Below are 126,013 nucleotides of genomic sequence, written 5' to 3'. Positions count from 1 at the left end.
TATAATTTATCATTTATAAGTAGTATTAAACATAATTATGAATTAATCATTAATATATTTCAACTTTAACCAGTATTAAGATTATTGTTCTGCTTATAGTGCAGAACATAATGTCCTACAATTTATAAAAGTAATTATTCTATTACAATGTTTATGTTGTAGAACATAACGTGCAAGTTGTCGGATATTTACAAATGTTGTTGAACAAAAAAAATTAAGATTTAAATAACTAGATTATATTGTATTAATCTTGTACTCCAATATTTTTTGTACTCCATAAAACTTAACTCTATACATATATAACATAATTTTTAAAATAAAAACTTTTAATTAACAACATTCATATCAATTTTATATAATAACAAGTAGAAAAATATTTTGGAGTGAATGAATTTTAGTTTCAAATTAAATAGAAATCGAAAGACTTCCACGATCACAGCGATCACACCATTCAAGCCGGTGGAATACCCAGGGTTTTGACTATACTCGCTCGCTCAGTTTGTCTTTTCTCAAATTCACGTGAACACATTCTGTCAAATTTTTGGAATTATGCAATTGATGTATATCGGAACTTGCAATAACTGTATCTGTGTTTTATTACTGTATATGTTACTCCCACATTCAGATTAAATGTCCACTTTCTAAAATCATATAGTTAAAAAAAATGAATTTTGAGATATGAGAATTGCATTAAATATGTTACTCCCACATTCAGATTAAATGTCCACTTTCTAAAATCATATAGTTAAAAAAAATGAATTTTGAGATATGAGAATTGCATTAAATCATTAATTGAACATAATATGTGATATATGGTTGATATTGAAAATACTAATATGTGACGTATGGTTCATCATGAAAATACGAATTTAGAATTATGTGAAAAAGAGTTGATTTTAGAGATATAATTTACATTCAAAGTTGAAATGGACAAATATTTTGAAACTAACATGTATTTTGAAACAGAGAGTATATTATATGTCAAAAAATATATTCGGCGAATAATTAGCACTAGTAGTTAACATTGATATTAGTTAATATGAGTTAATATATTAGGTAACCACCTTATTTCTAAAAGATTTTAACTATATATTTGTTTTGATACTCTATTGCAAGACATTTCATTTAAACTTTTTGTGAATTAGATAAAATATAATTTATAAGGACAAAATTTATGCAAGAAAATGGAAATAGAAATCTATTATAGTTTAGGATGTAGTTACTGTTCCTTTATTCTATATTGTTGGTAAACACACTTTTAATGTTATAAAATGTATTTGATAAATTATTCTAAAATCTTTTTATCTTCTGTTAAAAAAAATAATCTTGAAAAAGTGAGACAGGGGAGGGGAGTAAAACTTCCCCTTTTACAAGCCGGATGGAATGACACTGTTTCCCCCAAAACAGCACTAAGCAATGCCTCATCATCAACATAAAAGTCCAAAAAACAATGAATTTATGTCTTAGTCTCTCTTTTCTTTCCCATGGTTTCAGCTCTTGTCATTCTCTCCTCTTTCACCTCAGCATTACATAACAAACTCTCTTGGTAAAAAGGTTATTTTGATATAAACTATCAATTTTTAGGATCATGGAGGGTTGTATGATCAAGTGGAGTGCAGTGGGACTTCATTAGTTGCCTACAATCAAATATAACTTGGTACTTTTTTTGCCTTGTTACCATGTTATTTAGTTGATCTATGTGAAGTTATGTGCCTTTGCATGTTAAGTACAGTGGCTTGTGGGTTGTAGATGTGAAAAAAAAAAAAAAACTTTTGTAGTTAAAGCTTGTGATTATGCAAAAATAACCCTTGTTTTATGAGTCTGTTGTACCTGTTTTTCTTAATGATTCCTCACTTCAACTTTCTGCTTGAGATATTAATTGCTCAACTATTGTTTTGTTCGGTTTTATGATAAATACATACACAATCTTTTTGTTTTTCTTTTTGTCATGGTACTTTCAAGGCACTTTATCATTATTGAGTAGATGTCATTAATTTTGAATGGACTAGTAATCAAGTAATACTATAAAGGAAATCTTATTATTGTGCAGGTGATTATTGAGGTTTTTCATCATCCTGTAACGGCATAAGGTGCTTGAGACACCTCATCTTTAGCATTTGAAATGACCTTCCTAGCCACTATGAGTCCTTTTTCCCTCCAATTTTTTGTTACTTTGTTTGTCTTTAACCTTTTCACACCGCATGTCACACAATCTCTTGAAGGCCGAGCTCTACTAGAATTCAAAAAGCAACTCATTGACCCCTTACATCACCTGGATTCATGGAGAGCCTCGAACCCTCCTTGCCAATTCTTTGGAGTTTCTTGTGACAAGAATACGGGGAAAGTTACTGGGATTACACTCGAAAGTAAGTCTCTGGCGGGCCACATTTCCCCGTCGATTTCAGTGCTCCAAAGTTTGAGTGTTCTAGTGCTACCGTTAAATTCAATAATGGGAGTTATTCCAGCAGATTTGGCCAGCTGCAGCAAACTCAAAGTTTTGAATGTCACTAGAAACAAAATGAATGGTAGCTTGCCTGATCTATCGAAACTCATAGACCTGGAGGTTTTAGATTTATCAGGCAATCAATTTTCTGGGAGGTTCCCAACTTGGGTCGGGAATTTGACTAATTTAGTGGCACTTGGACTTGGTCATAACAATTACGAACAGGGTGAAATTCCAGAGAGGATCGGATATCTTAAAAACTTGACTTGGCTATATCTGTCCGGATCCAATTTGAGTGGTGAAATTCCTGAATCGATTTTCAATCTACAAGCTTTAGAAACATTGGACATTTGCAAGAACATGATTACGGGGAGCTTGCCAAAACGGTTATGGAAACTACGAAAGATCAAGAAAATTGAGCTGTATGAGAACCAGTTGACTGGTCGTATCCCTCCTCAACTTGCAACCCTCAACCTCTTAGAGGAGTTCGACATTTCATCCAACCAGATGTATGGAACATTGCCTCCACAAATTGGAAATATGAAGAATTTGACAGTTTTTCAGTTATATAAGAACAACTTTTCTGGAGAACTTCCTCGTGGATTCAGTGATATGCATAATCTGGTAAACTTTTCCATTTATAAAAACAGTTTTTCAGGAGCATTCCCAGAAAACCTCGGAAGGTTTTCACCACTGATTACTATTGACATTTCCGAGAACAAATTTAAAGGCTACCTTCCAAAATTTATGTGTACAAATGGAAATTTACAATTCTTGCTGGCTGGAGAGAACAATTTCTCCGGGGAGGTATCTGATAATTATGCAAGGTGCAAGTCTCTTATCAGGTTGAGAATTAACAAGAACCAGCTCTCTGGAAAAATTCCAGATGGTTTATGGGCATTGCCTTCTGCAACAATAATAGATTTTAGTGATAATGATTTTAGTGGAGGAATCGCTACAGATATTGGGAACGCAATCACATTGGGTGAGCTACTTTTGATGAACAATAGGTTTTCAGGTAATCTGCCTAAAGAACTCGGCAAACTCACAAACCTCCAAAAGCTTGATTTGAGCAATAATTATTTCTGCGGAACAATACCCTCAGGCATCAGTGCCCTGAAGCAATTATCTTATTTGCATCTGAAAGACAACCTATTTACAGGAGCAATACCAGCAGATTTGAGTAAATGTTCTGCGCTGGTTGACTTAAATCTTGCTTCCAACTCTTTGACTTTTGAAATTCCAGAAAGTTTCTCACAAATAAGCTCATTAAACTCCCTGAACCTTTCAAGAAACAAGCTCAGTGGCTCCATTCCAAAAGATCTTGAGAAATTGAAGCTGAGCAGCATCGACTTTTCTAACAACCACCTGTCCGGTAAAATTCACTCTGATCTCTTGAGGATGGGAGGAGGCCAAGCATTTGTTGGGAACAAGAAACTTTGCGTAAGTCAATATATGAACAGTCAAAGGAATCTCAGGTTAAATGCTTGTGAAAAGAAATATAAGCATATTTACAAACACATGATTGTTATTTTCTCACTTACCTTTGTGTGCGTGGTGAGCGGATTACTGGTTTTGTGTTATAAATATATTATACGCGAAGAAAATGACACTACAAAAGACCTTGAAAAGAAGGTAGTAGATTCTCAGTGGAAGATCGAGATTTTCCATCCAGTGCAGTTTGATGCTGAGGATATATGCAATGTGAGTGAAGATAATTTGATAGGCACTGGAAGCACAGGGAAAGTCTATCGACTTGATACAGAGAAAGCGGAAGGTGTGGTGGCAGTGAAGCAACTCTGGGAGGGGAAGGCAAATAAGGTACTGGCAGCAGAAATCGAGATTCTGGGAAAGATTAGGCATAGAAATATTTTGAAGCTATACGCCTGGCTAACAAACAGAGCTTCAAATTTCCTTGTATTCGAGTACATGGTAAATGGGAATCTGTTTCAAGCATTACACCGCACAATGGAAGATGGAAGGCCACTACTGGATTGGAATCGAAGATACAGGATCGCAATAGGAGCTGCAAGAGGAATATATTATCTTCACTCTGATTGTTCCCCCGCAATCATTCATAGAGATATTAAATCAGCTAATATTTTACTTGACGAGGATTATGAGGCAAAGATTGCAGATTTTGGGGTAGCAAAGGTTGTGGATGACTCACTTAATGATTCTGGTTCCAACTGTTTTGCTGGTACTCATGGTTACATTGCTCCTGGTAAGTTGATATTGCTTAATCTAACTAAAGTTATAATATGTATTCTAGTGACTTAAATATAACTTTTTCTAGAACATATTTGGGGATCCGGATTATTTTACCACATTTTTAATAGATTACTCAGAATGAAGTTTAAAGAAACTATGACAACTAGAGAAGAAAAGGGAAACAGTGTCATTTCCTGTTTCTGCTGATTGTGCACCTGCATGAGCTCCAGAGTGAGTATAAGTTAAGAAATTAGGTCTATATTTGACATTAAACAGATGAATATTTGTGATGGTAGAAATTTTCCGGATTCCCAAAATCCTCTGAAAGTGTGATATGAAATCTGATACAATTAATTAAGGATTTATGAAATTTATAGGTTTACTCTAGTTTTTTGAGTCTTATCAGAAGATATTTAGTCAATTTCTTTTTTCCATTAGCTATACATGAAAATATGAAATAACTTCATAGAATTGTTGTATGATCTAGCAAAAGGAAATTTATTCTGGTAAAAATGTCAATCAAGAGCATGCAATGTACTATGGTAGAACTGTTTATTAGTAACTACAAGTTTCCGGGAGAAATGCATACAAAAATATATTATTATTTGACATGCTAATAATTGCAGAGCTGGCTTACACTCCAAAAATGACGGAAAAGTGTGACGTTTATAGTTTTGGAGTTGTGTTACTAGAGCTAGTGACCGGTAGGAAGGCATTAGAGGAGATTAATGGAGAACAGAGAGATATAGTTACTTGGGTTTCAGCATACCTTGACCGCTACCAACAAGTCTTTGAAGTTCTTGATCATAAGCTATGTTTAGACCATCATGAAAATGAGATGACGAAGGTTTTGAAGATTTCAACACTTTGCACCAGAAAACGCCCCAGCTTGCGCCCTGATATGAGAGATGTGGTCAAGATGCTAATTGACGCCAAACATCCCGGTTTCAAGCTCAAGGAGAAACATGTCACCGGTTAAAACATCTCTGTATAGTTTCGGCCTGGAGTGGGTCTGTTTGTTTAGCTGTTATTTTCTTAAGTTGAAGTCAGTTCCACTGTCTGTTTTGTAATGTAAATAAACCATGTGTAAAATAAATAAACTTTGCATGTGTTTCATTTCCGTTCCGACGCGCAAACATATCGAGCTGAAATCTCTTTTTTCAAATTATTCCCCTTCTTCTGGATTTGGATTTTCAGCAATAAATTGTTTTCTTGCTAAATAATATTTGAGCATATATGTTATGGCCAAATTTCGCCAAGTCCTTTTTCGACCGGGTACATACCTAACTAGATTCAACATATATAAACCGGGCTGAGAGAATCTGTTGGAGGGGGCGTGTATTGCATGGGTGGATGAGTCTGGGGAAGAAGGTATGGTTCAGTGGCGGATACAGAATTTTGACAATGACGTGTCACAATAAACCGAATCACTTATTTGAAATACACACAACATAAAAATATTAAAAATACTGATTCATATAACAACAAAAAGACAATCAAAAAACCTAGGAAAATAAATTTATATGAAAATTTTGAAAGTTTACGGAATTGAGAGTGGACAGTGAGACACAGTGATGGAGTAAGAAATAAATAACTATACAACATACTAAGTCACATACACTAATACACAAAAAGCCCGTACTTTCCAACAACAAGCCACAATACAAGCAGGCCCAAACACAAAAAACCCGAATTCTCCGATAGAATAAAGCGCAAGACAAAACAATGTTGTTGGCACATAAAAAAATTGAAAAGAAAAATAATGGTGTGTCACGTGATCCACCATACTCAGCAGTACATCCGTCACTGTATGGTTTCATGTGTTTAAGGCGGACCTTTAGGGGCTTGGTTATGAGGGAATGGTGTTCTAACAGGATATGTGTTGAAGAAGGCTCTTCCTATGTGGAGAGTATGTTGTTATGAAGACAACCCTTCAGGAGATATGAAGTTCACCCTCCGGGAATATGAAGATCCAGGGCACCTGGAATCCATCCAGCGTTATCTGCAACGGGAGTTTTGAGGTGATCATGGTTCTTGTCGAAAGTTTTTTGGGACAGTATGAAGAACAATCGCATATTTAGATCATGTATTCTGGTGGGTTAGCGTCATCGGTAACGATGAAGACGATATGGTTTTGGGATCAAAACCATAAGTTGGTGATTGTTATGTTCCATTACATCTATTTGATTGATGGTAAGCGAGGGAGATAAACGAAACATTTAAGGGAAAAATTATGGTTCATAAGGTTTAAGTGGTGAAGACGAAGAGAGAGAGAGTGAAATGGGTGACCCCAAATTATTGCGTAAAGTGATTGTATGGAATATGAATAATTAATTTTTTTTATAAAACATGATTAATTAAGGTAGTAATCAGTGATTAAAGTAATGGGTGTGCGTGGGCCTGTAAGATAAGAGGAGAACCAGTGTTATTTTTATAACTAGTGAAAAAAACGCGCTTCGCGCGAGTGAAAAAATTATAAAATACAAAATATTTTAAAAGATCTGTATATATAATTTCTGAATCCTTTTATTTTGTATTTGTTATTAAAATATAAGAAAATATAATTTCCCCTAAAACTTTAACCTTCAGCACTTACTAAAAGAAACAAATATCTAACATATCTAACTTGATTTCTTGACAATTGAACTTATTCCAACCATAAAACTTATTTCACACCATACAAAATTTCTGCTTGGAAGCTATATCAACTCCGGCTCCAACCAAATGAGCCTATGTTGTCTACTACCTTCTCCCCAATCAATCCAAGCTTTTGTTCAAACAAAACAACTTCATTCTTTTTATCCAAAGCTAGTTCAACCATAAAAGCTAAAAACAGTCCATAATATCAAATGTTGTATATAACCAGGGAAATAAAAACCTAAGAATCGAGAATAGGTCACAAGTTCATTATCGTTAATATATATATATTAAGCAGAACCATTTTCTGGTATTGCCGTAGATGTGGACATGGGTATCTGTCTTTCTGCCTGTGCTAAGTGACCTTGGTAAAGGGCACGACTAAGCTCTTCCCCTGAGTAGTTGTTTCTCCAATGCAAAATTTGATAACATGAGGCCACTCCCCTTTCAAACTTCCCACTCTTACACGAGAGTATCTTGATTAGGAGGAAATACTGGAACAGCTGCCCACATCAGGTCAGCTAATGTCATAAACACTTGTCCACCACGGGATCTGTATGATGCACAGTACTCAAACACCTGAAGAAGATAAACACAAGAATAGTTCATGAACATATGCTGAGCCTATGATCATCGATACATATCAATAATAACAAAGTCACAAACCTTTTCAGGACTCTGCATTCTAATGCGTATGGCATTCCCTCTCTCTCTCTCTCTAAATTAGATGAAGAGCCCTGATAGATGCCACCTCACCCTCCCGAGAGCCTCCTTTATATATATACAGATATGCCTCCTGTAATGCATGATGTGGTACCTTTATACCTAATTACTTAACCGGAATTTCGGACAATGAAGTGAATCTGCTTCTACAATTTTGCTACACTTCCTATTATTTGACTTTGGCACTAAGGTAATACAGGAGGCCAAGCACACAGAGTGTGGATTACATTTACCATTTTATGGAGTCTGTACTTTAAGAGAAAAGGAGCAGAGCTTTATTTACATTCATCACTAGCATCTGTAATTCTTTTGGCTTTTGTTCGGATCTTCATATAACATTAAGATCCTAAAAAATTCAGTACACTTCAAGCCCCGTGATCTTAAATTCTTTCCCCTTAATAATATTGAGAAAAAAAATACTACAAATTATTGGTAGTAATTTATATACATGGCCTCAAGAGTGGTAAGGATGCTATAATCTCCATCAAATGTCGATTACCACATAAAATCCAATTTACGTTAGTGACAATACTAAAGACCATAACAACCCTAAGTAAACACATATTTACCAAAAAAAAATAGGCAACCAAGAAAAAAGAAACTGAAACCTCAGAAACCGAGACTGCTGAAACCACCAGCACCAACGACCAGCAGCAAAAGGCTAAAAAGAAGTAGAACGAAACGACAATACATAAGCACGATAAAAGTAAGAGAAATTTACAATGTGAATATCTTGAAAGCCAGAGAGCAAGAGTCTTGAGAAGCTCACATCCAACACCACCAGCACCAACCATTAACACCTTTTTGCCCTAATTTACAAAACCCACAAAGCAAATCTACAAAATTATCTTATCGGAATTGAGACCGAGTGAGTTAGTATCGGGTGCCTCAGAACCCTCAACTTGAAAAATGAACCCAACCCTCAAATCAAAACAACACAAAATCACATTTTGTAATTACCTATTGCTAAAAATAAAGTTACAAACCTTGGAATGAAGAACATCAGGAGCTGCAAAAACCCTTGTGAAAGAAATATAGCAATTGCAGCCTGCAAAGCAACTCCCATTACGAGAAATATTAATATGTTTATAACACTCTGTTCCGTAGCTTATATAGAATGTGATATTCATGCAAAAAATGAAGATGAGCCTATTACCAATTCATTAATTCAGAGTTGGTATGCGAAGAGTAAGAAAGAACTCATTATTAAAGAGGGAACAATAAAGAGGCACACATTGACCATTTGCATTTCTGAATTTTTAAAAAAGACTAATTAGAAAATGTAAAATCTGAAATATGAGAAAATTCGATAAGAAAGGAGCAAAGATATAATATTATAAAATCACAAATCGAGAAAGAGACTGTAAGATGGGATTAGGCCGTCCAAAGCAATAGTAGCCTCTTGAGGTCCTCCTTTGTATTTATATGGAGAGAGATCAGCTTTTCTATTTCTCTCGTTTCTATCAGCTTGCTTTGACAGGTGGCCTAGATTCCGTTGGTATGGACCTTGCGAGATACAAATACAAATCATCAGTCATCTGCATCAAAATCACTAAATTCAGCTACACAAATTACCAGATCATTCAATTTCAACTCTTCAACCACAGTGTACGAACCACAACTAATTCAGAACTAAGTCGAAAGTTGCATTTGTCTAATTAGGCAGTAAAATAGAATAATTTCAAAACCCGAAAATCATTTAACCTGCAATCATAGCAACAAAAACACACACGATTGTTCAAATAAGAGTAGAGGACACAGAATCAAATATCGACGGCACGAATAGAGCCTTTCTTAAAACTAACAGAACTGATACCTGAGCAAAATAATTCCAATAGCGTCTGTCGATCTCCTCGCTCCAAATCAACCTGAAGCTAGAATCGACAAACTGCTCCTGTAATCCCGGCACCACAACAGGCAGCTGCGGCGGCGGCGCGGGCTTCTCGGCGGGCGGAGCGGAGGCGGAATTGGCGATGCAGAAAGTGCCGCGCACGAGGAGAGGCGCATCTTGCGACGGCGTGTTGGTCAGGGTTTGAGATGGCGAGGTCTGTGAGGGCTTCAGCTCCATTGTGATTAACGGGAGAAGAATCAAATTGAAAGAGAAGATGGGCTGATTGGGCGGTGTCTTTGAAGATGAGGGAAATGAATGGGGGATCTGTAAGACTGTAACTTACAACTATTAATAAGCTAGAAAGACAAAGAGTTTATTTTATTTTTTTTGACGAAAGAGTTTATTAATTTTAATCACATCTCAAAATGAATAAAACATAGAAGCTCTAGAAAAACAGGAAAACAGAATGGAAAGAAAAGAAGCTGCCACATCACCATGCTGAGAACCTCCTTTATATAAATATAAAGATAGTACATTTACTACTATTTGTGATGTAAATAAATGGATAGGACGGCCCAAAATGATAGCCGTAAAGAATCTATTTGGATAGAGGGAGTATATTAATTTTGTTTACATTTATATATGATTTGTAGTTTGTATTTTGAGTTTGGTTTGTAGTTTCGTTGATTGGATGATACATCAATCATCGGTAGTCGATCATCTTCAATTCTGTTGTTATCTTGCCATAGAGATGGCAATATTAGACCCGACCCGACAACCCGACACGAATTCGATTCGTAAAGTACGAATTCGGGATGTAGTTTTTCAGGTTTGGGTCGAATTCGGGATGACCCAAAATTAACCCCAAAAAAATGGGTCATTTTCGGGTTAAATTCGAGTTACCTGAAATTGACCTGAAAATGAATATATATTATAAAAATCATATATATATATATATATATATATATAAATACATATATTTATATTATTATTATAATATTAGTTAAATTTAATAAAAAGTAATTTATTTGAATTAAATTAAATTAATTATTATTTCAAAAATATATTTATTAATAAATATTATGGGTCGGGTCGGGTTCGGATTACACGCGTGTAGTGTGGGTCGAGTTCGGATTAAGTAGACCCATCAAGATTTCGGGTCGGGTCAAATTTTTGACTCACGACTGTCAACCCGATCAGATACCTGAAATTGCCAACATACCTTGCCATCAATTTGGTGGAAACTAATATATATATATTACACGCTAATTTGTTCTTTTAATAATTTAAATGATGAATATTAATTTATCATTCATTTATTATAGTCGGTATTTCGAAATTCAGCTGACTCAGTCGATACATAGACTCAGACCTTCTCACAACTGATTTTACATTACTCAGATGACACATAACTTGATTTTGAGTCTAACTATACTCACTTTGACAAAATTTGGGTCAAACTCTGGCTTACCTGGATTAGACATTAAAAAGTATAAAGAAATAAATTTAAAAAAACCAAAATAAAGATCCAACATAACAACTTAATTATTTAACCGGAGTTTGATGTACTATTAAAACATGTAATATATATATAATTTATCATAAATAATTTAAATTATTTTTTTGATACATCTGATTCTAATCCGAGTACTTCTCAAGTATGAGTACTCATTTTTCGATGAACTTACTAAGTCGAATAATTTTAATGTGCTGTTTCAAAATTACCAGATTATTTAAAAATCAATGTATATATATGAGGTCTTTCATTCTCTCTTTTGTAAAAGGTCTCTTTTAAGTGTCTTCACACATATAGAGGGTGAGTATTTGTTTCGTTTAACCGAATACCAAACTTAAATAATTCAATATTAGTTCAGTATTATTTTTGTATATTTCAGAATTTTGGTTTTCTTATGAAAATAATTGGAAAACTCGAATAAACAAAATATATTAAAAAAATAAAATTATTATTAATATATCGTATTTGTAAAAATATATTTGTAAAAATCTAGTTAGGTATATTTTAATGACTTATGATTAATGAGTGATGATGTGTATAACACTTCAACTGCTATTCCTTCAAGTTCATCAATTGATATCGTTCATCAATTGTTAAGTGCAGTTCCATCAACGGTTGAGCTTAACAGCAGTCAGCCGTTGATAGATGACAATGTGCCATCACGGCTAACCCTCAGTCGTTGATAGAAGAGATCCCACTAGCTGTTGATACTCAACTTGAACATCTTGCTGTTACAAGAGCTGCTAGTTAGGAACTCATTATTGTTACCACATTTTTAGGATTGAGTGCTGGTGAAATAGAGGAGAGGCTGCCTTGTGAGCAGTCAAAAAGAAAGGTTGAGAGTGAGAGGCTGGGTATTATTCCACCCAGACAAAAGGATAGCTTGTGAGTACCACCTTAGAAGGTGAAGGTGAGTGTGGGGTGAGCCAGGGTGAGATCCTGATGCAAGAAAAGAGAGATGATGAGAGATATGCAGGTACCAGAGATATAAGGGAGGAGCTTGCTGTGGATGGTCTAGAGTCTACACAATTTACTCATTCAATTCCAGCCTATCAAGTTTTGGCTGAGCAATCCAACAACCAAGCAGATGAAACACTTGAACTTCTTCACACATCTGCAACTTTGGACAGAACCCAACTTGCTCATTTTGCTGTTCCAAAGGGAATGCTCTCTACAGCAGGTGATTCAGCTTATGATGATTTGAGAATAAACCTTTGGAGAAATGGTCACTGGCGCATGACGAGGGAAAACGAGCATCATGACAACCAACCATGCCGAAAGTTGGAACATGCGATTCTTCAAGCTAGAAATCTTTCGATTAGTTCTTTGGTTAGGGAGCTAGTTTTGAAGACGGTATAGTATTTTGATCAAAGGCGGGTGGAAATTGCATTCCAATTATCTAAAGGTCAATTGTTCACTAAGCATGCCAATAAGATGCTTAGTCGGTCGATCAAATGTGGTAGTGGTCATAGTGTGAAAGTTTTTGATCGAGATTCTTTGTTGTTTCAAGTAGCTACTAGGAAGATTTGCCAAAAGGGAGGTAATAGTTATACCGTCTGAATCAATGAGTCTATGTGTTCATGTGGTAAATGGCAAACTCATCGGATACCATGTTCTCATTTTATTGCTTGTTGTGCATATTTGAACTTGAGTTATGAGAGGTTCGTAGGCGATTACGATAAATTGGAGAACGTTTCGAAGGTGTATAACGGTATATTTGAACCTATACCGAGCAAAGGGGATTCGCGTTGACCAAGACTTGTTATTTTTCCAAAAGTTACGCATGACAAAGGTGTTCCAAAGAAGAAGGGAAGAAGAAAGTTCACAAGATTTAAGAATGTAATGGATTTTCAAGCACCTCATGGAAAGAATTGAGTTGTTTGACTCAATTAATATATATTTAGTTTCACTTTATCCGGATATTTGAGACATGTGATGTAATGTTGTTAAATTTGGAGAGTTTTATTCGTTTTTATTTGGAGACATATGATGTAATTTGGAGACTTTTATTCGTATTTATTCAACTTTGTCGTTGTTATTAATTTTATACTTGTTTAATAGTGTTTTTTAATTATTTTAGTATTTCTTAATATTATTTGAAAGTTTATGTATGATTTGCCAAGCTTCTATCAAGTTTATGTTGAGCAGGAAGGTAAAAAAAGGGAAAACACAGCTTAAAGCTGTGTTTTAAGCAAAACACAAGTTTAAGTTGCGTTTTATCAGCCAAAAACGATACTTCTAGCTGCGTTTTGCTTTTGAAATTTTTTAAAAATATGAAATACACTCTCAACGTTACACGGAGTCACGTTTTGATTGAAAACGCTAAACTTCAAGTAGCATTTTAAGTTGGCAAACGACACTTTAACTTGCGTTTTCGTTTTTTTTAGATTTTTAAAAAAATATAAAACACATCCGGAATGTTACACGAAGTCACGTTTTAACTTAAAACCCTACTTCGAGTGGCGTTTTAAGTTGCAAAATGATACTTTAACTTGAGTTTTGGATTTTTTTTTAGATTTTTAAAAAAGATTTAAAACACACTTTGAACGTTACATGAAGTCACGTTTTGATTTAGTAACACTACTTTAAGCTGCGTTTTGTTTATTTTTTAGTTAAAAAAAAAACCAAAATGCCAACCTAAGTGGCGTTTTGCTCTAAACGCCAACCGAAGTTGCGTTTTAAAGTGACACTCATGACTTTTTATTGGATCGTGACTTTTATGTCCATACTATTAGTCATTTTGACTAAGAGCAAGTCCAAGAGATGCCCCATAACATATCCTTAAGTCATAATTTAAAGTATTTGATGAAAAATGTTGATCCAACAATGTCCTAGTGATGCCTTATATCACTAGGACAACCTCTTCGAGCCTTATTAATATGACACCTCTCTTCTTGTCCTATCCAATATTTCATAATATATTCCTATACACACTCTCGTTCTCTCTCTGCTCTATATTGTGCTTTAATGATGAAAAAGAAAATCTTTAATAATAAAATATTAAACATATATTAAAAATAAGACATATTGTTAGGGTTGAACTTAGATAAACATGTCATAAATCACTGGGACCTCATTTTTTATATTATATTTGAGACTCCTACTAGGACACTGTTAGACTTGCTCTAACAGGACGTTGACCCCATGAGAAACATGACCCATGTATTTTAATTAGGAGTATAATTGAAATTTCACTATCAATTATTTGACTCTTTGTTATTCTTTAATATATAGACAACAGAAATTTGAAAAAGAGTAAAAATTGTATTAAATCCACTTATACAGCCTTTGTGACGGTTGAATTGTGCTCCTTATGTCCCTCTCAGTAGTTTACAAATGAGAGCGACACAAAGACCAAGGCACTCCATTTAACAATCTATTCACAGCAGATTCATGTAATATTTATATATAGAAAGTGCAGAAAGTAGGAGAGATTAGCCTATAAAATCAAAATTGGTGGATACATAACAATAACGCATGATTTTTATATCAGTAAAAGATTGTTATTTTAGGTAATTTTTTTAAAAAAAAGAGAGGAACGATCCAAAATAAAAACCGTAAAGCAATGAGGGGACGAAGGAGTTAATAACAAACAATTAATTCACCGATATTCCCGGTCAATCGCCCACCAGAAAATGGACTATCGAATAAAAAGGGCAGCCATGTTTGACGGTTTAGAGTAGATAAGAAGTGACAGCACAAGTTCAAAAATAGATATGAATCGGGTTTTGTCAGCAGCAGCCGCGTTGGGTAAAAACAGGAAGATGAGTGGAGAAGCTGCTGAGACTTCAATCAATCGTCTTAGGCTTCTCTTTTGCGGCCCTCACTTTGCTGCTGCTGATATTTATACTCGCGAGTACTTACAGGCCCATTGTCCACTAATCCAGGTAATTCCACTGCTTCATTTCCAAACCTAGCGTATACTATTATTTGTTAGCAAGACCCGAACCCGAGATGGATCCGCTGGTCCTTGAGTGTGAAATTTTGTCTGAGGTTGCTCTTGTTTATTAGGTAGATAGTGTTCCTTTGGATGATGTTGCTCGTGTTATTGGCAACTATGATATGTGTGTTGTCAAAAGCATGCGCTTAAACTCCACTATCATTTCTCGTGCAACTAAGATGAAGCTTATAATGCAGTACGGTGTGGGCTTGGAAGGTCTCTCTCTCTCTCTCTCTCTCTCTCTCTCTCTCTCTCTCTCTCTCTCTCCCCCTCTCCCTCTCTCTCCCTCCCTCTCCCTCTCTCTCTCTCCATCTCCCCCCCTCTCTCTCTCCATCTCTCTCTCCCTCCCTCTGTCCCTCTCTTCCAGCTGTTACACAGTTAATTAAATTAACTAATTGGATATCTTTTGGCATGTGAATTTGTGACTTAGACAGGATTCCCCCCTTTTTATTATGCTATGTCAAATTACTGTTTACTTTAATTTGATAAAGGTGTTGATATTCATGCTGCTACCACACATGGAATAAAAGTTGCTAAAATTCCTAGTGCGAAAACTGGCAATGCAGCCTCATGTGCTGAAATGGCCATATATCTGATGCTGGGTCTTCTGCGTAAGCAAGTTGGTCCCACTTGAACTTTGCATTTTCGTTGGAGCATGTATCTCTTCTAAGTTTTAATTATGTATATTATTTACTCTAACAATTTATTAATATAAATGTTGAAGCAATAAATATTACGGAGGTAGGTCATAAGAACATGTGTCCAGCACCCTCTGTTTTTTTTGACATTCATCCCCAGATCTATGGAATTGTCTTTATTTTAAATATAAGTGAATGGAATGATAGACGAAAATTATGAATGCAAAATAGTACGAATTCTATTCCATCCTACCACACCTTAATTCCTTCCAAGTTGTGACAATATGAAGCAGAAGCCTTTCAAGTTTGGATAAACGCCACAATAAAATATTTGAAAATTGATTAAATTAGTGGGAAAATGCTATCAGTTCTGTTACTCTTTTTATTTTGTTTTTTTATTTATAGATAGATGCTGTAACTTGTTCAAAGTTTAAACCAGTCTTCTGGTAGGCAGTTGAGAAATCTAAGTATCGTACACAACTACAACTTGAGTAGAAGTAATAGTTGAATAACAATCCAATACTACTTCAATGGAGTATGCAACAAACAATTTGGTTGTGTGTGCAGCCCAGTTAAATAGCTGTCAAATATCAACAATAATATAACATAATCATGCTTAGGTCATCAAGATGACATCATGCACTGTACTAGCTACTGTATCAAGATTGCTAGAGTAGTCACCAAGTTTCAATATTTTATATATCGAGGCTCTTGCATCCCTTGTAATAATGTAGTAGACATACTAATACATATGTTTTTCAGTTCTCTGCCTATATCGTTCTCTCCTCTCTACTATGATCCCTTTTATTACTTCCCACATTTCTCATATAATCGGATATGTTATTAGAGCAGGAGTAGAGATTAGAGAAAAGGATAAAATTTTAGTTAAAGCTTTGAGATTTCTCAAAAGAGCTCAGCTGCCCATTTGAGTTTACGTTTTCAGCCTGAACACAAAATCAAAATCCTAAAAGCCGGCCTCTCATCTCTGTTCTCTGTATCTCTTTTACAGCCTCTCTTATCTTTTCTCTCATCTCCACCACATTTCCTTTTCTCTTATGTGCAGATATTGCTTTAAGGACTACACTTATACAAAAAGAAAAAAGAGAGGCTTCATATTGAGAAATGTTTCATAGCAATTAAACAAACTTGGAACAAATTCCAATTAAACAAACTTGGAACGAAAATGGCTAGAGTAGAGATGGATTCTTCTAGGAATGAAAATGCATCAAATGAATATTATATTTAAATACGATTTACTGTAAAGACAATTATATTTAATAATGGATGAAGTTTGACATACATAAATCTTATTTTATTATTATTATTATTAAATTAATTCTTTTTGCCGAGTCCCATGTCCGGGACTCTCTGTTAATTGGCGAATCCCTGTATTCCCTTACCCATTTCCCGTGTCGTATCCGAGTCCGTGCTTCCTAATATACAAATATTATACACAGAGTTTTCTGCCACAGCTGATAAAGCAGCAGAATTAGTACTATGTATACATACACATAGTTCACTATTCTATCTTGTATTCTTTCTCGTGGAAGTAAAATTCATGGACGATCCCAAGGGATAGAGTCTGTCAAATCTATGGTTCAAGTTACTCTCCGGATGCAGATTCCTCTGGTGTTGATATAGGTTCATTTTCAACCGAGCGATCCAAATTCGAGTCTCGGTATCTTCTATGATTATCATTTTAAGAACTGATTGGTCGATGTCCACCGTCGTATTGATAGCAGCACCTTCTGTTTTGACATGTCCTCAAATGTACAGTGTGGTTGCGAATCTAGTCTTGCTATCCCCAAAATTCTCAAGTCATCCTAAGTTGGGTTTTGTTGAACGCTTATGTTACGCCCAAGGGCTTCTAGTTTTACACTCTTCAATCCCAACATAGTTCTTTCATCCCAAGATGGGACTTCGAGTGAGGGGGCGTGTCAAATATCAAACAATATGACATTATTAAGGTTAGGTCATCAAAATGACATCATACATTGTATTAGCTACTGTAGCAAGAGTACCCATTAAGTTTCAGTATTTTATATATTGAGCTCTTGCATCCCTTGTAATAATGCACATACCAATAAATACATTTTCCGTTCTCTGCCTATATTTTTCTCTCCTCTCTACTATGATCCCTTTTATTACTTACCGCATTTCTCATATAATATAAGAGTGAAGAAGTTTAGATAGTCAAAAACTAATGGAAGAACACTAGTCTCACAATTTTAAAAAGATGGTTCTAAACCTTTCGAAATAAAGAGAGAATCCATTTACACATTGTTTACAGAAGATGGAAAATTATCAGGTCTAGTAGTAATCAGGCTTAGCTTCTCAGGAGTGAAGGTTTTATCTTATCCCTTGATCGTGTAACAACAATTGATTTATCAGTGAAATATTGGCTGTCGTTAGTCTTCACAGCTAGAAATGTGCTCCGAACGACATTGAATTTTCCATTAATTTACCTCATTACCTCCTATTCCTAGGATACGTGGTACACCTGTGCTAGAGGCATACCTTATTTATGCAAAGCAGAACCTGAATCAGATCAGGATTCTCCTTCATAAACTTGAAGCCAAGTTTGCAATATTAGCTTGCCACCTCATTCGAATGTGCTCGAGTCGGAGGTCCAAGCTTAATAAGTTAATATTTAACCCATAGGAAAACGAGTCGAACTACTTCTGGTCTAAAGATTCACCACACAGAGTGTGACACCCACCCCCCTACTCAGTCAGCATGTAGTAGTGTATCTCACATCTGGATTCTCTATAACCCCATATCTTAGTAGAGTATTCCATTTGTTTCCTCAATTTGGTAGATCTTTTCTGCAGTTCTTTTTGCAAGTCCTGCTCGAATTCTTACAACTTGTTTGTGCTTTTTAAAGATTTATGGGCAACTAGACTAATCACAGAGACCATTACAGGGCACATGTTTAATAACAAGACATAAATAGTCCACTGAAAATTAGCTTTTCACTGTAGCCCAGATGATAGAACAATATAGTGATATCTGTATCTGTAGTACCACCAGAACTTTCTTATTCATAAAAAAAGGGGAAAAAATATCATCCCCTGCTGAATAGAAGGTCTATATGAAAGAAGTTGCATTAATTTTTAGACCTGTGAAGCACCTTCCAATACTTTTTTTAATCCTTTTAAGTCTAATAGTACTGACAGTTGAGCTGCTAGTTTCCAGAATAAACAGATAGGACTGAGAAGTATCTGCACATTAAATCTTATAAATATACCTGCAGAAGATGAGGCTTAGAATGCTTTTCACTTATTAGTTCAAAAAAGTTTATGAAGGAGTGTTATTATTTTTTTTACCTATATTCCGGTGAACTTACAAATTCGCTTAATTGGTGCACAAGTACTGTGTAAACTACTTTCGTGGTTATGTGTTTGCTGAAGATAATACTTAGACCTTTCCAATCAAAGGTGTAGTTTCTTTCATTCAGAAAAAAAAAGAAGGTGTAGTTCCTTTCTCCTAAACCTTATATATTGCTTTTGTATGACTTAAAAATATGATATCTCACTTTATTGGCTTTTGTCATTTATATCAATTTAAATTTCTGCAGAACGACATGCAAACTTCAGTCAAAAAACAGATTGTTGGACAACCAGTTGGTGAAACACTACTCGGAAAAACAGTGAGCTGCATTTTATTATATTTATATTCTGTCCACTTTACTGCTGTATTTGTGCACATAAGAATTAGCAGTCACCTTTAAAGTTGTAAACACGAGTATACGTTTGACCTGATTGGCATAAACTACATATTAGCAAATTGGTCCTGCACAAATTGGTAATATATGTGTTGTTAAATGCCTACAGTTTTTTTCTAGATACTTCATATCTAGGAGTCTTTTTTGAGGAAATTGTCACCAAAAAACTTCTTAAGTGCTTTTTTTTACCAGCCTTTCATCTAGCAAGTTATTATATATAAGGGTTTCACTATGAATGAAAATCGTAGTTTCAGCAGTACATCTTACTATTAGTGCAAGCCGGGCTCAGCAAATTACTATTGTTCCATTTTATGGAGATATCTGCGAACAATCACCAATCTCTTCTGCAGGTATTTATTATGGGATATGGAGACATTGGGTTTCAATTGGCAAAGCGCTTGCGTCCATTTGGCGTGAAAGTCCTTGCAACAAAACGGAACTGGATCCCAACTTTACAAAGCAATGGAGGTATACATGTCATATAAAGAGAAAATATCCACTTACTTTGTATAAGCTTAAACAAATCTCACCCACACATTTTTATTAAACTGTACAATTTAACTTTCTATCTTCCTAATATTATAGTGCACACCTCCTGATGATCTGGTTGTCTACTGTTCAAGGAACACATGATGATCTGGTTGATGAGAAGGGTGGCCTGGAAGATTTCCACAGATTCGCACAAGCTGCTGATATAGTTGTCTGTTGCTTGGCTATGAATAGTGAAACGGTCAAACATCTTGCTTATTATGCTTTACCAATTCACCTTTGTAGGAAAGAATGTTTGGTTTTTTAGTAACTGCTTGAATATTTCAATTATGTTTACAGGCTGGCATAGTAAACAAGTCCTTTATGTCCTCCATGAAAAAGGTTTGTTTCTTCAAGCTGTCGATATACTAAAGCATAATGTGTCATTTGCTTTGATTTACATGACTACTTATACCCTGTAATAAGTAAATATAATTAGCTAGTCTGGTTGGTGCTGAAGTGAGAACCAAAAATGGTGAGAACTGATAACTAATATCCACTTACTTTGTATATGCTTAAACAAATCTCACCCACACATTTTTATTAAAGTGTACAATTTAACTTTTTATCTTCCTAATATTATAGTGCACACCTCCTGATATTAAAGTGCACACCTCTTTTATGAACTAAGTGGTAGCGATATCAGCCATGACCATAGCCTGACCAGATTCACAGTTTTGATTCTCTGAGAAAAAACTCGGAACTGACCTGGTCAACCCAAAAGTGACATAAAATTGAAATTCATTCCCTTAAACTTACATATTAAATTTCATGCAATTTTAAGTAATTTTAGCTTGACCAGAAATCGACCTGTAAATTGAAATTGCCACCCCTACGGAGCAAACATCCCTGTTGTCATCCTTAAGTTGGTCAACAGAGTGTTCGATTTCTCTGTTTACCTTATGCACAGATCAGATCCACAGATTAATATCGACGATTAGCAACCAATTTAAACAAATTGGTGACTGGAATGGCTATAAAGGGTGATTTTCGATTAATTGGAGTTTAAATTACCAACTTGAGTAATATACATCTCTAATTTTCTGGCATAAGTTAACATTAAAAAGGTTATTTGTGTGCAACATCCGTTCATTACAACCTAAATAAGGTAATTTGTCAGTCTTATCTAGTTTATTTTGTTGTCAAAAATACCTAAATAAGTCAATTCAACAAAGTCTTTATCAAAGTGACTATATAAACTTATTTTAACAAAGTCTTAATCGAAGTGACTGTAGGAGTATTTGTAGATGAGTATATTTGAGTGTTGCATGTGTAACAACAGATTTGCATTTTTTAGTCTGAATATTTTGAATTTTCTGGTAATGGTAGAATAATCTAGAGAGAAAGGAGTGGGGAGAAAGTGATACTGGTCAATTCCGCTTTTGGGCCGCCCCTTATTCTAACATTATTATAGGGGTATGGGGTCCGAGACAGAGTGCATTGAAGCAGATTATAAAAAAAATAGTATGAAATATAAGAAGGGTTGTGGGGCCGGGGATGGATCCCGAGGTGGGCCTTGGTGGCGCTAGTGGGATCTGGACCCCCAGGTGGGCCTTTGGGGGGCCTAGTGGGACCGGGGTGGGGCCTAGTGGGGGCTCTGGGGCCTGTTGGGAGCCTTGGTGAGGCTCTAGGGGGCCCGGAGTGGATTGAGTGGGGCTGGGGGTGGGCCCTGCGTGGGTGATGTCATATTAGGGGTGAGAGATGTCATTTAGAGTGGGTTTCTCTCGGTTTCTATTTAGTTTCAGTTTATGTTGTTTCTATTTGATCATTTGCATATTTATTATAGAGAGAGAGAGAGAGAGAGAGAGAGAGAGAGAGAGAGAGAGAGAGAGAGAGAGACCTTAGATAATTAGATTTCAACGTATTTGCGAAATTGTCACTTGTATGTGCTCCTTGATTGAGTTGTTCTCAGTTTTATTATGTGTGGTTCACATTAGAGTAGCCCTCCAGCTAGTCATGTGTAGATTACGAGTATTTTATTTTGATAATGCTGTTTGCTGAGTTATACTTGACAGCCATACAGAGCCACAGCCTAGAACTATCATTGAAATTTAAAAACTTCATGCCCATTTGAGTTATAAGCATTTAGAATGAACTGTTTACTCTTAAATGGAACAAGCTAAAAATAAAAATTACAGTACCTCTTAAAAACCCTTGAATAATAGTCTTGATATTTCTCCTCTCGACTTGGTCACAAGTGGTTGAAGGGTCAGGCCTTTGCCTCGGCCAGTGAGTGCGAGTATATCTTGTACCAGACTTGGAAATATAGTACAGGGAAAAATAATGTCCCTCTAGTTGCAGAATGAAGGGACTACTAGTTTGAGGTCTCATGTTTGGATAACAACTGTGTACTGGTAACACGAGGATGTGATGTAGTCTTTTATAATGATGATGTACATATGTCTATGCTCAATCAGGGTGCACACCTAGTGAATATAGCTCGAGGGGGTCTTCTGAACTATAAGGATGTGCTTTACCATCTTAAATCAGGCCACTTGGGAGGGTTAGGCATTGATGTTGCTTGGACAGAACCATTAGATCCAGATGATCCTGTCTTGAAGTTCCCAAATGTGATTCTCACACCTCATGTTGCAGGCGTCACAGAATTTTCTTATAGGTCAATGGCAAAGGTATGGATCTTATTATCTTATTGGAGTTGTGAGAATTATACACTATTAACTATAAACTGCAGGCCCAAGATCATATTATAACGCTAGACATGCACACACACTGTTGTTTATATAGGTGAGAACACATAAATTACTTATCAATATATACTGTACTCTGTATTCTGATTTCTACAAATGCAAAATACAATTTCTTAGTATAACCAAACATTCTAGATGATTAGATAAATACATGAGCCTGGCTTGTTATATAATTAAATTTTTTTGACTTATAGTTTAATTTTTAACATCATTTTATTAGTGGTCTATTATTTTTGGATGCCCACATTTTTTTTGCATGAGGAATTCTATGATATTGTAATGAAGATGTTATTAACCGATTTATTATATTTTCTTTTAACGATCTCACTTTTATGATGTTTATTTATATCGTAAATATGTAGTAGAAATAATATACATTTTTATCATCTATTTCTTAAGATGCATGGTTAATATAAATAAAGTTTTACCTGCCACCGTTTTTTAGCAAGACAGTATATATCTCTCCCAGGTAGATGAAATATTCATGGGGAGATAATATAATTTTGGAAGACACGTACAATTACCTTGACATTTATATGGGCATAATAGGAAGAAAATAGTTTCTTTTAGATATTTACTTGCAATTAGCAAAGCTTTAAATGTTTTTTTTTTAAATGAGCGAAGCTTCAAACCCTTGGTTGTAATCAATAATCTATATAGTATTTATTTGTTTTCTTGCACGGGCATCTTGATATCTCAATCAAATGTTGAACAGGTGGTGGGCAATGTAGCCATTCAACTGCAAGAGGGGGCTCCCCTGACGGGAATCGAGTTTGTCAATTAAAAAACCTACTCCCGTTGTCTGTTTGGAAATCAAAATCTGGACATTATTTGCTATGGAGAATGTATACTCTGGTTTATTTTCCACCATATTAGGGCTTTGATTTAGAACTGTTGTAGTTTACAAGACCGACACGTATTGGAAAACCTAATCAGCTGGCTACATTTATTTTTTAGTACAGGAAACAGCAGGGAGGTGCCCTGTACTTGCTATTCATTTTCATAATTTTCCCTTCAATGTTTTAATTATTGTTTGTAGTACGCATCTCGAGGCTTCTATTAATTAAGTATAGTTTCATAATTTATTTTTTTCTAAATAAAAGTTTGACGTTTAAACTTTTCAAAAAATAATAAATTAAGTATTAAAAGAAGGGTTTAAGCACTGATTTCTGATTTTAAGTTGAGAAATAATCCTTACGTTCTAAATTATAAATTAGTAATTACTTTAACCTTATACATGATTTTAATGGGTTTTGGCCCCGAATAACGGAACATGGCAAAATAATGCACGAAATATAAAGATACCCAACAAATGGTTTTGAATGTTATTTAACGACGCCTATGGAATCAAAACGCTACATCGTGTAGCGTTTTTTGTGCTTTTATTTTTAAAAAACTGAAAATGCTACATAGTGCAGTGTTTAAGCTATTAATTTTTTATTTAAAAAATAAACCGCTATTCACTGTATGTTAAACGCCTTTTTATGTGCCGTTTTTATCTTTTTTATTTATTTTTTTTAACATTTAAAACGCTAATGGCAGTAGCGTTTTCACTGTAAAACGTTAGTTTAAGTAATGTTTAAATGCTACTTTAAGTAATGTTTAGACTGAAAACGTTGCTTGAAGTAACGTTTTGTCTTGTTCCACGCAAGCCAAACATTAACACATTTATTATACAGGTGTACAACCTACATAAACTAAATCTGCAAAATATATATGAACTCAAAAACCAAATTACAAAATTAAAATTAATTTATATCTTAAATCATTCGTAAAAACCAAATTACAAAATGAAAATTAATTTATATCTTAAATCATTCGTACAATATTCGCCAAAGTCAAACAACCATATCAAATTGTACTTGAAAAATAGTACTATAACAATAAAAACAAATACTAAATCAACTGTCTCTCGATGAAGTCCCTCTATGGTTTCCCAAACTCGAACTCTGGAAATCCATCTCGTTCCTATATCTCGTTACTTTTCTTCGCCCCTTCTTCTTCTCCATATCTTTATTACGCACAACTCTGGGGAAAACAAGCTCCATAGGCCATCGATGAACACCCTTGCTTGGAATTGGCTCGAACATACCATTATAAATCTTCGACACGTTCTCTAACTTATACCAATCCCCGACAAACACATCATAGTTCATCCTGACATGTGAACAACAAGCAATCACATGGGAGAAGGGAATTCGATAGTTCTGCAACTTTTCACACGTACAAGTGGACTCCTGAAGATGGACAATGTGTGTATTTCCTCCTTTCAGCCCATCCCTCCTTGTAACTACATGGAACAACCAAGTCCCTCGATCAAACACGTTCATACTATGTCCCGTGGAATGTTTTATAGCACGGTTCAAGAAATGGGAGGCATACTTGGTGAAAATTTCACCTTTGGAACTTGTGATGAAATCTCAAGACGCCGTTGATCAAAGTACTCTACCGTCTTCTAGAATAGCACTCGCACCAATGAAGTAATCAGGAGCCTTCGGGCGTCGACAATTGCTTTGTTCCAACTTTCGGCATGGTTGGTAATCATGATATCAAATCGATAATGCTCGTCATGTACCAGTGACCACTTCCTGAATGGTTTGTCCTCAAACCATTGAGCTGCTCGGGACTCTAGTGCCAACAACTCCCGTCATAGTAGTTCAAATTTCTTAGGTTGGACCTGAGATGCCAACTCAAACAGTCTATCCTTCATTCCAGCTTTCTTGAATTTGGTGGAAAATTTTGTGGCAAAATGTCTCACACAGAATCGATGATGATCAAGTGGCTCACACCATCCCGACTTCTGCATAGCTGCCATGATCCCAGGATGTCTATCAGAAATGACAAATATCCCGTGCCTCTGACCAACCACCAACCTCCTCAACCTATCCATGAATCAATCCCAACTAGAGTTGTTCTCTGACTCTATGTGAGCATTCTTGGCGGCGAGGACGTTCAGTCCTTGCAAGAAGGCCTCGCCTAGACCCAACATGAAGCCATGCTCAGCTTCATCAGCTTTCTTGGACGACCAGACCTTGACGTCCTCGGAATCGTAGTTGTCCTCGGCCAAGACGCTGAAGGCAACAGACACAGCGCTAGGGGTAGATTCCTCGCCCTTCTTTGGTTTCTTTTTCGAGGCAGCGGCTTCTTCCTCGTTCCCCCGCTTGGATCTGTTCCTCGCCCTCAAGTCTTTTTTGGGAGGAGGGGTCTCGTTCCGGCGAGGAGTTGGAGTGGCGTTCACTGAGATGGTGGGGCGAGGTTGAGCAACAGGCACTTGTCCACCTTGAGCAAAGGGATTGTTGTCGAAAGGAAGCTTGACCATTTTTCCTGAAAGAAGATTAAGGGCAAATGTCAGACGAGGAATAAGTAAGGGTGAGAAATGTAAACAGTAAGAAAATTAAAACAGCAAAGGACGGGAGCTAAGCAAATAAGGGGCGACGCTACTACCTTTGCCAGTCAGAGAAGCTAACGATTTTTTGAGGCACTCTAAGGCCTTCTTTGATTTGTTCCTTTTATCGAATTTTATTAGGGGGACTTGGCCAAAGCCCTCGTTGTAAAAACCATATTCACGAAGGGAGTCGGGAGTCACGATCTTATCGAGGTCCTTGTGGGTGACGTCGAGATTATCAACAGCCTGGGCACGAGTCAAAAGCTCGCCCTTGAGTTCAGTTTGCTGGGGTTTATCTGATAAAGAATATATATAAGTATAGATATCGGGCGAGAAGGTGTAAATAAGGCGACGAAGGTACAACTTACGAAGGTATGTTGCTAGGATTTTCAACAGAGAAGCCTTTCTTGTGATGGCAAGGATGGAGCGTCAGATAAAAGAAGCCATAGTCGTCGCCTGTCTTTCTCAATGAGAAAAAGTGATCCATCTCAAGCATGGAGGGTTCGGGGTATCCAAGGCGGCGATACATAATGTAAATACCTATGGCGAGCCTCCAGCTGTTGGGCCCAACTTGGATTGGGGCGACGTCATAATGATTTACCAACTTTAGCAACCATGGGTGCATAGGCCACCCGAAACCCAGCTCTACAAGCTTATTAGTTACAACCATGCGAGGACATGGAAGACCGTCAAAATTGAACCTGTGCATTCTCATAAAGCGGCGAGGCCTGTACCACCTGCCTTGGAGATTGTAGTATTCGATCATCCACATTATTTCGTCCGAGGAAATTTGCAAAGAGAGTCCCGCACAGGTTCAGGCCTGGTTAACATGGTGATGCCGATTCCTCTCTTTTGCTGGGACGTCTTCATCGAAGTCGAAGTCGTACTCGTGATTGTATGTCTCTGGAACATAAGGGTTGTCAACAGGCGAGGGGCATTCCATTGCATAACGAATAGGCGAGGCAGATATAGTGTCTTCATCATCCTCGTCCTCGGAAGCGGACTCCATATGATTGGACCCACGATCATCATCCTCGTTCTTATCCTCGGCCTCACTTGCATCATCGCCCTCTATTTCTTCCTCGCCCTCCGATCCGGATGATTGGGATAAGCATCTCTGACCACTTGTAACTGCTTCCCCATGCCGATTCCCAGGACAGGGCGAGAAGGCCCGGGTTAATCTAAATCTCTGAAAAGAGAATCAAGGGAATCATCATCCCCCTAGCTTATAGACACTCTCTTCGTCGCCCGAAGAGATGCTATGTACTTCGACTGGATCTGGCCGGCGCGAAGGCAGAGCCTCACCCTGATGAGCCCGTAGCCAGGCTTCTTTCAGACCTTCATCGGCATTAGGGGTCAACATCGAGAGACGGCCATGAATCGGCTCGGTCGCCACCATTGAGAGGAGACTGGTGAGAATTCGTCATCAGAAAGAGAGATGGCGAGGATGGAATCAATGGGGCTATCTTATAAAAAGGCTACAAAGATGGAAGAGAAAGAAATAAAGGCACAAAGGGCGACGACGCTTATAATTGGTCCTCAGCCTAAGCGAACACGAGGTTCTTAACTTAATGGAGTCCTCGCCTTCAACTACTCTAACGCTTATGATTAAACGATTTTGTTAATACTTGGGAGACCCTAGACGCCTAGGTCGTGATAAAAATGCAGATGTGGACAAATAAAATTGAAAATGAAAAGTAAGTAAGAGGACGTGCGTACCTGTAATTTCTGAAAGGAATAGAAGGTGCGAGGCCTTTAAAAGAGCGTCGCCTGATGCTATCGATTCAAGAGAATAATCCAGCAGCACTTCGTGTGTATGTATGATAAGAAATGGAGTGAAAGGAGTTGCCCTTATATAGAGGAAGGAAGAGGCGGGAAAATTACTGACATCAGGGCCACGTGGCACGCCCGATTGGCCAGTTTTCTCATGCTTCGAGGCGTGACTTTTCAGTCCTACTGGCGTCTCCTAGATAGCAAAGGTTATTTTTTCACCATTTTTACAAGAATCTATGAGCCAAGATGAATATTTTGATATATGACGAGCAATAACAGGCGAGCACTAACCATCTTCCTCGCCCGATGATTCTTTAAACCCTTTTGCACTTATGCTTCAAGGGCTTAGGGGGTAGTTGTTATGGTCAAATATCAACTCGGCAGATGATTGCGTAGACCTCGCCTTAATGAACGGGGGAACCCGATCTCCGGGATGATCCTTGCCCACTCCATGATCCTCGCCATCTATATGGCTCCGAGAGTGAGGCCCAACAGCAGATGGATCCAGGGTAAACAGAAGGGTCCTCGCCCAGTAAGAGTCCTCGCCCAATACGGACCTTCGTCCTAGGCATGTGTCAAGCCCCGCGGCCCAATGACCGGCGGCCCAAGTCTTAAAGGATTCCTCCCCCTCTATGATGGGGCCTCGCCCAATGCTTACCTTCCTCGCCCAGTATGGAAAGGACCAGATACGTCTGGTCCTCAAGCCTAATTATTATTGTTTTATCTTGGGCCCAGGCCCACCATCAGCCTCGCCCTAAGAGAGGACGGAGGGCTAGCCCATACAGCTGAGTCTGAGGAGGTCCACGTGGGCTAGTGCTGGTCAGCCCATCTAGTTCCATGCTCCTCGGAGGAGGCTGGGCTCCAGAAGCCCATATCCGTTTAATCTAAGGCGGTGTCCCATCGTTGGAACCAAGAAATGAGAAACCTATTCTGATTAGGTTACTTATTCTCCAAGAACTACCTCTGGCTTGATCCCTGTAAATTGGGTACGTAGGCACATCGTTTGGGGATAAGTCACAACCCTTGCAAGAGCGATACTCCTTCGATCTTGTGAGAAAACCCTGATTCCCCGAACGATCTCAGCCAAACCTAAAATCACCACCCATACTCCGTCGTCCGCCGTTATCGTCCACCACAAGTTCCAGCAACCCTCCCCGAATCTTGTTATCACCAGATTCCTCCGTTAACAGCCTCATTTTCCTTTTTTTTTTTTTTTGTGTTTTTATGATAATAAAAATATAAATTCATTATTAGTAAATATATTACATTAATTATTATTATAATTGTAACAACTTCAAATTTTGAAGTACGTGAATAAATTGATTATTAAATTTTATGCGGTTGAATAAATTATGTATTTATTATTTAATAAAAATATTGGTAGGTAAAATATGTAATGTTGCTACAAGTTTAGAATATATGTTGGTGCATCCCGATATTAGATATGTACAAGTTGATATTTGCTACGTAAATAAACAAGTAGAGGAGAAATTTTTATTCTACGACTCGAGAATGAAAAAATATTACGGGCTAGCTAGAGTAAATATTTGGTTATAATTATTTAGTATAAATAGGTTAGAATATAACCTTATTTGATTTTCACAAAATCAAGAAATTAGGTGGTGGCAGGATTCTGGGAAATATAGATTACTGAATTAGAGCAGATTGAGCAGTAATCCTTCTCACGTAAAAAGCAATATTACTCGGGAATCGAGCTGAGCTATCAAACCCAGAATCTCACCACAATTAACTTATTTTCTTTTTCAGATCATCTTATCCTTTGAAATCTAATTCTTTTACTTATCTTTCATTTCTACCTTTGGGTAATCTTTGTTACGACGAAAGGATGCATTGTTCGCACCTCTTTGATATAGACGAGCAGTAACTGAGAAGTGTTTGTTTGGGACAATTTCCTTGTATTCGCAGAAATATGTTCAAGCTAGTTAACACGAATTTATTAAATTCGTGGTAGAGTTGAAATTTACTATCTAGCAAGATAGGTTAGGTTTCGATGTGTTAACCCTTATGCTAACAAATGAGAATGGTAGGTGTGTCTTGTGCAGTTACAATCACACCGTAAAGATCACACAGGAGAACGGTATTCACAAAATGGTGTTGATCGAGCCATATAGTGTTACCGAGAGGTGGAAGACCATCATTTTCTTTACTTGAAATTATGTTGTCATTTGATGGTAACCATTTTGTTGCTTCAAATTGAATTATCTGCTATGCTTTATTCGCATATCCTTTTAATTGTTGTTTTGTGCTATATGGACTTGCTGAGCAATTTCATTGCTCATTCTTGCATCTAATTTATAATTTTTTAATAGTAAAGAACGGGTATGACACGACCCAAAAGAACCGTCCGGAAACGGGTTTTGGCATGAGAAAGGTGAAAGCTCATCACACGAGCTGAAGCTACTAGGTAACGTTGTTTGGTAGTACGCAAAGTTTGTAATCAAACGTGCTTTTATGTAATAAAGATAGACTTGGTAGTATTGTTGTAAACGATCGACCCTGGACTTGTGGGGCGAGAGTTGTACTTATATAAATATTAAAATAATGCAAGTGTTGTTTTGAGCCAGATGTCTGGTGGCGAACCAGATATGCGGAATGCAGATCGGGGGGCGTCACAATAATTTATATCATATATAATGAAAATATATGCACATGCATGATATTAATATTAGTAACTTACATAATAAAATATAAAATTATAAAATGGGTGTGGTGAAATATAGGTTTTGGATGGTAATTTATAGCTAACCAAATGAGGAAGTTGTCAAGATTTGACAATCTTGAGAGGCTACCTCTTGACAACCTTAAAACTCCAATAGTTTGGCAACCAAGAGTGCCATGCCACATCAGCATTGACAACCTCTACTGGAGTTTGCTAACACATGAACTATTCAAAAAATGTGACCCCCTCTCAAGTGTTCCTCTACACAATGTCACGAAATACTAAACACTTAACCTAATAAAGCATTAAAAACATCATATACTAAACACTTAACCTAATAAAGCATTAAAAACATCATAAAAAATAGAGTTTAAAGTAACTGCATACATTATATCATAATCATTATAAAAATGTGTGAATAAGATAGAAGTGAGAAGCTACGAGCCAACCTAATAAAGCATTAACATAGAGTTTAAATTAACTACAAACATTATATCATAAACACTGTAAAACTGTGTGAATCAGAGAGAAAAGAAGCTGCGAGCATGAGAGAAAAGCAGTGGCATGTGTCGAATGAACATATATTTAAAAGAAAGGAAGTATAGACTGTTTGAATGTAATTTGAGAAAGATGGGTTGTATATTTAAAAGCGCGATAGTTAAGTCATGTAGTTATAAATTTGTTACTAGCTTATAGCCCGTGCAAGGCACGGGAGCTTTTTAATTATTTATAAACTTTTTAAATATATTTTAAATGGTGTGAAAAATTTTAATTTATAAATAATAAATTAAAATTTTCAATAAAATAAAATTCGAAATTATGATTTGTTTGTAAGTTAGAACTTTGGTAAATACATCATCACAGCCATTAATGATTTCAAATAAATTATTTTAATCAAGCAATTCCTTTTCTCGTATGTATCATGCCAAAATATTAAATTCTATCTATCAAATTTTAATATATTTTGAGTGGAATACGTTATGCCAACTCCTATTAGATTATATTAATAAATGTATTTTATATTAAAATTATTATAATGTGATTTAAATATTTTTCAAAAAATTTATATGGTTCTAAATTAAAATTGATAAACATAATTTGTTTTGAATTAAGAAAAGGAATCATAAATATGCAATAAGAAGGTGGAATCTATTTTGGATTAAGAAAAAGTTTTTGTATTTGTTCCTCACATAAATCCGGCTTATTAATTTTAAAATATATTACAAAAAAATTGTGACGGTGAGATTTATATGATTCTACGAATAAAACTGGTAGGAAATATTTATTTAGGATTAAAAAAAATCATATACATGTGGAAGACAGAATTTGTTTTGGATTCAGAAAAGGAATTATAAACATGCAAGTAGATATCAGTTGCCTTCTTGAACAGAATTTAATTTTGTTCCAATCTAACGGTGCTTATTTGTTCAATATAAGATCCAACGGATGATAAGCTTTTGGACCAGAGGACCATGCGACCAAATTATCTCCCTTACGCTTATTATATATAAGTATATAATAGAAAATCTGGCCAAAGGTTAGTATATCAAGTTCAGCTTTTAGAGCAGAAAAGTGCTGGATACATAAGATTACCAAGTTAACAGAGTTAAATTGAAGTCGAAAGAGATACATATAGAGAACTAAAATTATATATATCGCTTAAACATCAAATCAACAGAGTTAAACTAAAGTCAAATGAATAATTTTGAAATGATACATATAGAGAACAAATTTTTTTTCTATAGCTTAAACATATGACAGTTGGACCCTACTCCACATGACGCTGCAATTATCTATCATTTTTCTTATGTTGTTTCGAATTCTGATTTTGTAGCAACACTGTATAGCAACTAACTTTTCCCAGCAACGTGAAAATGCACGTCAAAATAAGAACACTTGATAGAGTGAGACTCAACTGTGAACTTGGAAGTCTACTGGAGAAAACAGATGTATCCACGCTAACCGATGCAAACTTCTCTCCTGATGGTTTTTGCCTGAAAATAGTACAACAGCCACAATTAAATTATACATCATCAATATGAAACTTATAATAATTTATAAGAAAGAAACAGATCCTGTTGTAAATGATTACTATTATATCTCATTTAGTTTCACATAGTTGTCGCGATACTTCATGTCACATGATGCATCACAGGGATCAATGATTAGCTGTGATACTCAAGTGCAAGCACCATATAACTAATCAGATTTATCGAAGTTTGTAACGAAGCTTACATTCATGCTCCACACTATGCAACTCTCTATTACCATCAAGACGCTTGAACTCAATTTCATGTAACCAACATTACTTAATAAAGACCACATTGCATAGACAACATGGTAGGTATGCGAGTACAAAGACAGAAAAGATGGAGACAAACAGTAGGACAATTAGAACAATATTAAAACACATACCCAGGTCTAGGAAACAGAGATCAGGTGAAAATGCTTATTTTGTTTACAGCTATAAACTCTCAAGCTTATTTATCAGAAAATATAAATAATACATGAGCACTAAAAAGTTACAAACTCTCTTAAAAAATGTGCATTCAGAAATATATAGTTTATGCATAGTAATCAATATGAATAATAAAAAGAGTAAAATAACTGATAATCAAGGATTTCCATAGAAAATAATATATGAGCATTTGTATCAAATTCTTTAAAAAAATATATATATCAAGACATATGCAAATAGACTTCTTGGTAGCATAAAAAACGTAGGATTTCTTAAATCTGAAATTAAAATCAAGGATTGTACAGAAACATTTTGGGATGCTACCCAAAAGATATAAAGCAAATATTGGTACTTTAAAAACACCAAAATCGTCAAGTTAATCTTGCTTGACTTGGTAAATGTGTTATAGGCTCAAGAATAAAGAACAATGGAGGATGATAATGAAGAAACAGGAAGAAGTGCTTTTAAAGCACAGGTAAAAAAAAAGAAAGAAGAAGAAGTAGCAGCAATGAATATCCAGCATGCCCATAAAGAAAGATAAAAAGGAGAAGGTAATCATCAACAAGCAAGTGATCCTCATATCAAGTGCAAGAAATGTGGACAACTTGGACGCAAGAACATATTGCAATATAAGAGTGCAAAAATGAAGATGATATCATATTCTAATGACAATCTACTGAAGCAAAGAGAGGTATTAGAATTATGCCTCAGTACTATTTGTAAATATTAAGCTTAATTAAACTGATAGTTGCTAATCACTTAACAAAGCTTATGATTTTTATTTGTGCAATCATTTTTAATATTTTTCAATGCTATACAATGATCATGGTGCTGTAATAATAAAATCTCATCTTTTTAGCTTATTTCTTCTTAATCAGTGTTTCCCTATATGTAGATCTATAATATAATATATAAGCCAACACTTCCCAAAGAACATAAAACGCTCTCAACATCCATGGTGTCCATTGCTTAATGAGTTCAAATGGAAGAAAAAAATCTGTTGTAATCACTCTGAGGTTAGTCTTATATTTTGAGATATCAGTACATTGGAACATCCAAAACTATATCAATTTATCAGAACATCTGCATATTACTTTACCAGGACATCTAAAACTATATTTGTTTATCGGAACATTGAAACCTGAAGGGGACATTACAATGCTTTCGTAGGAGGCAGGGATAATTTGATTATACAAATTAGATTTTCTTAATATGAACATTTCATTTAATTTAAATATATTCATAATGCTCTGTAAAACATAATTTATGGATATTTGTTGAATTTGAACTTATTATTCTATTATTTGTAATTTCCCTACTTTTAGGAGCATTTAAAAATTTTGATTTTTCCGACATTTAATATTGTTTTCTGACATGCTTCATTTTTCTGACATTAGAACCTAGAAAAATCCCCACATCCCAGAACTTGGATTTATCAATCAGAATTTGACTTCATTCTATCGGAAACAAGTATAAGCTAGCATAGAAAAAGTTGAATTAAGGATTTAAAACTAAATCAAGACTAATAACATACCCCCAGAAGCTCTTTACTGATTTCCAAAAAGATGTACCATTGTTGCTTTTAGACCTTGAAGCCTCAAATTGGTCAGAGTGGCTCCTAAAGTTCTCTGTAAAGAGATCAAGGTAAATAGATACATCACACATATACTTTGATTTAGTAGATTTCCTGGCACATTTAATAGTGTCGAACTGAAGAATCACAGTAAAAAAAAAGTGTACCTGGGAATGAACTTGAGTATTTTGTACTTGATGCCTTGATAGAGGCTAGTTTTTCTACTAGAGTACGTTCCTCAACACTGATTTTACATAAAGTCCAAAACATCAGCCAGTCAAATTATTGCTCTAGTAATAGAACTAAAATGCATACATCATCTGTCCCAATAATTTCACCATTCATAAATCTTAATCATTTTAAAAAAAAAAAAAAATCAAAGCATGTCAGTTTCCCTAAAGAATGAATAGTCATAAAAATATCAATGCAGTGCTTGCAAGTACAAGTACGAACAAAGGGAGAAACATCCTTGAAACAAGTAAGAGTAACAAGATATTAGTTAGATGATTATACAGATGCCGCTACAGAAGCAGAAACAAATGTCATCCAACATAACTTCTACTTCCACTTCTATTTCCATATTGCAGGACTGCTGTCAAATAAAGACAGACTACATTTTAAATCTACGAAATGACAAAGTCACATATCACAAACCACAGGACACTAACAGTCTTTTTTAGCATTCTATGAAGGTCGGTGGAAATTGAAAATATAATACGAACAGGAGGTCCAGCCGAAAAAAATTAGAATATAACTAGAAAAGGGAAGGGAGACCATAAGCATGTATACAAGTACGTTGCTGAATTTTACGAGAACGGAATTCTATTTCATGCTGCCCTTCAAATAGAGATAATTATATGATTGAGGCTGTAGGACAACTTTGACTTGTGGGCGTGCTCGCGTATGTGTGTGTGTGTGAGAGAGAAAGAGATAACTATATGATTGAGGTCGTTGGACAACTTTGGGGAAAGGGGGGGGGGGGGGGAGAGAGAGAGAGAATTATATGATTGAGGTCATTGGACAACTATGGAGAGAGATATGTGTGTGTCTGTGTGTGTGTGGAGAGAGAGAGAGAGAGAATTATATGATTGAGGTCGTTGGACAACTATGGAGAGAGACTTGTGTGTGTGTGTGTGTGAGAGAGAGAGAGAGTTATATAGTCGAGGTCGTTGGACAACTTTGGGGAAAGGGAGGGGGTGGGGGGGGGGGGGGGGGAGCGAGAGAGAGAGGGAGAGGGAGGAGAGAGGGTGAGAGAGAGATGAGGCAGGCAGGTGGACATACAAAGAAGCAGGCCCCTCATATATGTTCTTGCAAACAATCCTGTGGATCTTTTTCCTCTCAGTTTTTTTAAGGCCAATCACAAGATACAACTATTGAAAAAATATTTAAAGGAAAAGATTATTTTTTTGGAAAAAACAGTTGTTCAGGTAGTTCTTGAACATTTAAATGCATAGAATAAATATTTCTGGTGCATCAACTATCTATGTATTTTTGGAATTATTTCTAATTGTTACTAACAATGGAAAAAACTTGAGGTTGTCGCAACAATAAAATATGCAAAAAAGATCAAAGAATAATCTGAAAGTGTCACTCTTGGGACCGAAAAACATCATTACTATAGAGAGATTCTTCTTAAGTAGAGGTGACATACAAATTTATATTTGTAAGAAAGATAAACAAAAAATTAATTTACTTGAATACATGAATTTGAAAGATTTTTAATGAGTTTCAAAAAATAATTAACAAAATATTTACTTATGTAATAAATACATGAATTTGAAAGATATACCACAAGATTCAAGAATAAATTTGTTACTACGGCAGCGCAAGTTAAAGGATGGAAGCGCAAGTTAAAGGAACCGTGTTAAAACAAATAATCAAGTCACTGTAACATACAACATTAAAACAAATAAACAAATATCTTAAGCCATCTTAGATTTACATGTAACACTTAAATATTTTGAATATCTATTGAAAATATTAAGCACTCCTATTCTTGTATAGAGGACAATATATAAAAGATGGACTTAAAAAAAGTAAAGGATATTACAATGTGGAGGTTATTCTTAATTATAACTGGTCCTGATTGGGAATTATAATTTTTTATTACTATAAAGAGGTTTAATGGCAAAGTTGTGGAGATTATTAATTAGCAGGGGAAGAGACATATGTAAAAAAGCTAATTATATCACCCTGGCCAATTTATTGCAAACAAGAAGAAAATACTGCAAGGGCAGAAAACATAGGGATAAAATATAATAAATAATAAAATTTTAAAGAAAGGATAACTTGAGGAAGACATAAATCTAACCACCACCAAACTCCACAAAAACTCTGGCCCACGAATCTCTCATGAACTGACATTCCAAAAACAAAGAACTGGCCAACTCTCCGGCCTCTTTACAGTGTACACCAACTCAGAAATTTACAGCGGTCTACAGCATATACATATTTTCTCACAAATCACCAACTGAAGACCTTGACTTCTGAAAGGCCTTGGCCAATCTCTTAACCTCCACAAACTGAGATCTTGGCCTTTCAAAAGCGGACTTGCAAGATAAACAATTAGTTTCTGGAGTTTTTGACCAAGAAACATTTTAATGATTGCAACAACTGAACCAAACTGGGCAACCCCCTGTCCAAAAAATCCTCCTAAACTGAAAATTCAAGTATTTTTCTTCTAATATTCATCTTCTACTTCAGTAGTGACCTTATCTTAAAGGCGAAGACTAAATTTGGAAACTGAACATTCAAATGAATGTCCTGTATAAAGCATCTTCCCAAAACCAGTATTATCTCCATTCCGCACTTGGAGCAAAACTGGGGGGGGGGGGGGGGGGTTCAGGTTAAGATTACCAGTAGTGTAAAAGCTGGCCAAACATGTAAATCAATCTCGCACACCTAGGGGTAACAATTTGGGTTCAAATCCAGATAATCAAACCAATCCAGTCCAAATTCAAGATTTTGGTTCAACAAAATATTAAAAATTATGATAAGGACTAAATTGAATAGGATTTTAATCACATATTCACTTCCAAATATGAATCGAAAACTGTGACATCCATATTAACAACAATATTGTCAGAGACATCAGATATCTTTCTGTTTCTTCTCACAATCAAGCTGGAAGTGTTAATAATACAGAGGTGTCATGGCAGGTCAGCCATTGCCTCTTCATATATGCTGTTATCTATATATACTCCCCCCGTGTGAATGTATACGTATATATATAGGGTCATGATCAAATAGAAACCACCCTTAAAATAAAAACTAAAAACCAATCAAATTTAGTGATATTCTCTTAACATTTAGTGATATTCTCTTTAGGATTTAGTGATCTGTGTTATAGAAATTAGTGAAAACTCCAAGATACTGGTGAAATTCTCCAGATCTGCTTTAATTATCGCTTCAAGTGGTGGTTGCGGTGGTGGGGATAGTGGAGGTGAAGGTGAAGATGGAGTTGGTGGACATGGAAGCAATTTTGGCTATGTTTGACAATTTTTGACAAAGATTCAGAATTGAAATTGGGGGAAGATAGTATAGGAGGTAAAAACGATCGAGGTGTGGCCGGAGGTGGAGGTGGAAGTGGAGACGGAAGTGGTGCGGGCTGTGGAGGTGGGTTGGATATGGTGGTGATATAAATAATGGAGGTGGACATGGAGGTGGTGGTTATGGAAGGGGCGGGTAGGAGATGGAGGTGGTGATTAGGGAGGTGATGACCGAGGCGGAGCTGAAGGAGGTGGAGGTGGAGGCAGTGGCGGAGATGGGGTTGGTGATAATGGAGGTGGAGATGGGGTTGTTATATAAGTTAGTGGTATGTGCTTACTGATTAGAATTAATAGATTATGAATGTTCTATTATTACTTTAACAATTTTATAAAAAGATAATATTTTGCTAACAATTTTAGAGCAACAAAGTATATACAGTACTTATATTTAGCAAATTAATTAAAATAAAAAATAAATATCTGCTAGATTGTGGTTTTTGATTAACGCATTTATACATATTTGGAACCTAACCAACTATGAACCAAACCAAATCCAAAATCATATTGTATAAAAACTGATTTTGGATCAAAATTCATATTATGCTCAAACCAAACCAAAACCATTTCCCACTAGCTCTAGGTATACCGGTGATCTTATATATCTATTCACTAATAATATTTGGTAATATTAGACACCTAATAAGTTACCAATAATAAGAACTAGGTGTGTAAATGAGTCACACAGCTTAGGTATGGCCAAATTTTCCGAACCGATCCGAATGGATTTTACCAAACCCCATTTTTATGGTTTGGTTACGGGTTTGGTTTTTATATTAAAAAACCAATTCAATTTGGTACAGGTTTGGTTTTTAGGCCGGCTGAACTAAAACCTGACCCCGAATATCCAAAATCCGATTCGAATCCAAACTAAACCAAAACCTAACTGAACCCGACATTATAAAGTTAGTGTATACCATTATACAATATATATATATATATATATATATATATATATATATATATATATATATATATATATATATATATAATATTTATACAACAATGGTCCTGATATAATCTTAATATCTAGTTCTCATAGGATAAAGTGTTTAAAATAATGTAGAATTTTAAGCCTCCTGAAATACTTTTTATGTTCTGGTTATATATCTACAAGTTTTCTCTTTAAATGGTTTACTTTCTTTTTATAGTCCAATACATGTACTAGCTATTGAAATATTACTCCATTAATATTATTTACTCGAGACCAAATCTTCTGCAAGCACCAATAACCTGTACATGAGTCTGATATTCTTGAACTGCAAAGTACCTATTAATGGGCACCAAGGGTGTAATGAATTTTAAGCACCGATATAAAAGACTTTAGACTTTACTAATATCATAATTTTGCTCTTTTTTATAATGGGCGACCATTAAACATTGAAAACATTGAAGTAGCCAACGACTAATGAATACAAAGCACATGGAGCTTCCTCTTTGATAATGAATAATCAATTATTGTAATTGTTCATTGAATCATGCAAATTTTTAAATGCTTGTAATAATTTGCGGATATGTTAATTTTTGAATAAAAAACTTGTTTATGAACCTATATTTGGGAATACGTTTTTAGTATTTTTTATATAATTACCAGGTTTCGGTTCAAAACGAACCGGACCGAAAATCGGTGGTTCAGTTTGGTTACAGAACTTCGGGTTTCAATTCGGTTCGGTTCAGGTTTGGTTTTGAAAAATACTATTCGCTTCGAGTTTGGTTTTTGCCAAAACCGAACCATACCAACCGATTGCCATCCCAAACACAGCTCATGACCTATTCGAGTTCGGCTCGTATAATATTCAAATTTGGATTGGCAATAACTGAGATGAGCCCGAGCTATTTAAATACTTTATCGAACTCGAGCTCCAAAGAACTTGGCTTGAGAGGCCTCTGAGCTTAATCGAACCTTTATTTATAATAATTTTTTATATAATACACATAATATTATACAAATATTTAATATTTACATTAATTATACATGATATATCCAGTAGCATTTATTTGACCTTTTCAAGCTGAGTCCTAGCTTATCGAGTATCGAACTTTTGCTGAGGTAAGCATTAAGCTTCAAGATTATGGGTCAGTCAAACTCCAACTCGAGCCCGAACTATTTAGTCAAGCTCAAACTTAAGCCCGATAGTGTTCGGGAGGCTTGGCTCGTTCCCCTAGTTTTGCCGCATCTCAAAATCTCAAAAACAGTGACACAGAAATTACGCATATGGAAAGTAATATTTGACTGGAACAAATTAGAAATTGGTAGTAATATACCCATTTTTAGGGGAGAGCGTGGGCTGGTTCGGCTCGGTTTCCGGATGAAACCGGAACCGCAACCATATATCTTCGGTTTTTAATAACGAAAACCGCAACCGCCGGTTCGGTTTCGGTTTTAAAAACCTCGGTTCGGTTTTAATTGGTTCGGTTTTAATTGGTTCGGTTTCGGTTACAAAACATTCAAATATATATAAGAATGAAAAATAATATAAGAATGAAACAAATTGATGTGCGTAATCTAAACAAATTGAGTTGTGGAATTATAATATAGGCTTAAAATTTTTATTGATTTGTGGAATCATAATTATATTATAGGCTTAAAAATTTCTAAGTAATTAATTAGAAGTTTTCAGGATGATTTACAACCTTTAAAAATTATCAGCAGTTTCACTTTCTAGTTACATTATTCTTATGCAGAAGGTTTCTTAACATTTAAACCATCAATACTAAAGAGCAGTGTATGATTTAGCAAAAAAAAAAAGAGCAGTGTATGAAATGGTTTTATAGCAACGTAGAGAAACAGAATGGATAAAGAAATATGATGTACTGGTAGAGAAAATTATTATCACAGGTTTTGTGACCCGGCCTTTATAACATATTCAGGTCGTAAACAAAACAACCGTGGATGAATCAAAACACATGCAAGGAGACATTTTGAATGCAAATTAACAAAGTCAACTGTCAAGTCACATTAATATTAGCTTAACATTAGCTCAAGTACTTTAATGTTAGCCCAATTTATAAAATATAATATATTTATTTCTTTTAAAATATTTTTAAATTCATATAATATATATATATATATATATATATATATATATATATATCATGCTTATTAAGTCGACAAGTCGAGCCTCGGCGCCCGGACACCTTGGAATCGACTAGTCGACAAGTCGCCCGACTAGTCGAAATAAGTCGACAAGTCGTGATATACATAAATAAATAAATAAATATATATATATATATATATATATATATATATATATTGTAAAGATTATATAATATAGATAAAAACACATCATTCAATATTTCAAATAGGAAAGAGACAATAAGTTCAAATACCAAAAGTTAAGCATCCCTAAGCAAATAAAAACATAATAGATGAGTGAAATAAACTAATCAAGCATAAAATCTTCATCTCCCTCTTGAGTATTCTTCAAGGATGGATCGGGAGGAACACCATAGTCATCTTCCACTTCCATATCATCAATAGGAGTATGGTCTTCATCTTCCCCCCATCCATCATCATCATCATCATCATCATCATCATCATCATCATCATGTAGTGTCGAACTAGTGCCACGTCGATTGTAGGTAAGCAAATCACTAGTTGAACCACCTTTAGCTTTTCTTAGTAAAGTGCGTCCCTCAAGTCCTTGTGAGGCACCCGAAGCTATATCCACCGCACTCCAAAACCTATCCTCAATATCATTCATCCAATCATTAGTCCACTCCAAGTCTTCAAATATTAGTGGATTATATTTTTCTCCAAGTTCACGCATCTTTTTGAATCGGGAATCAATCTTCCGGTTGTATTGAACATACACCAAATCATTTAAACATTGATGTTCCAACCTATTCCTCTTCTTTGTATACAAAACAGACAATAAAAACAGAGCAAAACAGAGCAAAAGCTACTGTCCAGCCTTGTTTTGTAAGAAAAAATTTCTTAAAGGATTGATCCTTGTACATTTGGCAAGTGCAGAACGAAACAACAGCCCCCACTGATCATTTACAAACGATCAAAATCAAAAAAAAAAAATTTGATTTTTTTTAATATTAAGTATGAATAAAAAATAATTAAAAAATAATAATTAAAATATTTTTTATTTAAAAAGGCAGGATAGATAAAATCAATATCAAAATATTTTAAGTAAAACAAAATTAGAATGGAATTTTTAAAAATAAAAGATGGAAAAAATAATTATAAATATGATTTAAAATAAATTAATATCAAAAATAAATAATTATTAGAAGTTTTTAAGTAAAATAAAAGTAGAATGTAATTTTAAAATTAAAAATAAATAAATAAACTAAAACTGGATAAAAAGAAAATATTAAAAGATTTTAAATAAAACTAAAATTTAGAATTAATTTTTAAAAATAAAACAGAAAAGATTCAAAACAGAAAATAAAACAAAATGTAAAATAAAAATAGAATGAAAAAGCATCAGTGTTGTTCACGTGCTGAGTATATACACACAAGACTGTGTATATACACAATCGCGAAATAAAAAGGAAAAGCCCAGGAAAAAGAGAGGAGAGGAGAGGAGGAGAGAGAGAGAGAGAGAGAGAGAGAGAGAGAGAGAGAGAGAGAGAGAGAGAGAGAAAGGAGAAGAGAGGGAGGAGAAGAGAACTTACGGGTGATCCGCCGCTCCGCCGCTCAGTAGTGTAAAACAAACAATAAAACATTCACATCCAGGTAACGGTAAGTATTGTATTACTTTTAAAAACCCTAATTGGGTCGGGTAAAATCCGATTGGGCTGGGTCGGTACCGGGTCGGGTCGTGTTTTACCCGTGGACGACTTTTTTAGACAGTCGCTGCTCGACTTAACCTGCTGCACCGACTTGCCGACTAGTCAGCGACGAGTCGTCGACTAGTCGTCGACTCAATAAGCATGGTTCTGACTCCTTGGTGTAGATACTATCTCAAAAAAAAAAATAGTACCCTAACCCGGTCGGGTAAAACTCGATTGGACCGGGTCGGGTCGGGTTTTACCCGTGAACGACTTTTCAAGCCCAGTCGCTACTCGACTTTTCTTCTTCAGCCGACTTGCCGATTCGGAGACTAGTCGGCGACTCAATAATAATGATATATATTATATTTATTTATTTAAGTAATCGGTTCGGTTTTTCCGGTTCAGTTTTAACCAATAACCCGAACCGAACTAATAACATCGGATCGGTTTTTCAATTTTCGGATCGGTTTTTTACCGGTTTTTATCGGTTTCGGTTTATTTTCGGATTTTTGCTCAGCCCTACCCATTTTGGTTAAATAGCTTACCAATAATCAAATAAGGCTATGCTAAGAAGAACTAAAATGATCTAACTACCACCAGTCATTCAGAATATTGCAAATTATTGTTACTATGAAATTCAAGTGAGAATATGTATTGTGCTGATCAATAATAGGCTGAAACATCTTTAAGTTTCAAGAGATCTCTCTTACGGTTCTTTACTCATGACCGATAAAAACACTATAAATGCAAAACGACTCGAACCTGATATGTTTTGGAATTTGGACTTTAACAATAAAGTGATGATCTCCTCGTTTAGAAGGCTTATTAATATCTGGAACTCCCATATGAGGCAGCTTCACAGTATCTCCAAACTGAACGCCCGAAGGAATCTGAAGGTCTCTCAAACCATCAACAGTTTCCACCTAAATTTATTAGGATATCTTACATTAAACACGAAAACAAATTTCAAGAAAGTTGAATTCAAACAACCACTTTTGGCCATAAATTCAAAGTAGTATCAAACACCTCTTTTGAGATGAGTCATGAGACTTAAACAGAAGAACAACATATAAAAAGCAAACTCAGTATTCAGTAAAATAGTGACTGGCTGACTGATAAAAAATTTAATAACAGGACTTTCCAACATTACCTTTACAGTTAAAAAAAATACAAAAAGGTATATATATAATCTGTTTTTAAATGTACTCTCCCAGTCCCTCTGTTTTTAAATAATTGACTTTTGACTTTTTGGCACAGATTTTTTAAGAGCACTGACCACAGCTAGAATCATTATTTTTAAAATTTTCTTCTTACGAATATAAATATTAAACTTATATTTTAATTCACAAAAAAGAAAATTTTAAAACAAATAAATCTAACTATGAGGTCAATGCCTGACAAAAAAACTATGCGGTCAATGCCCCTGAAAATATGTGCCAGAAAGTCAAATGTCAATTATTTAAAAACATAGGGAGAATTAGTTAATCAGTATAAAGGGAAGGGAGGATTTAAACCATAATCTTATCAGGGGTGGGAAACGAGCTTCTGCCAATTGGATAACCATCAAAAAATTGACTACACATACTCAATCATATTGAAAATCCAGCAGTGAATATATTTTCAGCATGGTTTCAAATTGATATTTGAATTCCGCATTGTATACAACATAAAGAACAATAGATTTATAAATAAAATGCTTAGCAGTGTAATATATGCCATGAACTAAAGTAAATTTACCTTAACAATAGTTCCTAGTATAGCCTCAGTATAATCAACATTAACGTTTGAGTAGAGATGAAGGCCGTCTCGACTTATTCCCTTTTTCTTGTTAACATGAAGCACTAAAAGGAGATCCCCAACAACACCCCTGCACTACAACATCTGAAATATTACACGCAGATCAGATAAATGTTTCTCAAAATAACAGCTTTTTGGCTAAAAGCAGCATTCATCAGAAGATATCAAATAAGTCAAGTACAAATGCTTTATGGATTCACCAGGAGGATAGTAGAAATAGCTGGCAACTTCAAATGAATAAGGATTCAAGGTTTTTTTACAGAATAAGGACCAGGTGTCGGCATAACTTTTTCTCAGTCAAAGTAGAAAGATAATCTATCATGCAGTAAACATAGATTGTAAGACAATAATAATTCATTAAAAGATGAAGACAAAGAACAACCCATAGAGGCATATTAAGAAATTCATCTCTGCAGGTATTTTCACTTTAGTTCCTCTGTTCTCAAATATATAGTCAGCTACTTCACCTTTTAAGATATATACTACAATATGATTAAAACCAGATTCACGCGAGTACTTGTGATGTGTTAATGCTACTTCAGACAATTTGACAGGTCAGTATGAAACACTAGTATATAAAAAACTGATAACTTTCTTAAATTTGAAGAAGGTTTATGTGGTATTTTAATAAAATCAAAATCAAACTTAAAAAATTCACAAATTAGTAATAATTACACTATTTCTCTACCTCCAAATTTGTGATGGAATCTCTTTAGGTAAGTCATTTAGCTCGAGTCCCCAAAATATACAGAAAATGTCCCTAAAACATAACTAACTGATATGTTGACCTAATATTAACGACCTCTAAAGTAACTGATTATGGGTTACGGTAACAGCTAATCAAGAAACGAAAAAACAAAAACAGAGGTATATCCAAGTCAGAAACACCACATGTATTAAAACTTTATAAAAAATATTTCAGGTGGGTATTTATGTTACATTCCAACCAAAATCCAATGTTCGCCAATACATAGTATTAACATTATCTAATTGCAGCCTACACGGCACAGATTTGGGCATGAATATGTGATTCATCCAGCTGTAGTAGCTTTAAACAATTCCTGTTCTTTAAATTCAACAAAATGCATGTTGCATCTAGTTAAGCAAGACTATCACTTTAGTTTAAGTACCTTTTGTTATCGACGTTTCCCTCTCCTCGAAGTTGCATTGTAACTCCGTCTGTAATGCCAGGTGGAATGACTACTTTAATAGTTCGCTTGGTCTGTATTTTACCTCGGCCCCCACAATTTTGACAAGGGTCAGTGATCATATTTCCATTACCTTCACACTTTGAGCAGGTAGACACCTTAAGTATATGTCAAAAAAAATATATTAGAAAAAAATTGTTGGGGAAAATTTGTTCATGTAACAGAATCTATTGCACAGATATATTATAACATATACTATCCAGTATCCACAGGGTCCTGCATTTCGATACCCCTCCTATCATCATTGAAATGGGACTCCTTTTTTCTGCAAACCTAGCTCCAACTGCTAACTCATCCACACACTAACATTTATCTAAACTTTATTCCAATTTAGCACTCCCAAATACAGTAAAAACCCAGCCTAAGCTATTTCTTGAATTAAACGACACATTATTATTAGTAACAATCAGTATAAGAAGTACAAGGATGAAAAACCTTTTCCGGTGAAAATTGAAAAAATAACAAATCTTCACAAGTATCATCACCAAATGCAGACATATTTTAGTACATTTTGTGCCACAACCCTTCCGATGATCCGTATCATCTTGACGAGGATCCACATGAAATAAATCAAGAAATTGATTTTTGTGCAAGAAATCGCTTATATCGTGAGTGCTGTTATGAACTTATGGTTATTGCTATCGTTGCCACCTGAGCTAGTAGTCCCATCAGGTGTTTCAGAAAGCGCAGCACATAAGCGCATAGCTTATTGATATGTTCCAGAAAACTCTACTTGAATCCATTTGATTTTTTTTATCGACCGTGCTCAAAATAACATATATTTTTCGAGCACGGGTTTTTCTGGTCCAAGCGCATTTTGTCTTTACCATTCTCGGTTCCTCTGTTTGTTGCGAGAGAGCCAGAGGACACATTTTTGTGTTTGTAAGGGTTTCCATAGTATGTATACATAATATGGGGCAATATCAGAAGCAATGAGCATTTTGAGGTATAATTACATGGTAATTCCCCTCCTTTCCATGTCACATGAAAACATAGTGAGAAAGTTCCTAAAGATGTACGAGCCTTTAGAGTAAGCAGGTGATAATCTACTGGACTATACAAGGGGCAAGGTTGGTATATTTGGGACAGTGGACAACTTCTTTTTGGTTAAAATCTGGGATGAGATCCCTTCTGTTTACACAGTATGCTAATATCGTCACAATTTTGCAAAATAAAAGCCAGAATATGAGAAATCAGAAAGAGAATAAATCTAACTACAGAATACACATACTTCTCCTGGGTTGAAGAATCTTTTAGAACTCGAAACTAGTCATAATCATAACAAGGTAAACAGAACAAAATTAACATAGCCCGAGTCCTGAGATTACCTGGGACATTATCCCGAATGGCGTTTTCTGAGTTTTCACCACTCCACCTCTGCCTCCGCAGTTAGTACAGGACTTCATACTACTGCTATATTTAGCCCCCGTTCCACCACAATTCTCACACATCTCATAACAAGAAACTTCAGTTTCTATCTCAGCTCCATAAATTGATTCTTCAAAGCTCAGATACAAATCATGACTGAAAAATAATATCATATTATAATTAAAAAAAGATTCAAAATCAATATAATGAACTAATTGATTTCGTTATGTAATCGCCAGCTCAATAACTATGTTGTTCACACAAAAAAGAGTTGCTAAGAGGTTAATAGGTTACTAACACTTTGGCCCTTTAAGTATCTATTTGAACACATAAACCCTTAAAAGAACCATAGCTCCCTGCCTTTATGCTTGTCCTTTATACAATTTGGTCCTTCACGTCTGGACTTTTGGATAATACGACCATTTTTAAAAAAATATACCCATTACAACCCTACCAAAAGTATGAATTCCGATTGAATTTACACTCATTGTGCTTGCAACAGCTCACTGATTGTGCAAAGAAACAACAAAAACTAAAAACCAAGATATTTATGATGCAAGTGCGTCAAGCGCTGAAGCATGATGTAAGGTGTGAAGCATACGTGTGCATCATTGAAATTGGAGAATCATGAAAAGAAGAATTTTAGAAAAATTTCAAGAGTAGTCACCAACATCAAATTTAGCAGTCTCAAGAGTGAAGACTCAAGATATATTTGGGCAGCCCAAATGAAACTTATAAGAGATTCATAAGGAGAAAAACAAATCAGGTTTTGTCCCTTTGACTTTGGCACGCACTGCAAGATGTATAAAAAAATATTTGCGAATATTTTTTATTTTTTAATTTATTATTTGGCAACAACTTTTTATTCAAAAAGAGAAAATTACAAAAACAATTATGTACAGTTATCTTTTTTTGAACGGTTTAAAATACATGAAAAGGTCATACTGCCAGAATTATGGGATGGAGGGAGTAAGATAGAAACATAAAAGTTTTAGTTAAAATAAAATGACAAGATCGAGACTATGTCACAATCACATATATCTTTATATGTCAGCAGTAAAGCGAAGCATGCCTCTTCTGAGTTATCATCATCCCAAAAGGCGCTTTTAGTTATGGAGGAGATTCACGAGAAAGAGGAGGATGATTTTGAGGGTGTTGAGAATCATAATGATAATTTTGATTAACCTTGATAAAGAAGAGTATTGATTGACCATAAGGAATGAACACGCTTTAGTTGCTAGTTCATTTCTTTTGCTATTATGTCTAGAAATACATCTCGACTCATGTTGACTACATTTACTTAATCATATACGGGACGGAAGAGAAATTATGTATATTTATTATTATTAATGTATAGTAGAGATAGATAAAGTATTAACCGATATGTTTAATATGTGGTGTCAGAAGTTTATTAAGTAGGCAGTCTATTTACAATAAAGCACATTTTTTTACAGGCCATAGTGCATTAGAGAAACATAGTAAAAGAAGTGACATAGAAGAATCATATTAAAGATTGATGCCTAATGCCTTTAAAAAGCATCATTAAGATATAAAAACGAAGGAGCTAAGCCAAGTCATAACCCCTCCGACCCATCAAATCCTTGTCCATTCCATGTCCTAAATCACATGTAATTTCGATCTTGGAAACCGATGCTTATATTCTTTGACTGCTGGGACCTTCCTCCACCACTTTAACTCTTAACACTTTATGATTTCAGATAAGATGGTTACTTAATATGCTATCAGATCTCGATTTAGGAGTGGTGACTCTCCCACCTCCATTTGTTTAATTTATTTATATGTTTGTTCATGTGGCTTGTATGATTTTCTCTTTTCTGTTGTCTAGTTCAATATATCGCACTGCATGCACGATTGAGGGAGAATGTTGAATAATATAGGATCTTGTTGGGACCTTCCTCTAACACCTTAAGATTTTACATGAATAGGTTGCTTTATATTAACAAAGGTACATGTGCTTATTTATTTATCATCCAAATAAGACATTTATAGCTATTGAAAGAAACTGCACAAATATGCTTATACAACTATAAATCATGAGCAATTCATGAAACACACAAGGGTCAAGGCCAGAATTGGACAACAATCTCAGAATTTTTCAGTGATACCTTATATCAAGACCTTGCCTTCCATTGTAACTCAGATTAAAGTTCATACCTCCTGATTCATCCCTCCCACCAAAAGCCCCATTTGGATCGCCAAAAAATGTACCAAACACTTCAAAAGGATCTACCTGATAAAATTATGCATCAAAAGTAGAATAATCTTCAAATTGATAACTATGCATCACAAGAATCTGGAACCAAAAATTACTTAGGGAAAGTCAAATTACAATGTAATATTGAATATATAAAAACGTCTCCTTCAAATACAAAAATTATTTAGTAATATAATACTACCTCATATGAACTGCCATTTGCTCCATCATAGTCTCCTCGTAAACCTGCCTCGCCATATCGATCATATAAAGATCTTCTTTCATTGTCTGATAGGACCTACAAAAACACTATGTTACAAATTTAAAAGAGAGAGAGATTTGAGGGTCCACCTAGAACACTATACCGTACCTTCTTGTTAATTTATCCTTTGAACGCCATTTGTTATAAAATCTAAATACCTGAATTATCCTAAAAGTAAATGAACCAGTTAGTTTGAGAACTAAATTCAGGCCACTCAAGTAACGAGGTATAAACAGATTTTCTACGATATTTTTATCTACATTGATTGTTTTTACATTTTTCTAGTTGTTGATTTTCTTTATAAGCAGTTTTTCCAAAAATTAATTGCTCCATGACTTTGTCGCTGAAGTTGAATAATAACTCTTTCTTCACGAGAATTTTTATCTACCTTCTATTGTTTTCAAATTTTTCTTGTTATTGATTATCTTTACAAGTAGTTTTTCCACAAATTAATAGCTCCATGACTTTGTCAGTGAGGTTGAAGAATAACTCTTTCTTCTCGAGAAATTTTTAGGATGTGTAAGAGCAAGTCTAAAGGTGATTTTAAAATAGATGTAGCTATTGTTATAATTCGAAATCAAAAGTGGTTTTTGGTGCTAAAATAGAACTTATGGTCCAATGATAAATGCAAAATAGAACCAAATATATCCAAATAAAGTTATATTCTGATTACATAATCTTAAACTACATAACTATATTTGTCACTATTACTTATTAATGCATTTTGTCACTTGCATGCTTATGTGGCAACTATAGCACCATCTATACTTAGTTCTATATTTAGCACCAAATACAGCATTTTGCTATTTTACATTCAAGTTTAGCATCCCATTGGAGTTGAGTTTTTTGCTTGGGTGCTATATTATAGCAATAGCACCGACTTTAACACCATCATTGGACTTGCTCTAAAGGGCAAATATATAACTCTGTGCTATAGCCAAAATTTGACTCTGGATAACTGGGCTGGCTTATTGCCCTATAAGCTGGAAGAGTTGGCCAATTATATAGGCCTGGCAAGGAAGGTGGTCATCTCCACCTTGCGCGCCTTACCTTATGGAGAGCGCGAGGGCACACCCTTAACAATTAAAAGGGGCTATTAAGAGGGAATTTTACTCAATCATGAAAAGAAGAAAAAATGAAAGGAAGAGTGATAGATGAATAGTTTTTGGTATATGCATCTCTATCAACACAAATCGAATGAGAATGATTGAAAGTCATTAGAGGTTTGTCCGATGAAGGCCACCGCAATGCTCATGGCATTCGGATGATTGAAGGCCGTCAGAGGTTTATGTGATGATTATAGCATTTAGGGCCTACTGACAATTTACAATTCTCGATATTGTATTCTGGTGAGTTTTTCTATCAAGGGCTCGAGATAATCATATTATTTGTCGAAAGCCTTCCAACGATGATCACATGTTTTAATCTTGTATTCTGGTGTGTTATTCTCATCGGGGACTTGAGATGATCTTGCGTCCCGCCGTTCTTTAGGAGTATCTGCCCTTTATTCAAGTGGATTATCCTCACACGGGGTATGGACACGTCCATGGGAAGGTCACGGCTATACCACGTGTTACCCTTCTAAGTATTCTTGGTATATGTTAGTGTTATCTCTAATGGATTGGGAGACATCTGTGCATTTGCTTGATTAAGCAACTCTTTGATAATCGAGTTGCGAAAACTCATGGATAGGTATCCTACATCTTAACCGAATTCTAAATGGTTATGAATCTCTTCCTAGTTGCTTTGGAACAATTAAGAGGGCTCTCCCTCGTCTGCTCAAATTGTCACCATGAGTATTTCTTACTTCGTTTCTGGAAAAAAAATACCTAAAGTCACAAGTTCTAAGAATGAGTGATTGCATGAACATACAGGGGAAACATAAGAGCCTCCTTTCTCGAGGTTCAATAAGCTTCTCCTGGCCCATGGGTCACCGCCTTGGCATAAGCACACCTATCCAAAAAATGGATTAGATATCTTGGCCTCCAAAAACTATATTGGCTTAATCCCCCTATATATGGGGTACGTAGACAAATTAAAGGGATCGAAAGTTGAGAGTACAGAATGCACTCAAAATCTCTTTGATCTCAGCCACAAATTAACACACAAACCACCTTGCTTCGGCTAACTTCTCGGCTATAAGCCACCACCTTTGGAATTAGATCTAGAGAGAACTCATATTAGATCCAGATTTCTCCATCAAAACCACTATACAAAGGTCTAAATGATTTGAAAATGTAGTTCTAATCTTGTCTTCTTGCTATCTAATGTAGGATACACCACATCAGTTCCAAAAAATCTTTCACTTGATCAACACAACATAAATTTGAAATGTGAAAGATATATTTTTAAAACTTGTTTACTCGAGGATACAATTTAATAAAACCCTGAGAAAAGTTTAACCTAATTAATAATCTTGATAACATAAGATGTATAGCTAATTAAATACTTCCACACTTAAACTTATAAACTTGAAGTTAAAAAAGAAAAAAAAATTATATATATTTATATATATATATATATATATATATATATATATATATACGCTTTTGATCAAATGCAAACTAACTTTTTTTAGTAGAAAATCAATTCAATAATGAAAAGCCATACGGCATCTACAAAAACAGTCGCGTCGAACAAACATAAAAGAGAAACAATCGTTGATTAATCTATTCTTCATGAAATCACGCGATTTGTTGAAGATGAGATATTTACAAGTACCCTCTTCTCCACATCTGGCTGGAGTTAATCCTGTTTGAGCTATCGACCATAATTGCAATCCCTTAACAACTTTTATCACTAAATCAAAGATCATACGCTCACAAACAAAGGAGAGAAAAACCAAAACTCTCACCAAGGAGAGAAACAACCTAACTCTCGCCATGGAGAGACTACACCAAACCGAAATAATAACCAAAGATAAATAGCGGAACCACAAAAACAAGAGAAATCAGACTGAAAATTCACCCGCTTGAAACAAAGAAGAAAGACTGTGAAATCTCCGATGGTTTTAGATCTAAGAATTCTTCTGAGAATAGATCTGGAGCAGAATTACAAAAACAAGAGAAAAACAAGAGAATAATTATGTTTAGATGTGATTTTTTTTAACATCTTAAAATACGTGTAAAAAAGTCAAAAGCAGTTAAAATAGGAGGGAGGGAGTATTAGGTTTGTCTCGGCGATGATGTACATACTCTTATTATCTTTATTCCTAGGGAGGGAAAATCTAAAAAGTAGGTAAATCTACATTACAATCACAAGAAGTGGCTGCTTGACAGGTCCTAAACTCATCATATTATGTTGCATGCAGCGTCTTATTCAACATTATATGACATATTGCCACTTTGATGAGGCTCTTTGAATGCATTAATAAAGACTGGGCTGCCTCGGTAGGCGAAAAAGGGAACTCGGTGTGGGGCAGAGGATGTACTAATAAAATACATATAACTAATGAAACATACCCAGTATATTCTCTTTTGTATGATATACGTAGACCTCACCTTTATTCATAAGAATGAGGTGGCTGTTTCCAAAAAGAACCTTATACTCTAATCAAATTTATACATAATCAGGATATATTAGAAACAGGATTTTCAATTCTTGAGTATATAGGGGAGCCTCTGACTTGTGAAATAAGTTCACTGTATTACTGTGGTTGAGCGAGAAGGTACCTCATATGCAGCACTGATCTCTTTGAACTTGTCTTCTGCCCCAGGCCCCTTGTTCATGTCTGGATGAAACTGCTTACCATGCAAAAAAAACTATAACTTAGAACTCGCACATAAAATAATACAGACCTCAGTTGTCAAAGAACAACATCTGAACTGACATCAAGACCGTGTAAAAATAGAAACTCAAGACATTCATAATTGTATAGAGGCTTCACTGACAGATAAATAGACGAGACAAGATATTTTCCATGTCATCATAAACTCTGCTTTCAGGTACATATAAGAAAACAGCAAGGCCAATACAATACGAAAAACAAAACAATAATTTACAGACTTGTTCAAAATACTCAATGCACTTCTTTCATGTTACTATCAAGGGCTTCTGAAATATGAGTAAATTCAGTTGACAAAAAGCTCCGATATTTTAATATTGCACAAGTATCTTTACCCTACTTTATAGTGTGCATCATCATAATATCAAGATGCTTACAAAAACTTCTGGAAGACCCTATGCTTCCAAAAAGTTAGAGAGGTGTAATTAAGCAGAAAGAGGAAGCTGGAAACATTAGTGACAGGATCCATAAATATTATGAATGACAAGAGATAAACTTCTGGAAGACCCTATGCTTCCAAAAAGTTAGAGAGGTGTAATTAAGCAGGAAGAGGAAGCTGGAAACATTAGTGACAGCATCCATAAACATTATGAATGACAAGAGATAGTTATTGTTAGTATGATGCCACCAAGCAACAACATGGCAACCCGGTGCTGCTAAATGCAAGGCACCCAGGTCGCCATGTTCTCAAGCCCACATCTGTTATATCCTTACCTAAATGTGTTCTATTAATCTATTCTCGCCCTGATATGTTTGAATGTTTGAACCAACCCATTTCAGATGAGGCGTTTTCGTATCTTGAGTGATCTAGACTGTGAGATGCTTGACACCAAACTCTTTACATTGCATCTCTCATCCGTGTTGTTAAACCCAGCACCGTTCATCTTACATCTTGTATCGTATGACAGCATAAATCCTCAAGTTACCGCATAAAATACACCAAAGAAGTTTTATGACATTTTCCATACTTGTTCTCACAATACTAAAAAGACACATCCACATTATTACTTCACTATTTAATACTAAACACTTAGTCATAACTAACTGATCGAGACTATGGAAGTGATGATAAAAGGAGTCTTTATAATTATAAGTAATAATTCATCCTACTTAGCCTGAGAAAAATAGATTAATTACTCCCTCCGTCCCCTCCAATTCTTATCGTTTAGAATGGAGTGTTCGGCACGCATTTTAAGACTCGTATAAAGTATTGTTCCATAGCTTATTTCTAAAATTTTCTTTTTCCTGAATAAAAATCTAATGTTTAAATTTTTATTCAGAAAAAGAAAATTATAAAAATAAGTTATAGAACTATATTTTATATGAGTCTTAAAATGCGTGCCGAGCCCTCCATTCCAAATGATAAGAATTGGAGGGGACGGAGGGAGTATTTTTTAATATTATGTGGAGCTAATATGTAGCAAATTTATATTAAAGCATCTCCAATGGTGTCAGCTAAATTAGTTAGTTAAAATGGTATAAAGATAATAGTTAGCTAAAATAGAGAAAATGAAAAAGGTGTTTTGGTATTATGTATAATGGTTAGCTATTTTTTAAGAATACTAATCTATTATTAGTTTTAAAATTTCAGGATCATGAAGATATTCCAAACGACAGGATCTATAAAGAGAATAGTATCTTAACATTTTAATTTGGCAGGAGTTGATGTGGCGATTATCAATAATACATAATGGCTATCATATCTTTAAATATAGAGATTCATTTTAGAGTTTTTCAAAAAATTACGTAAGAGGTATTGTTGTCAACATAGTATATAGCTAAAAGGAGAGCATGGATTGGAGATGCTCTTAGTCCATAACTTTTTTCCCTTCACGAGTAGGGATATCCAAGGTAGCTGAGTTAAATTCCAAGTTTGTCTTTCGTACCGTTTTTTCAATATCATTGCTTAATGCTTCCTAAACCAGTCCTGCATCACTAACTACAGCATTGATGTTAAAGAATATACTCATAAGAATAACTGATAGTGTGTCTTGACAGAGATAAAATATAATTATTGATGTTATAATTGTTTTATTTTCTCTTATTATGCTTACCGGTTGTTTCAAGGGGAATGAAATTAAAATAAAGGATTAATTTTGTAAATGGTATTAATTAGTTTTATATTAGGTGTATAGGGAAAAATCAAAAAAGTATATGTATCTATATATATTACAATTGGGGTTAGGGGTTTATTGAATTAGCAGATTACTTTGTAAGCCCAACTATTTTACATGCATTCGAGGCGAGAAGAGAGACAAGTAGTCTCAATTGACTAATTGTGAGGTGAGAAGAGATCGCTTCATTGAACTTATGCATTTCACTACACGGAACATTTTTAGAAGAGAAAAGGGTTCCTAAATTTGATTTTAGGAAGTTACCTAAAGTCATACTCCCTGTGTCCCAGTGAGTTGTTTACATTTAAGACAGAGGGCTCAACAAGCATTTTAAGACTTTTATAAAGTATAATTTTATAAATTATTTTAGAAAATTTCCTCTTCCGAATATAAATTTAATGTTAAAATTTTTATGCAAAAAAAAAAATTAAATAAGTTATGAAACTATACTTGATACACACCTTAAAATGCGTGCCAAGTAGTGAAACTTTAAAATGCATGCCAAGCAGTGAAAAAAACTGTAAAATGTAAATAGATGAGTGTGACAGAGTGAGTATGTATTCTGTGCATGAAAGTTGGATATTTTTTTTGTAACAATAGAATTCACCTTCTGCATTTACAAAAATAGTCTTAATTTTATATTAAAATATGTATTAACTTTAGGTAGTTATCTAAAGGTAACTTTAAGGCCATCAAGCCCTTTTTGGAAACATTTATAGTATTTCAAAAAACGTTTCACAATATGTCTACCACAATTAACGTTAGTATAACAATTTTATGATGGTAATATATCATTAGTTGATTAGCAATATACATAGGTACATATAGTAAAAGAAATTGCTAATTATTTAGAAGTCAAAACACATTAGTTAATGCAATTAACATTCAAATATATTTAGAACACAAAGAAGGATAAGTATTATGATGTCAAGTGAAATTTATAGATTTTAGGGTTTTCCACTTTTATTTTAACTTTTTCTTAGAGATAAGTCATGGGTAATACACTAGCATAAGAACTAGACGCAATTCCTCTGCCTAGTGCTACAAAAACAAGTCTTGCACAATAAACAACGGGCTAATATCATCTAGTGCCCTACAATTTTCATTATATTTTGTCTTAGGATAGAAGGAAAGAGAGTTTTGTTGAAAAGAAAGATCAAAGGTAAGGATGAGAGAGAATGAAATGATATTGTCCAAAAATAACTATGCAATTTCCGAAGATAGATTCACTGGGTATCAAAAATAGATACTTGCTGCGGTGACAATCAGAAGACTGCATTCCAATATATCCAAAACTATAATTATTTTTTTGAAGGACCAATACTATTAATTAGTAACCAATAACCACAGAAATCTGAGAGGAAAAAAAAACAAAGAAACTATTTAAATCAAAGGGAAGAACAAGCATTTGAAGTATACACATGGTTGTCACGTCGATGAGTCGAGGCGAGTCGATAGACCTTCCTCTAGTCGACTACTCGACTAGTCGTGGACTAGCCGTTGACTAGTCGCTAAAAAATATATATTTATTATGAATTAAAAATATATTAAATACATATAAACACATACATATATTTGTATTATGTACCTTCCATAATAATTTTTTTATATTATATACATATAATCACATACATATATTTGTATTATGTACCTTCCATAATATTTTTTTTTTCAGATTTTAAGGAATTAAGAACCGGACACTTTAAGAGAATGATGGAAAAGCGAAAATAGTTAACAACAAAGCAAAGTACTCATGATCACGTAAAATATGTATCAAGCTAACAATTGATAAATATCAATTATGTGATACTGATGTGATGTGGTAGTACAATAAACAAATAACAAAATTTATGCAAAATTAATTGTGCAGAATGCAAATTGTAGAAAAACAGTCGACTAGTCGGTGGCCCAAACTTGACTAGTCGACTAGTCGTTGACTAGTTGACCGCTTAGTCGACCAAGCGACCGAAATATCGACATTCACCTAGTCGACATGTTGAGTCGACATCCATTCACCGCTTAGTCGACTAGTCGTCGACTAGTCGCGACTAGTCGACCGACATGAAAACCATGAGTATACATACTAAATAAAAACCAAACACAAAGACGAAGGGTCATAGACTAGACATTTCTAATAAAACAAGGCAATAGCTATAATTACAATCGAACACTACTCACTTTCTGATTCGGAATCATGGGTGCTGGGCCTAGTCCACTTATGTGGGCTTGGGTTTTATTAAACCCCAAAAAAAAGGCATTTTTAAGGGGGAAAGAACTTCGGTCCTAGAAGCATTAAAAAAAGGGAGAGCTCTAGTATTATCTACAAAGAAACTTGCGTATCCCATTATTCGGTAGTGGAAGTTTCTAAATTCTAATGTCGGGCTTTTACATTCACCTCGTGGTTTTCACCTTCACCTTGGAGAGTTTTCCAAGTCAAAATATCTGTGTGCTAGTTTTCGTGTTTGTTTGTTGTTATTACTTTGATTCTGTTGCTGGATAAGCAAAGATAACAATCCAATTATCATGAATTATACAGAGCAATGAAAAGAAGAAGAAAATGCCACATACATTAAACTCAATTAAGGCAGAAGAAATCACGATTACCTTTCGAGCAAGTCTCCGATAAGCGGCCTTGATCTCAGGCAAGGTGGCATTGCTTTTCAAATTCAAAACAGAATAGTAGTGAGTATCGCGTGCGGAAACAGCTCGAACGACTCCGGCATACCTACTACGCTGATTATTACGACTAAGAAATGAATATCCTGGCTTTCTTGAGATCGAATTAAAACTAGGAGGAATCAAGGAACTAAAGAATCCGCTTGAATTGAAGAGGTGTTCACTTCTGAGGTTTGCGAGTTGTATCATTTTGCGTTTCGGAATTTCATTCGGGGGAGAAGGGTTTACATGAGGCATTGTTTTCTCGGGTGATGGTCATTTATATCATTTTTTTTGGATGAAATGTTTAAAATATCATCATATTAATAAAAAAATCAAAATATTATTTATTAAATGTTGCATCGTATTTTTTTTAAAAATATAAAACATGATAGGATATAATAATATTTAAAAGCGATTAAACCGATTTAAGAATCATTGCGGGCAATCAAGCTCAATGTGCTTAGTACGTTCATGAAAGACAGGGTTTTTTGCTATGTGCAAGTAGATTGATTGTCACAGTTTAGCTCAACTGGTTTGAGATTAGTTACTCCCAAGTCTTCAAGCAAGCGTACCACCCATGTAACCTCAGTAGCAGCAGCAGCAGCCATGGCCCTATATTCGGCTTCTGCAGATGACATAGACGCTCTATGCAGCTTCTTGGACTTTTAGGTAACAGGAGAATCATCCAACAACAAAACGTATCCAATAATGGAACGTCGAGAATTAACACATGATGCCCACTCAGCATCTGAGAAAGCCTGGAGCTTAAGTTGATCTGAAGCTTTCAGTAATATGCCTTGAGTAACAGTATTAGCTACATAAATGAGTGTGTGTTGCAGTGCCGACATTCGACATATGTTTTGTCCTTGGTGCATGCATGTACATTATAAATATGGATGAGTATTAGTGAGGTAAGCAAATCATCTTCACTGTGTTTGAGTTTTAGATGAACTAGAAGAGGAGTGCGAGCTCTCTGAGAAGTGCCCAGGTGTTTTATGTACTCTATTGGATCTTCTCAAATCCAGTGTAACATCAGTACTAAGATCATGTACATCTGGAGGAAAATGTGGTGTAGATGAAGATTGTTCTGCAGAACTTGAAGCAGCGGTATTGGTAGAATTAGTGGGATCATGCTCAGCTGATGAGTCCAATAGAACATCAGTGTCAGATGTATCAAATGTGGACAATTCTGTGACAGATGGTAGATAGATATCTGTGGGATATAGTGTAGGTCTAGTGTGGCTGTGAAATGGAAAATGTATCTCATGGAAAATGACGTCTCGAGAGACAAACAACTGTTTATTTGCTAAACTTAACACTTTATAGCCTTTCTGTGTAACTGAATAACCTAAGAACACATAAGCAATGGCTTTTGGGTCAAATTTGATCATGTGATCAATACTGCTGGAAGCAAAACAAAGACATTCAAAAACCTGTAAATAAGATAAAGAGGGATCAATACAATTTAATCTGAAATGAGGAGTGGCATTATTAATGCTCTGCAAGGGAGTGATGTTAATTAAATATGCAGCACAGAGTATGCAATCACTCAAAACTTGGCTGGAACTTTGGACTGCAAATAAAGAGACCTAGCAATTTCAAGGAGATGTCTATGTTTTCGTTCCACAACTCCATTCTGTTGCGGACTGTGGCTACAACTGGTTTGGTGTATTATACTCTTGCTCAAAAATAGCTCCCTCATAAGACCTTGACATAGTTCAGGTGCATTATCAGACCTAAACATTTAAACCTTCTTCTTAAATTGATTCTCAATATAGAAAAAGAAATCAGTCATAACTTTCACACATTCAGTTCTGTGTTTCAACAAATGAATCCAAGTAAAACGACTATAATCATCAACAATAGTCATAAAATTGATTACATCCGGTGTGAGACCTAACTTGATAAGGTCCCCAAACATCAATATGTATCAACTGAAGATGAGAAACAGTCTTAATTGAGCTGTGAGGAAATGCACTTCTTGTTTGCCAAGCCATGGGACAAATTTGACAAATAAGACAATGATTAAAATTCTGCAAACTTGCTTACTGTGGAAGCTTTGTCAACCTTTGAAATGGCACATGTCCAAATCTGAGATGCCAAACTGTGAAATCTTCTTTGATAGATTGTAAAGTTGTTTTGGTATATTTAAGTCTCCTGCTCTTGATGACTCTGCAGTGATATATAGTCCTCTCTTTATATTGCCAAGAAGAAGTTGACGACCAGTCTGCAAAAGGTTCTGTACAACACATGTATTATCATTGAAAACCAAAGAACAATTCAGATCTTTACACAATTTTTGCACAGAATTGAGATTGTACTGGAATGTTGGTACATGAAGCACATTATGCAAGGTAAGATCATTAGTCACTATAACTGATCTAACATGAGTTATTGGAACCTGTCTAGCATCAGGTATTAAGATGAACTCATTGGAACCATTAACAGGTTTATAAGTTAGAAAAGCACTGAGATCTGAGAAAATGTGGTCAGTGGCTCCATTGTCTCCTATCCATATATCTAGTTTTAGAATGATTATTTGCTAGAAGGCAAAGCTTACCAGCAAGCAAAGCATGTTATCCAAAATAGGTATTTTGGACATTTTTCATACACACATATAATATTATAAACGAATAATGAAGACTTAAAATTGAAGGAAAAGTGAGAAAAAACTAAGAAAAGAATTCAAATATTACAAATCTAATAACTAATTTCTCAAATTTCACATTATTTAAAAATGATCCAAAATATCATAAAACGTATTATAAAACAATGTTTTATTAATACACCTGAAATGCTACATCCCAAATGTATTCTACCCTCCTTTATAATTGAATTTTAGCGATAAAATTATAAAAGACAAGAGAAAGGACTACATATTGAGCGAGAGATAAACATTGAATTATGGCTATAATGCATGAGATACAAGCGATTCAATCAGAATAATGATTGTTGTTGTTCATATGATGTTGGTTTGATAACAGCTATAAGTGTCTACATGTTTTGGAAAGATAATACCAAAACGTGACTTCGTGTCATGTTTTAAACCTAGAATAATTGTTCATCTAACATTTTCACATGTTAAGTATAACACGATTCTACATTTAAATTCAAAAACGCTATACTATTCTTCGCTAAAAATGTTTTTTTTGTGATAAAATGGAATCAATTCATTAATTAAAGGTCATATGACATCTACAAATACAATCGAAATTGGACAGACGCTGAAGAATATCGTTGTTGAATCATTCTTTTTTGGAGAGGCAACTAAGCGATTTAAAGATGATTTGAATATGATTTGAATATATACACTTGTTTCCATCTGATTGGTTTTCACCCAACTTTTCTGAACAATCGACCTTAAATGCGATCTCATAATAATCTTCAAATCTGAATCAAACCCATGAAAATCATGCCGATCTATAACCCTTGTCGATCTATAACCCTTGTCATGAAAAACATCAAAACACACCAAAATAAAACAAACAAACTTTCACAAGAAGAAGAAGGAACTAACAAATCTCAAATAAATTGGGAACTTATTGAATGAAAAATAAGATTTCAAAACAAGAAAATAGAAAAAAGGAATTGAAGCTTTCCACCGGTAAAAGCCGTTGGAAGCCACCTCAAAAATCTTTAATGGAGTTACCACGCGATCTTAGCTAGCTGATGTTTTCACAAAGGTTGTTCCATCACCTCATTTTAACACAATTCTGTCCAAGTTGGGAATGTTGCCTGCACAGCCAACATCCTCCAACTTGAAAGGGGGCGTTGATTGGTTACATGTTTCATGTCATCGGCCATCCTGTCTCCAGCTACCACATGTCATTTTCAGTTAGTTACAAGTTTGTTATATACTCATTTGTTACCACTACTTTAGTTTCTCAGTTTACTTTTTCATTTCAGCATCATTGTAAATACACATTTTTCTCTCTAATGGAGCTACTATTTTTCCTATACTCACTTGCATACTGTGATGATTCTGTATAGTTCTAGTTGAAGATGAGTAGAATTAACAAAATATAAGAATTGATTTGATGTTTGATATAAATATATCTGTAGAAAGGATTGCATCAAGTTGGAAAGATCCTCCATTCATGGTATTTTGATATTTGTTACAACAATGAATTCTATATAAATTGTCTTCACACTTCTCCTATAGGAATGATATACACATCTTGCATACGAACATATCAAGATAGCAAAATTTATATGCATTGACCACATGTAAAAATTGGTGGTAAAGGAAAGGCAGATGACGACATCCAAGACTTCTGTAATTGGCCTCGCCTACAGGCTACACGTAATATAGGAAACCCAGCTACCAATATCTCTAAACAAAGTCAAGAAGGAACTACATTCCATTCATCTCGCGTACAACACCCTGCAACTTTGCCAACAGATTGGAAGCATTGATTATCTTTGTCAGAACATAATTGTATTATCCCGTGAAGGAAAAAGTATCTTTTACTCTGTAAATATTTCTGCCACCGATCTTAACATATTTACATTAGTGGCAAGTAAGCTCCACCGTGCCCCTTCCTCAGCACTAGTGGCCCGGCGTTCTCAGGGACCCTATCTAATGCCTTTGTCAGAACGTCAATTATGTCGATAAAACCAGTTGCAATTGTAGCAAGTTGCAAACGGAGCTTCAAATCCCTAGTCCTCTTCAGAAGACATCTGAATGATCTTTCAAGATATTTAGCCCACTCTGCTGGCAGGCCTCCGCCTGTTAGCCAAACTGAAAATTGTGATTGGTCCCCTCTCGCCGCAACCTCAGCCCTATAAAATCGTGCAAGTTCTGCAAGCATCATTGGGTGGAGAGGGAGCACAGCAACAAATTCAGCAACAAACTGTTCTGTTAGTTCAGGTTTGAGCATTTGATTCCAAAGTACCAAGGCCCATTCACTAGGTTGGTTGAGACCATAAGCCTCAGCAACAATAAGTGCCTCCTGAAAACGGGATTGCTCAACTAGAGCACGTCTGGCATTAGTTTCTGATAGTTTTAGCCACTTGAAATCTGGCATTCGAATCTGGAGGGACACAAGGGAAGCCTGAGCACAGGAAGCATGTGTTTTGTTGCCAGCGTCAATGGAGGAGTGAACTTCAGCCGCTTCAATGTAATAGCGCATGGATTCCAGGAGGTCTTCATTCTGATCCTTGTCGTACCGATAGAACCACTGTTGAGATGATTGCTGAGCTCGTGACTCTAGAAGAGAAGCAGTCTCGTGTTTCATGTCAAAATGATTATAAACCTGCAACATCAAGAAAAACTGTCAATGTAAACCTTCCTTGCCAGTGAATTTCAAAGAACCTGTAGAATTTACCTCTTAAAGTATTATCGACCACTAGTTTTTTTTCTACACAGAAACAACACTGCGAGGGTTTAATCGTAAACAAGCATATTTGACCAAGGTACAGCTCTCAAATAGCTATTTAGCAGGTCTTTTACACTACTGTCAGAAATTAGGATTTACTATGAAGTGGAGAACATAGATACTTTTTTCCAACACTACCCAAAGGTCCAAAAAATTCAATAATATCAGTAACATTTTACTGAGGAGCCTGCTACTTAAAAAGACTAGTATGAAACTTAACTGACCAACTTAATACACCATAAAGTAGATCAGAAAATTAGCACAATAGATTGGCCAATGTCTTATATTTCCGAATCAGTCATGTATAAAGTAGTAAACATCTAAAACACAGGATACAAACCATAGCAAACGCATCAAGGTCATTTGGATTAAACTGCTTCAGTGATGTCAGAACAGCCATTCGAAACCCTCTAACGGCCTCAGCAGTGCTGGAGTTCGAGTCTGCAGCAGCAGAATACTTCTGAAGAAGAAGATCCAGCTGCCCATTCTCAATAAGAATTCCCAGTATGAAGTTGAGGGCATGAAAGTTCCCAACACCAGTTATAAGGCGAGCCAAACATGAAAAGTCACCTTCCAAAACATAAGCTTCAACCCTGGTGGCTGCAAGGGCTACTAGAACATCAACTCCATCAAGACAGGCTGATGACTTGTAAAAGTGGTGGGAGAGAATAAGAAGTTCGACCTGAAAGATCATTACATGTGAGACTTTATTCAATCCCTAAAAATTAAAGAGAAACAATAAATTAACTCGCTTCAGGAGTGCACTCATCAATGACTGGGAAGCTCCATATTGTGGCCAAGTATATAATACTATCATATCAAATACAGACTAAAACATGTATAACCGAAAAAGGTATTCAATATGATGACACACAAATGGAAGCCTTGTGTAACGGGTACGGACTTTAGATAACTTTACTATTCACTTCTGCTAATGATATATTAGACAATATTATCAATTCATGGTAAATACCTCACAGGCATGCGGTATTTCCTGCCCAGTAATCACTAATCGCATCAGAGCGTGGCCAATTTCAGGTTCTGATGGACAGAGATTTGCCCACTTAAGGAAGTCTGAAAATCTCCAAAGTAGAGGAGCAGGTCCTTCCTCCTTTTGAGAATCCATATATCCCCCACGGTGTGCAGCCAATAAGCCCTACAAAACACAAATTATATATAACATGTCTTTCTAGCTTCTTTGGGGGGGGGGGGGGGGGGGGCAGGGAGAGATTACAGATGAGATTGCACAGCTAAATATGTGTACGAAATCGGTGTCCAATATAAATCTAGGTAAATTAGCACTTAAATTGCTTAGTATCTGCAGTAATTTAGGTAGATAATTGGTCGATCATAACTTTAGCTTTTCACACTCTTCAAAACACAACTTATAGATGCAGGACAAATTCTGTAATAGTGTTGGTAAATGGACGCCATATGGTGTTGGCAAATGGACGCCGTAACAGTCTTGGTACATAATCAACTTTATCATCACAACAATGTTGAACATATGGAATTCTTTCATTTCTTCTTTCTAGAAGTCCCAACAAGCTATTATGTCTGCTGCATATCTAACTTAGGCTGATATTATGTAACCGAAACCAATATCTCTATATACATGTGCTTGATATATCAATACAGTCTATACTTGTAAATGTACTCAACTTCTATTTCTTCTTAACCATTTGCAGCAGCATGCCTACACAAGTATGGGTACAGCATCAAAGAACAATAATGAAAACAAAATATGCACCTTTAGGAAAGATTCTGCAAGAATATGTGCAACACTAGCAGCTGGCATAGTGTGAGTCTGCACAAGTAAATTCGCTTCATCAAAAGAATCTTGTGCTTTAAGGGACAAAAGCTGCAGCAATTCAACTGGTTGCTTATCATAAGCCTCTGAAAATGGAACACCCAAGACATTGGCAGCCCTCACAATAGAAATAATTCTTTTGCATAGACCACATCCTCTACCCTCAGTGAAACTGATTGCTAAATTCTCCAATACCTATAATTGCGCAGGAAACTGAGTTAGTATGCATCAATAATTGTGCACTTTTTTCACTAAGCATAGTGATTAAGCCCCTAGCATCATCACACTAAATAAAACAACAATGAATAGCGTGTCCAAACCTGAAGCGGATAAACCATATAACGATCATTCACAAGATTGTATGACTGTATAACCGAACTTAGTTCATCATCCAACATTGACATGGACACTTCACTATTGGGTGTTGAGAGGACCGCAAGCTTTAAAGCAGTATCAACTAAAACAAATTCAGACGGTATTTTTCCTGGGGAGAGTTTCTGCTGTAGTTGTTTCGCAGCTGTAATTTGTCCAAACTCCAATAAAGAAAGAACAGCCCTTTCCAACTCCGCAGGTCCAACCCTCTCCTCCCATCTTGAAGAAGATACATCCATTCTAAGGTTTTCATCTGGCAGATGCAGGTCCTTTTGAGAATCAAGAGATGTTGAACTTTCTTCAGAATTAATATTTTTCTCCACCACGTCAACTATCTGCCGTTTTGATGACAAGAATGCTTTGGCTTTCTTTTTTATCTTCATACCACCATTAGAACCATGTAAATTGTTGTCATTAGTAAGTTGTGGTATTTTTTGATGTGTATGGCTAATCTCCCTTGTGTCAATACTGTCTGTTGATTTAATTCTCATCGCACTTATATGATTATCCATTTTTGCTATTAGACATGCAGTGCATTCAATAATGTTGGAACTTTTTCCGGTACCAGGTTCACTAATACAACTGGTTAGAGAGAAATCGCCATCACTCTTTATATGAGCTTCTGACTCTACTGCCAGGAGCCAAACTCTGGTCTCAATTTCTCGCAAAAGGTGCAACGGATAAGCTCTACCAGAATACCAGATGTAATAATTAGAAAATTCATTTATTTAAAACATAAAAAGAAAATTGATGAGAGTGGAAGATAAGTTACGGATCAGAATGTGTAATCATCCCACTCAACCATTGCAAAGAAAGAAGCAAAAGTTCATGAAGCTCTCTTGCAGGTAGATCTTTCTCCACAGCTTCTGCATGTTTGAGAAAAAAACAACCAGCCTACAGAAAATAACACAGGACCATAAGAGAACATATCGCAGTAGCCACAAGCACCACCAGGCGAAAAAATAAAATAACTGGACAGACCTGTAACGGTGGAAAAGCATATCTGATGAAAAGTGTTTGGCAGTGGGCCCAAAGAGCAACCCTCTCTTCTGGGACATCCCACAAAAACTCCTTCCACTCTGCCACCATGGACTCGGCCTAAGAGTAAAATGACACGCATGATAATTATATATAGAGATTGAGGGAGTGCACTTTGGCAAAGCCATACTCACATTGAGAGTAATTATTATAAGAATATTATCCTGCACAAAACATATTTCTGCAACTTGCAATGTGTAGATTGCAATAAAAAAAAAGTTAAATGAATTGAAGTTGCAAAAGCTCATCAAATATAGTGGCCTTGACAGTAAGATCCATCTACTACTATACATGTTTTTGGACCCTAGGTGTGAATGCCATAGCATCAGGGTGTGAAAATCCCAGTACTTTGCATACTGCATCAAGCCATTAACTTCAACTAAAGATTAAAAGTTTGAAAAACTATTCTTTTCACCATGATATTTAATAGCAAGCATGAGTTCCAGCTTCTGCCAAAACTTGCTCAATTTTAGAACCAGTAGTAAGAAAAAACTGTTTTAGATTTCAGCAGCGAGATTTATTTGTCAGGTGAACTAGAGACATTTACTTCAATATAAGAAATCTTACTGTCAAGATATCTTGTCAAGAACATGCTTATTTATGACCTTACTGTAAGAAATATTTTGTCATTTACAGCCATTGAGTACCCAGTGACAAGGGTGCAATGGTGTATTATTACTTTTCAGTTTTTTACCCTAAATCTTTGAGGTTTAAATAGCCAACAGCTCTCATGTTATCAGTTTCTAATTACAATGAATTATAAGAAAGATTTCAATAACATTATAAAAATGAGCAAAAAGTATAATCTGGAGAGAAAAGAGTGTTTTTCAGCATTGATATTAGGACCAATAAGAGGAACTAACCAGTTAGGTCCATTGTTTGAACTAAATGACCACTTAGATAGAAATCTATACAGGCACAAAACACACTAACCCAAAATAAATTAGGAACACGAACAATGAAACTGAATATTTTCCAGAATTTCCACACTAGGAGTGCATAGTATTCGTCATTTTTAGAATCATGACACTTTCTCAACTCGATGAATATACAAGGGACACCTGGATTTAGAACTCAAAGAAACATAATTCCAGAGCTCATAAAACAAGAAAAGTGGGAATAAAAATTAACGTCAAGATGAAAAATTCGTTTCTTAAACAATTGAGAAGAAGAGAAATATGTAGTAGATGCTCTTACAGTAGAAAGGTCACACACACAAGGAAATATATATCTAAGAAAAAGAAATAAATGCCTCCAATGAATCTGTTAATGTGTGTTGCTCTTATCAAATAAAAAGAAAAACATTTGTTTAGGAAAACAATTACTTCAAAATAATTAGTTTGTCTTTTCCTATGATTTGTATTACAGCTTTTCTATTGTATTAGTTTTATAATTTATAGGTATCAAATGTTAATTAGTTTTCTATGTTTATAGCATCTTTCTTCCTTAATTTTTTGATCTTACTGTATTTTCGACTGGTTCCTTATTTAATTTTAGTTTTTACTGTCATATTAAAAATACTTATTTACTTATATATACATATATATATGTATATATACATATATATACATATATATAGATATATATATATATATATATATATATATATATATATATATATATAGGGTAGCACTCCATAGCATACCCTCTTATATGGAGTTACGTAGCACACCATTATAAATATATACATAATATATATTCTATTATATTTTTTATGAAATATAATTGCAAATTTTGATTATTAAACCGAAAACGAAGTTATACAATTTTTTTATTCCAAAGATCATCTAAAATTATGCAATATCTCAACATGATTCTATAACAGAATAATAATCATCCAGGATTATTCTGTTGTAGAATCAGTTTCGAAAATATACTTTTTTTAATCAAATTTTAAGTGTTAAATTACTTAAAATAGATATATTTTATAGTATTCTATATTAGAATCACGTTTTATATGTGAATTCTATAACAGAATTTATAATAAAAATTAATGATTTATAGTGGCGCACTATGTAACTCCATAGAAAGAGTCCCTCTCTGGAATGTTGGCCTATATATATATATATATATATATATATATATATATATATATATATATATATATATGTATGTATGTATGTATGTATGTATGTATATATAGGCATGTGCTCAAATGGGAATCACATAGCTACGTGAGATATGAGAACTACTAGTTCTCAGCCATATATTAAATCTAATCTAATGGTCCTGCCAGGGGCAGCACACACAAATATAATATACCCTCACATACACAACCCCAGCTAATCCCTGCTGTTTTTAATTTGGATTTTCCCGTCAATCGGTAAACTTTTTCAAAACCCGACTTCACTGAATTTTTATTCATCTCCTAACGATCAATTTGTATACCATATGTGCTATGTTTCGACAAAGTTCTCATTTTAAGGGTTCTCACTAGAGTAACACTCTAAATATATATATATATAGGCAATTGCTCAAATACAAACCAAATTAGAGTACAAATACAACTTAATCTAAGCCCTTAGATGAATCTAATCTAATGGCTCCTAAAAGTCACCACACAATTAAAATACACCATCTCACACATGATCTCACATAATCCCCTCCGTTTTTAATTTGATTTTTCTAGTCAAACCATGTGCTTTTCTTGAAATCTGACTTCACTGTATTTTTGAAGTCTACCTGTTAATGACCAATTTTAAATCAACTATCACTGGAGGAGCTCCCTGAGGCTATGGCTAAGATACATCTCACATGCCATGTCATAATTTCAAATTGCAGTGTACTCCCTCTGTCCCTCTGATTTCTATACGCTTTCCTTTTTTGGATGTCCCACTCAATTCTATACATTTCAAAACCTTCCCAAAGTGGTAACCTTTTATAATATAAAAATCCCAACCACCCACTACTTTCATCCACTTTTACAAATCTATCAATTATATATTGATGGGTCCCACCACTTTACTCACTTTTCCTTCTCTTTCCTCTCACTTTATATTACTTTATACACCTTTCTTAGTCTCCGTGTCCAATCCAAACGCATACATATCAAAGGGACGGAGGGAGTACTATTTTGCAGATTTTAGATATACTTGCTCAATATCTCTACTAAAAGGTAAACAATTATTAACATAATTATAAAGGGATCCCCTTAATTCCGAGATAAATCTTATACAAATACAGACCAAAAACCTAAACCCTTATGACACAGAAACGGCAGCCTATCCCAAAGCAGACAGCTAAACATTACAGAAAGATCTTATGTAGTTATGTATATATAAGAACATTCAGAGATTCACACCTATACGAATACTCAAGAGAAATGCGTAAATTATGTTTCTTTCTCTAAACTTTAATTCTGACCTTCAGAAAATATAAGAAACTAACCTAAATCCACTATGAATATCTCCTCCCAGCATGACATAAAATTAATTACATAGATATACTTCGATACAATCCATACCATATAACAAATAAATATGAAAAAGATCATAAGATACTGCAGAAGACAAGACTGCTGACAACTAACAAACAGAGACTGGACTTGGACCTTTACAAAAGCATATTACATAATGAAAAGGTAGCCATTCAGTAGCATCTCACAAACAATTGTCAAAACACGAGTTTAAAAGCTATAAAACAGAAGGAGGCTATAACAACTGTTAATGAAAAAACTAACAGAGGATACGAATGTATATATACCTGGGTTTCAGTCACATGGTGTCCAATACATTTCCATTTTCCACCAGTGGCCTCCAACTGCATAGCCCAGTTGCGTGCTTCCTCCCAGTGTCCATTCTCTTCTAAAGCTCTTAGAAGTGAAACATCATCTAGAATATCATCCCCAAGGTGTAAACCATCATCTTCCCTCAGTGAAGGTTCTGCTAAATTAATTTTCCAGTGCTGCCTCTTATAGTTTGCTGAAGCGAATCCTCCATCACCAAAGTCAGCAGAAGAAAGAAGCTGTAATAGACACCTCGTTTCATAAGGTGATGGGCATTTTGAAAGCATAGCGTCAGCAGCTTTCACAGCAATTGAACTTATCCACGCACTTCCAATACCATCTGTTCCATTGTTCATTTGAACATGGATCTGTTCTTCCTTGATTCTAGCAGAGAATGAACCTATATGTGCTGAAGCGTCTGACAAGCGCATCTGGGAGAATGCCTAGAGATATGCAAATGGAAAAGGAAAAGAATCAGGTAAACATGTGGAGGGCGCAGAAAGTATAAACTAGAGTCTAGACACAACATGAGAAGTGTAGGTGCTTGTATCTCGCATCGAAACATGACCAGATAACTATCGAAGATAATAGGTGAACCATGAAGCGATGCCTCAAGGCAATTACTAGAAGTGATAAAACCTCTTATGCACGCAAATCAATGGTTTGTTTATATTATGCGTTCTAAATCTGCAAAGAAGATTTTACTTGCCGTTTTTTTGTGACGAGAATACTGACCAGTATATACTATTACTCTCTCAACATGCAATGTATTAATGGTTTAATTTCAAAACAAAATACATTTTATATGAGTAATAAACCATTTCTAACGAGTCTTCGTAATAAAGAACTTAAAAATTATTACGTTTTTGCAGGCTTGACTTTAAATTGTTGTAAAGAATCTATTACAAGTAAATATAATGAAATATAGGGTTAGTATTAATACATTGGTCTGTTTGCCTAAATGGACACAAGCACTCAGAGAAATTTATTAACTTGTGTGCCACTTAAATTTGTACTTTACACATCCCAACCCTTGTTTCAGTGTATTACAATTTTGCACTCACAAAAGTCATGAATTTTAATTGAACTTGGTTGCAAACTGAAAAAAGAATAACTAGTTTTTGTTTAACAGTCGCTTTGCACAATCGTCAATTACCTATATTCATTAGCTAAAGTGCACAGGACAAATTATTTATGTAGACGCCAAATATATAAGAGACTGACTGTGCAGGCATGTAAGCTTAAAAATACAAATACAGAAAGACCAATTACATAGAAACACACCTGTAGAGCACGGATAAATGGCAAGAGAGAGCACGAAGGAAGGAACATCTCAAAAGCTCTTAATAGAGGAAGAAATAGATGTTGTTCGCAAAGCAATGCAACCATTTTCGATAAAGAGACAGATGGTTCAGCTGTATTATTAGACACGGAAAAAACGTCGCCAGTTTGGTTTTTATCATCTTCAAAAACACTACCTTGGGCAGCAATTATTCCCTCGCTCCTACTAATAGACACATCAGATACTTTCGACATTAAGGGTTCCACTGCCTCCATTATACGTCTACGTTTTGCATTTCTACGATTATAGTGACATGCAACTTCTCCACTTGCTACAAGCGTAGCATTAGTAGCCTCCACAGCTGCTCCAACATTACTCGCAATCTGGGATGCTACATCATTCACCTTGATAGATGAAGTTTCCCTAAAAGATAAAGACAATCTATATATTACCGAATAATACTTAGCATTGTAATCTTGTAGACACCCCCCTTCTATCGGTTATCTTGTGTTTATGTGTGTGTGAATATACAGATCTCGATAATTGACCATCATCAAAAAAAAAAAAAAAAAATACTCGTCCACTATATAAAGTGTGTGTGTGTGTGCGCGCGCGCGCGCGCACGAGCAGAATAGGTAAAGGATCAAGAGATGACAATGCTTTGGTCGATAAACTGCTAACCTGGCGGCAGTAATTTCCAGCCAAACTGTTAGGCAGGACAACGGAGACACGTCAGGAAAACATGATGCAATCATTGCCAAAATCGACCAGCACAGATCCTTCGCTTTTAACAGCAGAGCCTCTCCTGGATTTTCTCTCTTCTCACACTCTGCAATGATTCCAAAGACTTCAGCAGGCATACAAAAATCTCCTACAGAAGTACTCCTTTCTTCTGTAATATCAGAATTTGACAAAGTGCTAACTTTCTTTCTTGATTGCATCCCCTTCAAAACTGTAAGTATGTGAAGTTTGAGGCGATTGTCATTGAATTCCTTTAATGCCTGAGACATATTCATATATTAGGATAAAGAAAGTTTTTTCTAATGCTCAGTTTTCATGTAGGGGAGGAGAAAAAATGAAAATTACAATCTGAATAGGAGTTGAGGCTTACTACTTCAATCACTGTATCAAAAGGATATCCTCCAACCTGAGCTTCTGACAAAAATCCAACCTAGAAAAAAAGTATAGGACTTTTATCTTAAAGAAAGTACAGTAGCAGATCTCACAAGGTCAATCAACAAACACCAATAAGTTCATACCCAATCGTTGTCTCTTGCTAACAGAGCAAGGTAGTTAGTGCTCAAGGGAATCTGATGCACTCTACAAAAAGTTGTTACTAAACTCCAGTACAGGCTAGCATCTTTCTGCTGGGACCGTAGCTCAGTTCCATCACCATTACCGCTAGATAGCCAGGAACCACATGTCATTCCATCAGTCAACAGTGGCAAGCTGGCCTTCTCCAAATGCTGTTGGACAAGCATGAGAGCTCTGGAAGGTCTTTTGGTGGTAATGCTACCTATGACTTCAGGTTTTTTCTTGATTCCAGCACTATCACGGTCCACATAATCATCTGCTAATACTCGACCAAGAGAATATGCAATATCATCTTCAGGTGATATAGGATCAAATGCTAAACCTGAAGGTGACAGTTGTATGTAGTCAGACTGAGCATTAGACTTGTAGAAAGAAGATATCCGTCTCAGAGCTGCTATGTCTATTCGGAGCATGTAGGCAGACAAACCACATAGCTCTAAAAGAAAAGCACATGAAGCAACCAATAAAGAATCCTGAAAATGCATCACTGCAAGGGGCATGACCTGAGGAGTAAAATACATTAGGAAGATGCGTAACTCGTAATCATGCTTTGTGAAATTTTTGCTGCATCTATGAAAGCACTTGTGGAAATATGTGCTTTGCATGCTATACATGTGTAAGTTTCCAGATTATAGTGAACACGTTGGAACAAAGACCAATATATAGGTTCTTGCAACTAAAAAGTGTAAACGAGACCTGCAGTCAACATTCACTACTTCAAAAAAAAAAACTTTCATTGCATTAGCGGATAACTCATAAAAAGCACAGGCCAATAGTAATACGATCAAATTTCATTAATTAGTATTAAGATAATCAGGTTACTTATTTGACAATTGTATCGAAATCAATTTATTAATACATTATAAAGCATATTTTAATTAAAAGTTGTGAAAGCACTATATATTAAGTTCTAAAATGTAACAAGTTATTTTCATAAAACAATCTTTTGTAACGAAATTGTAATTTATCAAATCGAATTAATATTTTTAATATAAGTACATATAATGTTTTTTTATATTGATTAAAATTATAATTGATGGATCGACTCATATCAAAATAATCATGCCTCAATTCATAGCGATACAAAGTCGAAAATACTTGCCACAATCCTCCAAAAACTTTTTTTTTACTAGGACGTGTTGCCAGTTTCTATTAACTTACAAGTCCGGCATCCAAATAAGATCACTGTAGCCTAATTAACTTTATAACTTATAGTGCCTATTCCAAACCTACATCACTCTTTAAAATTTTTACGTTAGGTTCTTTGTATTATTTCCAACAATGATACCACTACATATGTAAACGACCTAAAATAACGCTGTCCTGAATCCTGATTATATAAATAATATAGAAAAGGAAAATCCAAGATAGAAGAATTCATACAGATGCTAGAATAGACTCCTCGCTTTGTGTTATTGGTGCAAGTAGAGTATGAACATCTGACTGAACATTTGTTTGCCCATGTACGGAACTGCCAGATTGCACTCTTTGAACATTTTCAGGCTTCAACTTTTGAACTCTAATAGAAAGAAGATGGTTGAAAGCTGCCAAAGCACGCCCTCTGTGCAAGTGATGCTCAAGTCCAAGTCCACTTTCCTGATGGCAACAAAATTAGCAGCGAAAGACATTAAAAAAGAATACAGCATGCTTAAAGAACCACAAAATAGATAGCCCCCTAGATTCTATGACTGCAGGGAGGGAGGGAGGGAGGGAGAGAGACAGAGAGAGAGAGAGAGTGGGAGTGGGAGAGGGGGGGGGAGGGGGGGGAGAGAGATGCAAATATTACAACACCTGTGCAATAATGCAGCAATGGAATTTAGTTGCTCAATAGTAATTAATTCTAATTTATATATTAAAAAGTTGCAGACACTAAGAAAGATACTACATAATACATATCGAAATTTATTATAGTACTTAAAGCTGAACACAAAAAGGACTATCAAACAATACTTGCTTCCCAAATCCTCGTGTAAAAATAAAATATAGGGTTGCAAAGCATTAGAAACATCAACCACGTCTTAGGCAATTACTAGGTCTCTGAACTGATTTTACCTTAGTTGATGAAGCATAGAACTCCTCTTCAACATGTTTATGTATAGCAGTTTCCCAGGTCATGGCACTTATCTCAACATTCTCATTAGCATTAACTAAATACTCAATATCCTTCACTGGCAAAGTTTCTCCCCTGGGAAGACCAGATAATGATCGACACCCTAGAGGACCCTGCAGTAGAAGGCATTGTAGATTAAGCACACTTGCAAAAATTTAGGTTGTTATTGGATAAAAAAAAAATATATGTTTCAGACTATACACAAATTTATATGATCTTAATAGTCGAGAAACCAATTAGTAAAGATACAGCCACTCTATAAGAAAATGTAGTACTAAGTTGGATAACAGTAGATAGGAGAAGAGATGAGTAGATATCAGCAGTTAACCTGAACATAGAGTTTAATTAATCTGCGAACGGACTTAGAAAACCAGGAAGGAAGCATCTGTAGAAGTGAAGTGTCATGACTAGATGAGAAGAAGATGCTGTCCCTCCAGTTCAGATAGTCTGATAACTGAGAACTGACAAACTCTGTACATAAAATTTGAATCAGTAACCAAAACAATTACACATAACACCAGAGAAAGTAATACACTGAGATATAACAAAGATGACATAGTAGATCCAGATGATAGAATCGCACCTTTTCTAGTGGGATTCAAATAACTGCAAGTTGGATCTTGCCCAAAGCATGCTGTCACGAGCATCCTCCACAGTGTAGGGAAGCGCTGGAGAGCGGGTCTAAGATTTTCCAGTGTACATTGTGCGGAGGAGCTAGAGTGCCTAATTATACTTCCACTGCATAAACAATCCTCAAATGGCATAGGCGCATACATTAAGGTTGCCAAGGCTGCAATCTCCCCTCCTCCTTCAGCAATATCATCAACAGTACAGAGAATGTCATCAATCTCACAAACACCGAGTCTATTACCAGGAACCATACTTTTTGATGCAATAAAACGGGCATTAGCGAATGACGCATCATACTCATGCCCTTCAACTCTTAGAAAGAGCAACCACTTGTCCCTTTGATCATCTCCCTGTAAAAACACGACGTAAGAACACTGACAATTTGTGTTCAAAGTACAAGATAACTTGTAACTCGTCTCCAAAAAGTAAAGAATATTTAATTTAGCTATTAAGCAAAAGACCCTTAACTTATACATCACTTAAAAGAACTTGTAAAAGTAAAGTTACTTTCTCGTTTAACCATAGCTGCAATGATCAGGATGAATTACCTACCCAGTACTTGTTGAAAATGTGCCATGGCAAACTAAACCTTTTACATTACATTTTTAACAAGCCAACTGGTCAAAGTTGACATGATATGAGTTATAAATGTCCCAATATCACATGCAGTTGAGAAAAGATACTGTAAGAGACTGCATAGGATTAAGCAGGGTGTAATTCAAAGACTGGGCTTCAATGATATATGTGTGCGCGCGCCCACACAGAGGGCGAACGGGAGGTAGAGAGAGGGGGGGGGGGGGGGGGCAGAGGCGTCTTCAGGGGGAGTCTTCCCAGTTATTTGCCTAGGGCCTCCATCGATAGAGGGGCCTCTAATATATATACATACATGTAGTATTAATATTTATAATTATTAGTTATTAATTATATTCAATAAAATTATTAAAATAATATATATTCTTCTCCCTTATACACCAGTTTAGGAATATGGACACTCAAAAGTAAGAATAATAATAACTTCTTAGAGTATCTCCAATGGGAGGTGCCAAGAGGGGTGCCAATGCCATGTGGCATGACATGGACTGGCACTCTCGTTGGCACCCTCGTTGGAGATGTTGGAGTGCTATTGGGGTGCCAAATGAGTTGGTTTTGGGTGCCAAAAGTTGGCAACCCATAAAATAGGGTGCCAATTCCTTTGTGGTCCTAATAATACATAAAATATAGATCATTTGTGGTCCCAATAATACATAAAGATATTATTTCTCTATTAATAAAGTTGGCATCTTAGAGTGACAACCATTGGAGTGTATTTTGAAACAAGGGTGCTAAAAATGATTTGGAAGAGTGTGAATATAAAATATAATATTTTGAGTGATGTGTCAAAATTGGCACCCCTTGAAGGGTGCCAACAATTCGAGATGCTCTTAGCTTTAATTTGAACTATTTTTATGCTTTGTTTCTTAGTTAAAAATTATTTTTACTACTGCAAATTTTTAATGTGATTTTAGTTCATCAAATTTTAGATTTTGGTTCAAAAATACTAGGGCCTCCGAAATTCTGGAGACGGCCCTGGGGGGGGGGAGAGAGAGAGAGAGAGAGAGAGAGAATGTATGATTCAACATATGAGTAACCCTTATCAATGTTATGGAGATTCTTCATATAAATAGAAGGTTAAATTTCAAAGTGGCCACTGTACAGTTGGCAATTTATCGAGTTCACCACCATGATATTCGGGGTCTCAAGTGTATATAATACTTAACCCTAAAAAACAAACAAAGGACACTTCAAATAAAAATGATAGACTTCAGACCCTTAATTCATTGGCAGTCAACTTGATATCATGCTAACTATACAGTGGCCGCTTTGATAGTTAACCCTATTAACAAACAGCATTCTATTGCAGAGGTGCTTAAGACTAAAGCCTTTCCATGCATATGCAAGAAATGTGCATGTCCACTTATGCACTGTCTCTAGCCTCCTAGTCCTTCATGACTGTAATCTTAAACTATATTAGGAAGATACTGTGGCAAGTGATTGTATAAACATTACAGGACTTATAAAACTATGTATGAATTCTGATTCATGCCTGGTTGAATTTCAACAATGCAAACTAAACATCTAGTCAATCAGGTTTTCACAGCCATATTTGCGAATAAAATGCTAAGCACATACAGATATCAACTCTCACACAACATACCACATCCTTGGAGACTCAACACTAGGCACTGGGCTTTGGCATTTATACAGGTCAGAGTTTAGATTTATCAAGAAGAGACAGGGAAATATACAGAGAGAGAGAAAGAGAGAGACCAAGTCTGCCACAGTGCAAAATATTGTTAAAGAAATGAATGGAAACTCAATAAGCGAACCTACCACTGCATCTTGGAATACCGAGAGAGAAGCATTATCCAGAGCCAACTTGTGGTAATCAAGGTAAAGATCGAGGAGGTTCGGCAATTTATACTGAGCACAGTTATGTACAACAACTTTATGCAGAAGTTGTGCTGCTCCAGGATGCACTGTTCCACTTAAACTTAAAATATTTGAATCTGATGAACCCTCGACAGAATCATCTAACGATGAGGTTTCATATGTGTTAGTCATGTATCCTGACCGAGCTAGAAGACGAACAATCTCTGCTGTGCCTTCCCAGTATTCCTTTGGAAAAATAAGTCTTCTGGCAAGCCGCTGGTTAATAAGCAATCTCACCCACGTCGAGCACATATTATATGAAGAAAATCTGATCACTTTCATATCTGGAATTTCCAGGCACACAGCATCTAACTCCTCAATTGAGCTTATGTAGCTATTGTATTTACTGAACTCTGTACTATATCCTACAGCTGAAGTTGGGTGTAAACCATCCAAACTGATTCGAATAGTCCCATTGGAAAATAAATATGATGGAATCACGTCAAGGAGTTCATAAACTTCAACCCAGTCGTTGTGGCATATGTGGTACTCAATTTGAGACTCCCATGACACATTAACACCCATTAGAAATGGTTGATCCAGCACTATCTGTGAGAAACAAATCATTTTCAACTTCAGTGCTAAAGCTTAAATAACAATTCAGATAAAATTATAATGTATTATAGAGGAAAGCCTACAAATATAGTGACTGATAAAATTATCAGTCAATCACTTTGCAGATTAAGGATTTCATATCATATTATTATAATCTTAACTGTCCTAAACTAATTGTAAAATTTCTTTCTTAAAGTGAATATAACAATTTCCTGATGATAATACTTGAAAATTTAAAAGAGCTGCACGAGAACAAATAAAACGCAAAATTTATCAATGATAAATAAAGTGTAGTCAAAGAGTGGGGGTAACATGCATTTAAAGCGGTACTTGTACCGCCTAAAAATTTTCTACACAGTTAAAATTCTCTGTTCCATTAATGAAAACAAACAATTAAAGGATATCATTCACGGATTTACTACGTTATATAAATAACGATGTGGCTAATTTTACATGAAATTACAAGAAAGGTAATCTATTACTCTTTATAAAGAACCAAAGCCCTCTCGGTAGGAGGTACACATGCCGCATGGAACCGAATTTCAGTTAGCGTCAATTATCAAATCGTGTGTGTGTGTGAGCGCGGGCGTGCGTGTGTGCGCGCGCGCGCGCGCGCGTGTGTGTGTGTACATCACAGTGATGCTTTTCTTTATAAAATTTTCACTGAAATCCTAATAAATCAGAAGTTCAAATAGAATCCTTGAAAATCACAACTGCAATCATATAAACATTTTATAATCATTCACATAATATATCAAATTATCATTTTTATACATCAATTGTCTAGTATAAACCTATATTCACATTGTTATCTATTATTGTATGATTTTCTTATAAGAAAAGATATTCCAAGCATACATCTATTATTTTTATATCTGATATACAATACATATTCAAAACAAAATATTCCATATTCTAAATTTCCATAATAATATTGTAACAATCATAACTAACTTAATAACGTCTACATTGTCATAACTATTACTCTATATATGATATATGATTGAATAACATTATATTTTAATAATGTAACACTTGGAGCCTATTTAAAGTCAAAATTGATAAGAGGTACTTTTTCGGACAATGGACAACTTGTTTTATTTTTTTAATCTTACTTGTTATGCTTCATTGTCCTCTATACTCATTACCTTTTGCAGTCACCTCTTAATTCGTACATAGGCCCCACATAGGCCTTGTCAAGGCCCAGCTCGGGTCCGTCCTCGGGCCCACAAACCTCCCATTCTCTTAAAATCATTTGGTTTGTATTTAGTAATTTGTACCAGAGTAACACTCTTTATATATATATATATAAGATGTTGATCTTGAACTTTGGCCCAAAGATGCCTTAGGTATGATTCTTTCAACTTACCAAGCACAAAGCATAGACACGTTTGAGCGTCAAAAAGGTTTACAAAAACTAAAATAAAAATCCTCCATTCAACTGTGACACACCTCTTGTCACATTTTAAGATATGTATAATGTCATCGGTTACATTAGGCTCTATGATCCTGTTAAATATTTTGTGGTAGCTAAAAGCAATATATTGAGCATATTTGGTTATATCTTAAGAATTTTTTAAATACATAACTTCATTCCAGGAGTACCTTATATCCCTCCTAAACACCCGATGTTCCATACAGATATAAGAAGTTCTTAAAAATAGAAATTTTTTCAAATTTCATAATAGATCATTCAAGAGAAAGATAAACTTGCGTTCCATACCCGATCAACAGTTCTTTGATCCCATGCATCAGACCATACTGCAGCTCCAGCCCAGTAGCAAGAATGAGCACTGTCATCATCAAGCACAGGAACTATAGGATGTTCACTCACATCATTCCAGGAACCTAATACAGCTCCATCGATCTCACCACAGAAAAGGACAGTGTTATCAACTGTTGGATGCAGCAGATGCAAGCTAATTTCTTCAGGTGAGCTGATGTTAATATCTGGAAAGAAGACTTCCTTGCGGCCACAATATGTTCTGCAAAAATTACTGCAAGGGTAGACCCTCTTTCAGAGAGACAACCAAAAGTCAGCTAAAAAAAAAATTCATAGGAACTACAAAGATTAATATACAATTCATGTGATGCTTAGTTATCCCAACCTCAATGAGTGACATCCTCTCCAATATATCCCCCTCATATGGTCCAATATAACCATATTTTGTCATCTCAGCAGCTAGCTGCAGCCGAAGTGGTCTTCTTACAGTGCCAAAAGTTAATTGTCTGAGACAAAGTTCAATATCCTCACCGAGCTTTTGCAATGTTGTTACAGCTAATCCTGTTTCACCCTAATAATTACAAACATATTCAGAAAACAAAAATAATTACAAGACATTATTGCAAATTAGAAACAAACTTTATGTATCTATTAGGAATGGCAACAGTTTGAAATTCTGGAATATCCAAGTCCAAACTCAAAAATTTTATCAAATCCGAATCCAGCTGGATTTAAAAATTCAAAATCCAATCCATCGGGTTTTGGATTGGGTTCAGGTTTACTGAAACTCAATTCTCATAATTTTTAGAAAAGCGGTAGTTTCAATTTTTATTCTAAATTTCATAAACATTAAATATAAATAGTAGTTGAAGACTTCAAGTATTACAAACCAATATATATATATATATATATATATATATATATATATATATATATATATATATAATAGGTATGTATGATATAAATAAATGTATATAAAATATATAATATAGAATATGTATATGATATGTACATATTATATATGCTCTATCAGGTTTTGGATTTCTGGATGGCTTCCAGTTCGAAATACCTAATATCCAAGTCCCAAATCCAAACTAGTTTGGGTTTTAAAGTTAAGTCCAAAAATCCGAATTCAGTAAAATTTAATCACGCTGAAACGGATTGGGTATCCATCAGGATCGGAATATTCCACCATCCCTGGTATCTAGATATGGTATACCTTTAAAAAAAGATCATAAGCAATAGCTCTTCCAATGTCACGGACTTCACTAAAAGTATCATGAGGCTCCTTGTCACCGATCAAATTGTGTGCTCGATGAAGATGCAATTTGAGAACAGCTAGAGGAAGACGGCCAGAAAGTAGAGCATCTTGAACAACATTCCGCTGGTCCAAATTACCCAGTTCCCAACGCGCAATCATATCCTTTGTATTTTCCAAGGGTAAAACTTTCCTTCCTGACACGACTATAGCAGAATCAGACCCAGTTGATCTACTAGTATTATCAGAGTTCATATGTGTTCTTGTCTCCAAGGGGTCAGCAGACATTGAAGCTAGTTTCTTCACACCTCTAGATTCAAAATCAGCTCCAGGAAAAGGAAGTTCATGCTGGTTCAACTTTTCATATGATGATTCATTTGTTGGAAGCTCAGTTTCATCCTTTGATAAATCTGTATATATCTTTGATGCATCCGGAGCATCCACCTGAAGCATTAAAAAAGAACTCATTGGACTGAACAACATGAACAACACATAACATTCAAGCTACAAAAAGAAAAAGAAAAGACCTACCGAACTTTGAGCTGGTCTTTTGATTTTAGAATTGAGTCGAGATTGTAGATTTCTTATGATTTCAAGAAAGTGAGCCATCTCATGAAGCCTACTTGAGTTTCCCATTTTATTGTATTCCTTCTCATTGTAATCATTCTCCAGTAACAATGGTAAATGACAATCCTCTATTCTGTTTACACTCCATGTCATGAAGTTATCACTTCTATGCTGCAACAACCCATACTTCCGTATCATTTTGGTCGCAAAGCAGGTGGCCAATGCCAAAAGCCTGTTGATAATTATGACGTATTAAGTAGGACAATACATAGATCAGAAAATATCTTAAGAGTCAGTCCACTTTACATAACCTTCACCAGATTATCATAATATAAAGGTTCGCTACCTTGATGCCGCAGAAACCTCATTATCATTACTAATTTTATCAAACATCAAGTAAGCTGCAACAAAAAGCAGCCTCAGGATGCCTTCTTCCGCCAAATTGACATCCACAAGCTTCTCTAATGAACTGCTCATCCACCAAAAAGCACAATCAATACTAACATCTTGCCGGACCTACATTATTGTTGAAGCATAAAACTTCGAATGACAACTTAGCTTTGAATTGTAGGCAAAGCTACATTTGCAACAAAAATGCATGTCAACATTCAGATAAAAATTATTGAGATCACCACAGTGGCATGGAATTGCATGTGACTGGATAAAGGAATCCCTATTAACACCATGTATAAGAGATTAAGTATTAATCTCAACATTGGCCCTACCATCAAGAAATTTACATTTGTCAAAAGTATAACATGAAAGTGATTTCTGTCCCAACAGCAATTCCCTCTGAAATACCACTAAAAGTAATAATCAACGTATTTTACCCTTTAGGCTACTGAAGTATCAAAGTCCCGCGTGCAAAACTCCCACAAAACTCTTGACCATAAAAGGCGACCAAATCACATTCAAAAAATAAAGATGTCATATAGAATATAAAATCAAATCATAGAAAATGATATAGGCAACGATCAATTAACTGATTCTTGGTCATAGTTTGTAGGCAGATAAAAAATTCGTAAAAGATATTAACACGCTGCTAAATTAGTAATAAAAAAATAGGTGAATAATCTCATTGTGTAACAGATGCCACGGGGGGGAGAGAGTTTATACCCCCTGACAAATAGCCCAAACACAACTTCAGAAACCAGAACGGCGGATCCTGATATTGACCAGGGATATTATACAAAATTTATCATTGAAAACTGCTCTTTTGTCAACCAAAACATCCGAAGTGCTAATTATACAGTAAAAAAGTGGAGAATATTAGAGTGGTACCAGTAGGTACTACAGCAACATGGAAATACATCACGTGTCACACACCTACTATTAAATGACAAATATATAATCAGCAGGGTATGTTCTCAAAGTAAATAACAACCAATCAGAGAATGCAGAAATAAAAGGCAAACTTGTTCACTCACCACTTCTACATGCGATGAGCCAAGGACAGACAAGATATTTACTCATAAATTGTTTGTTTAAAAATTTCTCGAAAAACTAATCACAGTTTCTTCTCCCCATCGGAACAAAAGTATCAGATACTAACTTATTCGGCAGATACACAGAAATAATCAAATGGAAATTAATATATGCTACATTTTCTTACATCTCAATCTCGTCAAATTTCAGGTAGTCCAAAGCCAGTTGCAAGCGGCGAATTCGAGATATTTTCAAGTCCCAGCCTGCAAGTTATTTAAAGAGTCATATATGTTTGACCATCGTCTTGTGAATATCGACAAGGCAACTTCAACTAATTTAGCTAATCCATCAAAAGAAATCACAGGGCAAAAAAACATCATTTGTAGAAAATAAAATAAACAATGTGAAGATCATCTAAGCAGACTATGCAGAGTTTCTACTCTATAAAAAAATTAAAAAATAAATAAAAAACCAGATTCGCATGACTCTGAGTATTGGGTTGCCATCGAGAGATATGAGAAACAGTACAAAATGATTTGTGGACCAAAATAACAAAAACTACATGTCCGATGAAACCATAGGTTATGAAAGATATTAAATTGCCACCTCTAAATAATAATACAAGTTAGAATACTCTTGAAGGTAATTTGAATTTCCAGGTTGATGTGGAGACCATGCAATCAGGTGTCAATGATTTTAAGTCTCTCCCAGAAGTTGTCAAAGGGACTTCCAGAGCAGTCCACACTGACTTTATTATTCCAAAATGTTTAATGGAAGTTAACTTCATAAATATAAATCTACCATTGGCTACCGTGAACTTATTTCATTACCAGTTGGAGGTCAAGCTTTCATTTATGTCTTTCTAAGTAAAGTCTTGCAGTCTTGCTCAATCCTTTTAGATTATTCTTCACCTATGTTACTTGGACTCTTCATTCTGCCTTGAAGTTCGTGTCGGACACTAAACACTCGGACATGGACACTTGGACTAGGACACATATTTTAGGCCAAAAACGTGTATATTTTCCAATATATTACCGAGTCCGACACATGGACACGTATCCATGTCGGACACTTCTAGCCGAGTCCGAGTAACACGGTTCTTCACTTAAGAACTCGAGGACAATTTTTCGATTGTGGGCAGAATGATACAAGATCAAATGATAAAGATCGGGAAATAGATTTTAGTTATTTATATGATTATTGAGATATGAGTTAATTTACAATTTATTATTTTTGTTATCTGCTTAAAATATATTTTTTTATTTCAAAATCTGATAATAGTTATCAACTGGGGATCCAGATAATAATAAGATTTAGTTGCCTCTTTTAACTATTTGTTCCTGAACTATTGACTCGCTCTAAAATTTTAGAATCTTAATATAAAAACAATTATAATTATCCTCCTATAGCCTCCCATTTGCAACACCAAATTTCCATTACCACATAAGTTTTCACTAATCCTTTTTTTTTTTACATACATATCAAGCATCCTCATCCTTTCGTGTTATATTAATTTTTGCTATTACACAAAGTACATAAATAAATAGTAAACAAAAAATAATTTGTGAGTGCATGCATAACAAGTAACAAAACTATATAAACGGCCACATTTATATATATATCTCTTTTTTATGCATCTATTTAAATTAAATAACAGTGATTTAATAAATTAATTTGTAAAATATGTCTCCATTCTCTTTTTCTTATATATGTGTCTCTTATACAGAGAGAGAATTTCTATGACCCCTGTTTCATCGAAGACCTCCGAGACCATACATATTCTGCAAATAAAACATTGTAAATGTATCATGCTGTAAAACATATTCAATAATAATTTCGGGCGTGTTTGGCAACCATTCCATTTGAAAAATAAGCCCCTATTTTTATAATAAAAAAAAAGAATTTTTCTATAATTGTTTTCGATATAAATGTTAAGGTGGTTTTTCATATTCGTTATTTGACAAAAAAAAAATAATGGCTCATTTTAGGGGGGGGGGGGGGGGAAGTAGAGTTTCAGGTACTTTTCTTCATAAATAAGCTCTTATTTCTCAAATATAAGTACCCAAACACCCCCTTCACCGAAACTTTTGAAAATTAGGTATATTTTGCAATCAAAATACGTTTTCGCATAATAAAAGAAATATGTCTTGCAAAGTTTTGTTTGCCAAACTTACAAGATTTTCAACGTTTTCCTTCCGGATCATACATAATTTTGCATATTTTCAACAAAATAGCGGTATTCATAGAATATATGTTATAAAATGATATATTTTACAATTTTTTTAAGAACATACACGATCACCAAGGTCTCCAATGAAACACGATCTCCAAGGAACTCGATATATATATATATATATATATATATATATATAGAGAGAGAGAGAGAGAGTATTACTCTAATACAAACCTCCTTATCTACAAACTAAAAACTATCACTAAAGTCCTAAGAGAATAGCACTAAATTCTCCAACAACCCCACTTCTCCTTCTCCTTCTCCAAGTCAACCCTTGCCTCCACCCCACTTCCGGCAGCTTCACCGCCGCCAAGTTTGTCACTCCCTCCACATCCGCCGCCCCCATCTCTACCATTTCCACCGTCCCTCCACCACATACTTCTCTTTTCCGTTGACAACATCACCACCCCTACATACCGCCTAATATATACACATACATTAATGCATGTTTTACCCTGGCCAGTAGCTTCCATCTCTAGTAATCTCGGCATCGACAGTGAAATTCATCATACACACCCATCACAGCCATCTGATATCCTTCAATCTCCACAACACCAGCAACGCCAGTTAATCTATAGCTACAACAACCCCAGTTTTGCGACACCCACCAATAAATCGAAACTATTGTTCCATTAACTCCTTTCATGTCTACCACCTTCATCTCCACTATCTCAACCACCTCCACCACCACCAGAATCAAGTACAAGAACAGATCCACAAATTTTCAACGATTTCTGGAAGATTTCATCATTTTTTGCAACACAAATCACTAAATTTTAAAGAGAATATCACTATATTGTATTAAGAATATCACTAAACTGAATTGGCTTTTAGTTTTTATTTAAGGGTTGGTTTGTATTTGATCACTACCTTATATATATAGGGTCCTACTACAATGGAAACTACTAGAATAGAAACTAAATAGAAACCAATGCGATTAAGTAGAATGATGCGGGTTTTGGGACCGGGGATGGACCCCGAGATGGGCCTAGACGGGGTCTAAGTAGGGCCTAATAGGGCCGGGTCGGGGCCTAGTGGGACCATGGTGGGGCCAAGGTTTGGCTCTTTAAGACTGTCTGGAGCCTGTCCAGGGCCTGTGAGGAGCCTTGGCGAGGCCCTAGCAGGCCCGTGGTGGATTGAGTAGGGGTGAGGGTGGACCCTAGGTGGGTGATGACATATAGGGGATGGGTGATGACATATAAGGGGTGGGTGAGGTCATTTAGGTATAGTTGCCGATTCAAGGTGGTGGTTGCAGTGATGGAGATAGTGGAGGTGAAGGTGGAGATGGAGGTGGTGGACATGGAAGGAGCCTTTAGCTCTATCCGACAGTTTTTGACAAAGATCTGGAATTGAAATCGACATTAAGCTGGGCAGACAATACTAGAGGTGAGGAAGACCGAGGTGGAGGTGGGGACGAAGGTGCCGCTGGAGATGGGGGTGGAGGTGGAATGGAAGGGGCGGTGGAGGGAGGTTGGATTTGGTGGTGGTATAAATAATGGAGGCCGATAAAGAGACCAAAAGGAACAATAGAGAGACCATTCAATGGGGGAAAATTGAAAAGAGGCATACCTAGTATTGGGCGGGTATAATGTGTGCAGCTTACTGTTAGGAATAATATACGAGATCAATCTTCTAATACAAAGCACACACACAAAATTATATGACGCGGAAAATCCACGTCCCAACTTGTATTATTAATCAAAACCGTTATCAATAATACAATCCAACAAACTAGGATACTCAAGCCTACCAATACTCAAGCATACCTATCAAACAATATGACTATGTATATATAGCCATCAAACTTAGACAAATCAGAATCTAACTCTAATATACCTAATCATAATCCTAATCCAATTCTAATTTCTAACTCAAATCAGAATCCTATTCTTATTGGGTTGATACCTAACAATCCTCCCCTTCAACCCAATACGGTTTCAAAATCTTTTAACGATCACCATGAAGACGTTGACGTCCATCCGCCAATGCCTCCCCTTGAGTAACAACCTCTCCATCTAGCATAAAAAGATTTCTCTTATCCTTCCAACCTTTGAGTATCACCAATTCTTGTTTGGTGACCTCCAAACAACCGTTCTTCATCATAACAGTACATCCCAAATCAACTAATTTACCCAATGAAATTAGATTTCGATTTAGCTCCGGTACATACCTTACTTGGGCTAATTTTCGAATACGACCATTATGAAGTTTCATTGTTATCTCACCAACGCCGGTAACTTTTATTGTTTTACCATTTGGTAAAGCTATCATCTTTCCGTCACAATCCTTATAGGACGAGAACCACTCCCTCCTAGCACATATGTGATGAGAACATCCCGATTCAAGTATCCATTCTTCTTTTGATCCCTTGTCTTCTTGAACCAAAAGAGCATCATCAACCGTCTCAACAAGCGAAGCACTACCCTTCTCTCGGATTTTCTTTAACTCCTTTAGGTCTTCTTTTGCTTTCGGACATATGAATTGATGGTGGCCCAATTCTTCACAATAAAAGCACTTGATATTAGGGTTATGTTTCTTATCAAACTTCTTTTTCCTGTTATATGCATCCATCATAAGTGCACTTCCGTCCGATGCATCACCTGATCATTGCTTCATCAATCTTTCAGCTTCAAGAATAACAACAGTAGTCTCATCCAAAGTTAACTTCGTTTTTCCAACCATTAAAGAAGTAATCACATTATTATACTTATATGGTAGGGAAACAAGTAAAAGAATGGCTTTGTCCTCATCCTTTAATTTTTCATCCAAATTATTCAGCTGGTTGATCAACCCATTAAAACGATTTAGATGATCTCTCAAATCTCCGTTTTCTTCCATCTTAAGTCCGAACAAATCTTTCTTGAGAAACAACTTGTTGGCCAAAGACTTTGAGTGATATGTCTTTGTCAACTTCTCCCACAAATTTTTAGGGTTATTCTCCTCGAGAACATCATACTTGATTTCCGGTGCAAGAGCCAACCGGATAGTCGACGCAGCACGTAATTTCATATCTTCCCACTTTGAATTATCCACATCAGCGGGCTTCTTATCCTCGAGAGTTGCATATAATCCTCGTTGAATTAACAAATCTTTCACTGTGCTCTGCCATAAAGTAAAATTGTTTCTGCCATCAAACAATTCAATCTCGAATTTTCCTCCCATCTTATCCATCATGAACCTGAGCTCTTGATACCACTTGTTAGGAATAATATACGAGATCAATCTTCTAATACAAAGCACACACACAAAATTATATGACGCGGAAAATCCACGTCCCAACTTGTATTATTAATCAAAACCGTTATCAATAATACAATCCAACAAACTAGGATACTCAAGCCTACCAATACTCAAGCATACCTATCAAACAATATGACTATGTATATATAGCCATCAAACTTAGACAAATCAGAATCTAACTCTAATATACCTAATCATAATCCTAATCCAATTCTAATTTCTAACTCAAATCAGAATCCTATTCTTATTGGGTTGATACCCAACACTTACCTCTACTAAAAGACCCTACTACAAGATTAATGAGGCTTCTTCCTAAAATTGACCCCAACATTCCACGTAAAGATAGAAGCTCGTGAGTTATTTTGTGAATGGACCATGTCGTAATCCTTATTCAAGGTAAAACAGTGATAACTTAAAGTGTTTTTAGTTTAGTAACAAATCTCATTTCACATTGCCCTCCTTACTGAAGGTGGTGATCAAACAGTATAAACAAAAAGTTTTTGGTTCATTCGCATATGTGATGGGGAATAGAAATGGAAATTTTTATACATTTTTTTATTTAGTTTATATGTACTTACTGGGGAAGGAAACAAAAGTAATTGTTCAATTAATTTATATATGGGGCTAGTAGCTTATTGATCATGTAAGATACTCTTAATAAGCTCAATTATTATGGGTCAATATCCATTAGCTCATATTATTAGATTTTTATTTTTTATATAGTATTGTAATCCCCACATGGATTATTGAAATAATCTTGAATAACATATATTAATAAAATGAGTCTCTTATTGGGTTGTAAACCATACTATTCTTCATTCTGCAGTTGGATCACATTGGGGTTATTGAGTTGTGTTGTTAATATTGCTTTTAATATACCTGAGTTCATGTCTTCTCTGAAGGGAGATGATGGGAACATGGCAATGGAAGCAAAGAACATCTGATGATGGGAACATGGGAATGGAATCAAAGAACTTCTGTACCTATGAGTAATTAGTTTATATGTATTAAGGTCATGTTGCAGACAACAGCATTTTGCTAGCAAAAAGCATGTGAAAACTGTATGGTAAATCTAAAAGTAGCTTCTCTGAAGAAGAAAAAAAAAGCAGGCCCCGTGCTTCTAGAAAAAGTTGCTTTCATCTTTTGCCGGAAGCTTTCACAAATTTCGCTATCATACCTCACTAAAAACCTTATTTTTATATTATAACTCAAAATATGGAAATATCAAGAAAGTTACCAAATAGTTATCAAATTTTTACAACACCCAAACAACCAATTGGAATATGGGGGTGTTTATTAATTCTAGTACTTTATATAATTGTTGAGTCATATTCCATTCAGTTGTTTTATAGAATTTCTATTTCCCAAGTACTGTAATCCCCTGGAAACTTGATTATAGGAATAACTGAAATATAATATTAACTATCTTCTTAGGTTGTGATCCTTAGCTATTCTCCCTTTTGCGCTTTGAAAACCTTGGGGCGGTGATTTTCTGCTGTTAATCGAACAAAGTTCATTGTTTTATTATTTTGATCTCATATGTCATTGATTTCTCTGGTAGTGTTCACTAATTAATAAGCTTCCTGTTGAGCTCAAAAGTATTAGTTTGAGAGTAAAAAGTTTTCTCAATTGTAAGTAAATAACAAGTACTATCAAATTAGATTATATATTGTATTAAGATGTACAATGACATTCTCACCTCAAAGTAAGTTATAAAGTACTCCCTCCATCCAAATATGTATGGGTTGGCTACTAATTTCTTTGCATATTAAGATATACAAAGGAGTTGCTTATAAATAAATAAAAAATTAAAATGTTCAGGTTTTGCATTAATGTGTAGAGTTTAAACTTTTGTACTAAACAAAGAACAGCCAAAAATATTTCTTATGAATTCCTTATAGCAGAGCTAAGACAGCATTGGAAAAAAAAAAAGTTTGGAAGGGAGTTTGTTAGAACGTGTGAAAGAAATCATTCTAAGGACAAACAAACTTAGTTAATATTGTTCATAATGTTCATTTTAACTCAACATATTTTTACTATAATCTCACAGAAAATACACACCCTGCAGCTTATTACCAAGCTGTACTAACCTATACTTGAATTACCACTACTTTTGTTAACCAAGATAGTCACCACAAATTCATCATTTGTGCCATCACCATTGTTGTCACGGCGCTCGACTAGTCGCGACTAGTCGACTAGTCGGGTTTAGAAAATCGACTGGAGAGGTCGACTTGCGAATTGTCGACTAGTCAGTCGACTTGGTCGACTAATTGATCGACTTATCGACTAGTTGGTCGACTAGTCGGTCGACAAGTGTAAAATTCTATGAAACTACTCGAAATCAGCAATAATCAACATGTTAATCTAAGTTTATAGATCTTTGTGTGTGTGTGTTTATGTATGCATAAGTTGATTAAAACTGAATATACATGTAGTATAATCTGTTCATATATTGGTACAGTTAATGTGTGTAGTGTGTTAATGTGTATACATGAAAGGGGGAAAAAGATATTTTTGTAACTAACAATATCTATTACATATGACTAGTTATAGGAAACCACGTATATAATGTATATATTAATATATATTATTTAATTAATTATTAATTAACTTATCAACTAGTCAGCGACTAGTCTACGACTAGTCAACTAGTCGATAAGCTGGACCTCTATCGACTCGACTCGACTTATCGACATGACAACCATGGCCATCACTTTGGCGTTTTAGGTGCAAAAGCACAGATGAGAAGCATGATATACCAAATAGGATTTGTCTAACATCTCTCAAAGTTGAACCAGAAAGGATAATACAAAGTTTTATCAGGTCAGATTTCTAATTCAACTACTGCACACTACCTCAAAGTAGCAACCAAATCTGAATCATACTAGCAACATATATCTTACCACATGATTTAAAGAGGAAATAGTAACACTATATAAACAAATATACAGTAATACACAAACAACAGGAACCTTGGTATAATAGGTCAAAGAGTATAGATCAAGTATCAATAGGTATAACTTATGCAATTAACCCAGAAATATATTAATGTGCCAGCACTAATGTAATGTTTCTGTATAATAACATTACCATTTTCCAAGCACAAGCGATCTGCCTCTTCAGAGTCCTCGTATAAGAGTAGCCGATCCAACAGCTCTATTTTCCAGGGAAGAAAAGACTGCTTTTTGATTTCTTTGGTTTCAAAGAGGATCCCAGCTTGGGAAGCAGTAGCAGCAGTACTGACAGTTTTCTGTCGATGACCAATAGCTTCAACAGGAAAGAAATTAGAAGAAACTGACATGGATGGAAGAACTACTGATAGACCATCTTCAGTCACCAAATAACAACCACCTTTATAGGTACAACCTACAGCTTCGCCTATAGAAATATCCAAACCTTTCGAATTCGTGCTTAAATCATTCATTGTAGCTGAACCTACATGCAAACTGGAACAAACAATCTGGGAACACCTCTCTTTATTTTTCTTTTTAGTAAGTCTTATAATTCCAAAGGCAGAAAAACAAAGTACATTGCCTTCTTCAGATCTTTGGGTAGGAAGAAAAAGATTCCTTACAGCACGAGGAAATGAAGAGGAAGGATATTCTGTTTCAACTGTTTGGGATCCAACCGAGAAACCACTAAGTACTGACTTACAACCACCTGTTTTTTCCCCAAAAACCTGAAGCCCAGGAAATTCATTGTAGCCCATGTTACCTGTAAAATAATATTTATGAACTGATAGCAAGGATGGCCATGTATCAGAAAACGTCCTCTGACAGCCAATTTCAGCCCCACCAACCTCCCAACCAACCAAAGTCCTCATATTAAAATCCTGAAAACTTTTAAGTGATTTCTTAAGCATGTGATCTTTCCCTTGTAAATGATTTTCAACACATATTACATGAACTACACCATGCACATCTGTTACGGCCAAGAGTGTGGTGTGCGATGCAAGTAGCAGTCTCCTAAATATACTTTTGCTAGGAATATCATGAGAGGATTGGATACCATTGATTTCACCTTCAATGCCAGTACTAGTGGGGGCATCATCACCTTTTTGAAACTTTTCACAATCTTTATAATTAAATTGAGGAGAAAAACCATTGCTTTGTAAGAGATCCAGATGTGCTACATATTCACCGGTTGTAGCTGAGTAGAAGTATATTAGACCAACTGCATTAAGACAAATGAGAAAATCATCTGAAAATTTGAAGTCTGTCCATTCAACTATAGGGCCTCTGTCTACAATCTCAGCAAGCCTTGCCAAGCAAACCCACTGTATTCCAGAGCTGACCATTTTAGCCACGACAATAACAATTTTTTCTTCATCTATTTCATGTTTATCACTGGGGTCAGCGGGTACAGGATCAACTAACATCAAAACAAACCCAATCATGTGGTTTGAGTTGCTAGAGAACACTGTAGAGCATATGTATGAACTACTTATACTACCAGTCAAAAACTTCAAAAGAGCATCAGGGGAAATTACTTTCCCGGAAGAACTAGAATCCCCGTGTGAATATGCATTGTTTACAACATCTAAAACTGAATCATTCTTTTCGCCATCTATATGAGATTTTGGTTGCGTATCAGTCTGAAAGTGTGAAGATTTAGAATCACTACCAAAAAGCCCAAATGAATTTATCATTGTTGTGGAAGGTAGCGATGACATCTCCGGTAGCATGGTATATATAATACCTTCAGATTTTATCATTTCAGGTTTGGTTAGGAATGTACGCAACCATCTCTTTTGAGACATATTTTTTAATTTCCCATCCTCCCTGGCAATTACATCAGTTTTACTTTCCTTAACTACCTCGCCAGAGGTTTCCACATGCAAGCTGGAACTTTTTTGAGCTGTCTTACTGCATGGTGGAGTAATAGATGGTCCCCACTCCACCCATACCCCTTGACGATGCTCACTCTCCATAGCTGGTTTGGTCACTTCACTGTCTTTACTGGGTCGAGCAAAAACATGGACAGTTACTCCATGATTTCCGCAAACAAAAAGAAGATCTCTAGCTAAAGCTGTATCTTGGCTACCATAGGTTTCTTCACAAATACCCCATGCAAGTGAGTGTACATCAGAAATAAAAGGATGATGATTACTGGGATTGAGATCATGGTTGTCGGAAGGTATACTATTATCAGATACCATCTTGATTGATTCAGAGGTACTTGCAATATTCACCTTTGAATCTGCCCTATCAGGGGCAAACGACTCTTCCAAAGAAGAAGATGCAGAAATCGAAGCTAGACCTTCCCCTGCAGAAGAAATAACATGGAGAATCTATAATAATTAAAAACAAGAAGCGAGAAATGAAATAGAAAGAGAGCATATAAAGACTACCAAGAGGAAGCAACATAGCCTCGCACTGATACGAAAGCAGTAACAGTAGGTGCCTGGTGGGAGACATAAAAGCCTCCCGAAATTGCGATACGTTGAGATGCACATCAGGTCCCCACTTGTGCAACTGAAGTAGAGCAGGAGCGTCCATAACTACTATACCATTTAACGACAAAACACAAGATAAGAAACAAACAGAAACCAAAAATTAAAAACACAAACACCAATCCAGCCTGAATTTAAATTAGTGAATCAATTTGATTTGTACAGAAAGTAAACATCAGTAGAATAGCACAGATACACACAAAAGATCATCAACACTGTTTCATTAACAAATCTCAAACCCTAACAATTACAGAAACTAACAGCAGCATATACATATATACATACATACATAGATACGAAAAAGAGAACTAGAGAGAACCTGAGAAGATAGTAGATTAGCTTCAGTGAATAGAACTAGTTGATACGACGGATTCAAAAATCACGATTCTGCAATCTCCGACTGTAATTTTAGTTGAAAACTATTTTCTTAGGGCCGTGTTTGGCTTTCCTGGTTTAACGACCATTGCTGTGCCACCATTCCGATTTCCAAACACTCTCGTCCCCTTCTCTTTCACATCTACCCCTGCCTTGCTTCTTTTTGACAAGTCTTTTCTTACTTATTTGTTAATTTCATGTCATTTAGTCAAATTATATCATACAGTAGATGATAGACCACGCCCGTACAATTTTTTATTTATTTTTATAATTATAATTATATCATTTATTTTCAAATGTATATAGATTTTCTATACTTTTAAGTGTAAAAAGGTATATTCGATTTTAATTTAGTTTGAAATATAATAAAAAATTATATTATTAATTTTGGGTCTAATTTTAATATTAAATATTATAAGTATTATAGATTATATATATATATATATATATGAAAACTATTCACCAACCACGATCGGATAAATTAGCTTATCCAAATTCCAACCAACTCATCTATCATCGTCCAAATAAGCAATCAACGGCCAAGATTAATTAGACATACACTATATGATAAAGCATAAAACAGCGTATTCGCTCTATTATATAGTGCAAGTCCGGTTTGTTTTTCCTTCCACTTTTGCTCTTGAACACTTACGCTATATTATATAGCTCCTTTAGACACTTATGTTATATTATATGTGTAACACCCCAGTCCCACATCGAGGAGTGTGAAGACTTTAGTTCAGTTTATAGGCAAAGTACTAAAACTAATTGCACCAACAAATCATGATCGTTTGGGGGCCTGTGGTGGGCTTGTGGATTACCCAAGTTGTTGTAGTTGTGTCACATATGGTATTCAGAGCCTGCTCTCGAAAACTTGATTCGTTAAGTTGCCGGAGGTGGGGACACGAAAGCTAGTGGTATTATCTGCAATGGACAGAGATCCGGAGGCGGGGACACGAAGCCAGCCGGTATTATCCCACAATGGCTAAGGAGGTTCGATCTGGGCCTGTGGGTTATCCGTTTTGGCCTGACGAGGACGTCAGGAATTTAAGTGGGAGAGTTTGTAACACCCCAGTCCCACATCGAGGAGTATGGAGACTTTAGTTCAGTTTATAAGCATAAGTACTACTACTAATTGCACCAACAAATCATGATTTTTTGGGGACCTGTGGTGGGCTTGTGGATTACCCAAGTTGTTGCAGTTGGGCTAGTTTATTTCGGCTTATTTTCGGATTCGAAGTTCGGGACTTGACCTGATTTTCGGAAAAAGACTCGGAATTTGACTCGGGTTGTCGCATCTCCCGTCCCCGGGGGGGGGGGGGGCACAATATTTCTATCCGGAAAATAGCTCCCAAATCAGCTCAAAACAAGACTCACGCTTTCTATCCACAATTTCTAGAGCTTACAAACACAAAACACATAATACAAAAAAATTCCAACACAAATCTAAAATGGGAGTTTAAAGCTTGGAGTTTGAAGTTTGAAATTTGGAGTTTAAATTCTTGTATCAAGGTTAGTGTTTTATTCATCATATGACATCTTACATGTGGTTTGAGGATGTTAGGGATGATTTTCGAGAAGATGTTTCGGTGATGATTGTGGTGAGAATTTTGATAGTTTGAATGAAATTTGTCCTTGTGTCGGTCAATTTTTTGATACCTTAGATGAGGCGGAAAAGTTTTATAGAGATAATGGTAAACATGTTGGTTTTGAGGTGATAATTAGAAATACACACATGCGTTTGAAAACTAAGAAAATTTGTTCGCATTTGTATATATGTCGAAATGATGGTCGTACAGTACCCAAGTCATTGGACGAAAACGTTGATATTGATGCTTAAAAAAGAAAGAGAAATAGAGATTTCATTGGTAGATAGCATTATGCGGCGCGAATGTGCGTTGTTCATAGGGAGAAATTTAATAAATGGGAAGTGAAATTGGTTTATTCAAAACACAATCATGCGATGATTTTAAAAGATGAAGTGCATTTCATGCAAAGGCCAAGGAATATTTTTTTCATTATTCGACAATTAATTGTCACGTTGAATAAATCGGGTATCGGGTCTTCAAAAACTTTAAACGCGTTAGGGGAATCAACGGGTGGCTTGGAGAATATTGAATTTGGTAGTCAAGATGTTCGGAATGTATTGCATGATATTCGACATTATGTGTTCGATTCGAGTGATGCTTTTGAGGGTTAGGCATTACTTCGTGAATTAAAATGTAATGGTTTAGGTGAATTTTTCTATAAAGCAGACGTGGACGAGGAGAACGTGTACGGACCATGTTATGGGTTGACCCGAGAGCACTCAATACGTTTTGGCGATGTTGTTGTATTTGACTCTACGGATCGTACTAATACGTATTGCATGTCGTTTGCACCATTTACTGGAGTAAATTACCACTATCAGTCAAAATTGTTCGGATATGCCCTGATAAGATATGAGACCGAAGAATCTTACATATAGGTGTTTAAAAATCGGTTAGAGACTATGAGGACAAACAGCCACAATCGATCATCACCGATCAAGACATTGCTATTGGAACCGCAATTGTCGAAGTTTTGCCGAACACAAATTCATTTATTTTGTACGTGGCATATAAGTATAAAATTTGGTGAAAAATTGTCGCCTTTATATGCAAACCATACTCACTTCAAAGAAGATTTCAACTCTTGCAACTACAAGTCACCAACAGTTGCACGATTCGAAGAGAGGTGGGAGGAATTAGTTGGGAAATACAATTTGATAAATCATTTTTGGTTACATTCACGACCGAGATCACTACTACCTCAAGAAGTGAGTTAATGAATGCATTCTTCGATGAACTTGTCAATGCTAGCACCGGTTTTAAAGAGTTTATATAGAATTCGCAAAAAACGTTGGAGAAACAATATTGTATTTAAAAGAAAAACCACACCGCCTGCACTACGAATACCCTGTTTAATAGGGGAGATATCTCTCTAAAATTTCATGAATTTTGTTTGTAGAAGTATTTAAGTAATGAAAGTATTGTTACAAAAAATTATATTCTATTATAAAATGCGGTATAATTAGGAAAAAAGTTATTTTATAGATAATATATCGTCTGTTTAATCGATCAAACAATTAAATTATGAATCAATTAAGATAGATAAGAAATTAAAACTGAAAAAGGAAAAAATAAAATAATTTAAAATTCAAAATTATTACTCTCTTTATTTTGAAATATGGGTCGCTTGACTTTTTGACACCCATTATTAAGTGGTTCGACCGCTTAGTTAAAATTATCAATTTTAATTTTTTTTCTAAATTATAATATTAATATATATTTATTCAGAAAAAGAAAATTTTAAAAACAACAATTTTAACAAAGCGCTCAAACGACTTAGAAGTGTGTGTCAAAAAATTAAGCGACCCATATTTTAAAACGGAAGGAATATAAGAAAATAAATAAATTATTAAAAATATGCCTGGAAGGCCTCTATGGTTTTTATCATTTTATGCCATAACTCCTGTAATATAAGAGCAAGTCCAATAGGTGTGCTAAATTAAGTCTTAAATCCAAAAATAGGGAATATGGGATAAAATTGCACTTCAACACTATGCTAGTGATGTGCTAAATCACTAGCACAAGCCTCCCCTTCCCTATTTTTAGAATATGCTAGCCACTTCTAAACTATTTTTATCATTAAAATATTCATTTCCCTTTCTCCTCCACATCATTTCCCTCTCTCCTCTACACCAAAGTTGTTTAAATTTAATATTATTATAATAATAGGGAATGGATATAGGGAGTACTATTGGAGCTCATGTGCTAAATCTTGTGCTAAATCACTAAGACATATTATTTTATAATATTTTTAGGGAACCTCTCAGCATAGTGTTGGACTTGCTCTAAGGGATTGTTTTTGGAAAATAATATTTTAGGTGATTTTGAGTCTCTGACACATAAAATGTTTGCAGAAAACCTACCGATGTCATCCAAATTTCACGGTGATATTTAGGATTGTAGTCCAGCAAGCGGTAATGTTTAATAGTTAAGTTAGTATCCCATAATATATATTGATGAGAAGAAGTTAATAACTGTGGCCCGCCCATTTGAAGAAGCAGAAATGAAAATGGCCGTAAATATTGTCTCCGACGACGAAAGAGAAACCCTAGAAATTTCCGATTCAACTCCCATGACAACGAATTGCAAGCGTCAGAGACGTCTGTTTGATTCCAAATCAAACGCTCCCGTTTTCCTCATCGACGATGACCCCACTCCTCCTCCGAAACACTCGCACATTTCTCCTCCCGAGCCCAAACCCTCTGGTTTTTCATCTTCTTCTATCATCTTATTTTACGACTAATTACTTGTTAATCTCATATTGTCTGTCAAGTTTGAATGCTATGTGATTATTGAAATTATCATCCACTTTTACAATCAGTTATTTGATTAAACTTTCATTATCTCTTTGCAGGAATCGACGGATTGATTCTTTTGGAGTCTGATAATGAATCTGACAGTTTTTGGGGAGCAGAAACTAGTAAGCAAAATGCAATGCTGCATGCCACTTCTCAAGCGGAAACCTTTTCAGAATTCGGTTCTAGACTTACTCAATCACACTTTTCTCTTGATAATGAAGGTTCGTCGACTTTGGTCAAGCAACTTGACATTAATGTATTAAGACGTCACATTAGTATATATTGCAGTTTTCTACTTTGTGCTTTAAGTAATCAGACTTTTTTTTTAATCAGGAACTGCTAGTGTGACACAAATGTATGGCGAGAAGTCTGTGGATTTAATTTATCCAGAGTATGATATTCCTCGGGTACTATTAAACTTATAACCCTTGTTTCTTCATACGAGGATGTTTTCATGATTATGCGGTGAATATTCGTCTATTTTTTTTTTTTAAACCTTTGTTTAATAAGTATATAGCTACAATTTAGGGCATATAATGATATACTAAAGACAAGCGTGTGAAATGTAGTTGCATCAAATCCTTCCACTCATGTTATACTTATAAAAGTATATAGACTATCATAGGTACAGTTCCTTGTTTAATAGCCAATGTAGGTCTTATAATCATTGCATAATAGTTCCATTTGAAATTACTATTTATAAAAAAATAGGTTCTTTTGAATTTTATAGAATTGCGATCTATGAAATGATGTTCAGTTAGTGCAGCCTTTTTTTAAAAATTTTTTTACAAGGACCTGAGTTAACAACATTGTCATTAATTTATATTAAATTCTCAACACTCTTTCACCCAATTTATGTTTTAAAAAATTTATTTTCAATACAAAAATTAGGGTAAATAAATGTCACAATTTAAAGCTAAAATGAAAGACCAAACTCATCTCACAAGAACAGAGAGTGAAAATAGATTCAGCTATTGTGGTAGACACCAAAATCCTGTACTTGATTGTTTTAATATTTATGCATTTACAAATGATACCATTATAGCGTGAGCACGTGACCTCTGCACTTCTTTTCTTTTCTTTTTTTGAAAGTTTTGAAATTTGGACTAAAATTAATACCATTATACATGTCCCAAATGAACGACTAAGGACTTTTTTTGCATTAAAGACATTTTCTGAACATATTGTTAGATGGAAATCATGGGCTGCTACTAAATTATCTTTTATCTATTGATTTAATATTGTTTTCGTGTGACAAGTGATATGAATACTATTTACGAATTTATATCTTCTAATATTGTTCTCATACATATATACATATATATATATACACACACACACACACAAGATAGTATATATTTTTAAGAAAGAAGTTTCTTACCACAATATAATTACACATTAGGTCTTCTCACGAGTTTCTGTAGGTATGCGATCATTTGGAGCAAGAACTGGATGATTTGCAGCCTTTATCTGATGTCTTAAGAGCTGAATATACACATAAAGGTAAAGTATGTGAAGAAAACGACACCGACGAACCGAAGGAATGTGCAGGTAAAGGTAAAGTACATGAACAGAATGACATCGATGAACCGAAGGGTAAGCGGAAAAAAACAAAAGAGGAAAAGCTTCGTGTGATGGAGGAGAAGAGACTGCAAAAAGAAGTAAGAGTTTTTACCATTGGTAGTTTTTTTGTTGATTATTCGATCACAAGATTTTGTAATCAGTTTTTACACTTGATATTTGGCAGCGAGAGAAGTTGCAAAAAGCAGCACTTAAAGCTGAGGCACTTGAGATGAAAAAGGTTCAGAAAGAAAAGCAAAAGTGGGAAAAAGGAAAGCTTGCTCTGAAGTCCATAGTGGCTGAAATTGACACTAAAGTAGTAGAATTAGGATCAGTTGGAGGTATGATTTAATAATACTCTCGATTTATCGCATAGTTGTCAACTTGTCTTGCTACATAATGTCAGGCGCTATCCAATGGCATAGCCAGGATATAGCTTCTTTCTGGGCTTCCAAGGTGTTGGCTCTTCTATTTGAAGTAGAATAGTAGATAAATTCTTGTAATCAATCATTGTTCTAGTGTATCTTTATTTTTCAAGGTTGAATTTCTATCATTCTGCTTTCTCATTGTGAGTTCAGCCACTTAATATATTTGAGATAAATTCTAGCCTCCTGATTTCCCAACCATCTAATTTCTAGTACATATAGGCCATCCTCCATGCTCTAGCTTCAAGATACTTGACAATTTTTACTTGGCATATCAAATAATGGTTTTTATTCTTCTTCAATATCAAGGCAAGTGACATAAGTAGATAAATATTGTGCACTCTGTACACACTACTCACCATAAGGATGCAGGGTAGCAAGCCTTTCCGTTTGTGTGCTGGCAGTTAGCTGTTAGCTATATTTTTTGACATGCTAACACATTTTTTGAAGTGAGCTATGTGTACGACCTGCCTTAGCATTTTAAGTCTTTAGAACTGTGATCGATAATTCGATATGTAATACTCGAGCCAACTTATTTGATCTTTTACCCTATCTTTGTGTTTTGAGCAAGTTCTTTCTTTCTTAGCGTAGGAAGTCTGCTGAGCAGGTTTGCCGAGAAAGGTATTGCATACCGTATAACATCAAATCCAATTGAAAGATCCATTGTGTGGGCGATGACTGTTCCAGATGAAATTTCCCAGGTAGCCCTTGGATTCCTTATAAGTCGTGTTTATCATTCTTAATTTAAAATGCCATATTTACCTATTTAATTTTGGTACACTTCAATCTAGTCAGCAAACTGTTTACTCAATACTTGTTGCTATACATTAGTATCCCTATTGCCAAGTTAGGACTCTATTATCTTGAAGACTATAAATTTTGCTAGAACACTGGCCATCTAAGTTACCCGGTCTCGGCTAAAAGTGTCCAACATGGATATGTCTCGGAGTGTCGGACTCAGCAATAATTTGAAAATTTTACATGTTTTTGGCTTAAAATAAGTGTCGGAGTGTCCATACCTATGTCCGAGTGTCGAGTGTCCGACACGGGTACTCGAGACAAAATGAAGAGTCCGGGTAACATAGCTGGCCATCCATTTCTTAGAGAAGTTGTAGTGTAGGAGACGAATTGGCGCCTTCTAATATCTTTATAAGGTACAAGTCAATTTAGGATGAAGGATATGCAAGTAATACATATTAAGATGACTACACATTTATTTTATATATTTGAGTAAATTTAGGATGAAGAATTCTCACATGATAAATTTCAAAATTCAAGGATAAACAACGGCAGTACTATTCTAGAAGAACAATTCACAATTGTTTATGAGTCTTGCATACTAGAGAAGCGTAAGTAATGCATCAGTCATCATATGCAAAGTTAACAGGCTCAATTTTTTTTTATTATCCTTATGAAGTGCTTAACTGCATGTCATCAAAGAATGTAATTGGTAATGTTTTAGTCAGGGAAGAAAAAATATATCCTTTAATGATTGTGACATGAAGGGTGTAGCATTCACAAAAAACACATCACATTTAATGGACGTAGTAATTATTTTTCAAATATTTTTGTTGTTTTAAGTTTTAACGTTTGAAAATTGTAATATTTGTAGTATCAACAATTCTCGACCTATCGAGGTAATATTCATGTTAGTCATGTAAGAACACATATACATATCTGCTGCTTTTATTAATTTATAGAGCATTCTACAGTTGCCAAGTACATAAATATTAAGTGGCGAACCAGGGTAAAAATTGTCGTGAGTTGTCTTTTTACAGAAACTAAGAAACAATGTGACAAGATTTTGCTCACTTTTGAAGTTTTACCTTATAGAGCTCAAGGCCAATTTTAAAGATAGTGATTCTTCTATATCACTTTATTATTTCCTATTACTGTTGTTATTTCCCATTTATTTCTTTTTGATTATCGTGCGCCATTATATAATTTACCTACAGAATCTAGTCTCATTATTTTAATTGAGATTACTGATAGTTATACTTTGACTTATTTTTCGATATTCAATTTGAGCAGTTTGAAATGATTTATGTTCGTTTTATTATTATTAACACATGCAAAATTTGCTAATTATATTGAATAAATTCCAATTTTATTATGTAAAGATTCAAATGGATCACATGGGTTTTGAGTTAGAAATAACTTTTTTACTAACATTCATTGCGATTTACGAGTCGATTTTTTTTTATGCGGAGCAAGTATTTATCATGTCGGTTTGTGTTGGGCGATTCAGATCCCTCAGTTTTAACTTTTTAAAAATTTAAAATTTGCCAGTTCCGTTTATTACAAACTAGAATCCTCAAACTCTGTTACTGTCTTAGATTTTGTTTGGTCTAGATCTGGGCTTGTGTTGAGATTGCCATTTCCTAATTGTATTTTATTTATGTATTTATCGCTCTATTAGTGCTTTACATGGTGTTCAGCAATTTGAATCGTAAGTTAATTGTTAGTTATTGTGTTCTGTAGCTCTCACCCAGTGGAGTTGAAATTCCATACGTTTTGCTGGTGTATGAGGCAGATGAGTTTTGTAATCTTGTCATGGATCAGTCTCTAATGGGACATGTTTCACGTGTGCAAAGACGTTATCCAGCCCATACAGTATGCTACCTTACCAACAGGCTTCAGTCATATATCAATAAGAGGTTAGCATTTTGTTCTTTGTTCACAATATGTTGTGCCAACTGCCAACAATTTATTTTACCATAGCATGTAGGTTACACTTGTATTATATTATATATATGGTTCGTGAGTTTCTGTATGATGTATCTGTACCACTGTGTTAATGACAACCTGATGTCAGAATTGTTAAGGCGTACTCAGCATCGTGTTCTCCAACCCAAATATGTTTAACCGCTGCTCAGATATGTTACCCTGTTCTGAATAAGCCAAAATTGGCCAATCTTAGATGGGTTAATACAATAATTGTTATTTCAGTTTGTAAGTTAAACAACTTAATGACCAGGAGCGACCTCTCCTTTTCTAGTTTCTTCATTTTTATCTGGGTTATTTTTTTGTTTCTGCTCTTTTATTTCTCTTTCCTCCTTTTTCCTCTCAGGCTAGTCGGCAGCAATAAGTTTATAATCTGTATTTTTTGATAACAGGAATATATACGTGATAAAATGTATATTATAGAATCTATCATTGGAACGTAAAATTATATTTATTATGTTGTGTGCTATAATTTTGATTAAAATATGTTATTGGATCATAAATATATGCTATGATTGTAAGTTTGTAACAAATATTTGTACTCTATAACAGTTAGTATACATTATTCTTACTCTTTGGCAATGAAATATTTATTTTACTAGATACTAGGATCTTTTACCACTAGACAAATACATGGGTGTTTACTAATGAAATGTTGCTATCAGTTAAGCTATGTATTTCTGCAATTTATGTACTTTATTTAAAGATGAACATCTAATTCAAGTCTATATACACACAAAAAAAGAAGACAACCGGGGGTGGTGTATTTTCAACATAGTGAATATACATATCTTTCATCGCGAGGTCGGAATGTGGCATCCTAAATATTTGTGGATCTATAGTGATTTTCTTTCTTTCTAATGCTACCAATCTGCTATAAGATGATCTAATTGTACATAGCGACAACAGATTTTGCTACCTCTGGGTTTATACACGTCATGAACCCTTTTTTGGCCACCATGATGCAGTGCATTACTCCATCCTCTTGCAAGCTGGTTGCTTCTCTTGTTACTTCTGTGTTTCTTTTTTGAAATACTTGTTATACATAAGCATTGTTTACATGCAAAAATCCACCTATCAAAGATAGGTTCGCGTCATGAGTAATTTATTGAATTCTAATAAGTGCATGGTATATAAATATATGCTATATGTGTTATATATTACTGCAACGAGTTCTGAAGGTTTATATCCATAATCAGGCTTATTAGGCTTCCAGTTGTATTATTTGCATTGCTTATGATTAATTATTTTCACATGATTATGTAAAACAGATAACATGATTGATTATTACTCCCTCTGTCCCATTTAATTCTATACGTTTCTTTTCAACTGCTCGACACGCATTTCAATGCTCTTAAAAAATATAGTTCCGTAACTTATTTTTGAGATTTTCTTTTTCTGTATAAAAATATAACATCCGAACTTTAATTCACAAAAAGAAAATTTTAAAAATATATTACACAACTACACTTCACAGGAGCATTAAAGTCCGTGCCGCGTCCCCGTCCCCCAATGTATACTATTCAGGGGGACGGAGGGAGTATATTTATTGATTATTAACTTAAATCTCTATTAATGCTGCTGTGATGATGTTGCATAGATTTTCTATTTGTTATTAGGGAACAAGGGAAGTACAAGGACCCAAGCAAATTTAACGACTGGAACCGTCCGCCTGTTGAGGAGGTTAGTTAAATAATTTCCTTAAATCTTTTCTGTTGTTTGAGCTGAAATATCTCCTTCAAATTTACCTAAGCTCCATGCATGATTATAACTTTCTTATAGGTGCTGTCAAGATTGACCACACATTTTTCAAAAGTGCATTCAAGGCAGTGCGTAGATGAAGCTGAATTAGCTGAACATGTCGTTGGCTTGACTTGCAGTCTAGCCTCTTGCCAATTCAGGTACTAACTGCAAAAATTAGAAAATACTGACTTTTTATGTGACTTTTGTAACTTTGGAATTGATGGAGTGTATGTTATATTATTATTCTCTGAAGCGCTTAGAAAATCCATATCTCACATGTTTTTTGTCCTAATTTGTTTTATATTTGCATTAATCACAGGAAGAAGTTAACTCCATTATCTGTTAATGCCAACGGATCGATTGTCCCTAAGGATTGTCCTGACAAAATTCTCATAAAGAAAAACTTTTGGTAAGCGTTTCCAAATGGACAAAATGAAGTCGCTGTTGTGTATTGTAAGGATTATATAGACACACCATTATGCGTTTTTACTTTTTAGTGTATGGCCTATCTGCAGAACAGATCATTTAAAAATCTTATTTTGCCATTTATATGCCACAAAGTCTTAGTTTTTTGAAGCAACAAAAACTGGAAAACAATTCTTTGTTTTTTAAGGGAATCTGTCATTTATACAGTATATATGTGAATTAATTAATAAGCGACAAACTATTTCTTTTATCATGTTAAATGATAATGTCTATGCTGTAAAGGATATTTAGGAAGATTGTGTTGTATTTACAAGAAAAGACAAGCCATTGGTTTGTGTATAACCTTTGTGGACAGTTTAGCTTACTAAATTTGCTTACCAAGCCACGTAACTTGCCGCATTTACATTGTAAACTTTAGTCTCTAGGAAAACAAACGATAACTTACAAGTTAAGCTGCCAAGTGGGAGTATCTGAAAGGAAAAGATGCACCTTTAATCATTAAATCTGATTTCCGCAGAATCCAAGAATGGAATGAGATCATTTAGAGCTATTTTTTCTTTGACAGCTAGAGTTATATTAGCCCATAAGTAAAAAAATAGCTGAACTTTTTTACTTTCAGCTTATTCCTCTTCCCATTTTCATAATTTGTTTTTATTCCCTTTTCACTTCAATTTATTTTACTTGGGTTCCCAGTTGTCTGATTATCTGTTGTTGGTATTTGGGTTAATTTTACCATGGACAAGAAATAATGGAATTTTTTCTCATTGTTTTTTGATGTGATTCTTGTGTGGTATACATAGAACACAATTCGGTTACTTATGCAGATAACAAAATAATGACGATTTTTGTTCGCAAAAACTGTGAGATGTTACTGTCATTGACTTATGTGTAATTTGATTATAATGTATTTTGTTCCTTGAAATTAATTTTAACTTCTGAATAATATGAATATTATATTTTTATTATGCGACACAGAATATATATCTCTATAGTCTTCTAACCTAACAGAATTTCAGTCTTCTTACAGTATCTAATCTGGCGTTTAGCAAATTGGTATGCCTTGTGAGAAAAGCCTAGAGAAGCCATAAGAGATATTTATATCCTTTGATGTTCAGCAAATTAGGACAACTAATAGAATAAAATGAACATTTTGACTGTTTTATTCACAGTAACAGGCTATGAGTGCAGAATTATGCTCAAACATGTTAGATTAAAAAAAGAAAAAAAAAAAATTGTCCTTGTATTGCAAATTTCCTTCATATTAATTTCGAATTTGATTTTATAGCTCTTTAGAGCAATTTTACAAAGACATAATACTTGTCTTTAGGATTCAAAGCAGATGTTAAGCACAAGGAAGCTGCCTTGATACTTTTATACTTTGTGCTGGTAGTTGCTTTCGCCCTAATCATTGAATGATCACTGTATTTGATCCACTGGAGTTCGCCCATAATCTGTGAAGTGAATGTTCTGCTTCTACTAGCTTTGTTAAACTTCTTTTCTTTTTTTTTAATAGCAGCTACTCATGTTTTGTCTTTTTGTTTATCTTGGCATTGTCTATTCTCTCTTAGGTTGAAAGCATTGGTAGCAATTCCAAAGGTTCAGCCACGATTTGCCATTGCAATTTGGAAAAAGTACCCTACAATGAAATCCCTTCTACAAATTTATATGGATCCTAGTAAATCGGTTAGTATTATGTGTTTTTTAAGCTAATTAACTTGTCTCGGTATGCATTACCAATTATAATGCTCATCGTATAAGAGTATATTGAAACAAGTTGTCTTGATCATTGAATAGGCCAAATTGAACCCCTATTTTGAAACTGCAGGTGCATGAAAAAGAATTTCTACTCAAAGACTTGACAACTGAAGGGTTACTTGGCGAGGATAGAAGATTAGGTGAAATTTGCTCAAAAAGAGTGTACAGAATATTAATGGCGCAATGTGGAAACACTAAAACAGATGACGTTGAAAACGGTGCTGATTTCTTTCATTCTAAATCTGCCTGATTTACTGCAACTAAATGGGTGAGAAAAAGTATATGTGAATGTATCTCCTATTTAAATAATAGATTTTAGTTGTTTCTTGATCCTTTTCTGCTTGGAATTTTTGCTGCATGTTAAACTTAGGCCGCAGCTCTGTAATGTTGCACACATAAAGTATTCTGCATGTTGATCATCGTCCGTTAAATATACAGATACAGTCGTGATTCATGTTCATAAACATGACTGCAGCTAGATATGAACTCAAAAGCTTGAAATTAGGTTGGTAGTTGGTACACTATGGGAAGCCAAAATTTATCAATTACTACCATCCAATGAGAGCTAAGTACTAGATTAAATGAATCTAGTACAACAATGTATTTAAATTAGGTGTGTCTTTATTTGCAAATGATTCTTTTTTTTCCCCATCGAATTTGTATTGGACAAAGTAAAATACATGTTTGTTATCTTTGCTCTTAACAGTTGCGGCTTTCCTTGTATATCTTGTCGTTCCTCCTGTACTCGCTTACTCCTGTATTCACATCATGAATGAAATTTCATGCTTTCAATTATACAAAAGAACCGAGAATTCACTGAAACTGTATAGCTGTCTATGCTATTAGAAGAAATTAAAATAAGGCGACTTGGTATAGGATTGAGGAGTGGAGTTACCAATTTGATATTATACAGTTAATTTCATCCACTCTTTATGAGAAGTCCAAGCTTTACGATTAGGGATGGCAAAAAAACCGATCCGAATGGATACCCGACCGTTTCGACTCGAATGGATCTTATCGAACCCGATTTTTTGGATTTGAATTTGGATACTAGGTATTCAGTATCGAAACTCGACCCGAAACCCGAAAACTATATTGAAACTCCATATAGTGAAGATATGAGTTTAGAAATTATAAAATACGGTTCAAGAATTTATTAATGTGTAATACTAGTAGTTTACAATTTATAATTAGTTAAAAAATTAAAACAAGTATCAATAACATATTAATTTTGAAAAATATTGGGCTTTTTTCATAAATACCCAAGTGAAAAAGAATTTTTGCAAAAATACTATCATTTTTTAAAACAAATTGCAAAAATACTGTCATTCAATTTTTTTTTTTGCAAAATTACGATTTTGCATATGCAACCAAATCTGTGACTACGAGCAACCATACTTGTAACTACATATGTAATTTTAAAAAAAATTGTTAAAATTATATTTAGTTGCATAATAAGTTGCAACTAGTTACAAAAGCGGAAAAATACATACCCCTGCGGGGCCAAAACAAAATCAACACGTATTGCAACCAAAAACAACAGCAGCAACCAAAATTTCCTTGAAAGATACAAAAGCAAATCGTAAGGACATAAACTTTTACTTCTGCCTTTACTCCTACTCCTAGACTCATCCTGTATGTGTTCGTCATCTCTATCCGCTCATCTTTCTCATCTATTTATCGTTTTTTGGAATCAATTTGATTTCCCCAAAATCTGAAAACCTAATCAAAAATTTGTCTCATCAATTGAAGTTTGAGAGAGCTAGCAATGAAAAAGAAGAGAGAGCAAAGAGAGAGATAGAAAGAGAGTGAGACGAAGGCAGAAGATACAGGGAGGATAGTGACACAAAGTGAGCAAGCTTGAAAAACCGTAAGTGAGGCCCATTGAGATGTAAGAACTGAAATTTGCAAATAATTTTGTTGAGATTTAAAAAAGAAAGTAAATATGCAATTTTTGAGAGAAGATTGTATTATTGCAATTAAAATGTTAAAAAGAGGTATATTTGATAAATACCCAAAAATATTTACAGATAAATGTATTCTACTCCATGTTTATCATAACAAGCGGACATAGGGATAATTTGTAGTACAAATGTTATGTTTCTTTTATCATTCCTAAATTACCTTTTTTTTTTTTTGAGTAAGTATCAATTCAATAATGAAAAGCCATACGGCATCTACAAAAATATCGCGTCGAACAAACCATAAAACAGAAACAATAGCTGATTAACCCGTTCATGTCGGAAATACAATCACGCCATTTGTTGAAGATGATATATTTACATGTACCCGCTTCACCATATCCAGTTGGAACTAATCCGGTTTGAGCTATCGACCATAATTGCGATCCCATAAAAACTCTTATCACCAAATCAAACACCATACTCTCACAAACAAAGGAGAGAAATACCAAAACTCTCACACAGGAGAGAAATACCAAAACTCTCACTAAGGAGAGACTACAACGAAACTGAAATTGCAAATTAAATTAAAATTACAAAATAAAAGCAAACTTTAGATCCAGAAAACAAACCACAAAAATAAGAGAAACCGGACCCCTCTAAACCGTATAGCCATCCATTTGATCGGAGAAGACAAAAATCCGGATACTCCGATGGTTTTGATCTAAAGATTTTTATTGAAAAATGAAAAGAAGACAAGAGATTGGGGCTTTCCACCGGAGAAAACCGATGGTAGCCCCGGAAATTATAGTGGAGAAAGAAGCAAGGGAGGCGGCTCTGGAGAGAATTTTAGGTTTTGACTTTCTATAGTGAGGAGTTATCATTCCTAAATTACCTTAGTTAAAAAAGAAAAAGAGACAAGATCCATTATAAAAAAGACAATCCATTTATAACTACAAGTATACAACACATTATGTCTCTTACTCTTACATCATTAAACACTTTAAAAGACTAAAAACACCGGTGACGGGGTGATGTACTTCGATACAAAAACTCCATCATTATCCTTTTAAGTTAAGGTAAAATAGCTAATTCATCACTGTACTCGTTGAAAACTTCCAATAAAGACCACATCTCCATAACCGTACACGGGACGTTAGACTTCAACGTTCACCACCCTGGTTTTGCAGAGCAACTCCCCCACTCCCGATCTCCTCGACCAAGACCAAAGGAGACGAGAACACTTGAAATATAGTAGTTGCTACATGTTTGCTTTCGCTCATTCATTACTCAGACACATTAAGGGCACTTGCAGTTCTCTCCCAACTCACAAAAGATCACTTGACTTATTCTCACATTGAAGAGTCGGAGTCGGGAAACATCTTTACATTCTTCTCTTTGCAGGTCATTTTGATCAACATCTCATACAGAAAACTGGTCCCAATGATGTGCAACAACATAACTGATTTTCTTTAATAGGATCAGTCATTTGGTGCATATTGGAATATTTGAAAGAACATGAAAATTTATATGAAAGAAGAAATTAGTATATATACGAAATATCCTTTTAGTTTTGCCTAAATGATATTTAGAGAACTTTACAAGCTAATTCACTAGTGAAATGTGGAGCATGATTGTTTAAAAGAAAGTGAAGAATTTTTTAACATCACATTCCATTCCACCCTGTTCCACCTGCCGAGTAGATTTTAAGAGAAGTCTAATTATATTTATGAAATTATAAATAAATTTATATAAACTGATTCAAACTTATAAGTAAAAGAAAGTTATATTCACCCCACAATTATCTGCAACTTACCAATACTCCAGAGAGATGCTAATTTCGAAAACCTCAATAACAAAACAAAAGTTGCTTGATCCAGGGGTAAAAGGAGTAAACAAATAAAATTTTAAAGAAAATATTCACCAACTAAAGAAATTTCGATGCTTAAAAATTTAATACTACAACATTAATCTATTCATAAATTTATGTATGGATGGATGGAAATTGTATTTCGGCCACATTCCTCTGAACCAGCTGCAATCCAAAGTTCTGTTTTAACAATCTATAGTAGCATTTGCTATTCAACTAATTATTATTGTCTTTAACTGTGTTGCAGTTCTTCAAAGTCTTTCGGCATCCAAATCTTCCTATATCGAACCGGCTAGAATGTCTTTTATATTACACAAGTAAATGAATGAGGCAACAACTCTTTTATCGAATGAGTTTGCTGAAGCTAATACTGTCTCCAAAAACTGGCTGTAGGGTGGATGCTCCAACATCAAAAGGTCCCAAGGAGTCGTTCTGCAATCAACATTTTGCTTAATAAGTACTGCGTACTAAATAGCAGTAATCTTATTGACACTTCGTTAAAAAGAACAATTAAGAAAGTAAGCTATTGTGCAGTACCCATTTGATGCCTGTCAGCCCAATAAAACTATCTTCGCTGTGTAATCTTGAACCAGGCTGATGATCATTCTTTGATTCCTGACACAAAGAGTCTTGGATGAGACTAATTTGTTTCTTAAATCACTAGTAAAATAAAACCACTAGTTAATCACAGATTCAGTATATGTCAGGTAAAAAAAATGAGTATTTTTTTTTAAATCACCAGCAGCACTTCTTAAGGCCCCTTCTTTGTAGTAAATAAATTATCTAAAACTAGTTAGCTATCTGGCACAATACATTTATAAGGTCAGAGTGATATTCATATACTAAGTGTAACTCAACAGGTTTCCATAACTACTGTGAACCATCAATGAGGACCTTGGATGTCATGCACATTTGCAATAAACATAACAAGAAACAATAGTTCAAGTATGTGTGCCTTGCTAGGCTTTGCTAATTTATCAGAGTCAAACACTCATCCTTCATCTACAATAGATAGTCTCTGTCTTGTCATCACTACCGGTCATGTCTGCTATAGCAGCACCCCCCCCCCCCCCCCCCCCAAAAAAAAAAAAAAAAAAAAACAGCAGGCTAAAATTTACTACCTCTATCAAACAAAAGAACCCATGCGTGTATAACTAAGGCCAGGACCTATAGAAAAAGATATGTAACAGTACTCCAGAAAAATGAATAATAGTAATGTAGCCATCATAATTATTATAACTGGATGTCTTGAGAAATGTTCCATACATACACAAGTTTGTGCACGACCAGGTGCATGCAATATCAAAAGAGCAATACTTAACTTCAAATTTAAAATATTTTCTTGTCAAGCTTGATCGACATGTATATTCCAGACTCCGAGTTTACATATGGGCCCCGTATAGTCCATGTAAAATGTATATTCATCATTATCAACTTATTACATTTCTAAGAAGTCAACAATAGTTTTTAGATCATCTCTAGGCAAGAGGTATCTTTATTAAGTACCCCGACTTGACGTCTCTTCATGAATATGGAGACTGAGGGTGTGCATGGAACCTAGGATTGCCTGGGTGAGGTGTAGCAGCTTTGGGGGTTGGGGAGGGCTGGGAGGGGTTGAAATTTCACTACCCTAATTTGGGAAGAAATTTAAATGAAGGGTTGGGTTTTTAGAGGTTGGTGAGTGGTTGATAAGGGGTTTTAGTCCAATTGAACAGGTTAAGTATTCCAACACCCCAAATTTGGGGGTTATGGAGGATGCATTATCTGCTAGTACCGCAACAAATTTTTACTTGTTTTACTTCCTTTGCTATGTGTGTACATATATCATATATATATATTCACACACATACATACATACATACATACATACATATATATATATATATATATATATATATATATAGCCAAGTGATCAAATAGAAACCAATGTTATTCTAAAAACTAGAAACCACTCCTTCAATTACCATTTATAACTACAGATATCACTAGTTTATATACTATTAATCACCATTTTATACAATAGAATTATCAATTTTTATTGTTCAAATTGAGAAAATTTACTTATGATTGGAATTGGTCGTCGATTATTGATGATCAATTATAATTGTAAGAGGTCAATGATGGTAGCCAATGACGAGATGAGGTGTGTTGTGGTGGTAGATAGTCATTAGTAGTGGCAAGTTAAGGTGACAAATAGTGATTGGCAACTCATGGTTGTTGGTGACGGCGACAGTAATGGAAGGGGTTGATAATGATGCTAGAAGTTTCATCAATGTAGTACGAGTCAAGATGATAATGATATACATTGAATATGTATATTTATATTTGACAGATTTCTTAACATATAAAATAGTGATTTCTGATCTATAGATGAGTGATTTTTACAAGTAAGAACAGTGATGAAAAATTGGTCAGAGACTAGTTTCCATAGAGAGAGTGTTACTCTAGTACAAACTAAAATACAAACCAATGCTTCTAAGAGAATGGGGAGGTTTGTGCGCCCCGAGGACAGACCTGAGTTGGGTGTTGACAAGGCCTAGGCCAAGCCCAGTGGACAGGGGCAGGGCCTAGTGGGAAGGGGGTGGGGTCAAGTATGGGCTTTGAGCTTGTCTGGAGCCCCTCAAGGATCTATCCGAAGCCTTAGTGAGCTTTAGTGGGCCCGAGTTGGTTTTGAGTGGGCCCCGGAGGGTGATGACATATAAGAGTAGTTTCTCTTGGTTTGTATTTAAGGTTTATTATTTAGTATATTATATATTCGTGTCATTGTTTAACTAATTACACTTGCACGTCTTCATATGAATATAACGATTTCAAATTTATTTTTATTTTATTTTTTGCAAAGATATTTTTTGATTTTTTTTAATATAAAAAGATTTGAATTGTAGGATTTTTTTTAAACCGAATTAATAAGACTTATTTAAATAAAGAAAATCCAAAACTTCAACCCTAACTCCCAAGTCCTAAGTGATCATAACCCTCCATCCAAACAAGTTATGATTAAACACTTCTCTACTCAACACTTACAACCAAACAAGCAAGCTAAGTGTTCCACCCAATCAATCCCTTCTTTGCCCAACCTTTCCCATCCTAACCCAACCTGACCCTTCCCTCCTCAAGCCCCTATTCAAACACACCCTGGGAGTCCCAGAACAACAAAATGCTTCAAAAGAACCATTTAACATCCTAAATTCTTAATTTGCATGTCATTATCATGGACCAGGAACAAGATGAAGTACTAATCCTTTTCAAGCACAGAGCTGTTTTAAAATAATAGTCTTACAAGTTACAGCAACATGCTTTAGAATCTAGGCATGTGAATCAATACATGCTGAAAGTTGATCGGCTCACAAGATTTGAGCATATAGAATTGTGTATGAAGTTTAAAGCTGAGCTTGAGATTGATTCAGAAGTTGACCAGTTGGGAACCCTAGAAAATATGTTATAAATAAAGTGGGAGATTGATGGAGTAGCTATCATCAGTCTACATTAAGCAAGCTTATCTAAAAAGTAAAGGTTAGGAAACTGCACATAAAGGAAAAAGAAAGCTTAACCAGACCTCGGGACAAGAAGAAACTTTTGTAGTATTCAAATTGGTATTGTGGCTGCAGCTGCCAGGTTTACCGCTTCCACTCGAAGTCAGATTACGTTTTGTGAATGAAGATTTTTGGTATGAAAATTCATGGCATGTCTCTTCAGCATCGAAAAAAGATGAATGTGATCCACGTAATAATGGTTTTGCTGGTTGTGCCTGGATCTATATAGCAGCACAAAATCATTTGCAACAAATAAGATAGATGTAGTTTCAATTGTATTCCAAATTCAGTTCCATGGGAGTCTAAGACAGCAATTACTAACCTTCTCCTGCAGTGATGCTTCAGAAAGCAGACCCCCAATGCTCAGATTAGTTAGACTATCATCCCATGGAAATTGGGATCCCTTGCCAATGTCTTCCTGTACAGCTGATTTACTACTATTTGATGCTAACTTATTACTATGGATCTTTCCTTGCAAAGAAGCTTCATTGAGCAGCCCACCAATGCTAAAATCAGAAATTGGGATTTGGTGCAACCCTTGTTGACTTTGAGTTGATTTTATATTGCAACCATCTGCCTTGCCCAGTAAGGATAATTCGGAGATAAAGCCTCCAATGCTCAAATTAAGAATACTATCATCCCACGGTAAAAGTTGTCCAGTGCCAATAGTCAAATTATTATCGCATGTTACACTTGATCCTCCAGTGCCATTGTCCATCTTCTTACCATCCTACATAACACAACATAGAGAGAATTATCGTATCCTGCCTGAATAATCATAAAAATCAGCCCAAATAACAAATTAAAAACCGCATGGATTAACCAATAGAACCTATGTTACCCTAACATGGCTGCAAGAGACAGACTCAGATACGGACTAGGCACGCAGGCGTGAGACAGAACCTAATACATTCTTCATTTTTGAAGTATATCTTATCAATTGATCTATTGCATGTATAACACAAACTCAAAACAACAACATAAAAACAATTCCCCTAAAGGTCTTTCTCTGAAGAAATAAGTTCCAATAAGTCCTGGGTTCAACTTTGGTTTGTACTGCAAGTGGGTGAAATGTACATCTGCAACACAAAATTCAGACACACACACACACACACATTATGTAGTATCTGGTTCAACTGTGACATAAACCGTGAGATAATAAGATAAAGAGTTCCGGAAACAAAGAAACCATAAATGTTAGTTTTAAAAGCTAATAAGAGACTGGGAGTATATATGTTCCTTAATCTAATTTTTTAATGTCATGGGCATTTATAAGCACCCAAAAGGTGTGGTAGGGTGGGAATTGTCAGGGTTATTATGAAAATCTTATCACCCCTTGTCATATGTACATAACATGTATAAAGAGAAAGATCAAGAGTTACCAAATGATTAGCTAAAACATCCATACACTGGTCAGTAACAATCTTCTCAGCTGCAGTGCCAACATGATTCGGCTTTACAATATCTTCACTTGTCCTCTCTAATTCTTTCATCAAATTAGGTGTGACCTCTGAAGTACGCGCAAAACCATTAACACCTTCAGATCCTAAAGAACCTTCAAAGCAAGTGGACTCAAGGTTGGAAAACCAGCCATATCTAAAAAGGATAAAGATGGTTAGTTTGAAGCCGACTATTCAAAAAACATAAATATTCTCATAATTCCATCAATTACTCGTCTATCAAAAAAAGAAGTTAACTTGGCCAATCCTCTTATGCCCCCAATAAAGAATCTTGCATAAAAAGCATCTATATAACCACGATTATATGACCAATCATATATACCATTTATTATTTTGTCCAAAAGAATTCCAAAAGAGTTAATTAAGACCCAATTTTGTAAAGATGAATAAACAGGTTTATATAAAAAGAAGGCTATAAATATTCCAAAAATAGCTATACTAACTGAAAAAAGAGTGGTATCAAACATTTGACCTTAAGCGAAATACATCAGGACTGTCCACGGCTGCATATACATCTCCAGCAGTTACCGAAATGTCATCCAAAGTCCATCTTTTCACAGACGCTACCTTGTCCAATGTTGTAGTATACGGTACAAGCATAAGCTTTCCAGTTGCAATGCTCGAACTGCCCCATTTACTATCCATGTGTGTAATGACAGACGATATCTTCTTGCGAGCTCTTAATGTGAGCTCTAGAAACGGATTGTAACCATCCTATAACAAAACGCAAACACAATAATTTTTTAATGGAAATTTAACGAGAAGCACTCTGTAACCTATTTCCGATGCCTGTTCAACTTACTTTCTCCAATTGAATCCGAGTGTCCTGGTTGATGGGGAAAAGCTGAAGCTGAATCTTTGTTGAAGGGTGTAAGTGATGAGTCAATAGCTCTGTTGTAGGCAGTCGAGCAGCATCTTGCAGAACACGAGGTTGTTTCGCGAGACGGGGAGGCAATGGTTGAGCAAGAGTATTATTTTCTTTATCTACATATAGGAGTGAGGTTAAGCTAAGTAAGTAGTGAGGTGAATACGCAACGGATTAATCGAAAGTGAAGACGAAAAAAGAAGAGAAACCTGGTGATGTGGACCTCATAAATTTAGCGGACAATTTAGTAGAAGACTTAATTGGGGAAGCTTTGCGCTTAACAGTGCTTCCTCCTCCTTCTCCTCCGGGTAATTGGTTTTTAGTACAAGTTTTCATAGCACAATTCCTAGATTGAGTGGTGTGATTGTGAGACGATAAGACTAGTTAAAAACACAAACACAGAACAAGAGGAGATTAGGGATTGGGAAAGTAGGATACAGCAACTAAGGCGATTAGGAAACAAGATGCATACATACAGAGATAGATAGATATATAAAAAAGAGAGACGGGGATGCATACCTCATTCAATTGGAAATGGAACAACTGGAGCTTCTTCTGGTTTGATAGATTTGGGGGCGGGTATATATGTATATCAGATATCATACATTTGTCTGGGCGGGTTGTTTGAATTTTTCAATTACACCCATCAATCAATATCAATATATCTACGGTTTTTCTATGGTGTGCCCATGGGCACATGCTAAGTGCGGAAAATTTTGTGCTTGGATCATTTTGATTGGCTCCTATCTCATGATAATGGTAGACCCCCCTGCAAATACACCAACCACACCAATCAAAATCTCCCAAATACAAAAATTTCCGCGCTTAGCATGTGCCCATGGGCATACACTAGCCAAACCGATATATCTATACTATCTATACTATACTATAATAAGCAAACATGGGTATAATTTGTAATCCAAGGTTTTAGTTATATTTCTTGGTTTGGTACTCTCCTTTTGGTACTACAAATCTACAAATATGGAGTCTATTAGTATTATAAACAGTTTCAAATACTAAAAACACTTATAACAATACATTATCATATAATATTTTATTAAAAAAATTATAATGATGTTATAAATAAAATTATAAATATACAATTTTGAATATCTTTTTTACTGAATCTTTCAAAAGGTATTACACGATCGGCTATGTTTGGAAAAGATTAGAATTTTCTGATTTTTTATTTTTTAAATCTACGTATATTATATTCGGATTAAATTAGGATTTGTCCATTTTTAAGTAATCGGGAGAAAATATAGTCAGTTGAATAATATAATTTAATTAAAATTCAATTCATTGATACTAAAATACTAATAAAATGATTTTAAAATTTAAATTATAAATAATAAATTACGAACTATATATCCGCCCGTGCTTCGCACGGGTTAAAGGCTAGTATATATACAGGAGGATGCCGGCGTCTCTAGAATTGCTCGATTCAGTCTTCTAAATTTTCTTGAATTTCGGAGATAAAATATAATTATAATTCAAAAAATCAGGTCCAAGAATTCTAAAAGTAATACAATTCTTTTCTTATTTAATTCTAAAGATGATACAGTTCTTTTCTTATTTGGTATTTCTTATTAAATTCTAAAGATGATACAATAGTATTTCTTATTGAATTCTAAAGATGATACAATTTTTTTCTTATTTATTCAAACTAATAATAATAGATAAAATACAATTTATATTTAAGATATGTAAAGTAATATATACAATTCTTATTTTCGATAAGATATATTGAAGATATGTTTAACGGGAACACGACTGAAAATAACTTTTATGGAATTATAATATTATTTCGTATCAAAATTTATAAAAAAGATTATTTATTAGTATTGTGTTTAAGGGGAGGGCGGCCCAGATTAATTTTTACCTAGATAATAATATTTTTTTATTAGTATTATGTTTGACGGGAAAGTAGCTAAAACAATTTTTTTGTCTAAATTTAAAAAAAATTCATAACGCCGCCGCGAAGCGCGGCTTTTTTCGCTAGTTATATAATAATTATGTTATTTGTGTCTGAAGGGGGCAGGCATGATAACACTAGCTGAGAAGCCCGTGTGCGAGACACGAGACATCATTCATAAAATATATATTATATTTATTTTAATTAATAGTTTTATTTATTTTTTATAATAAAATTGTGTTTTTATTAAATTTTCAAGTATAATTTTTTTTGAACCAACTCATAATATCAACAATATCTAATTCAGTATAGTAAATATATTTCTATGTTACTCAGACAAACACAATGTAATTCGCATATAAGAGGTTTTAATGTTCAATGGAGTTTAATAGACTATTCAATAGAATTACAATAAAACTTGTCTGTATGTAGAACTTTTAAACGCGGATTATATATTTCAATCAATGAAATGGATGAATAGTAGAAAATGATTTAATAAGTTCAAAAGTTACGATGAGCCATAATGATATGATCGAATTCAAGGATATGCACATACAAAAGTTTCATTATACGAGTGAATAAGGAATCAGATACACATAATAGCTATTAACTCCCTTTATCTCTCTTTATCTCTCCCCTCCCTCTTAGTCTTCTTATAACTGATCTATAAATATTTATATATCTTACTCATGAGTCTGTTTTGACAATCTATCATATCATTTATTAGTTGAACGACTATGATTATCAGTCGATCGATTGATCATTTGTTTCCCTGTTATTATTTTATCACAAAAGTTTATCAATATTTAACAATCTGATTTATTCTTTAAAAAATTATACGTGATTATTTTATCTAATAGTCAGTTGTCTAAAACTCGATCGATTTGACTTGTGAATCGGTTGAGTCTCTACCTTCGAACTCTTTTCCAAGCTAATTTTTTATTGTTTGGATGACAACTCAATTTTAAATCTCACTCGAATGAACTCGATACAAACCCGAGGCAACTTGAATTAGGCATTAATAAATTTAATAAATGGAATAGAAGAGGAAAAGAGACATAATTGTCTATGACTCGTAAAATTGAATAAATTTATCACACAATATACATACATATATTAATAATTAAATTTCCAAAATCAATTTACAAATGTAGCCAATTTTTTTCCGAATAGTTCTAGATTAACCCGAGTACTCATTGCTTGATATGATACCGAGTCTAATCATAATTTGACTTTTAGAATAATGGTTACAGAATTTAATTAATTTGTCACTTGTGTCCATTAAACACCATCACGTCATTGTCTCCGCAAATGTAAATAATTTTTACTTTTTATTAAAATGAGAATCACAAGATCTTAACTTAATTTTATAATTAAAATCATAGTTTGATTAAATTTTCAAAAATCTGTTCATATAAATATATATCAATATTTAACAAACTAATTTATTCTTAAAAAAAATCATATGTGAATTTTGTCAAATAGTCGGTTGTCTAAAACTCGATCGATTTGACTTGTAAATCGGTTGAGTGTCTACCCTCGAACTCTTTTTCAAGTTAATTTTTTATTGTTTGGATGACAACTTGATTATAAGTCTCACTCGAATAAACTCGTGGCAACTTGAATTAGGTATTAAAAAATTTAATAAATGGAGAGATGTATAGAAGATGAAAGGATGGAACATAATGATGTTGTATAATTTGGTAGTAACTTGGATTTTTCTGAAGTCGTGTGAACACTTTCAGATTGAAGTTATTTGTGGTTCACCAAATAATTCAATCGGATAAAATCAGAAATTCTGCAAGAAGAGAGAATGTGTTTTGTTGTGTATTTCAAATGAACCATCTCTCTTGAAATGTGTTATGACCAAATCTGGTCGTTGCCTTAAGACAGAAGGCGCGCCTCTTCCGGGTCTGTCCCGAAGGGCGCGGCCCTTGGCAGAGGTCTTTGGCTACATCATTTTTGGGCTAAGCGCATGCTTAGCTAGGTTGAAAGGACGCGTCCTCCGCGTCGGAAGGAAGGACGCGACCAACCCTTGAAGACACTAATCTGAACGGAAAGGCGTAGTCCTCCATGGCGTGACTAACCCGCCTGTGTTGCATGAAGAGAACGCGTCCTCCTGCTTATAAAGGGAGGATGCGACCGACCCTTGATGTTGCATGAAGAGGATGCGTCCTCTTGCTTATAAAGGGAGGATGCGACCGACCCTTGGTGTTGCGTGAAGAGGACGCGTCCTCCGAGTCACAAGGAGGGACGCCTTACTTGAGAGTGTTGATGGAGAGACGCGACCGACCTCCGTCCACCCACGTCGTGTAATCTGTGGAGGAGGGCGCGCCCTCTTCGAAGGTGACCGAGGGGCGGGTCCCTCGTAAGAAGTTGACCATGAGATGAAGACCAAGGGCGTGCCTTTAACGGGGTGTCCTCGCCTCCCCGGGGGCGCGACCTCATGTTAAAGAAGGACCTGTCTGATGTGTTGTTGAGACAACTAATGGGACAAGACAGCGAAGACAAAGGGCGCGCCCTCAGGGGTCGCGCCCACGTGTGGACGCATTGTGTGAGAGGATGAGTGAGTCTCAGTGACGACCCTTCCGAGGGATATGAAGACCTACCCCTCCGGGGGATATTGAAGACAACCCTTCCGAGGGATATGAAGACTAGTGCCAGGCTCATCTGGAAGTTATCAGGCTCATCTGGTAGTTCCCGGGTTACGACCGGGCGTGATCTATAATCCCTAATCCTGCTATCTGCCGGGTTGTCCTCGTGCGGGGGCTTGGGGTGATCACGGTTGTAGAAGGCCCTCAGGGGTGACATGAAGGCCGATCATATGTCTGGGTCCTGTATTCTGGTGAGTTAGCCCTCATTGGGGGACTGAGACGATCGTGTAACTTGGCTCCTTACTTGTCTGACCTCTTGGTGAGAACCTTCACTAAGGGGGAAGGGCGCGCCCTACACCTCAGGGAATTGGTCACGGCTCTACCAAGATGTCTCCTCCATGCTACAAAAAGTAGCGGTTAGTGTCATCTCTCGTAGTGGGGATGATGCCGTTTCCGTGATGTACTTGGACTAGGAGTCTGAGGTAGTTGGCCTCAAGGCTTAATTCTAACTGGAGTAGGACTCTGAAGGCGTTGGACGTCTAAGAGATAAGTCACCACCTCAGGGTTGGTCTTATCCCCAAGAGGCCTAGTCCTGATCAAACTAGGAGTCATGGTAATAGAACTACGTACGGCTTGATCCCCTATAAATATAGGGGTACGTAGGCACATTAGGGGATCATGAGTTGCGAGCACGTGAGACCAACTCAAAACCTAATCTCAGCCACCCCCTAAAAACAAACAACCACCACTCTCCGGCGACCAAAACCACCGTCACGGATCTTGATTCCGGCCATGAACCTCATCTTTGTTGATTACCAAATTCCTCTATCAACAAATTAGCGCTAGAAGGAGGGGCTATTCAAGATCTTCATCTTAGGAGGAAGACATGTCACACGACGGAGATTCGCACGTAGAGGCGGAGCGTTTTCCGGCAGGTATTAAAAAATCGATTTGACTTGTAAATCGGTTGAGTGTCTACCCTCGAACTCTTTTTCAAGTTAATTTTTTATTGTTTGGATGACAACTTGATTATAAGTCTCACTCGAATAAACTCGTGGCAACATGAATTAGGTATTAAAAAATTTAATAAATGGAGAGATGTATAGAAGATGAAAGGATGGAACATAATGACATAATTATATATGACTCATAAAATTGGATAAATTTATCATACAATATACGTACATATATTAATAATTTAATCTTCAAAATCAATTTACAAATGTATCCATTTTTTTTTGAGTAGTTATATATTAACTGATAGAATATATTTTTATATATATTCTATATGATTTTATTCTCGTATTTTATTATATTTTGCACTGATTTGGATTGTATTTAATAGATTTTTATTGTTTTGTTGTAGAAAATAAAGAATTCCAAGTTGAGAAGGATTTCAAGATAAATTAGCTATTTTTGAGCTAAATTCTAAGGAAATTCGGATTTATTGGGTTCTACCCGAATTCTGCACTATTTGGGCCATATCCTGAGTCCCGGATGTCAAATTTGGATGATCTTACAAGCCACGCGAAGCTTATAAAATTTTTTTTGATTCAGGAGTGGTCCAAGAAGCAAAGTCCAACCGGAAAAGCCCAAACACAGAGCAGCAAATATAGTTACGAATTTTGAGACATAATCCTACTGGATTTTGGAGTTTTTATATATTGTTTTAAAAATATCAAGAGGACATCTTTTATTATTAGTTTTTGGAGAGATAGAGAGGCTCTAGCTAGGGTTTGGAGTTTTCTACTTCTTCTCTTCCAATAAATATACTTTGTTAAGTTCGGATCTTATTTTCTCCATTAATATTAAGTTTGAGGTATTCCTTATTCTCTTGTTTTTATATATGACTTTTTATATAGATCTTGTTGCTTTTACTTCTACTGTGAGTAGTTTCATTCTAGCGCGCAAGGCAGGGCCGGTGATCAACCGGTACAGTCAGCTCAACTGAACCGGGCCCAAAAAATTTTGGGGCCCCATATTAATCCAACAGGTCTAGTTATATGTATTAGATAAAACATAAAATTGTTTAGGATAAAAGGAAACACACGCACACAAAATAGAAAAACAGAATAGACACGCAGAATGTAGTTAAATTTTTATTTAGTGTGCATTTTTTTTCAATAAAAGGGCCCCAAATTTAAATTTAGCACAGGGTCTCTTCTTTGATTGAGTCGGGCCTGGCGCAAGGGAAGCCATGTTTGCATCATAACTATGCTTTAATGTGATAGTGGTTTAACGGCTAAAGTGAAATTCTAATTGATATGTTTAAATATTTAATCTTTGTAATTGGCCAATATCATTGATTAATTTTATGCGAATGGGGGTTTGATCGAGAGATATACTTCGTAGGGGCACACATTCAATTGGCGGAATTAAAATTGAGTACGAGAGTATCAGTGGATTTCCGAGAGTGTTAATGCTTGAGAGAGATTAACAATTGCTATAGTTACACGACCCATTGAATTACAATATTCACATAATTAGCTGTGGTGTAAGCATGGTAGACCTGAATTGCCCTAGATTTTAGTTAATTGGTTTAAAACATACTTTATTTGCATTAGTAGTTAATCAAAATTCTTCACAAATCACTTTTCTCTAGAAGCAATTTATTATAATTAGATTAAATATTCTGAAACATGTCTCCTTGTGGATTCGACCCGTACTTGCTAGTATCTGTTTACAACAGGCACCGTGCACTTGCGGTAGACTTAATTTAACACATCAAGTTTTTGGCGCCTCTGCCAGGAAGACGACTAGTTTTCAGTAGATTTTAGTTTGATTGTTTAAATTGTTTCTATTGTCTCATTGGAGCTTTAGTTCCAATTGAGACTGTTTTCACTGTTTTCCTTGTTTAGTTGTTCATGCCCAGGTCTACAGGAGACGCGGAATCAACATCTCTTAGTCCCGATTTTGAAATTACTCTGCAACAATATCTTGATCAACGAAAGAAAGGGAAACAAGAGTCAAAGATTAAAATGGGTGATCTTCTTAATAAATCTTTGAAGAACTACTCACAACCCTCTCCGAGTGGTGTGCCTACTGGCCTTGTTATGCCAAATATTCAAGCAGCAAACTTTGAGATCAAACCGGCATTGCTCACGATGATCCAACATAATCAGTTTGCTGGTCTTCCAACTAAATGCTATTAATCCTTGTGATAAACCTCAAGTGAAAAAGTTAGAGTTAAAGCCTTTGCCATATAGTCTTAAGTATTTGTTCCTTGATGATGATGATGATGATGAGTCTTGTCCTGTGATTGTTAGCTCTAAACTTGATCATAGTCAAATTTCTCAACTTTTTGTTATGTTGTGTATGCATAGGAAAGCTATTGGGTATAGTATTGATGATCTTAAAGGGATTAGCCCAGACTTTTGCATGCATAGAATTAATCTTGATGAGGATTATAAGCCTTGCATATAGAGAAAACGTCGCTTGAACCCGAACATG

General features: G+C 35.2%; 6 protein-coding genes and 1 long non-coding RNA gene across 13 annotated transcripts; 3 read left to right on the top strand and 4 right to left on the bottom strand.

The window, feature by feature from the left end:
• The first annotated feature begins 1,489 nt into the window (after window positions 1-1,489).
• Window positions 1,490-5,776, top strand: LOC108221097 (receptor protein-tyrosine kinase CEPR2). The gene is made up of 3 exons (XM_017394999.2): window positions 1,490-1,657; window positions 2,051-4,667; window positions 5,281-5,776. Exons 2-3 carry the CDS (start codon window positions 2,123-2,125, stop codon window positions 5,631-5,633), a joined length of 2,898 nt encoding a protein of 965 aa, XP_017250488.1. The 5' UTR covers window positions 1,490-1,657; window positions 2,051-2,122; the 3' UTR covers window positions 5,634-5,776.
• A 1,913-nt stretch (window positions 5,777-7,689) lies between these two features.
• LOC135152563 (uncharacterized) lies at window positions 7,690-10,222 on the bottom strand. Of its 3 annotated transcripts, XR_010291818.1 has the most exons (4): window positions 9,831-10,222; window positions 9,001-9,552; window positions 7,958-8,823; window positions 7,690-7,870 (listed from the first exon to the last, which is right to left on the bottom strand). It is a non-coding gene; the product is annotated as an uncharacterized LOC135152563 (long non-coding RNA). The 3 variants fall into 3 exon arrangements; XR_010291817.1 differs by having other exon boundaries at window positions 7,958-9,552; XR_010291819.1 differs by having other exon boundaries at window positions 8,736-9,552.
• Window positions 10,223-14,945: 4,723 nt separating this feature from the next.
• On the top strand, window positions 14,946-23,896 carry LOC108223189 (uncharacterized). Its single transcript, XM_017397310.2, has 9 exons — window positions 14,946-15,248; window positions 15,373-15,517; window positions 15,793-15,920; window positions 19,517-19,588; window positions 20,014-20,131; window positions 20,287-20,393; window positions 20,492-20,533; window positions 22,609-22,821; window positions 23,615-23,896. The coding sequence occupies exons 1-9, from the start codon at window positions 15,078-15,080 to the stop codon at window positions 23,681-23,683; spliced, it is 1,065 nt and encodes a 354-aa protein (XP_017252799.1). The 5' UTR covers window positions 14,946-15,077; the 3' UTR covers window positions 23,684-23,896.
• Window positions 23,897-32,370: 8,474 nt separating this feature from the next.
• LOC108219852 (uncharacterized) lies at window positions 32,371-58,716 on the bottom strand. Its single transcript, XM_017393400.2, has 11 exons — window positions 58,394-58,716; window positions 53,563-53,631; window positions 49,832-49,927; window positions 49,541-49,665; window positions 47,375-47,570; window positions 45,969-46,144; window positions 44,779-44,908; window positions 43,804-43,964; window positions 34,936-35,012; window positions 34,730-34,823; window positions 32,371-32,731 (listed from the first exon to the last, which is right to left on the bottom strand). The coding sequence occupies exons 1-11, from the start codon at window positions 58,700-58,702 to the stop codon at window positions 32,527-32,529; spliced, it is 1,638 nt and encodes a 545-aa protein (XP_017248889.1). The 5' UTR covers window positions 58,703-58,716; the 3' UTR covers window positions 32,371-32,526.
• A 3,799-nt stretch (window positions 58,717-62,515) lies between these two features.
• On the bottom strand, window positions 62,516-95,586 carry LOC108222676 (uncharacterized). Of its 3 annotated transcripts, none has more exons than XM_017396563.2 (26): window positions 95,350-95,586; window positions 94,929-95,081; window positions 92,669-94,843; window positions 84,290-84,365; window positions 83,024-83,146; window positions 82,642-82,909; window positions 82,072-82,554; window positions 81,238-81,423; window positions 80,853-81,143; window positions 78,476-79,123; window positions 76,059-76,455; window positions 75,804-75,946; window positions 75,418-75,588; window positions 74,749-74,961; window positions 73,311-73,868; window positions 73,163-73,222; window positions 72,733-73,052; window positions 72,054-72,474; window positions 70,748-71,212; window positions 66,989-67,105; window positions 66,780-66,901; window positions 65,956-66,694; window positions 65,576-65,830; window positions 64,799-64,981; window positions 64,166-64,507; window positions 62,516-63,702 (listed from the first exon to the last, which is right to left on the bottom strand). In XM_017396563.2, the coding sequence occupies exons 2-26, from the start codon at window positions 95,074-95,076 to the stop codon at window positions 62,953-62,955; spliced, it is 9,654 nt and encodes a 3,217-aa protein (XP_017252052.1). In that variant the 5' UTR covers window positions 95,077-95,081; window positions 95,350-95,586; the 3' UTR covers window positions 62,516-62,952. The 3 variants fall into 3 exon arrangements, with proteins under 3 accessions (XP_017252052.1, XP_017252053.1, XP_063949090.1); XM_017396564.2 differs by having other exon boundaries at window positions 94,929-95,078; XM_064093020.1 differs by lacking the exons at window positions 92,669-94,843; window positions 94,929-95,081; window positions 95,350-95,586 and having other exon boundaries at window positions 83,024-83,193; window positions 84,290-84,348.
• A 3,772-nt stretch (window positions 95,587-99,358) lies between these two features.
• LOC108220028 (crossover junction endonuclease EME1B) lies at window positions 99,359-109,148 on the top strand. 2 transcript variants are annotated; one of them, XM_017393665.2, is made up of 13 exons: window positions 99,359-99,699; window positions 99,849-100,013; window positions 100,126-100,199; window positions 101,217-101,453; window positions 101,540-101,693; window positions 102,369-102,478; window positions 104,259-104,434; window positions 106,121-106,184; window positions 106,284-106,402; window positions 106,564-106,653; window positions 108,239-108,353; window positions 108,496-108,693; window positions 108,864-109,074. In XM_017393665.2, the coding sequence occupies exons 1-12, from the start codon at window positions 99,498-99,500 to the stop codon at window positions 108,673-108,675; spliced, it is 1,686 nt and encodes a 561-aa protein (XP_017249154.1). In that variant the 5' UTR covers window positions 99,359-99,497; the 3' UTR covers window positions 108,676-108,693; window positions 108,864-109,074. The 2 variants fall into 2 exon arrangements, with proteins under 2 accessions (XP_017249154.1, XP_017249153.1); XM_017393664.2 differs by having other exon boundaries at window positions 99,480-99,699; window positions 108,796-109,148.
• Window positions 109,149-112,209: 3,061 nt separating this feature from the next.
• Window positions 112,210-118,711, bottom strand: LOC108220474 (TSL-kinase interacting protein 1). 2 transcript variants are annotated; one of them, XM_017394255.2, is made up of 9 exons: window positions 118,574-118,698; window positions 118,264-118,434; window positions 117,992-118,173; window positions 117,662-117,903; window positions 117,112-117,325; window positions 116,052-116,459; window positions 115,753-115,950; window positions 112,734-112,811; window positions 112,210-112,628 (listed from the first exon to the last, which is right to left on the bottom strand). In XM_017394255.2, exons 2-9 carry the CDS (start codon window positions 118,388-118,390, stop codon window positions 112,539-112,541), a joined length of 1,539 nt encoding a protein of 512 aa, XP_017249744.1. In that variant the 5' UTR covers window positions 118,391-118,434; window positions 118,574-118,698; the 3' UTR covers window positions 112,210-112,538. The 2 variants fall into 2 exon arrangements, with proteins under 2 accessions (XP_017249744.1, XP_017249743.1); XM_017394254.2 differs by having other exon boundaries at window positions 112,401-112,628; window positions 118,264-118,400; window positions 118,574-118,711.
• Window positions 118,712-126,013: the final 7,302 nt, after the last annotated feature.

The sequence above is a fragment of the Daucus carota genome, chromosome 5, assembly GCF_001625215.2.
Source record: "Daucus carota subsp. sativus chromosome 5, DH1 v3.0, whole genome shotgun sequence".
Lineage (NCBI taxonomy): Eukaryota > Viridiplantae > Streptophyta > Magnoliopsida > Apiales > Apiaceae > Daucus > Daucus carota.
The sequence above is the reverse complement of the archived record's forward strand: the minus strand, read 5'-3'. Positions and strand labels throughout refer to the sequence as shown.

What these genes read in the sequence shown, in the direction of transcription:
- LOC108220474 (XM_017394254.2), bottom strand. An exon ending in TATGAGGTCCACATCACCAG is followed by an intron (nt 118,174 to 118,263) that starts GTTTCTCTTCTT and finishes TCCTATATGTAG; the next exon opens with ATAAAGAAAATAATACTCTT. An exon ending in CCTGATGTATTTCGCTTAAG is followed by an intron (nt 117,326 to 117,661) that starts GTCAAATGTTTG and finishes TATCCTTTTTAG; the next exon opens with ATATGGCTGGTTTTCCAACC.
- LOC108223189 (XM_017397310.2), top strand. Translation starts at nt 15,078, where the DNA reads ATGAATCGGGTTTTGTCAGCAGCAGCCGCGTTGGGTAAAAACAGGAAG. An exon ending in TGGGTCTTCTGCGTAAGCAA is followed by an intron (nt 15,921 to 19,516) that starts GTTGGTCCCACT and finishes AAATTTCTGCAG; the next exon opens with AACGACATGCAAACTTCAGT. An exon ending in TGGCTATGAATAGTGAAACG is followed by an intron (nt 20,394 to 20,491) that starts GTCAAACATCTT and finishes TTATGTTTACAG; the next exon opens with GCTGGCATAGTAAACAAGTC.
- LOC108222676 (XM_017396563.2), bottom strand. Translation starts at nt 95,076, where the DNA reads ATGGACGCTCCTGCTCTACTTCAGTTGCACAAGTGGGGACCTGATGTG. An exon ending in ACCATGTGACTGAAACCCAG is followed by an intron (nt 67,106 to 70,747) that starts GTATATATACAT and finishes TTTTACTCTTAG; the next exon opens with GCCGAGTCCATGGTGGCAGA. An exon ending in ATGCTTTTCCACCGTTACAG is followed by an intron (nt 66,902 to 66,988) that starts GTCTGTCCAGTT and finishes TATTTTCTGTAG; the next exon opens with GCTGGTTGTTTTTTTCTCAA.
- LOC108219852 (XM_017393400.2), bottom strand. Translation starts at nt 58,702, where the DNA reads ATGCCTCATGTAAACCCTTCTCCCCCGAATGAAATTCCGAAACGCAAA. An exon ending in AGATCAGTGCTGCATATGAG is followed by an intron (nt 49,928 to 53,562) that starts GTACCTTCTCGC and finishes GTGTTTTTGTAG; the next exon opens with GTCCTATCAGACAATGAAAG. An exon ending in TACTAGGAACTATTGTTAAG is followed by an intron (nt 43,965 to 44,778) that starts GTAAATTTACTT and finishes TAATAAATTTAG; the next exon opens with GTGGAAACTGTTGATGGTTT.
- LOC108221097 (XM_017394999.2), top strand. Translation starts at nt 2,123, where the DNA reads ATGACCTTCCTAGCCACTATGAGTCCTTTTTCCCTCCAATTTTTTGTT. An exon ending in TCATGGTTACATTGCTCCTG is followed by an intron (nt 4,668 to 5,280) that starts GTAAGTTGATAT and finishes TAATAATTGCAG; the next exon opens with AGCTGGCTTACACTCCAAAA.
- LOC108220028 (XM_017393664.2), top strand. Translation starts at nt 99,498, where the DNA reads ATGAAAATGGCCGTAAATATTGTCTCCGACGACGAAAGAGAAACCCTA. An exon ending in TCCCGAGCCCAAACCCTCTG is followed by an intron (nt 99,700 to 99,848) that starts GTTTTTCATCTT and finishes ATCTCTTTGCAG; the next exon opens with GAATCGACGGATTGATTCTT. An exon ending in AGAAGAGACTGCAAAAAGAA is followed by an intron (nt 101,454 to 101,539) that starts GTAAGAGTTTTT and finishes GATATTTGGCAG; the next exon opens with CGAGAGAAGTTGCAAAAAGC.